At 43.6% G+C, this 143,660-nt stretch overlaps 6 protein-coding genes and 2 non-coding genes across 12 annotated transcripts; 5 read left to right on the plus strand and 3 right to left on the minus strand.

Moving 5' to 3' along the window:
- Positions 1 to 2,793: 2,793 nt before the first annotated feature.
- On the minus strand, positions 2,794 to 48,065 carry LOC113183519 (zinc finger protein 20-like). 5 transcript variants are annotated; one of them, XM_026389850.2, is made up of 5 exons: positions 27,244 to 27,331; positions 8,948 to 9,074; positions 8,679 to 8,739; positions 7,908 to 8,034; positions 2,794 to 2,865 (listed from the first exon to the last, which is right to left on the minus strand). In XM_026389850.2, exons 1-5 carry the CDS (start codon positions 27,268 to 27,270, stop codon positions 2,809 to 2,811), a joined length of 399 nt encoding a protein of 132 aa, XP_026245635.2. In that variant the 5' UTR covers positions 27,271 to 27,331; the 3' UTR covers positions 2,794 to 2,808. The 5 variants fall into 5 exon arrangements, with proteins under 5 accessions (XP_026245635.2, XP_077652474.1, XP_077652476.1 ...); XM_077796348.1 differs by lacking the exon at positions 2,794 to 2,865 and having other exon boundaries at positions 5,407 to 8,031; XM_077796350.1 differs by lacking the exons at positions 2,794 to 2,865; positions 27,244 to 27,331 and adding an exon at positions 47,961 to 48,065 and having other exon boundaries at positions 5,408 to 8,034.
- Positions 23,199 to 23,305, plus strand: LOC113183728 (U6 spliceosomal RNA). Its single transcript, XR_003300902.1, has one exon. It is a non-coding gene; the product is annotated as a U6 spliceosomal RNA (small nuclear RNA).
- On the minus strand, positions 27,334 to 40,333 carry LOC144253607 (uncharacterized). The gene is made up of 4 exons (XM_077795876.1): positions 40,244 to 40,333; positions 39,776 to 40,031; positions 38,808 to 39,196; positions 27,334 to 27,345 (listed from the first exon to the last, which is right to left on the minus strand). The coding sequence occupies exons 1-4, from the start codon at positions 40,331 to 40,333 to the stop codon at positions 27,334 to 27,336; spliced, it is 747 nt and encodes a 248-aa protein (XP_077652002.1).
- On the plus strand, positions 28,361 to 28,433 carry Trnav-cac (transfer RNA valine (anticodon CAC)). The gene has a single exon. It is a non-coding gene; the product is annotated as a tRNA-Val (tRNA).
- A 5,844-nt stretch (positions 48,066 to 53,909) lies between the features above and the next one.
- LOC113183659 (uncharacterized) lies at positions 53,910 to 66,336 on the plus strand. The gene is made up of 4 exons (XM_026390033.2): positions 53,910 to 54,008; positions 63,572 to 63,698; positions 64,241 to 64,301; positions 64,994 to 66,336. The coding sequence occupies exons 1-4, from the start codon at positions 54,006 to 54,008 to the stop codon at positions 66,084 to 66,086; spliced, it is 1,284 nt and encodes a 427-aa protein (XP_026245818.1). The 5' UTR covers positions 53,910 to 54,005; the 3' UTR covers positions 66,087 to 66,336.
- An 8,623-nt stretch (positions 66,337 to 74,959) lies between these two features.
- LOC113183492 (uncharacterized) lies at positions 74,960 to 112,188 on the plus strand. The gene is made up of 4 exons (XM_077796351.1): positions 74,960 to 75,112; positions 107,818 to 107,944; positions 108,154 to 108,214; positions 109,913 to 112,188. Exons 1-4 carry the CDS (start codon positions 75,110 to 75,112, stop codon positions 111,465 to 111,467), a joined length of 1,746 nt encoding a protein of 581 aa, XP_077652477.1. The 5' UTR covers positions 74,960 to 75,109; the 3' UTR covers positions 111,468 to 112,188.
- A 14,047-nt stretch (positions 112,189 to 126,235) lies between these two features.
- LOC113183495 (olfactory receptor 10H1) lies at positions 126,236 to 127,183 on the plus strand. The gene has a single exon (XM_026389808.2). It carries the CDS (start codon positions 126,236 to 126,238, stop codon positions 127,181 to 127,183), a length of 948 nt encoding a protein of 315 aa, XP_026245593.2.
- A 7,659-nt stretch (positions 127,184 to 134,842) lies between these two features.
- Positions 134,843 to 135,793, minus strand: LOC113183497 (olfactory receptor 10H5). The gene has a single exon (XM_026389810.2). The coding sequence runs from the start codon at positions 135,788 to 135,790 to the stop codon at positions 134,843 to 134,845; it is 948 nt and encodes a 315-aa protein (XP_026245595.2). The 5' UTR covers positions 135,791 to 135,793.
- Between the last annotated feature and the right edge of the window lie 7,867 nt (positions 135,794 to 143,660).

Genomic DNA, 143,660 nt, shown 5'->3' on the forward strand with positions numbered 1-143,660 from the left:
CCGGAATCCCCAAGGCTGGGGCAGACAGCAGCAAGTCCCCGAGCTTTTGAAAAGACTTGTTTCCCTGTTCAATCAAGAGGTTCACAGGCAGGACCCCGAAGAACCTCACAGAGTGGCGTGACTGTGAGTCCAAAACCAGGAATCCCAGTTTCACAAGATCCAGCCATTCCTAGGAAGGCCCTGAACTGTCTCTTGGTCTGGGATGGTTGGTTATTTTTCTTTTAGGTGGTTCTATTTTTTAAAGGACTCTTTCTTTTCAGGGGTGAGAGTTTCTTTGGGGGTCAGGATATGAACTATTTGACCTTTTTGTTGGAAGATCTGGGCTTTTGTGGTGATACCATTATCCTGAGGGCCCAAGAAAGTGAGAACCTAACAGTATTTGTCAGAATCCTGTGTCGTAGGGCTGCCTTACCTAGAATAAGGACCTAGAATAATTCCATATCAAAGGATTGTGAGGGGCTGGGTTGTGGCTCAGTGTAGAACACTTGCCTAGCACACGTGAGGTCCTGGGTTTGATCCTCAGCACCACATAAAGATAAATAAATAAGATAAAGGTATTGTGTCCAACTACAACTAAAAAATATTTTAAAAAAATGATCATGAAACCCATTGTTTCAATATGTGAGGGAAGAAAACATGGTAAGACGCTGTCAGAACGTAGAAGTATGGAGCATATGTTCATGAAGGAGGCATTGAAGCTTTAGGTTTGAAGGACAAAGAATAATCTCCTTGTGACCATGTGCTCTCTGCCTGGGAACTGACATGTCTTGTGATTACTGAAACTCTCAAAAGCAATGGAACCACCACTGACCCATCCAGTCTGAGACAAATCCTAAGTATCTCAGAAACTCAGTGTTAGGTCGGTGGCGGTGACTTAGTGAGAAAAGAACATCAATCAGATGCCAGCAGAAATGCCTGTCAATCAGCCAGATCTCCTGACTAACATCTGTCAATCAGCAGGACCCCTGGCCAATCCTGGAGTTCAGCCAACTCCTCTGACCAACTCCAAGGGGGCAAGGGATCCTACCTTTTCCTGTCCTGAGCCCTTCCCTTCCTGCTGTAAGCCCCATAAAAGTCCAGTCCAATCGAGCTTCCACACGGTTTCTCCTCAGACCCTTCCTCTGTGGGTCTGATCGAGTTCTGCAGGGGAGTGATATCTCAATAAAGCTTGTTCAGCAGCCCTTTTAAATCTGCCTCCTTTGGTCGCTGCCTGCCTTGTCTGATCTGACACTCAGGATCTCTTTCAAAAACTCAGAGCAGCTCCAAATTAAGCCCCTTGAGTCCCTCTCACATGCCTCGAAGTGTATGACTGTTTGAAACAGCCTCACAGGATAGATGGTGACACTTTCTTTGCTGTTCTCCGCCACTGTCACCCACCTGCTCACTGAAGGTGCACACAGACTGTTACACTACTGGGTCTTAGTGCAGGGGTTCTGAGGTTTTCTAAGACCCTGGGATCTCTTGTGTTTTGTGTGCTAATGAGATGACGGTTGGCTGGGGACTCCTGGGTAGCCTCAGGGTTGGGAACTTGTGGTAGTAGAAAGAACAAGGCAGCCTAGAAGGAAGTTTTAAAAATAATCACTTTTACTTGTGATTGACAAGAGGGTTGGAATGTGGAATGCCACCCACTGGAGCTCTAGGCAGGGAGGAAGGTTACAATCTAGTTAAATATGAAGGTCCAAAGAGCTAATCAGCATGGGAACACTGGAAACTCCCCAGTGATGAGGAAGAAGAACATCTGGGCGGTTGGAATAGAGGGGTTGAGATGCTTGAGGCTGGACCCAGCAGACAGATGAACGCCTGCCCCCCAGTCACCTGCCCCCACACCTCGCCCTACGCACCTCTTGCAATTGGTTGTTCCTGGGTTGTACCTCTAATCCTAAATTGGTGGGTCACAGAAGTTGAGGTGGAAAACTATGTCACCATTATCCCCATGACCAAGTCACTATCCCAAGAGGAGACCAGAGGATAGGCAAAACCAAGCAGGATCATGAGCTCAGTACAAGACAAGTGGTGGCAAATGACCTTATAGTGGTCACAGCCAATAGGCATAATCAAATTCGTAAGGGATTTTAACAGGATCTTGCAACCATTTGGTAAAATTAAAACTTTTCTTGTATTTTTGACATTTATAAGGTTTTAGTTCAGTGTGCATTTTTACATGTGAGCCAACTGAAAACACATTTTGCATCTCTTTTTTCTTTAACTGGGGAATGAAGATAGGGGCACTTTACCACTAAGCTACATCCCTAGTCCTTTTTATTTTGAGACAGAATCTTGCGCCCAGTTTCTGAGGCAGGACTCAAACTTGTACTCTTCTTGCCTCAGCCTCCTGGGTAGCAGGTATTTTAGACATGCACCACTGTGCCCAGCTAAAAAACTGTAATTTGAAAACTTGTTTGATCGATCCTAAGTGTCCATATTTAAGAGGTAAAATGTGATGTTTTCATGCATACAGACTTCAGATCTGTTAAATCTGCGGTAACTATATCTCCTCAAACCTTTTGTTCTTTGTAGTAAGAACATTCAAAACCCCTTTTCTAGATTTTTTTAAAAATATACATATCATAATCTACAGTCGCCCAACTGTACTAGAGAACACTTTCAGGTGGTGGACATTAGGGTGTCATTGTACAGAAAATGAGGGCCCCTGTGCTTGAGGCAGATGAAAGAGACAGAGTCGTACACAAGATCACCACCGTGAGGTGGGAAACCCAGCAGAAGGGATCCTCAAGATGGTGGTACAATGAAGACGTAGGAGAGATCATGAGGAATCAGTGGCCTATCAGGAGGAGTCACACACTGGTGTCACAGCCACAGTGACTGGCTATCTCCTCCCCATAGGTGAATACCAACCTGGAAAACCTGTGGGAGAGAAAATGGTGCATCACATTAGAGTAAAAGGTGAGGTGAGAAACTACAAATGTAATCATCATCTCCTAGAACCAGGCCACAAGATGGGCACATTTTGTGACAAGAGGTAGCAGACAGCCAGCCCCACAGTGATCACACTCGCATCCCGTGATCATGAGCAAGGAGGAGTGGAGCTCATGTGAAGAATATTATTATCTGGTTAACCAGGTTTAAAAGCTGTTGGAGCAATGATGGAAAACAGGTCGGCCACCAGGCAAGGGGTGATGACAACACATAACAGACGGTCTCCAGCAGAGCACACAGTAGGTACAGCAGGAAGAGAGCTGAAGTAGTTGCTTTAAGAAGGATGGGAAACCTGAGGACAAATTCAGACATGGTGCTATAGTTCTGACCCTAATAAGGAAGAAAATGAAGGGACAGAAGTGAAAATTCAAAGGCAATTTGAGAGCTCTGTAATATTGAACCATTTGCTGAACTTTCCTAGGTCACTGTCTTTGTCTGTAAAGCATACAAAATAGTTCTTTCGTTGTCATGAAGGGGGGAAAAGGGCAATAAATAAGGAAAGAACTGTGTATCATCCAATGAGGTTCAAAAGCTCCAAGTTGGAAACCCTGTGGAATCAAACCTGACTCTGAAGTCTATCAGAGAACAAGACACAAACATTTAAATGACTAACTTGAGCTACATAACTGAGCAGAGTTACTGAACCCCTTGGCCCTGGAACAAGGCCTCCCATACTCATAACCCCTGTAGTCTCAGAAGGGTACTGTCCCAAGTATAACCCACAGGAAGGGTCACCTGGTGCACAGAATCACCTGCAAAATGAAGAAGACTGTTGCTGGACACGAGGAAGAAATACCTGCCTTCGGAAGAGCACATTTATGAGCTGCACAGAAAGCCTTCTGACCAAGTCCCCTACTCAGTCTCTCTGAAGATGACTCATGCACAAGTGCTGAGCAAATATTACACAGTACATGAATGCACCTAGCTCTAATCTGCCTCTCCAAGTTATAAGGGAAACAAATATGGCAATTACGGAAGTGAGAAACACCTGGACCAGGGTCTCTGAAGGTTAGCACCAGTGATATATGGAGCTGAATAATCCTTTCAGGTGGGCAAGCACACCATTTAGCAGCATCCTTGGCATTAACTCACTAGATAAATTCCCTTAATTTCCCAACGTAATGAGAACAAGAAATGTTTAGAGAATTACTGTGGAGTGAGAATCACCAAGTTAGAAGCTAAAATGGGCACCTAAGCTGGGTAAAGACAAGGGGTGGGGATGGGGGGAAGAAGAAACCAAAGACTTCCTCAGAGAGCCTCCCACACTGGAAGATTCTGGCTTTTTCTCCCTTCTCTGCAATGCTGCACCCCAACACCAGACACTGAATAGCTCTAAGTGCAAATGTTCCATGCTGTCTGGTGCTATCACCTTCCTGTTCCCCCTCTACCTGGACTGCATTTCCAAGAAGGAGCCAGTTAGAGAAGGCCTAGGCGGCTCCCTGCTCAATGCTTTCATGGTGCATGCCCACGCTGTGCAGGAACCAGACCAAGGAGTACTTTAAACTAAAGCTCTGTCCTGTCTGCTGTGTCCTTCCCCACAGGACATTTTGATGGGCCTCTGCAGGAGGCCAAATTGGATGGGCTGTCTCAGGGTCTGCAGAATCAAGCAGAGACTTGGGTGCCTTCAATCTCCACTCCCTTTCCCAGCCCATAACAAAGGCTTCCTGCAGCATCTCTCTGCACAGAAAGGCCTTGGCTTGAGGAGCTCCCTGCAGTCTCATGTGGTCAAGGTGGGGTCGGAGGGAGGACAGGAGCTGGGGGAGCCAAGAGTGTGAAGTCAGGCCTTTGCCTTGCAGTAAAGGCAGTTGGCGGGCTTTCAGAAGGGGGCAATTTAGATCTGGTTATGAAAGAGTGGTTACTCTTAAATGTAGGTGCTCAGTGTCTTCTGGTCAAGTTGGAGGAAGTTCCAGTTCTCACATGAGTGACCCGGGCACCTCCTATTTCATTGTTTTGTGCTCCAGGCCAAGCTCTTTGGGTCTGTCATGGCAGAGGCAGCACTAAAGGTGTCCAAAAGAGCTTGAGAGTCTTTCACCCATTTTCTCAATGATAGCAGCACATGGTTTCCTTCTATCCACATTTATTTTCTCATTAAATGGTCACTTGGTTTGATAGTTTTCCATCTCTATGACAAAAAACTAAAATAAACAACTGGAAGGAGGGAAAGTTTAGTTTAGCTCAGTTTCAGGGATGTCAGTCCTGACATTTGGCTCTGTCATTTCAGTCACTGATAACAGAACACAGCATGGCAGGGAGTTTCTCACCTCATGGTGGCTCAGAAGCAAAAAGTGAGGAAGAGGCTGGTGTTCCAACATCTCCCACATCTCAGATGTCCAGTTTCTCCAAGGAGGCCCCACCTCTTAAGAGAACTGCCACCTCCAAATAGAACCACTAGCTTGTGTTGGGTGTGGTGGTACACACCTGTAATTCCAATGGTTCAGAGGCTGAGGCACTAAGCAACTTAGTGAGATCCTGTCTCCAGATTTAAAAAAAAGGGGGAGTGGGGGCTGGAAATGTTACTCAGTGTTAAGCACCTCTGGGTTCAATCTGTGGTACCAAAAAAAAAAAGAACTAAAAACATTAATTTTGGTAGTCAATAATTACAAATTTATTCTTTCTCTTTTCTGCTAAATAATTCTAATCCATCTCTGAGCAAACAGATGACTTTGTCAACAAGGAGGTCAAATGCAATGAAATGTGAAATAAAGCAGCATACAGATATTAGAAAAAAAGGTAAGAAACAATATCTATTTTTGGTGGTCTTTGATTTCTTCCGATTTTTGTTTCTTCCTTGGTACTGGTAAAAATATCTTATACACCAATTATGATTTGTAGTCCAAATCTAACAAACTGAATTTGCAAAGCCTTTCAGCTAAGAATTATTTTTACAGAACATATCTGTAATTAGTGTGACAGAAATTCTTAACTTTTAATTCCCAGTTAACTGATTATTCCATCTATAAAGAATTTTCTTATTCTTATTAGATCTGTATCCCAAAATATATATTATCACTACATTTTGAATTTTGCCAATAAGTTTTTGTGAAAATACAAAATCAAAAGAAAATGTTAATCTACAAGAAAGTCTTTCTAAAAAATGTAGAACCCCAGTACCAAAAAAACAAAAACAAAAAAACTCTAAAACCACCTTACTTTTCAGTAGCCTTTTAACCACAATTATTTAAAAACTGCATAAAAGTTAGGCCTATGGCACATTTGAAACACAGTTTAATTCACCTATGGATCCACAACATGGTTCAAGTTCAAAGGACAAAAACTCATTTGACTGAAAGACAACTACATATATAAACTCTCATGCTATTGCCTAAATGAAACTTGCAGAGATATGTTTCTCAACATTTATTTTTAAGAATATAAATTAGAAATCTAGACTGTAGAGATCTACTTTCAGAATGAGCCACTTATGAACATAATATATTTATAAGTTTTAGTATGTTTCCTACAGTGAATTCTCTAGAGAATGCTAAACAAATTATATCAAGCTCTTCATATTAATTACACTTATAGGGTTCCACTACCTGAGAAATTTTCACAGGACATTGAAATTATTAAAACTGAAAACGATCTTGTATTTTTCAGAGTTTGATCCTGTGCATATGTAGGCCAACTTAATCTTTTTGCATTTCTCTTCTACTCTAGGCTTCTCTCCATACTGTATCTATGTACATATATATATATATATATTGAACCAAGATAACTAGAGGCATTCCCACATGATTTACATTAATACAAGTTCTCTGCAATGTGCATTCTAAAGTCTGCTAGAAAGCTTATGTAATAACAAAGTCTTCCCACGTACTTTATTCAGGGTTATTCTCCAGCGTGAGTTCCTTCATGTCTGTGAAAGGAAATGGAACGACACACAAGGTTTCTCTCAAACATGGAGTTCATTCATGGATTCCAATATAATGGAAAGAATGCAAGCCTTTTCCACATTGCTTACATGTATAGTGTTTGTCTCCCGTGTGAATTCTTTCATGTATTCCAAGATAATGGAAGAACTAATAGTGTTTCCACACTCATTTTATATACACATAGAGTTTGTCTCTATTTTGTGTTTTTCATGTCTAAGAACATGACTGCAGTGACTGTATTTTCCCCTACGTTGTTTATACACATAGGGTTTCTCATCAGGGTGTCTGTTTGTTTGTGAAAGGAAATGAAATATCTACGATTTCCCACTCTCCTTACATATAGGGTTTTGCTCCAACGTGAATTCTTTCATGCTTTTTAAGGGAACTGTAATAACCAAAGGCAGTTCCACATTTTTTACACATATACCGTTTCTCTCCAGTGTGAGCTTTTTCATGTATTCGAATGTAACTGGAAGAATTAAAGGTTTTCCCACATTCCTTACACACATAGGGTTTCTCACCAGTGTGAGTTCTTTCATGTATTTTAAGGGTACTTGAATCACTCAAGGCCTTCCCACACTGCCTACATATATAGGGTTTCTCTCCACTGTGAGTTCTTTCATGCCTGTAAAAGGACCTAGTATGGGTGAAAGCCTTCCCACAATCCTTACATACATAGGGTTTCTCTCCAGTGTGAGTTCTTTCATGTATTGTAAGGGAACTTGAATCACTTAAGGCCTTCCCACATTGCTTACATATGTAAGGTTTCTCTCCAGTGTGAGTTCTTTCATGTCTGTGAACAGACCTGGAACGAGTAAAGGCTTTCCCACAATCCTTGCATACATAGGGTTTCTCTCCAGTGTGAATTCTTTCATGTATTTGAAGGGAACTGGGAAGACTGAAGACTCTTCCACATTGTCTACATTCATGATATCTGCCCTCAATGTGAGTTCCTTCAAATTCCTCAAAGAACTGGGGAGAACTGAAGGCTCTTCCACATTCATTATATTTATATGGGTTCTCCCCATACTCTGGATAATCATACGGTTTCTGTTCAATGTGAGCTCTGAGGGGCACATTGAGGACTTCTCCACACACCGGGCTTTCACTTGATTTTACTCCAGGAGGAATTATCTTGTTTTCAAGACAATCAGGTTTACAGCTGCCGCTTTCTCCACACTGATTACTTTCTTTATGTTCACAGCATCTCCCTTCCTCTTGACTTCTGGAAGAAATGAGAAGCACATTACTAAGATTTTCCTTCTTCATGACTTACCAGAAGCACTCTTTTATGCCCTGTAAGAATTTTTTAATATGAATGGACTGAATGCTCTACTGGATGGTTTGAACACCAATATTATCAAAGTAGTTGTATTATTATGGAGTATCTTAATACTGTTTTCAAGAAAACTGTTTTGGCAAACACTGAATGTCTATATCACCTTTAAATGCAATCAAGTATTCTTTATGGAAAATCCTGTGGATCAAAAATGTTTGGATCTTCAAATATTTTCATGTACATAGTAAGATATCTTGAGGATGGGTCATAATGGAACACAAAGTTCACTTTTGTATCACAGCACCTAAACAGCCTTAAGGTAATTTCACATGATATGTTTAAATGATTTTAGGTATGTTATAAAGCTTGTGCACAATGAACCCCCAAGAACATGTCATATCAGGCATCATGTTGGAACATTTTGGATTTTAAATTTCCAGATTACAGACCTCAATGCATGTTGGGAGAAAATTTTGTGAGACAAAATCAATTTGAAGCTGGGCTTATTAGTATCATTTGCTTGTTTTTAAAACTTCTTGTCACTCCCAGATTCTTGAGGGACATTGATTTCTCCTTTCAGTGCTCATTACCTTATTTCTCTTCTGGGATTCTGGTGCACATCTTCAGTGGTCTGACCTCCTCTTTCTTTTTCTAAAATACAGACCCAGAAAAATCAGTATCCATTTTTTAAACACTGATGAACAATTATTTGATTCTAGCTAGGTTGATAGCATAATTTGACCAAACCTATATATTCACCCAAATGTTCTTTTTCATATTCCATATAATGGAGCAGAACTAATGAGCAAGAAAACACTTGTTCTGTGAATGACTAAGGAGGGAACAGTGTCACACTTACTTATAGAGGCCAGGTTCTTGAAGGTATCCCACATCACATCTCTGTAGAGCTGCTTCTGGGAAGGATCCAACAAAGTCCACTCTCCCAGGGTGAAGGTCACAACAACATCCTCAAAGGTCACTGAATCCTAAAAAAACATCCCATATTATTTCCAAGAGGAAGGGTACGACTTCATACTGGAGATTGCAGTTCACTTCATAGAGTTGACATGAGGCTGAGTTCATTCCATGTTTGGTCACCACACTCTTCTCCATCCACAGTCACATCCTCACTCAACAATTCTGAGGCTAACCCACAACTATGTGTTAACACAACAGCAGAACAGGAACACACATTAGCCTCCCGGCTCACCCCAACTTCTTTGGTAAACCTGATCTGTACCTCTTATAACAAAGTTCTACCACTTGGTGTGCACAAGAGAGTTAACACAAGCTTTCCCAAGACTGCAAGTTCTTAGAAATGCTTAAGAACAAAGTCCAACCTTTATCAGTATCTAGGAATTGCTTCTACTATCAATCTCAACAATGCAACTGTAAAGAGGGTTTAAGTGTACCCAAACAGTATATGCCAATGATCTTAGAATGGGGTATGTATCACCAACACACATCAGTAAAATTGAATAATTCCCCAAACACACCTTTGACAAGATGTCAAAAACTACTTTCCCCACTAGTAGGTGTAATAAATGCTTAAAATGTATAATGAGGGGCTGGGGATGTGGCTCAAGCGGTAGCGCGCTCGCCTGGCATGCGTGCGACCCGGGTTCGATCCTCAGCACCACATAACAACAAAGATGTTGTGTCCGCCGAGAACTAAAAAATAAATATTAAAAAAAAAATTCTCTCTCTCTCTCTCTCTCCTCTCTCACTCTCTCTTTAAAAAAAAATGTATAATGATTAAAATCATTGGAACTAGAAAGTGATAGTTTTCCCTAATATTGATTAAAAAAAAACCTTTTAAACTATGCTATTCAGCACCCTTTACAACTTTTTAACGTTTAGGGGGGTAGTACTATGTACTGAACACACAGGAACTCTACCACTAACCAACATCACCATCCCTTTCTTCAAATTTTTAGGGACAAGATCTTGCTAAGGTACCCAGGATGTCTTCCAATTTATAATCCCCTTGCCTCAGCCTCCCAAGCAACTGGGATTAGAGATGTGCACAACCACTCCCAGCAGGACACTATGCTTATTATGTAGTGAGCCAGTTTTTTGTTTATGTGTCCATTAAATACTGTTTTCCTTATTTAAAATGTAATTGCATAATGTTTTTCAGGGTACAATACAATGATCTTAACTATAGTCAACAGAATGTAATTACAATTAAGTGTTCTAAAACAAAAACACTAGATATATAAAGTAATATATCTGTCAAAGATCTCAATTTAGCCACTTGACAAGGTATACATGTTTGAAAGCATTGTTTCAAATTATAATTGTACGCAATCTTTTTTCAATAAAAAAGTGTGTAAATATTTGAAAAATAAGATCAATATAAAGACGAAGACTAAATAAATTTATCTAGAATGATACACCATTCTAGCATTGATATAAGAAACCATCTAGAAGATATAGAGACTAATTAAGCTGTATCTGATAACAAAATAATAAAGAACAAGGGGATTAAATGTAAAGCAGTCCATTTTCCAAGAAACCACAATCTTTAATATGTATTCCCCTAAAAAATGCATCAAGGGGCTGGGGATGTGGCTCAAGCGGTAGCGCACTTGCCTGGCTTGCGTGTGGCCTGGGTTTTATCCTCAGCACCACATACACACAAAGATGTTGTGTCCGCCAAAAACTAAAATATTAAAAAAAATGCATCAAACATGAGGCAAAAGCATGGAACTGAAAGGAAAATCATAGATCAACCATATCTTGAGATTTAACACAAACATGTCTGGAGAGTTCAACAGTAATTGACAAATTAAGAAGACAGAAAATTACTAATGGTATATTTGAAATCAACAGCATGATTTCTGTAGTTATTGGATATGGCAGAATGCTTTATCTAATAATGGCCAAGCACACATTCTTTTCATTATTTTTTCCAGTGCTAGGTAGGGATCAAACCCAAGTGCCGCGACCAGTGCGGCCAAACTATCAGGTTCCGGAGAGGAGCAATGGGAGATTGGAAGAAATAAGAGTCAACACTGGCAGATCTTGAAGATAAAACAGCTGGGGTCGGACTGAGCACTGTTCTCTGATGGAAAAGCAAGTCTAAAGAATCACACCAGCAATCTTTATTATATGTCTCTAAATTAGATTAAAGACTATGCAAGCATTATTCTTTGTATTCATGAAAGCTACAGAGTTAGCCACAGAATGCAGCTATTTCCTCAGTTACATTCTTCAGTTGCAAATGTGCAATGTTAGGAGCATTGTGCAGCTCTCAAGAAAGTCCATTGTTTAAAGTTACTAATTCAACAGCAGATTCAGGAATTTTATAAACAATTACCATACTCATCAATTTTATCACTTGTATGAAATCTATCAATTCCTAGAAAGAAGCAATCTACAAAAACTCTCACAGAAAGCCAGGCATGGTGGCGCAAGCCTGTAATCCCAGTGGCTTGGGAGGCTGACACAGGAGGATTGGGAGTTCAAAGCCAATCTCAGCAATAGCGAGGCACTAAGCAACTCAGTGAGACCCTGTCTCTTAATAAAATACAAAATAGGGCTGGGGATGTGCCCCTGAATTCAATCCCCAGTACAAAACAAAAACAAAAAACATCAATGTAAATAAGACTATATGTAGTCAAGAAATTAAAACAATAATAGGAAGGACCAGGCTCACATGGTCTCACTGCTTTGTTTTGACTAATATTTAATGAAAATCATCTACAATCTTTTCCCAGTAATAGAAGCAGAGGTTAATAATCTATGCCATGATGTTCATATTGCCATATCAAAACTAGAGATGTTAGAAAAAAACAAAACCCACAAACATCTCTTATTTGATGAAAAAATCCTCACTGAATATCAATTACATCCTTCAATTCATAAGCAGAATTATATGCCAAAACTAAGTGGGATCTATTATAAACATAAAAGAACTTAAAAATCCATTAATGTAATCAGCCACCTCAAAAACCTAAATGACAAAATTCCAAAAATCAATAGATGAAGAGAAACAAAGGGCAAGAAATAATAATAAAAGGCCTAGAGTTGGGATTGGACATGCTAGCCTGTAATCACAGTTACTCAAGAAGCTGAGGCAAGTTCAAGGCCATACTGAATAACTAAACCTGTCTCAAAATGAAATTTAAAAACAAAGGCTGGAGTCAGGTGTGGCGGTGCAAGCCTGAAATCCCAGCTATTTGGGAGGCTGATGCAGGAGGATCAAGAAGCCAGCCTGAGCAACTCTGTGAGACCTTGTTGCAAAATAAAAAAGGTTTGGGGATGCAGCTCAGTGCTAAAGCAACTGTCTAGAATACACAAGGCCCAGGGTTCAATTTTGTTATGTCATTAAAGAATTCAGACATTGCCTAATATGGACTCCTGATAAATAAGGAAAGACACTCCTACTGCCCAGGAACTTTCAAGGATTTTAGTTGTCTGTATCAGAATGTGGGACAAAAACAAAATTATTTTTTATTCTACACACCCAAATAAACTCTCAAATTCATAAACATTTTCTCCAAGGTTTCTTTCCATCAGATTGCCCCACCTAGACTTTCTCAATCAGCACAAATTACATTCTGATTAGACCAACTCTCTGGATGCAAAAGCAAACACCCGATTATAAATTTTACCCAAACACTGTAATCATGGTAAATGGTGGCGATTAAAGAATCCCTATCTTATATTTCCTTGTTGTGTTGGAAAAACAGTGCAAAGAAACACTGTTCTCATTACACCAAAATGATGTCCTTTACCCTTTTTGAATCTACAAGGGCAGAACACACTTTCCAAAAACCCCACTTTTTGCCTCAAAAAATTATTAGTTGAAATGATCAGTAGAAACAAAACAGTTAACTGAAACTTCCTTATATTTCTCTTCTTCTTCAAGACCTCTGAACTTTGAGTCAGCCTGAACCAGAACACAATCTCTACATTACTGTCATCCTAAGAAGGGGCTGACCTCAGGGGCAAACGCTCTCATATCTAGGATCTGATGTTGCCACCCTCCACACCCCGACCTCTCCTCCATTGCCTAGTCCTTCAGATGCTTCCAGACCTCAACAGTTGAGGCTTTCCTCCTATTGCAACACTCTTTTCAAATGATGGCATGTCCTACCTCAACCAGCATTTTATTTTTTAAAAAGAATGTCTAGAGACAATCCAGGGAAAATAACGATTACATCACAGAGGGCAACACCCTTCACTCCCACCAACCAATGTGCATGTGGATCCTCCTTACCAATGAGTTTGGCAATCTTTGTCAGCCCCAAGAAGCACGGGGCTGAGGGGACAGGTCGCGTATTTGAGACCCTGCTTCCCAAGCATTTAGAAGATGTGAGGAAAGCAGGACTACCCGGAGGAGAAAGGAGGTTCTGGGGACCCCACAACAAATCCTTCCAAGCTCGAACCCCACATACGAGTGGGAGTCTCCCCGTGACCTTCCCACGGTCACCGCAGCGTATGGGGAGACGCGGGGCTGCGGACATCGAGCTGCTCGGACAAGACTCCAGGCCCCAGCGGCGGTGAGTGGACGGGACGAGACGCCGCCGTCCCTAGGCGGCCCAGCCCCACCGCGCTGGCTGGAGGGGAAGGAGCGGAGCAGGCCGCTGCAGACTCGGGCGGCGGCCGGGAGGCCTGGGAGGCCTGGGTCACCCCAGCTGCCTCCGGTCGTTTCCAAGGAGACCCTGCTCCCCTCCGGCAGACACCCGCCCTACAACACTCACCATTTTGTGATGGCCGGCTCCCGCGTCCTCCCTAAGCAGCCCACCCGGCCGGAATCTGCGGACGTAACGGAGCCGCAGCCGTTCCTGGACCCGGGGCCTCCTCCGACTGCTAACCCAAGATACCGACTATGGCGGCTCCAGAAAGTAAGATCGCGAGAAGTATGGGTCACCGCCTCTCCCCAACCGTGCTTCTGATTGGACAGTTCACAAAACCCCGCCCACACGACTCTGATCGACTAGTGGATCCGCCCCTGAGGACCCGCCCCTGAGCCCTGAGTGACAAGAGAAGGATCCACTACCTGGCTGAATCCCAAATGATGGACTCAAGCCACAGCCCTTCCCAGCCCTATGATAGGTAAGGACCAGGCCCTGGGAGAACCGCGGGCTGGGAAGGGCTGTGGCTATTCAGATATTTGATCCTGGCTATTCAGAAGTGGCACTGACTTTACTCTGGGCTCTTCCTCTACCCTCTGGAAATGGGGTAACAAGTGCGTGCGCTCAGGCAGCTTCAGAGTGTCCCATGGGGACCCCATCATCTCAGAGAAGGAAGTCAACTCAGACTAATGCAGGACGCACACTGTCCGGGCTCAGAAGTTTGGGGTGAGGCAGTTATCATCGTGGCCAAGGTGGTGTGTCATGCCTTTTCTGACAATCCATCCATTTTCATCCAAGAAAATAAAAACATGTTAACAAGGGACTTATTCACTTATTCTTTATTCATTTCATGAAGTAGCTGGAGTTCTATGGTAGTATTTTACAAAGGAATCAAGCTGGAAGAAAAGCAAATATTTGAATTGGTTCAAAAGGGCAGCCCGCCTATTCAGGCTCACAAGGGAAACTGCACATTCAGAAGGTGAAACATATGCCCAAGCTTGAGGTCCAGAATGAAGGCAGAAATGGAGCCCAAGAATGGATCAGTCCCTGGTACTGAGGCACACCTAAGAATTTTACTCTGGGAGTTCACTATACCCTTCTATCCCTTCATCGAGGTGGGGAAACTCTTCTTCCTTCAAAGCCTTAATATTCACCAGAGGGACACCCTTACCTGGAGTCACTTTAACATTCAGATCTCAAGAAATCAGATCTCTTTAAAGTTCACAAATAATTTCTCCAGGAGGATACTAAAGTGTCTTTCTCTAAACCTGACCTTCCCACATTTCCTTCATGTACACAAGTTATACAGAGATTCCAGTAAATGTATGCATACCCAAACCTAAATAACAGCCCCAAGGAAACCAGAGGAACAACCTCAGAAAGAACAAAAGCCCCAAATTCCATCTGCATGAGGGTCTTCTGCTTTTCAGGCTCCGCCACCTCTCACTGTCATCTTTCCCATTGCAGTTGTTCTCACCAGCTGGAGATCACCTACAGGAAGGGGCTGCTTCCCATTAAGCACCCTGGGGAAGTTCACTGCCCTCTGGGGAAGTTCACTGCCCTCTTTTTTCAGGCTCAAGACCAGCCTCAGCTTAGAAGCACTGGCCTCTTCTCCCCACTGCAGGTTATTCACCAGCTTCACTTCAACATCAAAGAGTTAAATGAGAAAGAGATGCCAAATGCAATTTTGTGAATAAGAAACATTGTGTCTTGACTATTTATAGACTAGAAAAATCCTGAGACATCCTGGCTTTAAAAAGCAGGAATTATGATTCCTTTGAGAACGAAAAGACGCCATCAAGTGATTGTTTTCATGTGAACAATCTGATATGGAAAATGCTAATGGATGTAAACTCTCCCCTTTATAGTCTGCTTCAGAGGACCCCTAATGATCACAGTTATGGTTGTCCCCAGGTACTATGTGACTAGGTATTAACATGTTCTGTTTACTTTTTCAAAACTGTCTCTTTATTTCATCTTTACCACTATGGATCCATCCAGTCATTTTTAGAATAAATCCTAGGCATTTTAGAATACTTCTCCCATTCAAAAACTCAAACAGACCCAAAGATGAATCCCCTGGGTCTCTCTCACATGCTTCCTCATAAATGACTCTTTTGAAACGCTCTTACAGAATAGATGGTGGTATTCTGAGTGAGTAGTAGGGACATTTTCTTTGCTGCTATTCTCCATAACCTTTCACCACATGATCACTGAAGACACACACTATTGGGTCTTAGCCTGGAGATTCTGACCCACAGACTTCTAAGTCTCTTGGAATCTCTGGAATGAAAAGACTGTTTTTTGTGTGTGTGCTGATAAGATCACTGCTACTCGGGACTTCTATGTAGTTTCAGGATTGGGAATGGTCTGGTACCCAGAAAAACCAAGTTATGCTTAAAGGGTAGACTCAAAAAATTATTTTCAGGGCTGGGTTGAGGTTCAGCAGTAGAACGCTCGCCTCGCACATGCGAGAGCCTGGGTTTGATCCTCAGCACCACATAAAAAATAAATAAGTGAAATAAAGGTATTGTGTTCAACTACAACTAAAAAATATTTTTTAAAAATTACTTTCGGGGCTGGGGATGTGGCTCAAGTGGTAGCGCGCTCGCCTGGCATGCGTGCGGCCTGGGTTCGATCCTCAGCACCACATACAAACAAAGATGTTGTGTCTGCCAAAAACTAAAAAATAAATATTAAAAAAAAAAAAAATTACTTTCATTTGTAATTGACAAAAGTATGGTAAAGCTGAACTTAGCCCCTGGAGCTCTGGGAAAAGGTGTAGGATTAGAGATGGAGAAAATTATGAAGGTCCAATGAGCTAATCAATCATGTAAATCAATTAGAAACATACATAAAAATCCCTGAAATGGGGCATGGGATAAACCTGGGTTGTTTTAATACACAGAGGTGCTGACAGGCTGGAACCTCCAGACTGGAAATGAAAAATCTACACAGCGTCTGCCAACAGGAATCTTCTCATGTTGCTCATGCTTAAAGCCAACTGACTGGTAGAAACACTGTGTTAAACTGGCAGTGTGTATTCTAGCTGATGGAGGCCTCCCCTGCAACCCAGCAATTACCTCCTTGATGCAGAACTAAAATAACTAATAAAGATGATCTGCTAAGGATATGCATTAGATGTTAATGAGAACGCCATATGGGAATCAACTCAAATATCCATGAATGTTCCCCCAATGGAATATCAGACCACGTATGCAGAAATGAGATTTTCAACTGTGCTGAGAAAAAAAAAAAAAAACTTTTCAAATGGCTCTCATAGTCTCATGATACTGTGCTCCCACCTGTCTGCCTTGATATCTCAGAACCCCCTCAGCTCCTTCCAACTGGGCTCAGTAAACACATCATCATCTCCACATGTGCCATGCTTCTGTCTCCCTGAACTTTTGTAATTGCTATTCCTTATACCTGGAAAAGCCTCACACCTGCCTGCCTCACCTGAATCGCAATTAAACATGCTACAGGTCTCACTTTACACATCGCCACCTCCAGACGCCTCTAAGATCCCCTGACTGGGTCTCTGAACGACATGTTACTCCTATAGTCACCTGGGCCTCCCTTATCACATAACTGGCCATTCTGTCATCCAGGTACAGGAGAGCTTCCCAAATGAACATGAAAATCTGGGGGCAGAATACTTTTTTTCCTATTTTGGGGATACCAGGGGATTGAACCCAGAGGTGCTTTACACTGAGCCACACACCCAGGCCTTTTTATATTTTATTTTGAGACAGGGTCTCACTAAGTTGCTTAGGGCCTTGCTAACTTGCTGAGGCTGGTCTCCAACTTGCGATTCTCCTTTCTCAGCCTCTCAAGTCACTGGGATTACAGCTGTGCCACTGTGCCCAGCATCTTGGTTCTTAATTACTACTGACTCTTAGCACCTAGAATGTTTCCATTTCAAATGAGCATGAAACAAGCATTTGTTGACTCCAGAGGAAATAAGAGGCCAAAATGTTGTATCAACTTAGAAGTTATGGGTACTAACTTGAATGCATGTTTGGAGAAAGTTTTCTGAGATCAAATCCACTTGAAGTTGGGGTTATTTGTCTCATTTTTTTCTCCCAATTTCCTGTTACTCCAAGATTCTTCATTTTATTTTATTTTTTGTTACTGGGAATTGAACCCAAAAATGCTTTACTACTGTGCTACATCCCCCGTCCTTTTTATTTTTTCTTTTGAGGCAGAGTCTTGCTAAATCACTGAAGCTGGTTTCAAGCTTGTGATCTTCCTGCTTAAGCCTTCCAAATTGCTGGGATTATAGGCATGTGCCACCACACCCCTCTCTTCTCCAAGATTCTTGAGGGACATTGCTTTCTCCTTTAAGTTACCTTAGATTTCTCCTTGAACTTTTTTTATTTTTTTGGGGGGGTGGTATGGGGGATGGAACTCAGGGACACTCGACCACTGAGCCACACCCCCAGCCCTATTTTGTATTTTACTTAGAGACAGGGTCTCACTGAGTTGCTTAGCACCTCACTTTTGCTGAGGCTAGCTTTGAACTCGTGATCCTCCTGCCTCAGCCTCCCAAGCCGCTGGGATGACAGGCGTGTGCCACCGTGTCCAGTTCTCCTTGGAATTTTTGTACACATCTTCAGGGCTTTGATATTCCCTTTTTCTTCCCCAAATGTAGACCCAGAAAATAAATATGAATCATTACAACATTATAGAAAAGTTACTATATTGTAGCTAAATTCATGGCATAAACGTAATCATGCCTGACATCTTTACCCAAATGTTACCTTTCCATATTCCATATATTGGAGTAGCCCTGATGAGAAAGAACACGTGTCTGATTGACAAAAGGAATCATACCATCCTTGCCTATAGAACCCACATTCCGAAGACAAATCTTATTGTCTCATTGAATGTTTGCAATATTCTGACCCACTAACCAAAGGAAGCTTGTAAAACATTATAACAACTCTTGTCATAACTTGTTCCTTATGGAATCCAGTGCATGCTCTGTGATTGCACTGAGACAGTATTTTGAAGCTTGTACATGATGTTTTATAGATCACCATTAATTCAATACTAAATAATATTCATTAAGAGCAATTCATATGGGGGATGCATAGGGAAGAGTGAAGGTACTCTGGATTGTGCAGAGGAGAGTTGGGGGAAGGGTAGGGCTGTGGGAATGGGAAGGATGGTGGAATGAGATGGACATTATTACTATATATATGTATATATATTATAAATATATATACATTTTATCTATTTATTTATTTATTTACACTACTGGTGTGACTCTGCACCAGGTACAACCAGAGGAATGAGAAATTGTGCTCCATTTGTGTACAATATGTCAAAATGCATTATACTGTCATGCATAACCAATTAGGACAAATTAAAAACAAAACAGAAGGGAGACCAGTAGAATAGAATAAGGGGATCAGGAGGGAGGGAGGGGAGGGAAAGGGGAGGTACTGGGGATTGAAATTGTTCAAACTATGCTGTCTTATTGTATGCACCTATGAATATATTATAACAAATCCCACTGTTATGTATGTCTATAAAGCACCAATAACGGGCTGGGCTTATTGCTCAGTGGTAGAGTGCTCGCCTAGCACGTGCAAGGCCCTGGGTTCAATTCTCAGTACCACATAAAAATAAGTAAACAAAGGTATTGTGTCCAACTACAACTAAAAAATAAATATTTAAAAAAATAATAATGCACCAAAAAGAAGGAAAAAAATTCTAAAAAGAGCAATTCACTATAGCAAAGGAAAAACATTATGGATGTTATTGGCAATGAAATAGGGGAACAAAGGCACATAATCTTAGAAAAGGCTCAATATCACCAAGATATGTCCTTTCACATATATCAGTGAAACTCTACAATTCCCAAAACACCTGTGACTAATCAACAGAAACTACTTTCCCCAAACTGGTAAGTATAATAACTACCCACTAATGCTTAAAATCCTAGCAACTATAAAGTAACAGCTTGCCTAATATCCAAATACATATGCCTACTGAATGACTTTTTAAAAATATTTTTATATACTTGTAGATGTGCAGCATGCCTTTATTTATTTATTTATTTTTCACGTGGTGCTGAGGATCGAACCCAGTGCCTCACTTATACTAGGCAAGTGCTCTGCCACTGAGCTACAGCCCTAACCCCTGAAAGACTTTTTAAAAATATTTTATTGGTGCATTACAATTATACATAATAACAGAATTTATTGTGATATGTGTACATAAATATACCTTAATTTGATCAATTTCATTTCCCCAAAACCTCTCATTTCACACCCCTTCTCCCTTCCTGATGCCCTTCCTCGACTCTATTGTCCATTCTATTTTCATGAGGTTCAATAAGACTTTTAAATTACAATACTGATCACCCCCACGTATACATACATTTTTATTTATTTATTTTTAACTGCACTGGGTATTAATCTAAGGTGTACTTTGCCACTGAAGTACAGTCCTAGCCCTTAAAAAAATTATTTTTAAAAATTTGGGGGGGCTGGGGATGATGCTCAGTGGTAGAGTGCGTTCCCAGCACGTGCGAGACCCTGGGTTCGATCCTCTGTGACCACATAAAAGTAAATGAAATAAAGGTATTGTGTCCAACTACAACTAAAAAACAAAATATTAAAAAAAAATGGGGACAAAGTTTGGCTAAATTGCCCAGCGTGGCTTTGAACTTGAGGTTCTCCTGCCTCAACCTCCAGAGGAGCTGAGTTTACAGGCGTGCACAATGCCCAGCAGGACACTCTCCTACTAGAACAGAGATTAACAACAGATGGTGGGTAAGGAAGAGTCTCCAGTGGACCACCTGTGGATGAAACAGTGGCTAAAAGGCGGCAGGAACCACAACTCCTCAATTCATCAGGAAGGGACCAACTGTATACTTGGAAACAAGCATCTTATTCCCAGGTGGTCTGTGGAAAACAGCCAAATTATAAATTGGGATGGGGAACATAATACTTTCTTCATAAGAAAAATAAGCCAAAAAGTGGACTGACATTTTAATATATGAAAATTAAGAAAGGCAAAAGAAAAACAAAAAGCAGAAGCAAACACCTTCAATCACGTAATATAAACGGAAGGGCGGGTGTTGTGTGCGCGAGGGGGGCCGCTCCCTGGGCTGTGGGAAACAGCAGTGACCATGACAGCGAGGTGGAGGTGGACAGCGACGCTGACAAAGGGGTTCATCATAATGCACCGGAACGAAAACGCAGGGACCGCGTCAGACAGCTTTGCCATCCGCGGGGCTCGGTCCTCACTTCAAGGAGAGGGAGGCATCGCGGGTCCCCATCCTAGACGAAGGGCCCCCATCCTAGAGGAGGCGGCGGGGGGACACATATACACCTACGAAGGGAAACCACACGCACCAGCGGGACGTCGTGACCTCGGGCGGATCCAGGCTCCTGGGCAGCAGCAGGTCCGAGCACTGGAGAGGAGGAGAGGAAGGGCCCCTCTGCAGACCGCCCCTCCCCAGGCAGCAGCTCTACACCGAGGCCAAGGGCAGCTCCCGCGCGGCCTTGGCTGGATGGGGGCTTGGACTCTGCAGCTGCGAGGGGAGCCCCAAAGCATCAAGAAGCTCCCCAGGGCCACGCAAGGCAGGCCAGCAATGGAAACTGCCCCATCCTCCCCGGTCCAGCTTTAGACCCCTAGAACCACTTAAAACAGAGTCTCTGTCTAATTCTTGATTTTATGGAGAATCTCTTGGAAAACCACTCCCCTTCCCCTTCCCCATTTCCACTATACGTTAAACACACGTATTCCCTCGGGGACTCCCGGTCTCCCCCAGGCATTTTTAAAACCCCAACACCCCAACTTGGCAGCCTTTTCCCTGGAGGTCAGATGGACCTGCCCACCCCAGCAGCTCTCCAGCCTGGGGGGCCACATGCCTGGACGCCTGCCTCGACCAGCCTCTCCTCTCTGTCCCCCGCCTCTGCTGGACAGACTTTGAGAATCTGAACTGCTCCGCTTTGAGGAGTACTCAAAATTGCCCCTTCGATTTTCTTTTTTAAAAATTATTATTTTTTTTAGTTTTTTTTTAATTATTTAAAACAATTTTTTTTTTTAGTTGAGGTTGGACACAATACCTTTATTTTTTTATTTTTATGTGGTGCTGAGGCTCGAATCCAGCACTTTGCACATGCTAGGCCAGTGCTCTACTGCTGAGCCACAACCCCAGCCCCAGCCCCAGCCCCTTCTCTTTTCTAAGTTTTTTTTTCCCCCCTAAAAATCTATTTATCACACTTTAGGAAAGACCAGACCCTTGAAGAAGCTTGTGATACAAAAGGAAAATGGGGACAGACTTACAGAGTCCTTGGCCTGGTCCCACTCCTCCTCCTCTCAGCCAGCTGGGGAAGCCTGCAGTGCCAGCATTTTGGAGGGCCACATGACACTTGTGGTATATGTGGGAGATGGCACAGTGAAGTGGCAGCCACCAGGGAGTGGTAGGGGATACTTAATTGGGGGTGGGTAATGAAGGGTGTATACTCTGAAGTCTTAGTCTGTGTTTGATTCCATTCTGGAATCAAATAAGAAAGCATATTGGGGCTGGGGTTGTGGTTTAGTGGTAGAGCGCTTGCCTCACATGTGTGGAATACTGGGTTCGATCCTCAGCACCATTAAATAAATAAAGGTATTGTGTCCTTCTACAACTAAAAAGTTTTTTTAAAACAGCATATTGTAGGGCTTGGGGTTGTGGCTCAGTGGTACAGTGCTCACCTAGGGTGGGTGAGGCCCTGGTTTGATCCTCAGCACCACATAAAAATAAATAAAAATAAAAATAAAGGCACTGTGTTGACTTAAAAAAAAAAAACAACATATTGTACGTAATGCCAAAGAATTGTCTTGCAAGTTAAAGCTTCCCATTTACTATAATACTATAAATTAAAACTTTATTGTATGCCTGTAATCTCGGCTATCTGGGAGGCTGAGGCAGGAGGATTGTAAATTCAAGCCCAGTCTACACATCTTAGTGCAACCCTGTCGCAAGATAGAAAATAAGAAGGGCTGGGCATATAGTTCTGTGGTACAGTACCCCTGGGTTCAATTGCTAGTAACACACACACACACACACACACACACACACACACACACACAAAATTAATGCACAGACTAAACATGATTGAATACATGTTTTAAAAAAATGACCCAAACGTACAGATCTCAAGGTAAAATACTACAAAAATCCACAGACATAGTAGAGGAAATTGCCAAATAAAATGTAAGAGTTGAAGACCATAACAAGCAAAGAGTTACACATGAAAAAGCTTAATGGATACATTCCACTGCCACTTCCTGTAATTTGAACTTCACCTTAATGTACAGAGCCCCTGATTTTTCCCTAATGTCTAGAGGATGTATTGTGCATTTCCACCTCAACAAGATTGTTCTTATTTTTTGAACCCTCCTGGTTTCCAGTCTAAAATCCATCCCCAATCCACTAGCACCTCTTATCTAACACTGAAAAAAAAAGTAATTACTTTAAAACTGATCACACCCTGATGTTGAGCTTAAATGTGAACCACAGTGCTCACTTTGGCAGCACGTATACTAAAATTGGAAAGATACAGAGAAGATTGGAATGGCCCCCACACAAGGATGACATGCAAATTCGTGAAGTGTTCCATATTTTAAAAAAAATGTGAACCACAGCTCCTTGATTTTTTCATAGCACCACCTCCTCTACATTCTCAAAGAATATTACATATGTCTCCACGACTTTCTACCCGAACGCTGATTACACTTCATCTTCTCCACTGAAGTAGAAGACAAGTTTGGCATGAGCCCTGGAGCCAGGAACCTGGGGGTCTGAGGCCCTGTTCCACTATTCAGGCAAATTACTTTTCTATGCTCCACTTTTTTCAACTGTTAAGTGGAGATGAGGATGACCATAACTAGTCCATCGGATTCTGGTGACGGATAAATGAGTTAATATGCAGGAAGCATTTAGAAGAATGCTGGCTAGGGATCATTCAGTAAGCAGCATCTGCTGTTAAATAATTATTGGATCTATGTCTTCATGGAATACCTCTTCTGTGGCTGATAAAGAAGAAATACTTAATTCTCAGATATTTGACCTGCACAACCCTGGGAACTGGCAGAGCGAGGCATCTTACTCATGTTCAGAAATAAAAAAAAAGAAGAGCTCAGAAGTTGGCTCTATTATGCACACTCAGGTGGAAGCCAGGGGTCCGGGCCTCGTCCTGCCCTGCTCAATGGAGTTTGCCTGAGCCATGGCCAGTGGGAGAGGCCCAGGTCGGCCACCACAGCCCAAACCACTCACCAAACCACTTACCAAGCGCCAGCAGCGGCCCTGCCCACGCCTGGCCATGCTTGAGTTCCTTTGTGCTATTTATGACATCACTGAAGAGGAACCTTGAAAAAGCTGACACAGTGACCACAGGACCTGAGGAGGCAACGGTCTGCCCCCACCTCAGGAATGAGTGTGTGCGAGACAAGGGACAAGGGAAGGGAGGGCAAGGAGAGCATCCCGAATGCTTCCGTTTGGAATTCCTTTAATACTCACTGAAGGTTCCAAGGGAGAGAAACTGAAGGGAAAGTGCTTAGTGAAAAATCACAGAGTAAAGATAGGAAAAGTAGCCAAAGGTTCACGGACAGTAGTCACCTGTGGGACAAGACAGGGACGACTACCTGAGATTCTAATGACCACCACAGTTACGAATATTTTTGGGGGGGCAGTACTGGGGATTAAACCCAGGGGCACTCTTCCACTGAGCAACATCCCCAGTCACCCCCCTCCTTTTTTTGAGACCAGGTCTTGCTAAATTGCTGTGACTGGTGTCAAACTTGAGACCCTCCTGTCTAGCCACCCGAGTCACTGGGATTACAGGCATGTACCATCATACCCAGTTCCCAAGTTATGAATCTTGACAGAGGTTCCCGAGATACTTAAATTATTGTTATTATTCTTACCAAACTTTCAATTTATTCTTTTGAGAATGTACTTCATGATGAAAAACTTTAAAAAAGAAATTTTGGAAAGAACATACTAATATTTGTTTTGTTTTTCTTCCTTGTGACATAGCAATTTGAGTCACAATTCACTGGCTGGGTGACAATAAACAGATTCCTGGGGCTGGGGATGTGGCTCAAGCGGTAGCGCGCTCGCCTGGCATGCGTCCGCCGAGAACTAAAAAATAAATATTAAAAATTCTCTCCCTCTCTCTCTCTCTCTCTCTCTCTCTCTCTCCCTCCCTCCCTCTCACTCTCTCTTTGAAAAACAAAACAAAACAAAACAAAACAAAAAACCAGATTCCTATAGATTGCAAAAAGAGATCTCCTTACATCCAGTAAACAGGTCTCCATGCATGCTGGTCATCAGCAGGAAAACAGGTTAGCAAGTCATGGCAAATAAAAACAGACCCAGAAAATGGTCAACATGTAAAATCCTGCATATAGTGCAAACTGCTTTGGTCACCTTCAAAGGATTGTTTCTGATGTTGAATACTGGTAAGGGTACAGCATACAAAAACTCAGAAGACATGCAAAAATCATCACTCACATAATCATAACTCACATAAAGAATCATAACTCACAAAGATCAGGGAGGGAAGAGCAGGTCTCTCAAGCTGTGAGCAGGGATCTTGAGAAAGCAAAGGACCCAAGCCCGAGGGTTTACAAAGGCAATCTATGGTGAAAATTCACTCCCACTTCCCTAGGCAGAGGATTGGGTGGTTTCAGTCTGGCTAGCTCCAAAGGAGGGAGCCTCAGGTTTTTGGTCACATTACCCTGATGTGTGGCACAAAAGGAAGGAGCATTGAGGGTTAAAGAGTGTCAATGAATATCAAGAATGGGAAGAGGGGTAGGGCTGTGGGGCTGTGGGGATGGGAAGGATAGCAGAATGAGACAGACATTATTACCCTATATACATGTATGATTACACTACTGATGTGACTCTACAGCCAGAGGAATGAGAAGTTGTGCTCCATTTGTGTACATTGTGTCAAAATGCATTCTACTGTCATTCAAACTAATTAAATTTTTAAAAATCATATTTAAAAAGTCAAGCTATGACACACATATTCCACAACACAAAAATTAGACATTATGAATAGCAAAAATCACACAAACATTGCTTATGGATGAAGATGAATAAACATTCAACAAAAGAAATTTCAATGAACAGAATAATCCATCAAAACCAAGCGCTAATTATCCTAAGTATGAAACAATGATAAAACATTTAAAAGTGCTAAGCAACAAACTCTTAAGATCAAAACAAGAGATGCAGAGATGCAAGACAAGAAAGAATAAGAACAAGAAAGAACAAGAAAGAATAAGATACTGAGCCAGACATGGTATCACAGAACTGTAATATCAGTTACTGAGGAGGCTGAGGCACAGGATGGCAAATTGAAGGCCAGCCTGGGTAACTTAGACCCTATCTCAGCATACAAATTTTAAAAATGACTGGATTGTACATACACAAGGGCCATGGTTCAATTCCCAATATTGCAAACAAGACATTGAAATTAAAAAGAAACAAAAAAGGTCTTTGTTCACAAACAAGATTACTGTTTTCTTAAAAAAAAAAAATTCCAAAGACCCCTGTGTGGTGACCCACATCTGTAAACCTTGGGAGGGTGAGGCAGGAGGATCACAAATCCAAGGACAGTCTTGGCAGCTTAGCAAGACCCTGTCTCAAAAACGGCTCAGAGTGTAGCTCCGTGGTAAAGCATCTCTGGGTTCAATCCCTAGTCCCTCAAAAAAACAAACAAACAAAAACAAAAAACAAAGAACCAAAGAAAAACTTCATGGATTTAATAGGGGATCATAGCAAGGTAGTACAGTAGGTAAATATGTAAAAAATCCATCATTTTTCTATATAGCAACTATAAAAAAATTCAATTTCAATTTTAAAAATATACAGCACAAGGAGAAAGATAAACTATTTCACATACATGAAAAACTGCATAAGAAAAATGCTCCCTTCCAGAGGCAATCAATACAGAACCATACAGAGTAGATGTTTATTGCTAGATGGGCAAGAAGAATAAATAAATTAGATCTTTCTAAGTGTTGGCAAGTCACACAATAAAATACGCATCCAAGAAGTCACAAGATAAATTCATAAACCTATTAAGATTTCCGACCATATTTGAATTTGTCCACCATCTACACACTAGTAAAATCCTTCCCATTCTGTTGGAAAATTTATCATGTATTAGCCCTTGGAGGTAAAACCAGGCTCACGGTCAGCACCCCCGTTCCCCAACAGTTAGAAAATTCAGGGTAAGCAGGACCACCCCGAGGGGAAAGGAAGGACTGGGGACCCCGCGCTCCCAGCTCTTCCAAGCTCGAACCCAGACGCACACAGTCACCCCACAGCTCGGGGAGGAGCCGGGCTGCGGGCTGAGCTGCCCGGAGAAGCTGGCCTTGCGGGACAGAACAGGACGCCCCGGGCCCGATGCAGGCCCAGCACCACCCTGCGGACCCAAGGGCCTTCAGACTGGCCCCCACCCTGCAGAGCCAAGGCTCCGCCCTCAGCCGCTCCCCGCGGGCTCCGAGCAGACCCTCTCCCAGCTGGGGGTGCCCCACCTCCAACACTCACCACGTCACGGCTCCCGGGGTCTCCCATTGTCCCCGCAGTTAGTGGACGTCACAGAGCAGCCGAGACTCGCAAGGCAGCACAGCAGGGGACCTAGTCCCGAGGCTACAGAAACAGGATCGCGAAAGGGACAGGCGAGCAGCCGCATCCCCGCCCAGCTGCGCTCCTGATTGGACAGTGCATACATCACCCCTATGCCTCTGATTGGCTAGTGATCCAGGACCCGCCCCCTGAGGCCTGAGCGACAGCAAAAAAAAAAAAAAAAAAAAAAAAAATCCAGGCCTGGACCTGACCTGTCCTTAGGGGAAACTGCATTTCAGCAGAATCTGATACTATTTTTTCAAAACTGACACTTTCTTCTCACTGTACCCAGTGGGCTCTTCCTGTTCCTTCCCCATGAAAATGGCAAATTGAAGGGTGACAAGTGTGACGTTTCAGAGCACAGCCTCATGAAGACAACCCCGACGTGAGAGAAGGCTATCTGCCCACACCTGGGCACATGGAATAGAAGGAAGGGCCTTGTGTTACCAGAAGCCAGAAATTTGTGACTATGAAGTTGGCTGAATTGTCAAGTTTTTCTTGCACCTTTTTTTTCTCAATCTATTAATTTTCACCCAAGAAAAGAATAACATGCCAACAAGGAAATATAATTCTTTACTCGTGGAGAAACTGGAGTTATATGGCAGCAATATTCTACAAAGAAATCAAGTTGGAAGAAAGCAAACGGTTGAACTCCTTCGGACAGGCTGCCCGCCTCAACCAAGCTCACACGGAAAAACACACGTTCAGAAGGTTAAACATATTCCCAAGGTGGAGGCCCAAAGTGACTGCGGAGATAGAGCCCCAGAGCGGATCACTCGCTGGCACTGAGGAAGGGAAACCGACAGATTTAAATCTGAGAACTCATCATGTCCTGCTGTCTGTCTTCACAGTGTGAAAACTCTCCCGCCTTCAGACAGACTCGCTCACCAGGAGTCACTTTAACATTCTGAACTACAGAAACTGTCAACTTCACACACTCTTTCTCTAAGCCCGATACCCACACATTTCCTTCATGTATGCGTTATTGGTTGAATCCAGCAAATTTATGGAGGCCATAAGGAAAACGTATCTAGGGGCTGGGGATATAGCTCAGTTGGTAGAGTGCTTGCCTCACATGCACAAGGCCCTGGGTTCAAGCCCCAGCACCACCAAAAAGAAAAAAAAAGAAACCCTGTCTAGAAAACAGCTCCAAGAAAACCAGAGTGACAACCCCAGAAGGGACAAAAATCCCTGAAGACCATCTGCATGTGGATGTACTTTCCAGCTTCCATCATCTCCCCTCCTCAAGTTGTTCTCACAGCTGGAGGATCCTACAGGGGAGGGCGAGTGCCCAGGAAGTCCCAGAGGAACTTCAGGACCCTTCTTTTGCAGGCCAAGACTGTCCTCAGCTTGGACTCAGGGGTCTCACGCCTGTTTCCCACTGCAGATTATCACCTGCTTCGAACCAAGCTTCCCCAAGCCCCTGACATGCATAGCTCCTGTAGACACCTGCACCTTCCTCTTCACACCTCTGACCACTCTGTCATCCCTGGATACAGGACAGCTTCCCAAACTGCACCATGAGAAGCTTAGTCACTGCTGATTCTCGGCACATGGAATATTTCTGTACCAAATAACCATGAAACACCCATTTGTTCGTCCCATGAGGACGTAAAAGAGGACAAGACGCTGTGAGAACTTAGAGTAAGGGAGTGTGAAACTGACAAGGTTCATGGAAGAGGAGGTATTCAAGCTTTGGGATTTTGAAGGACAAAGAGGAATGTCCCAGGCGCACCTGTCATCACGGACTGTGTGTCAGGGGATTGACGTGATCTGTCTCATGACTTGAAACTGTCTCTCAAATGCAACCCAACCACCATGGACCTGTCCAGTCATTTTTAGAACAATGCCTACACATCCCACACAAAAGGACAAACCAGCCCCTACTGAGTCTCCCTGAGGTTCTAGCTTTCCAATTTAACAACCCGTTTGAAATGGTCTTATAGGATACATGGTGATATCTTGGGCCATTTGCTTTGCTGCTCTTCTCCACAACTTGACACACCACTTGCTCACTGATAGTGTACATCAAATATTGCACTACTGGGTCTTAGTCTAGGGATTCCGATCCAAGGGATTCTGATCTAAAACCCTTTGAATCTTTGGGGTGAGAAGACTTGTGTTTTCTATGCCAATGAGATGACTGTTGGCTGGGGACTCCTGTGTGGCTTCAGGATTGGGAATGTTCTGGTAGCAGAAAGAATAAGGCAAGCTTAAAGGGTTGAGATTTTAAACAACAACTCTTTTCATTTGTAACTGACAACAGGGTTGGAATGCCGAGCTCCATCGTCCAGGGAGCAGGGTTGGAAGCCAGTTAACTACGAAGCCCAGTAAGCTAATCAATCCCGAGAACATACGGGAAACCTTCATGAAAACCCCTGAGCCATGGGTTATGCAGAGCATCTGGGCTGTGGACGCTGACCACACAGAGGGTGGGATATCAGAGGCAGGACCAGCAGATGGAAATGAAATGAAGGCTCCACACATGTCCCCTTCCCCCAAACCTTGCCCTATACACTTTTTGCATTTGGCTGTTCCTGAGTTGTCTTTTTATCATAAACAAGTAGTAGTAAGTAAAGTGTCCCCCTGAGTTCAGTGAGTCATTCTAGCAATTATCTAACATGTAGGGAGGGGGAGATGTGGGAACTTGATATTTTAGTCCAGTTGGGTAGATATACGAGTACACTGCACACCCAACTGGTTGACTGGATGTGTGTTAGAATTCCGTGGGAATCCCAAACGGGAGTCAACTCACTCAAATATCCACAAATATGTTTACACAACACAATACCACACTGCTGCTTTCTGCAGGTATGAAAACTACCTAGGATTTCCCCTGTTGTAGGAACAACTCGGAAGACACGTATTTCTCACCCTTCTGGAGCCTGAGAAGGCCAAGATCTAGGTGATCTTCTCTAGTTTCTAGTGAAGGCCATTTTCATGGCTTGCACATGTAAAACTTTGTGCCGTACACTCCCGTGGCAGAGAGAATGATCTCCCTCTATACATCTTAGGTTGCTCACCATAATCTGAGGGCCCATCTTAGAACTTCATGTAACCCTTATTATGTCTGGAAGCCCTCAACTCCACGGTGACGTTGCCATGTAGGACTTCAAAGAACAAACTAAAAAGGGAATAAATTTGAAACAGAGAATGCATGAATAGAAGCAAGTTCATAGAGGCATTACATATGCTAGAAGTTTGGACTAATAATTAATTAGGAGATGGTGAGCAAAGTCCAACAAAGGAGAGAGGTGCCATTTTAGAATGTTCAGAGAGAAGGGGTACTGTGTTTGCATAAAGGAAAAAAAAAGACCTATTGCTATGAACACGACATGGCAATCCATTCTAACTATGTAAATCCAAACCAGGAAGGTCGTAGCAACGGACAGGAAACAGGCCGACCTGGTTAACAATGCAGTCTTCTCACTGGAAGGTACAAGGCATTCACTGTGTCACGACGGAACTCCCCTCCCGTTCCCATCCTTACAATCATGTTCACAGAAGGAGAAAAATGCTCATCCTGGAACTGCAGAGACTGACTGGTGCATTAGGCATCTTATGCATTAGGCATCTCTCCACAGTCGTGTGCCGTCTTCTAGGTGAGGACTCTGGTGATCACACAGACAGAACGGTGTTCCCCCCCTCAGTGCATCCCTCAGAGGACAACGTCTGACTACACAATGCAATCAGCACCCCCTCCAGGAACACCCAGTCCTGTTGGAAATTCTAGAAGGAGAATGGTGATACCGATGAGCCACAGATCCAGTTATGGTGTAAGGACAGATGTATCATGTGACAAAAGCCGTAGTCCTGGTGGTCTCTGGCAAAGAGCATCTCACATCAGCAGGATGAAGTTTTTGGAATGAGGAGTGAAGGACAGATATGATCAAAATAAGCCCTCTACCTGAGAAAAGCAAAGCTGACATGAAGATAAAAACACCTTCCGTTGTAAACATATTGCTATGGTTTGGACCTGCAACTTTCCCCAAAGTCTCAGGTGCTGAGGGGACTTGGTTGGAAGAAGTGGGTCGGGGGGCAAGCCCTGGAAAATGTACCTTCTCTCTGTCCCCTTCCCTCACCCCTGCTCTGCATCCCAGCTGCCTGAGCTGAGCATCTTCCCTCTGCTGGCCCTTCCACCCTGTTCCTGCTGGGAGACAGCCATGCAGACCAATTCCTCTGGAATCATGAACCAAGAGCTTCCTTCGCTAAGTCGTTCCTGTCAGGTATTTTGGTCACAGTCATGAAAAGCTGACTAATCTACACATGGATTCCATAATTATGATGGGCTGTTTGCTTGTATCTTCTCAGTAAATGCAAAAGACACTGCAGAGCTTTCTGAGTGCATTTCGCCCTGTTCTTTGGTTAATTCCAGTTCCCATCCTTACGATCATGTTAAGTTGCTCTCATTTAAAAATTTATTGTTCAGTAATTTTACATGAGAATATAACTAATTGAAAGGAAACAATGCATGCTTAAAACATTGATTTTGTTCCAATTTTATATTTCTGTGTACCCATCTTAAAATGCTGTAGTATTTCCTTCACTTACTATTTTAATTTCAGTCTGCCATTGCATTTCTACCAATATTAAATGCATAATTCAGTTGAAAAAAAATGATGTTTTCTGTAAGCTCCATGGTAACCATGAAACAAAAAACTGGAATAGACAAACCAAAAAACAATAAGCCAAATGAAAACAGTAACCCAGGCACAGTAGCCCACGTCTGTAATCCCAGCAGCTCGGAGGCTAAGGCAGGAGGAGCGCGAGTTCAAAGCCATCCTCAGCAAAAGTGAGGCACTAAGCAACTCAGTGGGACCCCGTCTCTCAATAAAATACAAAATAGGAAATAGGGCTGGGGGTGTGGTTCAGTGGTCCAGTGCCCCTCAGTTCAATGCCCAGTACCCTCCCGCACCAAAAATGGAAATAGTACTATGCCAATTCATTTAGACATTAAGTAAGATCACAAGAGGGGGAAAGGAGCTACTGCAAAATTACAAAACAAGCTACATAATCACCTTAAATAAATGGATTGAATTCTACAATTTACACGTAGAATGACTGAATAGGTTAAAAAAAGGAGACCCAACTACATGTTACCTGCAAGAAACCTGCTTCACCTGTGAGGACATACACAAACTGAATCGAAGTAAGGGGATGGAATATGACACCTAAGAAAGCAGAAGTAGCCATACTGATAAATAAAAAGAGACCAGGAAGGTCACTGCATGTGACAAAGGGGTCAATCCCCCAAGAAGAAACAGCAATTCTAAACACATATGCATCCAGTATCAGAACATCCAACATAAAACAAGCACCAATAAGACAGAATTTCGTCCATCTCCAAAGGCAGAGAGAGACTCCCATATGGTAATAGCTACGACGATCCCATCCCACTCTCAGCAGCAGACAGGAGGGTCCAGAAGGAAAATGAACAAAGAAAAGCAGAGTCACCGGCTCCAGAGATTAACAGAACTAACGACAGTGGACCCTTCCTTCCAACGGCTCTGAGTAGCCATTTGTTTCATCACCACCTGGAACATTCTCCAGAAAGATCGTGACAGGTGACAAAATAAGTCCCAATGGAATATCAAAAGCTGAAATTATACTGAGCATCTCTTCAGAGCACATCAGGCTAGAAATCAATAACAAGGAAAGCTTTGGACACTATACAAATACACGGAAAATAACTTATTTTTGAATAACCAGTGGATCAAGAAAAAAAAATCAAGAAGGAATTTAAGTCAGATGTGGTGACATCTACCTGTAATCTCAGCAAGCAGGAGGCTAAGGCAAGAGGATAGCAAGGTTGAGGCTGGCACAGGCAATTTAACGGGACCCAGTCTCAAAATAAAAATTTAAAGACTGGGAGGCAGCTCAGCAGCAGTCATAAAGTCTGTCATGTGACGGCTGTGGGTTCCATACTCAGTACTGCCCCCAAAATAAACACGTAAATAAATAAATAGAATTAAAAGTTGCTTTGAGACAAGTGGAAATGGAGACATGACATAGCAATATCTATAGCAAAAGTGTAGAATTGTGACATGCCATAGTGAATGGTCTGAAACCGAAGAAAGCAATCCCATATACAAGGAAAAAATATGTAGGAATGAATTTAATAAAAAAATGAATGATCTCTAAGATAAGAATTACAAAACATAGATGAAAGAAACTAAGGAAGACACAAAAAAGTGGGAAGACATCTTGTGTTCATAGACTGGAAGAATAAATATTGTTAACAATACCCACACTGCCCAAAGCAACTTACAGATTCAATGCAATCCCTAGCAAAATGACAATGGCGTTCTTCACAGAGCTATAAAGCAATCTTAAAATGGACAGAGAACCACACACACACACACACAAAAAAAAAAACAAAAACAAAAACAAAAACAAAAAACAGCTATGGCACTAGTACAAAAACAGACATAAATATCCATGGAAAAAACCAGAAAGCCAAGAAGTGAGCCCTCTTACCTACAGCCACCTGACTGTGACAAAGAGGCTAAGAACACGAGTGAATAAAGGATACTCTTTTCAATAACTGGTCCTGGGAAAATTGGACAGCCATATGCAGAAGAATGAAATCAGACCCCGTCTCACTCCAGTCACAAAGATCATCCAAATTAGTTTAAAAGACTTAAATGTAAGACCTGAAACTATGAAGTTACTAGAAGAAGCATATAGGAAATGCTTCAGAAGACTGGAATGGACCAGGATATTTTTGGAAAGACCACAAACGCACAGGAAACGAAAGCAAATACAGACAAATGGGATAACATAAAACTAAGAAGCTTTGTCCAGCAAGACACACAACAGAGTTCTAAGACAACCTACAGAATGGTGGGAAATATTTGCGACATACAAATCTGTCGAGGGGTTGGTAGATGGGATATATAAAGGACTCTAAGAATTATTAGTTAAAAAACAAATAACCCAATCCAAAAAATGGACAATAGATCTAAATTCACTTTCTCAAAAGATGAGATACAATGGCCAACAGATATATTATTATTTACCAGGGAAATGCTAATCCAAACCACAGTGATATATCAGTAAGAATGACTGTTATAAAAAAGAATAAAGATAACAATAGTGAGAATGGGAAGGAAAGGGTCACTTTTGGTGGAAAAGTTAATTAGTACAGCTATTATGGAAAACAATATGGAGATTACACCTAAACTAAAATATATAACTTCTTAAACTAAAATATATAACTTTGATCCTCTGCACCACATGAACCAGTAATTGCATTACTGGGTATATGTCCAAAGGAAATGAAATTAGAATATTGATGAAACATCTGTACCTCCATGTTCATCACAGCACCATTCACAATAACTGAGAAACAGAAACAATTTGTGTCTCTCAACTAATGAATGGAAAAAGAAAACGTGGTAAATATATGTGGTAGAATACTATGCAACCATTAAAAAGAACGAAATCAGGGCTGAGAATGTAGCTCAGTGGTAGAGCATTTACCAAATCCTGAATTTGAACTCCAGTACCATAAAGAGGAGGAAGGGGAATACATATCCTGTCATTTGCAACAACATGGATGGGAATGGAGATTATGTTAAGTGAAAAAACTCAGGTGCAGATGGACAAATGTGACTTGATCTCACTCTCACATGGAATCTAAACAAGTTCACCTAGCAGGGGTTGACCCTAGAATGATGATTACCCAAGGGTGGAGAGTGGGGTGTGGAGAAGTTGTTCAAGTAAGAACAAGAAGCGCTGAAGTACTTACTATTGCAGAGAAATAGATCACAATTATTCACTGCACTGTTCAAAGTTAGAAGGAAGGATTTTGAAAGGTTTCACCACAAAGAAAGGGAACAAACATGTTTAACCTCCTTGAGCATCACACAATCTATACATGTAAGGAATATTATTTTTCCCATTAATATGTACACTTGTGTTTCTGTGCATCCATTAAAAATAAAAGCAGAGGGGCTGGGGTTGGGGCTCAGTGGTAGAGTGCACGCCTTGCACACGGGAGGCACTGGGTTCGATCTTCAGCACCACATTAAAAATATATATTGTGTCCATCTACAACTAAAAAAAAAAAAATAATAAAAAAAAAGCAGAAAGCAAAACGTAACTTTTGAAAGCAAGGGAAAAAATATGCCAAACTCTTACCAACTGAGCTATATCCCCAGCCCAAAAACTTGGTTCTTGATAGGAAATTAAGGAATTATAAAAAGGTTTGACTCTCTTACTTGTGATTGACATCAATATTCTGGTCTAACTAAAAATGAAAAAAATTTCATTTTGGAAGTCAAAGACTCAGCAGATTCTCTTCCTTTTCATTTTTGCTGAGTAATTCTAATCCATCTCCAAGAAAATGTATTTGGCAAGGTCAAATAAAATGAAATGTGAAATAAAGAAGCACATGCATGTATTTCAGAAAAAAATGTTAAGTTATAATATTTCTTATTCCTGTTCTTTGCTTTCTTTTGATCTGTTACTCTCCATGGCTCCAGTGAAAATTTCTTAGTTATCAAACTAAGGTCTGAGGCCAGCTCTGACCATCTGATTTTGCATGACTGGTGAAGGCGATCCCCCACTCACTGTCTTGACAGGGTCACAGTGAGAAAAAGTGTTGGCAAAGCCGCTCTCCCACTGTCTTGACAGGGTCACAGTGAGGATGAATGCTGGCAAAGCCGTGCTGGTTGGTGGGAAACCGAAACCATGAGACCCTTTTTTATGTAATTGGGACTTTTCATTTTCATGCTTATGTTCCTGACAGGAGGCATGAGTATGTTAAATGCCAAACAAATTAAATTTCAGATGGCTAGAACACAACAGGTAGTTCATGCCTTGGCGGCTGTTCTACTACCCCTCAGCATATCAAGGACAAAGTAGAAGGCTGTTCTTCTATCTCAGTACATTGTGGACAAACCTGATAACGGACAACAATCATCCTTTGAAAGGTCATGAGAATTTTAGGCACCACATTATATCAACTAGAACCCAAGCCCATATTTCCGGCCTCTTAGAAAACCTAATCAGTATCCTTATTTTACAAAGTTCACCACATGTAGTCTCATTTTTGATTAAGGAAAGTTATATTATACACTTAGGAAAGTTAAAACATATAAAGATATATTCTTCTCTTTTTATAAACCCTTTCTTACTTTACATAGGGATATATGATGAGCATAGTTAATATTGGTGGAAAGTGGATTGATTTTTAGAACTTACTTTCTATTGAGAAAGATTATAAAGATATGAGAACTAGTGCACCTTGACTGAGAAACAAAGAAACTCTTTGAGAAAGCAGCTCAACCAGTTTTATGAGAATAAATTTAGGAATTAATTAAAATAGCTTTATAAGACACAGTTTTAGAATAATGTTAGAAATATTATTTTATTTAGATTCTTAAGTTTAGAAATTCTTAAGTTTTTAGTTGTAGAGGTTTCTGATATGTTTTAAGAATGATTTATAAACTTTAGGATGTTTTAAATATAAGATTTAAAGGGACTTTTTTAGATGGGAATTTTAGATTAGAAATAAAGTACAAGTGTACTTTAGGTTAATGATTGGTTAGGAGACTTAGAGTCTTGGATACGTAGTTTGGCATTAGTAAATAAGAAAATAGCATATCTTGGGAAAAATAGTAAATCTTGGGAAAATCTGAAAAATGTAAATTAGTGACGTATTTTATTAACGATTCTGTACTTTACTTACATAACTGAAGGTCATATCCTGGAAAAATGTAAATTAATGTTACATTTTTTGTACCCCCAATCATGGTTAAGGAAATGTCATGTCTTGGCAAAGTTTTAAATTATATAATTAATGACGTATTCTGAATCCATAATGATGAGAAAAATTGTAATAAAAGAGGACCCAGAGAAAGCTGCTTTAGCTCTCTCTCTGGAGATTGCTCCAACGGAACGACTCCTGTCTCATCATTTCGCCGACGCCACTCATCCTTCAGGACTCCCTGGACCCTGTTAGGGCAGGACCCCAGCACATGACCCTTGAGCTAAGGATGATTTATATAGATGATATTTGTAATTAATTTGATGGTGGGGAATGATAAGTTTGAGCTCACAGTTAAGCAAATTGTGATTCCTATGAAATAGAATTACCTTTTTTCTAATGAGCAAATATATTCCATAAATTAGCTCTCAATTATTATTATAATTGTATTTAAAACTTTTAGACTTTGTGAAAAAAGAAGAAATAAATAAAAAAAAACCACTTAGCAAACTCTTTCAAAAAACACATATAGAATGTTGTTGGAACATGGGGACTGGGGCTGTGGCTCAGTGGCAGAGTGCTCGCCTCGCACATGTGAGGCTCTGGGTTCAATCCTCAGCACCACATAGTAATAAATAAACAAAACAGATTTTTTTTAAAAAGGACCTACTGAGGTTATGTAAAAAAAAAATTAAAAAAAAGAATATTGTTTGAACAAACTATACATCAAGGTGAAAAATATAAAATCCATGTAAAAACTGTAAATTTTCCCCAAGAATGATGTGTGTGTGTGTGTGTTGTGTGTGTGTGTGTGTGTGAGAGAGAGAGAGAGAGAGAGAGAGAGAGAGAGAGAAACAAACATGAGTAAAAGGGTAAACCTGTCAAAAGAAACCGGTAGGAAAATGCCGACTCACAAAACCCCATTTTTTAGTGTACCATTAACCACAAGTATTTTTAAAACTACATAGAAATCAAGCTTCCTGGCATATCCGAACTGTGCTTCATTTTGCCTGTGGATCCAACATGGCCAAAATGAAAGGAAAAATACTCATCACTTGATTTAACTGAAAAGGGCACTACCTGGGAAACTCAACACACTGTTGCCTAGACAAAACTTGCAGAGGTATGTGGCCATGAGCTTTATTTTCAAGAGTAAAAATCAGAAATACACAGTGCGGAAATCTCCTTTCAGAATGAGTCACTGATGAACCCGGTACATTTAGACTTTTAGCACATTTCCTTCAGGTAGTATATTTGACAGAGCATTTTAAACAATTTTAACTGGCATGCAGTTTTTCATATTAATGACATTTCCAGGATCCCACTACATGAGGAAGATGTTCAAACTCTTTCTTACAACTGACCAATTCCTTCTATTTTCCATTCACAGCTTTTTGACCCAGTGTTGGACAAAAGGTTTCTGCACTCGTCTTCTATTCCAGGTTTCTCTCCATGCAGTGTTGTTTCTCTCCGTGCTGTGTTCACTCCTAGGTGTACAATGAACCAAGATGACCTCAGGCATTCCCACAGGCTTTCCATCCATTCATCAAGGTCTTGTCTCTGCATTCTCACGTTTGCTAGAGTCTTCAGGAGACAATGAGGTCTTCCCACATTCTTTATTCAGGGTCACTCTCCAGTTTGACTTCTTTCCTGTACCAGGATGTGACTGCACTGAGGGAAGGTTTTCACACATCCGTTGCCTACACGCCTGGGTTCTCTGATGTCTGAGAACATGACTGGATCGACCGAAGGCTTTTCCACAATCCTTACTTACATAGGACTTCTTTCCACTGCGAGAGGGCTTCTCTCTACTGTGACTTCTTTCACGTATTTTACGGGAACTGAAATAACTAAAGGCTTTCCCACACTGCTTACATACATAGGGTTTCTGTCCAGTGTGAGCTCTTTGGTGTACGACAACATAACTGGATTGACTGAAGGCTTTCCCACACTGCTTACATGCATAGGGCTTCTCCCGGGTGTGAGTTCTTTTATGTCTGTGAAAGGTACTGGATTCCCTGAAGGCTCTCCCACATTGCTCACATACATAAGGCTTCTCTCCGGTGTGAGTTCTTTCGTGTATTTGAAGGGAAATGAAATGACTAAAAGTTCTCCCACATTGCTTACATACATAGGGGTTCTCTCCAGTGTGCGTTTTTTTTTGTTCTTGTTGTTGTTTTTTTTAAAATTGGTCTGTCCTTAGAGATCTGTTCTCTTGGTAACTCTTTTTTTTTTTTAAGAGAGAGAGAGAATTTTTTAATATTTATTTATTTAGTTTAGTTTTCAGCGGACACAACATCTTTGTTGGTATGTGATGCTGAGGATCGAACCCGGGCCGCACGTATCCCAGGCGAGCGTGCTACCGCTTGAGCCACATCCCCAGCCCTCCAGTGTGCGTTTTTTCATGTTTATGAATGTAACTGGAAGAACTAAAGGCCTTTCCACACTGCGTAGACACAGAAGCTTTCCTTTCAATGTGAGTTTTTTCATGTCTTCTGAAGGAGCAGGGATCATAAAAGACTTTCTCACATTGCTTACATACATAGTGTTTGACCCTGCTGTGTGCTCTTTCATGTCTTTTAAAGTAATATGAAGAATGAAAGCCTTTCCCACACTGCTTACATGTACAGGGTTTGTCTGTGTTGTGTATTCTTTCATGCCTTTGGAGGGACCTGGGAAAAGTGAAGGCTCTCCCACATTGCTTACAGACATAGGCCTTCTCTCCAGAGTGAATTTTTTCATGTTTTTCAATGTGGCTGGAAGAACTAAAGGCTTTTCCACATTGCTTACATACATAGGGTTTCTCTCCAGTGTGAGTCGCTTTATGTTTTCTGAAGGACCTGGGATCACAGTAGGCTTTCCCACATTGTTTACATATATAAGGTTTCTCTCCACTGTGGGTTCTTTCGTGTATTTTGATGTAACAGGAAGAACTGAATCCCCTTCCACAATACTTACATATATAGGGTTTGTCCCTAGTGTGAGTTTTTTCATGTCTCTGAAGGGAATTGAGAAACGTAAAGGCTCTCCCACAGTGCTTACATACATAGGGTTTCTCTCCAGTGTGGGTTCTCTCCTGCATTTGAATGTAACCAGAATTACTGAAGGCTTTTCCACATTGCTTGCATACACAGGCTTTCCTTTCAGTGTGAGTTCTTTCATGTTTTCTGAAGGCACTGGAATTATGGTAGGCTTTCCCACATTGCTCACATTCGCAGGGTTTCTCTCCAGGGTGAGTTCTTTCATGTAGTGGAAGGGAACTGGGATGACTGAAGACTTGCCCAAGTTGCTTACATTCATGGTGCTTCTTCCCAGTGTGAATCCTTTCCCTCTTCTGAAAGCACTGGGGATACCTGGAGGCTTCTGCATATTCCTTATCTTTATATGAATTCTCTCTGTGTTCCTGACATGCATGTGCTTTGTATCCAGTGTGAGCTGGCAGGGGCACATTTAGGGGAGAATCACCCATGACCACTTCTCCACACACAGAGCTTTCACTTGGTTTGACTCTCGGAGGTGTTTTCTTGTTCACAACAGAGTGGAGAATAGGGCTGAAGTGGTCACCACACCAACTGTCATCTTTATAGAGTCTCTGTACTACTTGCCCACTACAAAAAAATGAGAAGCACATCACTAAGAGTTTATTAATAATACCCCGGAAGTTTTATGTTCTGTAACAATTGTTGACCATGAACGGACTGAAAACACTAGAGGATGGCTTGAGTACAGCGGTTATCAAAACGGTGATATGGACATTTGGTTCCTTACTAATGCTTCAAAGTATTTTGCTAACACTGAATATCTATAGCACATTTAAATACAGTTGAGTATTCCTTATGCAAAACGCTTGGGACCGAATGTGTTTTGGATTTTGTAGTATTTGCATAGGCTTAATAAGATATCAAGATGGGTCCCAATCTAAATCTAAAATTCATTTTTATTTCATGAACATTTTATACCCAAAACCTGAAGGTAATTTCATAAAAACATTTTTAATAATTTGTGTATGGAACACAGTCTGTGTATTAAAAACTGGGAGAGTACCACTGTGGTCTCATGTCAGTGATACAGATGTGGCCTCTATTGGGACATTTTGGATCTCAGAATTTCCAATAATGGATGCTCAATCTGTATGCAATTTTGGAGAAAAATGAGATTAAATCAATTTGAAGCTGAGCGTATTTGTACCATCTGCTTGTTTTTAAAATTTTATGTTACTCTAAGATTCATGATGTACCTTGCTTTCTCTTGTGAGTGCAAATTACCTTATATTTCTCCCGGAATTTTTGTGACAATTATCAGTGGCTTGAGTTTCCCATTATTTTTCTAAAATATAGACCAAAACAAGCCATTATGACTAATTACAATATTGTAGAAAAAAAAGAATAGATTCTTGCTAGATTCATGGTATAATGTGACCATGGAACAGTATTGACAAGCCGGTAACAATTGTTATCTGACTGGCTACGAGTGGGAATGTCACGCTTACCTGTCGAGGTCAGGTTCCTGTAGTTTTCCTTCCTCATATCTCTGTAGAGTTTTTTCCTGGGAGGGATCCAGTAAAGCCCATTCCTCCAGGGTGAAAGTGATATCCACATCCTCAAATGTCACTGACTCCTAAAACATCCCACATATATTTCCAGGAGAAAGGGTAAGACTCATGGCACTAGAGATCTAGACTCATTTCATAAGAATTTCACATGATATTATGTTCTCTCAATATGCCACCACTCGATTGTCACACTCGGGCACTTCCATCACCCCCAGATCCTCTCACACAGCAATTACGATGTCGCACTGGAACTAGCAGGTAAAGCAGCAGCAGAACAGAACACCTGTTGTGCTACTGGGTCACTCCAATTGCTCTTTGTAGAGGTCAGCCCCTCTCACAACACAGTACTGCTATTTAGTGTGCATGAGACTTAACAGCAACCGTCCTGAGACTGCCTATTCCTGGAGATACTTAAGAACAAACTTTGACCCTTGCTGTTTTTTGGGAAATACTATTGGGATGGACCTCACCATCCTAATTGCAAAGAAGGTCTTGGTGTTCCAAACCAGTTGATGCCAAAAATATATAACCTGTTTAACTCCAGTTGTCCCTCTGAATGTTTGAAATGTAATAATATGTTCATCAAAAGCAGCCTACCTCATCTTCCCCTTAGCACACTGTGGATGATCAATCTAGAGATGGTCTGTAGTTCATACTTATCGTCTGTTGTTACAAATTCAATGCATTTTTTTGTGACTGCACTAAAAGAACATTTGGTAATTTGTATATATGGTTTATTATAGATCAACTGGAATTAAATTCTGAACAGGACTCATGAAGGACGATTCAGGATACCAACAGAAAAACATTATAGTGTTTATTGGAGAATATCAAAGGATAGTAAAACAAATGAAAGGATGGTGTTTAGTCAACTTTTTCGCCTCCATGACCAAAAGACCTGACAAAAATGATTTCAAGAGGAGGAAAAGTTTATTTGGGGTTCATGGCTTCCGAGGTCTGTCTGAGATGGCCAGCTCCACTGCTCTGTGCCTGAGTGAGCAGACATCATGCTACAAGGTGTGGCAGAGGTAAGCAGCTCAGGACATGGCAAAAAGGAAGCAGAGCGAGCTCTGCTCGCCAGGGACACTGTGTGCACTAAAGGCATGCCCCCTTTGTCACCTCCTCCTCCAGCACACCCTGTCTGCCTAGATCACCACCAGCTCATCCACCCAGGGGGGCAGCGCACTGATCAGGTTAAGGCTCTCATAAACCGATCATTTCACCTCTAAACTTTCTTGAATTGTCTCACATGTGAGGTTTGTTTGGGGGGCCCTTCATATCTAAACCATGGGGGGTGGGGGGGTTTACAGATAATAAAACTCTGACGAGCATAACACAAATGGTAGTTTACATTTTTGCTGGCCTCAACATCAGAATTTATGAAGGCATGGGGCTGGGGATGTGGCTCAAGCGGTAGCGCACTCGCCTGGCATGCGTGAGGCCAGGGTTCGATCCTCAGCACCACATACAAACAGAGATGTTGTGTCCCCCGAGAACTAAAATAAATAAATAAATAAATGATTTTTAAAAAAGAATTTATGAAGGTCATTAGAGCCTCAGAGAGGGTCGTTGTCTGGCCAGGGAAGGCCAGGATTGATGAGGCGTCACTAAAGTTTCAGAGAGGGCTGCTATCTGGTCAGAAAGCCAGGCATGGGTGAGTTCAAGGCACGGGCAGGCATTGCAAGCAGGTTCAGAATTTGCAGTAATTTATAGCATTTAAATTTAAAGCCGAAATTATCTTTTCATGGCTTTGTGGAGAGATGGTTCCCAATTTTAAGAGAAAATCAGGCTGGGTCTATCAAATTTATTGTATCATTGCACTCCAGGAAGTCACTAAGGAATTCGATTTTATGTGATCTCATGACAAAAAGATGATAAGTATGAGATAGTGTATATATTCACCATGCAATTTATATGTATTTCCAAAAAGCATTTTTGTATGACAAATATATTTACTTTTATATGTCAATAAAATGTGAATTAAAATAAGACAAAAACACAAGTAGATTTAGCTGAACCTCAAGGGAAATAATAAGGGATTAATTAAATAAAGCAGTTGGTTCTTCAAGAACACATAAATTCCTTACAAGGTATTCTCCTAAACACAGCAACAAACCACATGGGCAAAAAGAGAGAACTGAAAGGAAGATCACAGATCCAAAATTACATCTGTAGACTTCAAAACACCTCCAACAATAGTTGACAGATCAAGAAAGCAAAAATGTAGCCAGGCATGAAGGTACACGTCTGTAATCCCAGCAACTTGGGAGACTGAGGCAGGAGGATTACAGCAATTTAGAGAGACCTTGTCTCAAAAAATTTAAAAGGGCTGGGGATGTAGCTCAGTGGTAAAGCAGTTCTGTATTCAATCCCTGGTACCAAAAATAAATAAATAAAATAAAAATAAAAAGTTTAGTAATGACACAGTTGAAATCAACAGCATCATCCATCAAGTGGAGACATTTGAGATTGCAGCATACTTCATTCAACAACTACAGAGTTCACATCTTCTCAAGATCCTGAGGAATATTCACCAATAAAGACCATGTTTTGTACTACAAAACACACCTTAACCAATCATATAGGTTATGTCCTTGCATCACAATAGATTTCAAGTAGAACTTGATGACAGAGATATAGATGGAGAACTTGGGGGCCAGGTGAAGTGGCACACGCCTGTAATGTCAGAGGCTTGGAAGACTGAGACAGGAAAAATCACAAGATCAAGGCCAGCCTCAGCAACTTACTGAGGCCCTAAGCAACTCAGTGAGACCCTGTGTCTAAATAAAATTTTTAAAAGGCTTGGGATGTGACACAGTGGTTAAGCACCCCAGGATTCAACCATCCCTGGTACCAAAACAAAACAAAATAAAATCTGAGAGGAATTAGAGATGAAATTTCTCTCTCTCTCTCTCTCTCTCACACACACACACACACACACACACACACACACTCGAGCGCAAAATGACTGGGATCTGACCCGGACCAAGCTCATGTTGGGCTAGTGTTCTGCCGCTGAGCCATGTCCCATCCTCAAATCACTAATGTGTCCTTTTAACTAACATGTGTCCATGGGAAGTCTCAACAAAATTTAAGTATTTCATCTAAAATGAAAATTAACAAACTTTGTAAATATAGAAAACCCCAAAGAATTAGAGGGGAAAAAAAAAGGAAAGAAAAGAAGAGTATTTCCTGGAATTAAAAAGGGCTTACAGCAAGTTTGTATGATAGTAGATTAATATAGAAAACTCACCAATTGGCTATAGATCAACTATAAACAACTGGATTGGAAAATAAAATCGCAATGCCATTATACTGGGGGAGGAGGCAGAGAAGGCCATTTACAAGTAATTCAATGCCAAAGTTAATGAGCAGGAAGCAAAATACAATCATACGTGATGTATCCACATAAGCATTCCAAGCATTGGCAGAGCACACAAATCCATGAAAGGTCAAATGATAAATTCATGTACTAACACAATCTCCAACTAAATTCGAACTTATCCAGTCTACAAATCAACAGTTTTTATCCCATTCTGCAAAAAATAACTGATGATGCATTAGTATTTGGGGGCAAAATAAAAATAACATTATTATCAAAGTCAAAAATAAATAAATAGATAAATCTGAAACAACCCAAGGCCCACAGAAGAGCAGAGGAATAACTGAGTGAACTGGTTGAATGGCCACCTTACCAACCCTGTGTGCAAACCATGAAGGCAAAGCTACCCCCCCCACACCACATGCATAAAGTAGTAGTATGCTAGTGGCAAGATTAACTCATTCATAAACAAAAGAGGCAAACCAAGCAAAACTCCGCCTAATGATAAGAGATGGTAAAGCTATAAGGAACGATCCAAAAATCCATCCTTGGAGTTGGGGATGTGGCTCAAGTGGTAGCACGCTCGCCTAGCATGCGAGAGGCACTGGGTTCAATTCTCAACACCACATTAAAAAATAAATAAATAAATAAAATAAAGACATTGTGTCCAACTAAAAAAAAAAAAAAAAAATCCATCCTACAGTTGTCTCTAGTGCACGGCTTGCTGAGATCAGGGAGACATATCCGGAGCGATCATGGCCTATTTATTCCCTTGCATGCTGATTCAATGGGCCTTTATGATCTTATTTGAACTTCATATAAACACATAATTTATTCCAAGACTTCTTGCTTCTTCAGACCCATTCAGGTTCCAACCCGGAAAATCACCACCTTCCATTCGAATCATGAAGTGAAATTCTGAAATGCTTAAGTCATTTTACATGATGACTTCAATACTGAAGTCATTCTGGTATTTTACAGAAACAACACTCCATGCAGGAAACAAAAGGGAAGCCCCTCCAGGAAGCCCCCGGCCGGCTCTTGCTGTGCTCAGGCAGCCCCGCGTGGCTCCCTCCCGCTGAGAGTTCAGACCTGCGTGTCTTTTGCTGACAGTTCTTCTGACACCAGGTGTGGTGTTTACGGATCACCAAACAATTCTGCAACACCAACTGGGTGTCCCACAAATTAATTCTGACACCATTATCTCCACCGCAGATAACAGGACAAAGTACGCGTTTGCGGTCCGGTCCGCTGTGTTTGTGGTGCGCATGCGTGTGAATAAACTGGTACCCGGAATCACCTCATTTGCATAAACTGAGACACTGTCTGGAAGTTTCTTATGATAAACAACCAAAGACACAAATTGCTCAGAAAATTTCCAGGGTTTTACAATCTCTCTGCCTGACACTTTGGACAAAGACTAAATTTTATTATACTACACATCCCCATACGGTGTCACATACCCAGTGTCTTTTTCTCAGACTTCTTCTCACAGACCTTCTCAAATGACATATTAAATTCTGACCAGACCAAGTCTGTGTGTGCAGAAGCAAAAGGCTGAAGAGGTTGCTTCTACACAAGCAATATAATTCTGGTAAACAAAGGTTTTTGACTTGGACCCCAACAACTTCTATTTTGGACCAGCAGCCTAGTTCACACTAACACTCTTCCCATTACACTTAGAGGGTGCCCCCCACCCTTAACCACAGACAAGGGCAGACAGACACTTTCCAAATTCCCACTTTTTGTCTTAAAAATGATTGATCTGATCCGCAGAAACAAAACACTTATTAAGTAAACTTCCATTGTCTTTCTCTCTTTCCTCCAGGTGTGTGATCCTTGACCCACCCTCAGGAAGCCTCATCCAGTACACCAACCTTCCTCTATTGTCACCTTTCAAAAAGACCCAGGCGCGGTGATGCACGCCTGTCATCCCAGCAGCCCAAGAGGCTGAGACAGAAGGATCCTGAGTTCAAAGCCAGCCTCAGCAAAAGCGAGGTGCTAAGCAACTCAGTGAGACCCTGTCTCTAAATAAAATACAAAACAGGGTTGGGGATGTGGCTCAGTCGTCGAGTGCCCCTGAGTTCAATTCTGGGTACCCCCAAACAAGACAAAACAAAAACAAAAACAGGCAGACCTAAGGGGTGATGCTCTCTGGCCTAGGAGCTGAAGTTGCCACCCTCCGTCCTCCCCTCCTGCCCACCTAATTTCTATTCTTTTTGCTCCTCCCTAGAAAGAAAATCCTCTTTCTGCCTAACCCTTGATGTGCTTCCAGACCTTAGAGTGGGATTTCACCAATGCAATACTCCTTTCAAATAAAGTCACACCCTTCCTTAAAAAGCATTTCGGTTTTTAAAACAATGTCAAGGAACAGTCTGAGAGCCCGTGGTGGTGTGCACGCCTGTCATCCCAGCAGCTCGGGAGGCTGAGGCAGGAGGATCCAGAGTTCAAAGCCAGCCTCAGCAATTCAGCAACACTCTGTCTCTAAATAAAACATTAGAAAAGGCTGGGGATGTGGTCCAGTGGTTACGCGCCCCTGGGTTCAATCCGAGGGGAGAGGAAGGAGGAAGGGAGTCTGAGTGCAGTAATAGCCACATGTCCCCTTCCCCTTCCACTCCAAGGCCGACCCGTGCACCCGACCCCGCTTCCGCGGCCCTGCAATGTGGGGGATACCGAGAGGCCGGGTTTACTGCCCCCTGAGAAGTGTTCGCTTCAGGGGCCAGTTCGCGGAATTGAGACCATGCTGCCCTGGAACCTGGAAGATGCCCAGGAAGACCCGGCCCCACTTGGGGAGTGGGGAGCGACCCCCCACACCCCGCTCCTCTCGCTCAGACCCCCGTGGCCCTCCGGCCGTCGCCGCACAGCGCGGGGCACTCGGGGCCGTGGGGACACGCCGCCTCGCGGGGCCGGGTCAGGACGTCCCCCCGCTGGCCCACAGCCCGAGGGACCAGGCCGGGCGGCGCCTGCCGCAGACTCTGCGGCAGATCAGAGGGCGAGCCGCTGGGGGCGGGTCCCGCCGCCCTGACCGTGCACGCCCGGCAGGACACACTCACCATCTCTCCGCCTCCGGTGTGTCCCGGTGTCCTCCGTGGGCTACTGCAGTCGGTGGAGACCACTGAGCGATCAGGGCCGAGCCGTGCGGAGCCTGTCCCGGCGGCTGCGCGGACCAAATATGGCAGCTCCAGAGAGCGAGATCCAGGGGGTCTGGAGCGTCCACCTCCCAAGACCAGCGCTCTTCATTGGACAGTCTGCGCAGCCTGGAGCTGCAGCCCGACTGACTAGGGAGGGAGGCAGGGGCTGCACCCTGAGGCCTGAGGGACCCGGGAGGCGATCCCCTACTTGGCTGGGTGGAGCCTAAATGACAGATTCCAGCTCAGCTCTTCCTAACCTGGGCGGCCCCCACCCCGAGCTTGGAAATGGCCTGGACAGGAAATAATTATAAATTATTCATATATTTATATACTCTGCTTAAATAAGCAGAACTTGCTCCTGGCTCTCAAGAGTGGACATCTGTCCTCAACGGGCTCTTCTTGAATCTTCCTCTGAAAATGGGGTCACAGATCTGCTCAAGAAATTCTGGACTCAGTGTCCCAGGGAAACAACCTATGATCGCAGAGAAGCAGGGGTGCCCAGGGCAGTCCTGACCCCCTGGAAGTGGATGGAGAGCCTGATGTCATTTCTTGGAATGAGGCAAATGGCCAAGGCCTTCTTCCACCTTTTCTCAGCCTAGCCATTTTCAGCTGAGAAAATAAAAACACATCAAAAGGAGAATACAGGTAATCAATGCATGGAGAAAATGGAGCTCTAAGCTATATGGCAGCAATATTCTACAAAGAATCAAGAAGAAAGAAAAGCAACTCTGTGTACAAACAGCCTGCTTAAACGTGGTCACCAGGAAAACCCCCATTCACAAGATTGAACTTATTCCCCCTCTGGAGGACCAGGCTGAGTGCTGAAGGTAGCCCTGAAAGGAAAGTGACCACAACACTCAGAGCAACCAGGAGATCTTTATTGCAGCAGTGGAAAAGAGGAGAAAAGGGAGGGGGGGGGCGAAGGAGGGAGTTTTTATAGCCCAAATCTAATGGGGTCTCTGGATCTGGCCCTGGTTGGCACAGGGGAGTTAAGTGTTCCACCTTGAGCGGGAGTTGAGTGTTCAGCCTTGACGCAAACAGGTGATAAAGGACCAGACAGAAGGGGGTTTGAGTGCGAGGGCTATCCTACAGCTAACATTTGTTCAGCCTGCCCTGCAGATAACATAGTTCAGGCTGCCCTGCACCCAACAAGCCCTATGTTGGGTCACTCTCTGGTACTGAGGAAAAGACACCTAAGGAGTAAACTCTAGGAGCCCACCATGCATTGCTGTCCCCAAGGCTCAGTGTGGAAACTCTTTGTCCTTCAACACCTTAACATTCACCAGAGGGACACTCTGACCTGTAGTTAGTTACTTTGTGCTTTTACTTAAATAAGCCATCAAATGCATAAACCCTTTCCCGGGGAGACTAACTAAATGAGTCTTTTTTTTTTTTTTTCTAAAGTTTCTGTATTCGATTTTTATTGCTACTGAACACATTACCACAAACAGTGGGTTTAAAACAACACATCTATTATGTAACAGTTCTGCAGTTTAGAAGTCTAAAATTGCTTTGGGTTAGCTAGACCCCTGGTGCCAGCTAGCTGTGTTTCTTTTTGGAGGATCTAGGAGAGAATCTGTTTCCTTGTCTTCCTCCTCTTCTACAGGTGGCCTGCTCCATTCCAACTTAAGAGTCCATAGTGGGGCTGGGGATGTGGCTCAAGCGGTAGCGCGCTCGCCTGGCATGTGTGCGGCCCAGGTTCAATCCTCAGCACCACGTACCAACAAAGATGTTGTGTCCACCGAGAACTAAAAAATAAATATTAAAAATTCTCTCTCTCTCTCTCCTCTCTCACTCTCTCTTTAAAAAAAAAAAAAAAAGAGTCCATAGTGGCTTGATTCTTTCTCATGTTACCTCACTCTCCTGCTGACCCTTATTTACCGCCTTCTACTTCAAGGGTCCTTATAATAGTAGGCCTGCCTGGATAATCCAAGATAATCTTCCCAACTCAAGGTCAGATAGATAGCTAGCAAATTCAATTACATCTGCTGCCTTACTTCTTCTTTATCATGTAGCATAAGATACTTAAAGATTCTGGAGATTGGAATGTAGACATCTTGGGAGGGTGGGGGTCATTATTCCCAGTGACTCTGGAGGCTGGGGCCGGAGGATTGCAAGTTCGAGGTCAGCCTCAGCAACTCAGTGAGGACTTAAGCAACTTACTGAGAACCCGTCTCAAAATAGAAAAAAATTAGTCTTTCTCTAAGTGTGACCATCAGAGATATTCCTCATGTATATTTTCCTCATTCCTCACACACATCACCTCTGGGTGTGCCAAAACAAACACAACTCCCACAAAACATCCATATGACAAACAGTTACAACCCTAGAAAGGACAGAAGCATCCAAGCCCATCTTGACATGGGTCTCCTCCTTCCCAGTGCTCTGCAGCTTCTCACTGTCAGCATTCCTACAGGGGTTTTCTCATGGATAGCTTCAAAGCCCGGAACTTTGATTTACATAATATTCAAGAGTTAAAAATCTTTTCTGACATACAATGATTACCTAAGATATTGAGTACCTTGTTCAAAATATTTTTCTGTAACCTTAGTCAATCATGATTAAGCTTTTAGGTTTTTACCTCAATCACTAGGTGCTAAGGGACGCAACTAGACTACATCACTCCTGACCTGTTATTCACCTCTAACTTAAAAGCATACCTATAATTATTTTATTAACCTTTAACTTTAAAGCATACTTATTATTGGTAAGCTTTCTTACTTCTAGATTAAAATCCCAGTAAAACACACTTGAAGTAGTGAAAGTCTATTATTTAAAAGCCTACTACTCTGAAGTGCCTCTAAACTCTATGTTAATTTTACATTATTCTATTTTATTTTCCAAGGTAATTTCCTGTTTTCATATGACTTATTCAACTGCTTTCTTAAAGAACTTCCTTGATCCTTGGTCAAAGCACACCAATTCTTATGTTTTTGTAATCTTTAACTAAAGGGCAGGCTTTACACTTCAACCCACTTGTCATTTATATTAACTATGTGTTTTCCATTTTCATCATAAGTTTCTGCATAAGGCAAAGGAGAGTCTATTGGTTGGGGAATGTATTTTTATCAGCCTCTTGTCCTCGAGGGGTACCATAAGCTACACGGTGGTCCTGGTACTGTGGGCACAGCAATTGTTTTTCTGTAGCTGGGCTGTTGTAAGGTTGTGGCTTTCGGATGGGGTTGGGGGGGGGATAGTGTAAATTGTTAACCGTGGGATAAATATTTCTGTTGTTTAAGCTTGAGGAATAACACCATTGTGTGTATCCTGAGAGATACCGAAATGCACCTCATGGCATGTCTCAATTGCATCCTTCATCTCATTCTGGGACTTTTCCTGCAATCTCAGGCAATACATACTTCTATTATTGGTTGATGTATGCCCTGTTATCCATATCATGAGGATCATAAACAAAACACTTAACATTCCTAATAGTTCCTGTTTATAGATGGTGTGGTGCTGAGGGCCATTGCCAAGTAGGAATGACGCATCGAAATTTCCTTGCCAGTGTACCCCATGTTGCTTAGAGGAAGGACTCGTGGAAATGGACTTGCCTTGGACATTCGCTGTGACATTGCATGTGTGTTTGAGAAAGGTGACCCTGCTCAAGGACCAGGGTGGATCCAGGTTTAGGGTGTATCCTGCAGGTTTTAGGAAGTATCCCACTCCTTGGGTTTAGGGTGTTCCAGGTTTAAGACAATCTGGGTTAAGGCAGGTCCAGGTTTAAGGTTATTCCTGCTGGGAATAGGGCATATCCTGCTGCCTGAGTTCCCCGTTGAGTTCTCGTGGAATTCAAAAAGTATTTGGGACGTGAATTGGGCGGCAGAACTTGGATTTCCCCAGAACGTGTTTGTACAGGGCCGGTGTGAGTTCGGGAATAAAGAATTGCTGTTTGAATCTACAAAGCTGTGAATGGCTCGTGATCTTGTGCCCAGCCAGACTGCGGCAGTGTGGCCCTGCTGCAGCATCCCCCACGCTGTGACTGTTAGGTGCAGGGCAGGCTGAACTATGTTATCTGCAGGGCAGGCTGAACAACTGTTAGCTGCAGGATAGCCCACACACTCAAACCCACTTCTGTCTGGTCCTTTATCACCTGTTTGCCTCAAGTCTGAACATTCAACTCCGCTCAAGGCTGAACACTTAACCACCCCCCTTGGGCCAACAAGGCAGCTTGCAGACCTAGAGGCCCCACTAGATTTAGGCTATAAAAACTCCCTCCTGCAGAGCCCCTCTCTCTCTTGCTCTCTCTCTCTTGCTCTTGCTCTCTCTTTCTCCTCTCTCTCTCTCTCTCTCTCTCTCTCTCTCTCTCTCTCTCTTTTCTCCTTTGTTGCACTGCTGCAATAAAGATCTCTTGTTTGCTCCAAGTGTTGTGGTCACTTTCCTTTCAGTGACCTGTCAGACAGCAGGTGCAGGAACGCGCCTTCACCATTTTAGCACCACATAAAGGTTTATTGACAACTAAAAAAATATATTTTTTAAAGATAGAGTGAGCGAGAGAGAGGGAGAGAGAGAGAGAGAGAGAGAGAGAGAGAGAGAACTTTTTTTAATATTTATTTTTCAGTTCTCGGCGGACACAACATCTTTGTTGGTATGTGGTGCTGAGAATCGAACCCGGGCCGCACGCATGCCAGGAGAGCACGCTACCGCTTGAGCCACATCCCCAGCCCCTAAAAAAATATTTTTAAATGTGCAGCTCCCCTATCTCAGAATGAAAAATAAAAAAGGGCTGGGGATGTAGCTTAGTGGTAAAACACCCCTGGGTTCAATTCCCAGTACAAAACAAACAAATGTGTGGCTCTTTATGTATCAATTATGCCTCAATGAACAGTAAAAAACAAAACCAAACCCTCCAGTCCTTCTTTTGCTTAGTTACCTGGTGTCCAGGTTCTTCTTGATGCTCCAGCACAGACTACTGGTTTTCATATCTAAGTTCCTTTTTGGGGGGATACTGGAGATTGAACTCAGGGGCACTTGGCCACTGAGCCACATCCCAGCCCTATTTTGTATTTTATTTAGAGACAGGTGTCACTGAGTTGAGAAACACCTTGAAAAACCAGCCTCTACCTCAGAGCACAGCTTGTCCAAGGAAGGGACATCACCTTTGTCCTTGGAAAGACCCACAGAGCACTCCTAGGCACATTCCCACCCTGCTAAATTGTTTATCTACAAATAACAGGAGAGATCTTCTGCACCAGGTGTCCCAGACTCAGTCAGGCTAGGTGGGGATCCATAGCAACCCCCTAGCAGCCATCAATCAGCATGAGACAGGGAAATACCTGGATGCCAGATGACCCTCCCAGTAGTTTATGGTGTTGGGAAACCATGTAGTTCAGCACAAACACCCCTCATAGGTTAAACCAATCACTTCAAACAAATCCCCCTCTTGTATTAACCAATCACCCCTACCCAACTTGTTCCCGCCAGTGAATGTGCTAATCACGTTTTAGAGTTGTTTTATGATTTTCCCGCGGTCTGTGATGATTTGCTAAGCGATGCTATGATGTATGCGAAGTCCCTGACTTCCCCAAAGAGTGTATAAAACTGCTGCAAACCCTGGGCTGGGCCTCTCAGGGTCACCAGCTGCTGTGTGTGCCCGCGGAGGGCCGAGCTAGCTTGCAATAAAACACCTCTTTGCTGCTTACATCGATCTTGGTCTCTGATGGTCTTTTGGGGGTCCTCAATTTGAGCATAACACTTACTCCCCTTTTTCTTGGGGGTTGTTATTTTTCATATCCTCAGGCTGAGGAGGTGGGCCGTGGGCCTCCAGCCAATCAGGGAGTGGAGGCTGGCCTCTGGGAGGCATCCCACCAGAAGTGGGGCGTGGGGAGCACGCTTGGCGCCGCCCAGTGCTCCTTTCCGGGTCTATGGCGCTCTAAGCTCCCTCTTCCAGGGAGGTCTGGAGGGGTTCCGTCCCCTGTGGCTGGGTCTGTCTCAGCGAGCTCACCTGGAGCTCCCAGAAGCCTGAAAATGGTGAGTGCGGAGCCCACGGGAAGGGGACCCAGCCTCCCACGGCAGCTCCGCAGTCCCGCGCCTACTGCCGCGGGTCAGGCAGCCGGGATGGCGTCCTGTCCTGTGGGTCCTCTGACCCGGGGACCCGCTCTGGGCAGTTGGGCGCGCGCATCCCCGCGCCTCCCGGGACTGCGCGGAGAGGGCGGCGCCAGGCAGGCTCCCAGCTCGCGCGCGCGGTTCATGCCCCGCAGAACCGAGTCCTGTCCCTCCTTCCTCCGCGGAGGGACCTGATGGCCTTGATTCTTCTCGGTGTTTGGGAAGCGGGTTTCGAATCCGTGAAGAATTCTCCCCCCAAACTAGGAAAACCGACCTCAGTGAGGCGGTTGCTGTGCGTGGCGAGGGTGGGAGTAGAGGCCCACGAGAAGGAACGACCCGGTTTTAAGACCGAGTTGTACAGGCGGGTGGGTTCTTTGCCTTTGCAAATTCAAAGAATGAGCTCCTGGGGGTGGGGGGTGGGGTAGTAAGATGTACGTAAAGCCGGGAAAGGCGCCCTGGGGTAAAGGGGCCCGCGGAGGGTACCGTGTCTGTTCGCCTCGGTTTTCTAGGTTTCTGTACTGGCTCGCAGTGGTGATTGATGGGGAGGGGGTGTGCTAATCTGGGCGTGAGCCAGTCAAGGTCTCTGAGCTTTGAATTTAATAAGCCAATCAGAAGTGCATAATTTCAGTCCCTTATTCACATAAGGACGGGTCTCACCCGGTGGTCTGTTGGAGGGAGGAAGCACGTCGGGTACCGGTCTGCTTATGGGCAGCAGTTGCCAGGGGTAAGGGCAGGGTGAAAGGAAAATGACCACAACACTTGGAGCAAACAAGAGATGTTTATTGCAGCAGTGCAACAAAGGAAAAGAGAGAGAGAGAGAGAGAAGTAAGAGAGAGCAAGAGCAAGAGAGACAGAGCAAGAGAGAGAGGGGCCTGCCAGTGTCTTGGCTGGGCACAAGATCACAAGCCACTCACAACTTTGTAGATTCAAACAGCAATTCTTTATTCCCGAACTCACACCGGCCTCCACACACGTTCAGGGGAAATCTCCGTTCTCCCTCTGCCCCATTGACCTACTCCACGAGGCTTTTTTCCAAATACTTTTTGAATCTCACGGGAACTCAAGCAGCAGGAACGCCCTATTCCCAGCAGCAATAATCTTCCACCTCCAACTTCCCTAAAACCCATATTGTCTTAAACCGGGAACGCCCTAAACTCAAGGAGCGGGATTTCCTCAAACCTGATCAGCTCTAAACCTGGATCCGCCCTGGTCCTTGAGCAAGGTCACCTTACATGCAATGTCAACAGCAAAATTCCAAGGCAAGTCCATTTAACATGGGGTACGCTGGCAAGGAAATTTCTATGCCTCATTCCTATTTGGCAATGGCCCTCAGCAGGGGCCCTGCAGGAGGGAGTTTTTATAGCCCAAATCTAATGGGGCCTCTGGGTCTGCAAGCTGCCTTGTTGGCACAAGGGGGGTTAAATGTTCAGCCTTGAGTGGGGGTTGAGTGTTCAAACTTGAGCAAATGCTGAGGGCCATTGCCAAGTAGGAATGACTCATCGAAATTTCCTTGCCAGCATACCTGGACTTGCCTTGGAAATTCGCTGTGACATTGCATGTGTGTTTGAGAAAGGTGACCCTGCACAAGGACCAGGGTGGATCCAGGTTTAGGGTGTATCCTGCAGGTTTTAGGAAGTATCCCCCGCTCCTTGGGTTTAGGGCGTTCCCGGTTTAGAACAATCCGGGTTTAAGGCAGGTCCCGGTTTAAGGTTATTCCTGCTGGGAATAGGGCATATCCTGCTGCCTGAGTTCCCCTTGAGTTCTCTTGGAATTGAGAAAGTATTTGGGACGTGAATTGGGCAGCAGAACTTGGATTTCCCCAGAACGTGTTTGTACAGGGCCGGTGTGAGTTCGGGAATAAAGAATTGCTGTTTGAATCTACAAGGTGTGAGTGGCTCGTGATTTTGTGCCCAGCCAAGACTGCGGCAAGCAAACAGGTGATAAAAGGACCAGACAGAGGGGGGTTTGAGTGTGTGGGCTATCCTGCAGCTAACATTTGTTCAGCCTGCCCTGCAGGTAACATAGTTTGGCCTGTGACAGGGGGGCAGCATAAAATCCTCTGGCTATTTCCTGCTTAATGGTGGGACCTAGGAAGGAAATTGGAGGAATGTTTGGGGGACAGGTCTGGGAATACCAAGGCAGTTAGAAATAACATCCAGTGGCTATAGACAGTTATTTTGGCAGAGACAAAGTCCCTAAAGGTTCCTTGAAGCCACAAGTCCTCAATGGCATCAAACCAGTCCTGGATGGAGGAGATTCTTGGTATCAGCCACTGGTCCTGTAGCAGGGACTCTAGGAAGTATTGGAGGTGGCTTGGTTGAACCCAGTAATGTTAAGGGTGACAGCCCAATTGCAGCCAGTGGAAGGGCAATCGCCTTGATCCATAAATTGAGAGTGGGTGGTGTCATCCTGGTGTCAAGTCACTTGGATGTTAAAGCACCATCTGTGGTTGGGATAGAAACTTGAGAGAGATTAATGATTAGTAAAAGAAGAAGAGAGTTGGCAAAAAATTTTGAGTTTGGTAGGTATGGTGGAAGTCCAGGACTGGACATTTGGAACAGGTGCCTTTTTAAGGTGGAAGACATGGTAACAGGGGGAGTGGCCCAAAATCTTGGTCACCATTGGAGTAGTAATTCTGAGTCTATGGGGTCCTGTCCATCATTCTTGAAGTAAGACTGAGTCATCCAGTTGAAGAGGGTCCAATTCAGTTGGTGGTTGTGCTGGGATGGAGGCAATGAATGGAACAGGAAGGCACTGGTCTGCATGTTCCCTTAGGAGTTTGCATAGAAGTGTGAGATTAGGAGGTAGGACACAAGGGGAGGAGGAGAGATTGGAAAGCTTTGGTTGATTAAGAAAGGGCACCCAGAGAGTAGCTCAAAGGGGCTAAGGCCTGAGGGAGCTCTTGGGGCTGCCTGAATTCAGGTGAGGGCCAGTGGCAAGAGATTGGGCCAGAAGAGCCTGAGTTCAATAGCATGTTTAGTGAGATGATCCTTGAGAATGCCGTTAGGCCTCTCAACCTTACCCAAGGATTGGGGTTGGTAGGAGATGTGGAGCCTCCAAGTGATGTTGAGGCCTTTGGAGACTGGTTGAACAACCTGAGAAGTGAAGGCCGCACTGTTGTCTGACTGGACGGAGGCGGGAAGTTCGAACCTGGGAATGATCTGCTGGATGAGGATGGAGGTGACAGTGTCAGCAATTTCCCTGGATGTAGGGAAGGCTTCTATCCAACCTGAAAAACTATCAACCAAAGTAAGTAGGTAGCGAAGCTTTTGTGCCTAGGCACATGAGTGAAGTTGATCTACCAGTCTTTGCCTGGGTGGTGGCTCCTCATCTGAGGTGTGGGGAGTTTAGGTTTGATGCTTCCTTGTGGGGATACTGTAGAGCAGACAGAATAAGCAGAGTGGACCTGCTGGAGAGTAGTTCTCATTCCTAGGAAGTGAAAGAGGGGTTGTGAAAACTGGACAAAGGGGTTAGAGAGGGTTTTAGATGGGCACAGAGGATCTGGAGCCAGAGGAGTTGGTCATGAGTCGCAGGTCTCCATCTTGGGCATCAGGGCTGGTAGTGATTGACTGACTGGTGAGTTTGTGTATCTGATCTTGAAGGAACTTCTGTAGGCAATTTAATAGACATGGTCTTATTAGGAGAAAGATAAAGAGGACTGACTAATAGGGGTCCTGTGAGGGGGAAGAGCCAAGGCCTTACTTGACTGAACATTCCCCATGGATCCTGTTGGCCTAGTTGCTGTCTCCTCTTTTCTAGCTGTTCTTGTCTTTCATTATTCCTAGGAATGACTTTTTGGCTTAACTGTTTTTGGTAGGTGTCTAAGATCAAGTTGGTCAAAATTGACTTTATTTCTCTCTATTGTTAAGAGTCAGCCGAGTTCCCATAGGGTTCGCTCGTGGGGGAACTTGAGAGCAGCTTCCTAGTTCTGCCAGTGCCGTTTGCGCTAGGATGGGTCCAGGTCTTGCTTGACCATGTGGCTTCCCTTGGAAGCATCAGGGATGTCTCCTGTCTCCAATGACCCTCCTATTCACAGCATGTGCACTGATTGGCTTTTAATTCTCCAGTGGTCTCAGTAATCTCCCTGATCAGGAGGTTATGTGGCCCAGAGTTGCAAAGCTCTTTAGAGAAGTTCCCTGTTCCCTGGATTCAGACTGACTCAGAGGGCCAGAGCCAAATATTGGTTTTCTTGGCTATTTTAACTTAACTTTAATCTTGATCTTAAACATCCAGCAAAGTCAGTTTCACCTTAAATTAAGGGTACTGGGCTTTAGCTGAAGTCTGGCCTACTTTGGAGTCATTCTGACATGTAGTAAGATGGGAGGCAGACCCTTATCTCTGGTAGGGCGGGGCTCTTTATAAATCTTAGGTAAAGTGTTCTAGTATTGGGCTGGGGATGTGGCTCAAGCGGTAGCGCGCTCGCCTGGCATGCGTGCGGCCCGGGTTCGATCCTCAGCACCACATACCAACAAAGATGTTGTGTCCGCCGAGAACTAAAAAATAAATATTAAAAATTCTCTCTCTCTCTCTCTCTCTCTCTCTCCTCTCTCACTCTCTCTTTAAAAAAAAAGTGTTCTAATATTGAAGCTGATCTTTTTTTTTTTTTATTGGTTGTTCAAAACATTACAAAGCTCTTGACATATCATGTTTCATACATTAGATTCAAGTTGGTTATGAACTCCCATTTTTACCCCAAATACAGATTGCAGAATCACATCTGTTACACATCCACATTTTTACATAATGCCCTATTAGTAACTGTTGTATTCTGCTACCTTTCCTATCCTCTACTATCCCCCTCCCCTCCCCTCCCATCTTCTCTCTCTACCCCATCTACTGTATTGAAGCTGATCTTTGTTTTTTAAATATCATTTTATAAAGTTTACATATATTGTTGCTTGATGTCACATGAATACTTGCTAACACAATATGATATTACATTTAAATTGTACCCCAGTTTATAGAACTTTATATTAATCTTATTGATAACAGGTCCAGTTATAGAACATTAAATGATATAAATAAATTTCCAATATGTTATTTTTATAAGCCTAAAATTACCATGTAACCTTTTGGAGAACATCAGCTTGATATAATTTTTTTTAAAAGCTTCTATCTTAATGACTTATATACCTGGAAAATATGAACACATTTAATATACAAAGAATAGTAATAGTACCACAATTCCTATTGATGTTTTTATATTAATCAAGTTTAGCTCTTAAAGAAATAACATATTACAATATTGTAAAATAACAGTTGTTGTTTAACCATAGTTGTTATAATGCTTAATTCCTTCAAGATTACTTGCTCAAAAAACTTACATATATAATCAACTTACACAGACCTTCTTTATCATTTGCTTAAACCCTCTTATTTACTTAATAGACTCTCTTATCCAGAAACACATTTTCCTTCTTTTAAATCCATACCTAAAACTTTCTAATTTCTCTTTCCCATCTGTTAACCCCTTCTTTATTCACATTTTGAAACAATCCTTGTAAATTTCTGAATTTAGGCAAATTATTTCATTTTAATAAGAGATATTTTGTTATTTGCAGTACACAATTAATCACATCTGTTGAACATTTCATGAAAACATAAACAATGTTTAACTACATAGAATTATACTGTTGTAGTGACGGACAAAGCAAGGCACCTAAGATAGCACCAAAGATAGGGAAATAGTCTTATTTGGTTGCAGCCAGATTCAGAGGGCACAGCTTCTGCTGTAATCAATTAATCCCCTGAACCCCGAGTTTAGGTAGTTTCAGAATTTTGCACCCAGCATGTGAGGGGAGGGGCTCAGAAGTTTACAGTCTGAGGAAGTTCACAAAAAAAAAAAGTTTTTTTTTTCCTCTGTTCTGGGCAAGTTAACCCTTCAAGGACACCTGTGAGGGGGAGAGCGTTTTCTTCCCTTTCTCCCCCCCCCCCCAGCTGTTATCATGGAGCCCAGTTGGCAACCTCCTTATCTTAGAAATGTAGCCTTGTCTGTGAAGCCCCAGCTCAAGGCCAGAGGCCTTGTTTACATATTTTGTGAAAAACTAGTAAGGGGTGTCCAGTGCCTGAAGTGCTGATTTTTCCAGCCAGTGACCAAGTAAAACAGGGCAACAGGAAAATAGGAAGTTTATCTACATTAAACTTTTTTGTAGGGACTCTTTTGCTGAAAGTCCTAAAATCAGCCATGGTGAAGATTCTGGAGAAGGTCAGTTAAGACTTTTCTGTGGGCCTGGGTAAGGAGGGGAAGATGGGAAGGCGGGGCTGAGAGCAGCTGTGGATCTGAGAATGAGGAAGGAGTTGTGAAAGAATAATGGGAAAGGGGTTTGGGATTTTCCCTAGCAAGGAAAACTTGAGCAGTAGAACAGGTAGAGCAGAGGGGAGGATGGGAGTGAGTATCCCAAAAAGCCTGTAAGGGACGATTGTTAGTAACCTGTTTTCAGTGATGACAGAGCAACTTTAAAGGCCATTTTCACCAGATCTTGGATAGGGGTCTGAGGGCTCTCCTCAGCTCGTTTGAGCTTTGGGTTAGCTGGTAAGAGGACCTGGTGGGACCTGGTGTGGGCACTGACAGGAGAAGAGAGGAGTGAGTGGGTGGAGGGATTCCTTCAGTACCTGCTACCTCAGCAAGGGGGCAAGGATCTGAGGAAGGGCGGTGGTGTCGGTTTTTGATCTAGTAATTGGAGGGGAGAGAGCAGGTTGTTCAGGTGGCGGTGACAGCAAAGGGGCTGGGGCAGAAGGCTGAGGGTGAGGACCTCTTTGAGCCGGGTGATAGAGTGGAGGTTCCTCAGCAGGGTCAAAAGAAGTGGAGGAGTCCGGAGGAGAGAGTTGGGGATCAGTGGTTGTGGGTGTTGGTTTGCAAGCTAGAAGAATTTGCAGAGGTCTGCAAGAGGTGCAGAGAGCACAAGCAAGAAGAAAGCTTTGATATAGCAGCTTTTTACCCATTTTTTCGAATGCCCACAGTAATTGTAGAGCTCCCTTAGAATGGAGGGATCCCGGGACCCAAAAGGACGGCCATCTGCTTTGGTTGTCTAAGGGATAAGTGGGCCAGGCCTGGGTGCTGTATTTGATCAATTTTTTGGGTTTGATGTCTGGTGTCAAGGAGAGGGTTTTGAGGTTATCCAAGAGGCATTGTAGGGGAGAGTCGACCAGCAGAGAGGACACATTAACCATGTCGCAAAGGTAGTATAAGGAGGAGAGAAGAGGACACAAAGTAGTACAGGGGAGAGGAAAGGAGACACAAAGATAGTATAAGAGAGAAAGAGGAAACTGATTTATTGGCAAAAGGGGCGTCCCCGATAGAGCCAAAAATCAGGAGTGCCTTAGTGGCAGGTTCAAGCTGCAGAGATTGGTCGTCAAATATACCTACAATTTAGAAGGTGATGTTTTATATATGTATACATCATGGAATGGGTAAAGAGAACTAATTACTAGATGCATTACTTCACATACCTGTGTGTGTGTGTGGTGTGTGTGTGAGAGTGTATGTGATAATAACACTTAAAATTGAACCCCATGGGCCGGGGTTGTGGCTCAGCTGTAGAGCGCTTGTCTAGCATGTGCGAGGCCCTGGGTTTGATCCACAGCACCACATAAAAATAAATAAATAAAGATATTGTGTCCAACTTAAAAAAAAAATGAACCCCAGAGTAACTTTGCAGAGCAGAATGCATTGTTATTAACAGTGGTCACCATGTTGGACAAGGATCTCTTGAGTTCATGCCTCCTATACATCTGAAATTTGGAATCCTTTTATTGACATCTCCCCTCCCTTCTCTCCTTTATTTGCAGCATAGTTTTTCTTATAGATAAAAGAACTTTGGGTCTTTTTAAAAAATCAATCTCCCTCCCTCCCTCCCTCCCTCCCTCCCTTCCTTCTTTCCTTCCTTCCTTCCTTCCTTCCTTCCTTCCTTCCTTTTTTTCTTTCCACCAGGGATTGAAATCAGGGAAATCCACCACTGAGCCGCACCCCCAGCCCTTATTTTGTATTTTATTTAGAAACAGGGTCTCACTGAGTTGTTTAGTGCCTCGCTTTTGTGGAGGCTGGCTTTGAACTCATGATCTTCCTATCTTAGCCTCCCAGCCACTGGGATTACAGGTGTGTGCCACCACCTGTACTTTACTCTGTCTTTGAATAGGTGTATTTACATAATTCCCATTTAAATTGAATCATTGACATAATCAAATTGTCATACTGACAACTTTAATATTTTTGTTGTCCTTTTTTAAAAAGCTTTTCTTTCTCTGTCTTCTCATGTTTTTGATGGGGGGTACTAGAGATTGAACTCAGAGGCACTCAACCACTGAGCCACATCCCCAGCCCTGTTTGTATTTTATATAGAGACAGGGTCTCACTGAGTTGCTTAGTGCCTTGCCATTGCTGAGGCTGGCTTTGAACCTATGATCCTCCTGTCTCAGCCTCCGAACCGCTGGGATTGTAGGTGTGTGCCACCATGCCCAGCTCTGCCCTCTCATTTTAATTGAGCTTTTTATATGACTCCATTTTTTAAAGAAATATTTTTAGTTGTAGATGGACATAATACCTTCATTTTATTTATTTTAATGTAGTGCTGAGGTTCAAAACCAGTGCCTCGCATGTGCTAGGTAAGCGCTCTACCACTATCTATAACCCCAGCCCCTATATGATCCATTTTCTTTGTTCTATTAGCAATTTATTATATGTCATCTAAAACTTTTAAGGAGTTTCCCTAGAATTTGAAGTATGCCTTTACAATTAATCTAAATCCACTTTCAAATAACACTCCACTGTTTCATGACACATGAGTATGGTCCCAATTCCTCCTTCCTGTCCCATATAATCAATTACTGCCATTCACCTGATATCCCAGTACCTACAACCACTCAATATTATCATTCTGCACAAGTATCCATCTATTAGATCAGATAAGAATAAGGAAAGTAGATATTTTGTGGTACCCCATTTTTCTTTTTTCTCACATTCTTTTCTTTAGGTGATCCCTGTTCATAACTTGAACCATTTTCCTTTTCAGTGAAGAATTTTAAACAATTCCTGCAAGACACAATTAATTTCATTCTTATTTTTCTCTTTCTCAGCTGCATAATTTCCACTGACTTGTCTTCATCTTAGCCGATTCATTGTTCTGCTTACATAAATCTGCTTTTGGACACCGCTGCAGTCTGTGTATGATTTTGAGTGTGTCCCAAGGGTTCGTTTGTTGGGAACCTGGGCCCCAGTGAGGAGACACTAGGGGTGATTCCAGCTGCATGTTATGCATATACTCACTGACCAGAGGCCTATTCTTCCTATTTGGGTGAGACTGTACTACATAGTTCTGTCTTAGTCGCGTTGGGGGAGAATGCATGCACAGACACAGAGGAAGAGTCTGGTTAAGAAGTCAGAGAATGGGTGAGTGGAGTCTGATGCAGCCTGTCACCGTCTTATGAACTGAGCACAGATCACCGCTCTGTGAGTCTCATCCTTCCTTTTGGAAACATGTGGGATGTTTCAGGACCTACTGACCTTTGAGGATGTGGCTGTGAACTTCACCCAGGAGGAGTGGGCTTTGCTGGATCCTTCCCAGAAGAAACTCTACAGAGATGTGATGCAGGAAACCCTCAAGAACTGGTCCTTTGTAGGTAAAAAATTTTTTAATTTGAAGACGAGTTTCTTGATCATGGATGCTGTCCAGTGATTAAAAATATGGTAAGAGTAGATGCACTCTAGATAGGGCAAAGGGAAGGGAGGGAGCCGGCGGGGTAGGAAAGGTGGTGGAATGAGATGGACATCATTACCCTAAGTACATGTATGAAGACATGAATGCTGTGACTCTACTTTGTGTACAACCAGAGATATGAAAAACTGTGGCCTATATGTGTAATATGAATTGTAGTGCATTCTGCTGTCACATATAACAAATTAAAAAAAGATGAGGCTGGGGTTGTGGCTCAGTGGTAGAGCACTTGTCTAGCACGGGTGATGCAATGGGTTTGATCCTCAGCACCACATATAAATAAATAATTAAAGATATTGTATCTACCTACAACTGAAAAAAAATTGAAAATAAAATAAAATATGGTAAGATTACATTGTGGTGAATCAGTCAAGCATGGCTGGGGTGTACAATGAGCACAATATAACAGTCAATGTATAATCTTGCTTGTCTGGATCTATGTTTTAGGGAAAAAATGGGAACATCAGAACATGGAAGATCAGTACAAAAATCCAAAGAGAAATCTAAGGTAATATATATTTGATAGTAGGTTCTCTGAAGAGGATCTTAGATTGTCAGAAAATCTTAAAAACAAGTGAAGGAAGGGCTCGGGATGTGACTCAAGTGCTCGCCTGGCATGCGTGAGGCACTGAGTTCCATCCTCAGCACCATATAAAAATAAAGACATTGTGTCCATCTAAAACTAAAAAATAAATATAAAAAAAAACAAGTGAAGGAAAAAATTAAGAGCCTAATTTCAAGTTTACTTAGAAATTTTCCTCTAAAAATATATATTCACATGTAATATATTCTTACAGTTTGCAAAATAAGTCACTTTGGAACAGTATTAGAATGCTTCATACAAATATTGCTGTTTTGATAATAGTTCTGATCTAGCTGTGTTACAGAGCATTGAGTTCAAGTTTGAAAAATTCGAGCTGGATGGGCTGGGGATGTGGCTCAAGTGGTAGTGCGCTCGCCTGGCATGCGTGCGGCCCGGGTTCGATCCTCAGCACCACATACCAACAAAGATGTGCCTGCCAAAAATTAAAAAATAAATATCAAAATTCTCTCTCTCTCTCTCTCTCTCTCTCTAAAAAAAAAATTCGAGCTGGATATAAAGCCTACACTTTTAAATTTTACAGTATACATTGAATATGTCAATAGATGTAAAACTGTGTATAAGCAAACCCTTAATGATGTGATTCTCATATTTTATAGAAGTCAAGCGGCAGAGAGACTCCGTGAGCATAAAGAAGGAAAAACCTTCAGCCAGATTCCAGATCATATTGTGGCCAAGAAAATTCCTAGACCCAAACCAAGTGGAAGCCATGTGGCTGGAGGAGTGGCCATTGGTCATTCATCATTGAAGAGGTCCAGACGCAGACCGTTTGAGTATGAGACATACAGAGACAAACCCTATGAATGCCAAGTGTGTGATAAGGCCTTTAGGCTGCCCAGTTACCTTCGAAAACATGAAAGGATACACACTAGAGAGAAACCCTACCAACATGAGCAGTGTGGGAGAAAGTTCACTAGTCCCCATCAGGCTGAAAGACACACAGGTGGCCAAGGGTTTCCTTATCCCAGTTTCCTTCGAAATCATAAAGCAAGTCACATGAGAGAGGAAATGTATGAACCCAAGCAATGTGGGAAAAACTTACTGAATTCCAGTTCCCTTCAAAAGCATAAAAGGATTCGCAGTGGAGAGAAGCCCTATAAATGTAAGCGATGTGATAAGACCTTCCGGCATCCCAGTCACCTTCGAATACATGAACGAACTCACACTGGAGAGAAACCCTACGAGTGTAAGAAGTGTGGCAGAATGTTCACTTATTCCCACTCAGTTCGAAGGCACATGGCAACTCACAGTGGAGAGTGGAATTACAAATGCAAGGTGTGCGATCAAGGTTTTTTTTATCCTAGTTCTCTTCGAATCCATGAACTCACTCACAATGGAGAGCAACCTTATGAATGTAAAGAGTGTGGAAAAACCTTTAAATACGCTTCTTCCTTTCGAAACCATGAAACCACTCACACAGGGAAGAAGCCTTATAAATGTGAGCAGTGTGGGAAAGGCTTCAGTTGTCTTACTTACTTTCGAAGTCACATGAGAACCCATGGTGAGCAGAAGAAGCCTTATGACTGTCAGGAATGTGGGAAAACATTTGTCTGTTTCGACAGCCTTCGAAAACACATGCTCTTACACAGAACAGTGGAGATGGACGGACTTAACAAATGTAAGCAATGTGGGCTAGCCTTCAGGCGCTCCAGCGCCTTGTATAAACATGAAAGGACTCACAGTGGAGAATAGCCTTAGGAGTGGGACATGCTTATGTATTCAGTCATTTCGGTTAGAAGTACATGAAAAAATAAATATGGTACTACCCAAGCATTAAAGACTTTTACTGGAACAAATTCTGTATATAGAACGTGGGACATTTTTTTCACACAACTGGCCCATGTGAGAAGACCAGAGAAAGAAAGCCTACAATATTATCAACATGGGGGGCTGGGGATGTGGCTCAAGCGGTAGCGCGCTCGCCTGGCATGCGTGCGGCCCAGGTTCGATCCTCAGCACCACATACCAACAAAGATGTTGTGTCCGCCGATAACTAAAAAAAATAAATAAATATTAAAAAATTCTCTCTTTCTTTCTCTCTCTCACTCTCTCTTTAAAAAAAAAATATTATCAACATGGGAAAGCTTCTCATTCTCCAAGTTGAACTTGAAGTGATGCAAGAACACATTTAAACAATTTTTTTTTTTAAATTTTAATATTTTATTTTTTAGTTATCGGCGGACACAACATCTTTGTTGGTATGTGGTGCTGAGAATCGAACCCGGGCTGCACGCATGCCAGGCGAGCACGCTTCCGCTTGAGCCACATCCCCAGTACCACATTTAAACAATTTAAACAAATGTGGGTAAATCTTCCATTGGCCCGCAACTTACAACATGTAAAAAATGCACAGCTTATCCAAACCCTGTAAATGTGAGAAATATGTGAAAATTTTTTCAGTGTTAACAAACACTGTCTTGTGAAAACTCCCCATGTGAAATAATTCTATAAGTCTAAGAAATATGAAATGCCTGATGCAAATTATTATACATGTAATGCTCCCCAGAAACCACAGTTGGAAAGAAACTTAACAGGGGTTTGGGTTGTGGCTCAGTGGTAGGGTGATCACATAGCACGTGCGAGGCCCTGGGTTCGATCCTCAGCACCATATTAAAATAAAGGTATTGTATCCAACTACAACAAAAATAAATAAATATTAAAAAAAAAAAAAGAAATTCAGGCTGGGGATGTGGCTCAAGCAGTATCGCACTCGCCTGGCATGCGTGCGGCCTGGGTTCGATCCTCAGCACCATGTACAAACAAAGATGTTGTGTCCACCGAAAACTAAAAAATAAATATTAAAATTCTCTCTCTCTCTTAAAATAATGATTAAAAAAAAAGAAATTCTTTTTTTTTTTAAAGAAACTTAACAAAAATTACTTTGTCTTTCTCTTGGCTAATTTTTTTTTTTTTTTTTTTAATAAAAGGCTACTGTTGTAGGGACAAACGAGGCAAGGCACCGAAGATAGCAGGAAACAGTTTTATTTGGCTGCAGCCAGGCTCAGAGGGCACAGCTTTTGCTGTCATCAATCAATCCCCTGAACCCCGAGTTCAGGGAGTTTCAGAGTTTTATGCCCAGCATGTAAGGGGAGGGGCCCAGAAGTTCACAGTCGGCAGAAGTTCACAGAAAAGCAGCTTTTTCTTTCTCTGTTCTGGGCAAGTTAACTCTTCAAGGACAACACCTGAGAAGGGGAGAGCTTCTTCTCCCCAAATGGAGCCCATTTGTAACTTATCTTAAAAATGTAGACATCTCTGTGAAACCCAGCTCAAGGCCAGAGGCCTTGTTTGCACATTTCTACAAACTACTATACTGGATACGAGTTTGTGAAAAACTAGTAAGGGGGTGTCAAGCACCTAGAGTGCTGGTATCTTCCTGACCAGTGGCCAAGTAAAACAGGGCAACAGAAAAATAGGAAGTTTATCTCCATTGGACTCTTTCGCAGAGACTCTTAAAATAAAAAATTAAAATTAGGGCTGGGGTTGTGGCTCAGCAGTAAAGTGCTCGCCTAGCATGTTCGAGGCCCCGGGTTTGATCCTCAGCACCACATAAAAATAAATAAATAGGGCTGGAGATGCGGCTCAGCGGTAGCGCGCTCGCCTGGCATGCGTGCGGCCCGGGTTGGATCCTCAGCACCACATACCAACAAAGATGTTGTGTCTGCCGAGAACTAAAAAATAAATATTTTAAAAAAATGAATAAATAAATAAAATAAAGGCATTGTGTCCAACTACAACTTAAAAAAAATTAAAATTAAACGTACGCATTTTTCAGACTCATGATAGTAAACATATTCCTGGTTCTTCTTAGCCATTTTTAAGATTCCACTGGATTCTGACACTACCTGACTCCACAGGTTTAAGGGCTGAGTCCCCCAAGCCAACCCTTATGTCAGATGCAAGTGAAAAATTCGGGATTCAAAAGTACCCGCATTTCTGCCAAGATTGGCTATGGCGTCAAGTTCCCACACTCTCCCTGTTCCTTCATGATTGCTAATTTGCTAAAAGGACTCACAGGGTTCAGGAAAGTTCTTAGTATTACTAGTTTATGATAAAGGATACAACCCAGGAAGAGCCAAATAGAAGAGATGTAGGGCAAGCTATGGAGTTAGGGGATTAGGAATCTTCCAGGTCCCACCCAGAGGTCCCAAGCTTCCAGCACCTCTGTGTGTCCACCTACCCAGAAGTTCACACACCACATTTAGGGGCTCTTGGTAGGTTTCTGGTATTTTTACATGATGGATTAGTTCATCAGCCCTTGAGGATTCACTCATGACTCATCCCTTTTTCCTTCCTGAGGTCCCGAGGGTGTGGCTCAACATTTCAACGTTCCCATCAATTATAAATCAAAATAATTAAAAATTTGTCTACCCTTTAAGCATGCCTTGGTCTTTCTGGTGACCTGACCATTCGCCATCCTGAAGCTACTTAGGGGTCGCCAAATATCTCACTAGAATTTAGAAGACAATTTATCATTCCAGAGATTAAAGCTCTTGGGTTACAATCTCTGGACTAATCCATGACCTGTAACATCTGATGTGTGACTTCAATGAGGAGGTGATATGACAGGTTACAGAGAAGAGCAGTGAAGAAGATGTCCTTGGTACTCATCCAAAATACCACCACTTGGGGCTGGGGATGTGGCTCAAGTGGTAGCGCGCCCGTCTGGCATGCTCGTGGCCCGGGTTGGATCCTCAGCACCACATACCAACAAAGATGTTGTGTCCGCCAATAACTAAAAAATAAATATTAAAAAATTCTCTCTCTCTCTCTCTCTCTCCCTCCCCTCACTCTCTCTTAAAAAAAAAAAATATCACCACTTATCCCCTTAGACATTTCAAAAAGATAATTCAAATCAGAGGATGTGTCTGAGGGGTAGTCAACTTGGGGCCATTTTGTCACAGAGTCCCCGGTGACAACCATCAGCTTGGAATGTTAGGGACTGCAGAAGCAGTGGAAAAAAGAGTTCACATTTGATCATTTATGTGAACTGGTATAGAAAGTGACTAATTTGCTGAAATCTTTGTATTCTCTTTTTTAATTTTTTTTTTTAAAGAGAGAGTGAGAGAGGAGAGAGAGAATTTTTAATATTTATTTTTCAGTTCTCGGCGGACACAACATCTTTGTTGGTATGTGGTGCTGAGGATCGAACCCGGGTCGCACGCATGCCAGGCGAGCGCACTACCGCTTGAGCCACATCCCCAGCCCCAATCTTTGCATTCTCGATGCAATGATTATTTGCAAATTTTTAAAACCACATGAAATATCCTCAGGTTTCTCTATTCACTTTACAAGTAAACTGAGAGGTACAGCAGGTAATTTTTTGTTGTTTTCAATTGAAATATTTGGATTCAGCATCTTTGTCTCAATGCAGCATCTCTAACTCATGGATGTTAGTGTGAAGCAGGTGAATAAATAGTGGGGCAGGGAAACAAAGGGAGGAGGCCCCTCCCCCCCAGGGTCCCCTCCCCCCAGTCCAAGCTGAGGACCCTCTTGAGCCTGCTAAGGGAGGGGAATGAAGTTCCCCTTGGTGCTTCCTGGGCAGCTGCCCTCCACAGGTGGCTGATAAGCTGCTCAGAACACCTGCAGAAGGAGTGTTGCCAGTGAGAAGCTGCAGAGCCTCATGCAGATGTAATTGGGGCTTCTAGTCTTTTTGGAGTGGTTACTGGTTGTCCCGACTTTCCTGAACAGTGATTTTGTTTTGGCATGCCTAGAGATGCTGATTATATGATGAAAGTCTCCTGGAGAAAGGGTTCACACATTTGGTTGGGTGCAGAGCAGGCAGAACTGTGTTGTCTGCAGGGCAGGCTGAACAGATGTTGGCTGCAAGATAGCCCACACACTCAAACCCCCCTCTATCTGGTCCTTTATCACCTGTTTGTCTCAAGTCTGAACATTCAACCCCGCTCAAGGCTGAACACTTAACCCCCCCTTGGGCCAACAAGGCAGCTTGCAGACCCAGAGGCCCCATTAGCTTTGGGCTATAAAACCTCCCTCCTGCCAGGCACCCCCCTCTCTTGCTCTCTCTGTCTTGCTCTTTATCTTTCTTGGCACACACTCTCTGTCTCTTGCTCTTGCTCTCTCCCTCTTCTTCTCTTCTCTTTTCTCTCTCTCTCCTTCTTTCCTTTCTCTTTGTTGCACTGCTACAATAAAGATCTTTTGGTTGCTCCGAGTGTTGTGGTCACTTTTCTTTCACATTTCACAATTTATTTGGCAAGAACCTTAAAGTAAATCCATGTGGGAGTGTAAGGGTCCGGCGAAGCGTCGGAGAAAGAGACCACCAAGAGACCACTCGTGCAATTGGCAGAAGGGGATTTATTGAACAGCATGCTGGGGCTCCGTGCCCACTCAAGAAAGGAGAGCAGCCCAGAGCCCAGAGCAGGGGTTGAACAATGCTTAAGTACACTTTTTGGGGAGGGCGGGGGCTTTGCATACACATCATAGTCTCCTTTAACAAATCACCATACACTGCGGGGAAATCAAACAATAATTCTTAGACTTGATTAGTACATTCATTGGCGGGAACAGGCTGGGCAGGGGTGATTGGTCATTTCTAAGCGGGGTACACATTCAAACTTATTGGTTTTGGGGCCTGGGTGCCTACAGCCGGGCTACTCAGAGCCCTTAGTTATTAAACAGCCAGAGGATCAGGAGGAATATTTACTGGGCAGTTCAGGTATTGTCCTAACAGAGGAATTTAACAATACCTGGTCCTTCACTTTTTAACTCAGGCCCTGCAGCTTGGAAACTTTACAATGCCCGGTCTTTTACACTTTAACTTTTACACTTTAACTTCAATTTCTTTTACTCTTAGTGTCCCTCTGGTGAATAGTAAGGTGTTGAGAGAGTTTCCACACTGAGGAGGGACTCCAGGAAATGACGAACTTCCAGAGTTAAATCCTTAGGTGTCCCTTCTGATAGGGAGAACTTGGTTTGGGCAATGCCGTTTTTGAAACATATCCTCCATCTTGGAACAATAGTCATCTCACAGGTATTCTGACCCACAACCACGGTCAGCCTGACCTAAATAAACCCCAGACAGTGGAATTGTTATTTGGTACTAAAATGATGAGAAACACCTCGTTTGATATGAACAGTGACATCACAAATAATGATGTGACAATCACAAGAACCCTTTCCTGACAACTCCCTAGCAACGGCTATGAGTCAGAAGGCAGGCTTCAGTCTCATTGGGACCCCCCCCACACACAGTTTTTGATACTGGTGGTTGCTGGTGAGTGCTCTCCCTCACGTGTTGAAGTGTAACATTAGAGAAGGAAATATATAAAGCAGGGTTTATTTAGAAAGGGGTAAGCAGCATGGACTTTTCCCCGGAGGGAGAAGGGGGCCATAGCTGGTATCTGGTATTCCAACAAGTGAGGGGTGTTTTGCCTTTTTATAATCCTAGGCTTCCTCTGTTCTCTCTTCCCCTTATTTTTCTCCTTCCTGTATACCCCAGGAGATGCTCAGTGGGATGGCTGAAAGGTGAGAAGCAGGAGGACAGGGGAAGGGCGAGGGCAGGATGGAGCAGCCAGGACACATTCTTTAGCAACTTTATAACCCCCAGTAGGGAGAGGCGATTCCTGGAACAGGTTACCTTAGCAACAGGTTGGAGTGGGGGCAGGTTATCTTGATAGGGTGGAGGAAGAACTCTGAAGGCATTTCAATCCCTTAAGGGCAAGTCTCCAACTTCCCAGGCTCAAATTGTCCTCCTTGATCTGACCTGACTCCATTTACCTATCTATACCTGCTGCCTGTCTAATTCTGGCTTCAGTTTTGTCCCAAATAAACCTGTGACTATTGAGCCCCCCTCTCATGTCAGAATCCACTGTAGTTCCTGTTACAGCAGAGATGCCGAAAGACACACACAGACACACACACACACACACACCCAGTACAAATGAGCACCTCTTTATTTTTTCCCTTCTTCTTTTATACAGCAAAAAAGAAACACATCCTCTCGGCAGCTTAATCTTTTCAAGCATGGAGAAACATTCTCAGAATAACTTTGTTCATGGTCACAGTGCTCGTACTTCTTATTATCTGACTTGTAGTTAGTTATTTCCTGGCAAGCGCGCACACACACACACGCACACACACATATATATCATTATAGATTTTAAACTTGGCAGAACATTCTTTTACCTTCTTAAGACAGCAACAAGGACACAGTTCAAAGAGTTCATAGTTCTCACAGAACCCCATTGTTTAACTAAGCACAGCAAAACTTAACACTTTGTGTGCATGAGCACACATCCTCCCTCCCTCTTTGCTTCCTCGGGTTCTTCCCCTACACTTTCCTCTTCACCAGGGAGCCATCCAGCAGGAAGCCGGGCCTGCCCCAGGCACCTCTCCTTTCCTGCGTTCGTGCTGTGTCTCCAGGGGTCACTTGAGTCTGGAATTCCTGATTGTGATTGTAAGATCAGGCCAGGCGGGCAGCGACCAAAGGAGGCAGATTTGAAAAGGCCACTCCCAGGCGACCGAGTGGACAGGAGAAGGGTCTGAGGAGACACTGGGTGGAAGCTCCACGGGACTGGACTTTTATGGGGCTTACAGCAGGAAGGGAAGGGCTTGGGACAGGAAAAGGTGTTTTTGGAGTCCCTTGTCCTGCTGGAGTTGGTGTGTGTGTGTGTGGGGGGGGCTTGGCTGAACTCCAGGATTGGCCAGGGGGTCCTGATGATTGACAGGCCTTAGTCAGGAGATCCCGCTGATTGATAGGCCTTTCTGTTGGCGCCTGATTGATGTTTCTTTTCCACTCGGGCTGCCACCGACCTAACAGTGATCTGAAAGGCAACTGGACTCAGGACTGATCCCTTGGACACACCAAGGCCAAGCAGAAGCACGTCTATTGTCAGGAATCTGACGGGCTGCCTCTGCGAAGAGAGAAAGCAGCAGATTTCTTTCGAGTCAACTTTAAGTCAGAATCTAGGTTATGCATGGGGGAGGGGGGCGTTTAGCCTTTGCGATTGCAGGTGGAGAGTAAGCTTCAAAACCTCAAGAACTGTTGTGGTGTAAAGTAATCAATAAAATCAGTAAGAGTCTGAGTTAGAGGTTATAGATTAGTAAAAAAAATATGGATCACAGATATAAGATTTTGGTGAGATAAGACAATTATAAAGCAACAACTGTCACAGAGGTGCCTAAGACTCCATTTTGCTGCCTTCTCTAGAAACTGTTACAAGAGCTGTTTCTGAGAAACTGAAATGAAAGCTGTTTTGCTGTACTTTGTACCCCACAGAATGCAATCAACTCAGGATACAGTGGTGGTCCTGGTGAGCTACACCGTGGGTTTGAGTACATTTATGGGTCTACATGACTTTAAAATAGATTATTGGGCTGGGGATGTGGCTCAAGCGGTAGCGCGCTCGCCTGGCATTCGTGCGGCCCGGGTTCGATCCTCAGCACCACATACCAACAAAGATGTTGTGTCTGCCGATAAATAATAAATATTAAAACTCTCTCTCTCTCCCTCTCTCACTCTCTCTTTAAAAAAAAAAATAGATTATCACCCGCGCTCAGCTAAAACTCAGGATACAGTTGTCTAACACTTGTTGGGACTGGAGATGCGATTAAGCTAAATGCCTTTTTTTTTTTTTTTTTAAAGCTCTGTAACTTCCTCACTTGCGTGATGCTGAGAAAAGCCCCTGGATTGTGTTTTTTTTTTTTTCATCCTTAAATTCCCAAGACACGAGCCAGGAAATTTACTGTTCTCCCACAGAGCATCAGTCTCCAAGGGTGGGAGACAGTCCCTGGCCAGGTAAATAAAGCTCTCTCTTGTTTGAATTAGGTTCAGAGGCGACTCTCCCTAACAGGACCACCAAGGGGAGGGGGCAGGAGGAGCAAACATATTGCCACCAAGTTGTCAGAACTGGCAGCCCCCGTACATACTCAGAAAGTAGGTGAAGGTCTGTGAGCATTATGATTAGGGTGCAGGTGGGTGGGGGTGCCAGCTTCTGTGTAAGTGGGCTCTTGCAGGAAGGGGGGGGGGAGCAGGGTGAGGCTCTGGGCAGAATGGGATCCTTTGACTTGGCTTCTAAATTAACCCATAGTTATTTTGGGGAGTCACCTGCTCCAAAGACTAACTTCCCCACCCCCAGAAGAGACGTCCAATGGTGAGCCCTGCTGACTCACATGATCCTAACTCACCAGTCGCAAAGCACCCTGTGCCAACTGTCAAGCCGGTTAACCGTTAAACTGTCATAACTGTCAAACCACCCCTGGCTCTGTAAATATGCAGAGCTGTTCCTCCATAAAGGGGCATTTTTCTCCGACAGGAGCCTCGTTGGTTCTTTCAGTTATGCTCACAGGCTTAGCGGTCCCCTTTAACAGGAGGAAGAAACAGGTGACCACTAGGAGGAAGTCCTCAAAGGCAAACGTCCCCCAGGGGAGGGAATCTGGGCTGTAAAGTGCTCGGGCTGGAATCCTGCCATTACCGAGACAGATAGGCGATCCCTTCTGTCACTCAGGCTCCAGGGGGGCGGGCCCTGCGCCATAGCCAATCAGACGCTGCCTCAGGCTGCTGGGAGAGTTCCAGCAGCAGCGCCAGTCTGCGGCTGCCCCAGCTCGGAAGCGGTGCAAAGGTGGTGCTGTCTGGCGCTGCCACCTGCGGGATCCCTGCTCATTGCTGAGCCCCTGGTGGTTCACCTCCGATTGCTCCTTGACCTCCACTTCCGTCGGAAGCCACAGGGAAGACACCTGGACACTGCAGGAGTCAGGAGATGGTGAGAGTGCTGACCAGATTGAGATGGTCAGTCACCTGGAGTGGGGTGTGGGACAAAGGGCTCAGGCCAGTGAGCCCAAGCTCAGGACCACCTTGAGGCTGCTAAGGGAGGAAAATGCAGTTCCACGTGAAACCGACTGTGGCGAGACCCAGCCTCCTGGTGGCAGCCCTGGGGCTGCAGCCAGAGTCCTCCGCCGGAGCCGCTTGGCTCCCGCTCGCCGGGTGCTGCGGGGCGGGCAGGCGGGTCGCGGCGCCGGGTCGCGTTGCAGGCGGGTCCTGCAGCCTCCTCTGGGCTGCTCTGCCCCGTGTCTCCCCAGGCTGGGCGCCGGCGGAAGGGTCCGTGGGACCGCGACTCTGCGGAGCTTGGACCTGTGGGGGTCCCCAGCCCGCCTTTCTCTTGAGGGGTGGTTGGTTTTCCTTTGATCTTGCAGGTTCAAGGTAAGCTTCGTCCAAACTCTACGACCTGCCCCCAGCCCCCAGCCCAGGGCGCCTGCATTTCCTACTTTGCCAAACTGTTTGCAAAGGAGATGGGCGTGTGGACCTTCCACATCCCGTGAGCCTTCCTAACATGACTGTTACCGTCCTCTGATTTTTTTTTTCTAGTCATCGTTTTAAATAAACGAAATGCTGTTTGAGGTGGGACTTGACTTTATTTGGAAGGCGTATGGCAGTAGGGTGTTGTGGGGCAGGTCGCTCAGAAAACACACCAAGTCCCAGTTTTGTCCAAATTGAAGAGTCTTATAGCCGTTAGGCTGGTGACTGCTCCAGGCAGGACCCCTAACTGTCTCTGCAAGGAACAGTCACCGGCCTGAGCATTTTAGGATATTTAAAGGCAAAAACTGCAAAACCCACATCAGGGTTGACATAGCTGTGAGCAAGCAGGTACAGAAGCTGAACTGGGCAGTTAGCGAGACAATGCAGTGGGTACACTGATATTTCCCATGGGACTTTCCAGGTTGGCATAGCAGAAAGCAAGATGAAGGGAAGTGGGTCAAAATGACCCTAGTTGGGTACAAGTTAGAGAATGGTTGCTAACGTCTAGACAGTCATTGCCCAAGAAACATGGGACCCAAAGAGAGAACAATTTTGCATTGTATAAGAATTGTCATTTTTCATTGCCATGTATGCTGTGCTAGGTAACTGTTAATGGGTACCGAGGTGGGGCTTTCCCATGGCAGAAGCATTTCTTACATGATATGGAGTCTCAGGGTAAAATGGAGTCTGTTTGGTCATTGCCCATATAGCCTGGTCCATAACAAGGGGAAGCCCCAACCCCTGGACCTGCAGGGATCTCCATGATCAGACAAAGAACTTTAAACCAAAATAAAGAGGCTGATCAGCTGCCTCACCCAAAAGCCAGTCTGGCATAAGAGCAGGGTTTTTATTATAGCACAATTAGTTACAAAGGCGGGTGTCTTGGGAACTTAGAGCTAACAGGGTTCTGGCAAGCGCAATGCAAGGGCAGATAGCAGATTAATGATCTACACTCCTTAACATTTCAAGGTAGGGAGTAAATTCAGATTCCAACATCAGAATTAATGAGGAGCCACTGAGTTTTCAGGGAGGGTTGTTATTTGGTTGGGGAGAGCCTGGCATGGGTGAGTTCAAAGCACGGGCAGGAATTCCAAACTAGTTTAAACATCAAAATATGGTCAGGCCAAATAGAAATCTTATATTTTACAGTAAAACAGAAATGAACTTTTTCATGACCTTGTGAGATGGCTCCTTGTGAGCTGCAAGACAGGCTGAATAAATGTTAGCTGCAGAGTGGGCTGAACACTGCACCCCCACCCATCTGGTTCCTTATCGCTTGTTTGCCTCAAGGCTGAACACTCAACCCCCAACCATAATGGCCCCTGCCTGGTCTGTCTGAAGGCAGAAGATGACATCCTTGGCAAGTACTCTGTGACCCAATCCCCGTATGCCAACAGAGCAGCTTGCTGAACTAGAGACATTGTTAGATTTAAACACACAGCAAAAGGGATGTAAGACCACCTCTCTCTCGCTTTGCTGTCTCCCTCTCTCTCTTCTTTCCTTCCCCGCTCTCTCTCTTTCTCCTTTTCTCATTGATCAGACACCACCACAATAAAGATCTCTTGCTCCGAGAGTCATGGTCACTTTCCTTTCACTCCCAATCTTAAAATGGAATTAGGCTGGGTTCTTCAAGAATTTCTGCTTTTGTAGGGAGGAGCAAACAGGAGTAGAAACAGGGTGGGACAGGAATGGAGCAGGGGGTGGTGACCTTAGACCCTAGACACTCTATCCAGTTTCCCTCTGAAGTCAGCCTTGCTCAGGCTGAGGGTGGGTCAAAGATCACAGACCAAGAGGAAAGACAGTTCAGAAAAGCTTGCTTAATAAGTGTTAGATTTAGTTAAATGGCGCCCCATTTGTGGGGTGTGAAAGATTTTACAGAGTCTAAGTGCAAAGCAAAGTTTTATTCAATTTCCCAGGGAGAAAAGGGTCAGACACCATAGGCAGCATAATCGCAAAATGAGCAATGCAGACTCCATAGGTTCTGCGAAGCTGTGTGTTTATTCCCGGACTCAATCACTCAGGCACCCAAGGGGCTCATTTCTGGTTAGAATTGAATTTTATCGGGTACAATGAGGATGGTTTAATCGTTGGAAACTGCTGACATGCGGATGGGACATTCAGGGAACTAGTTGTGCAGGTTCAACTCAGCAAGGCAGGTATAAAAAGTTTGAAACTCATTTCTACAGGGAGGAGATAGGAGCTCTGATCCCTAGTGATGAAAACTCAAATCCCAAATCTCACCCATTGCTTTTCTTCTTCCTCTGGGATTCATTGTTCCCCAGATGTTTGTTCTTTACTGTGGGGGAATTCTGGGCTAATTGACAATAGGAGAAGACCAAAATTTAGGGCCCATCATTCAGAGTCTGTCTCATTCCCTCAGGGTGCATTGTTCCTGGAAAAGGATTTACTGGGAGAGGCTTAGTGTTGGGCTAATTTCCCTCCTTCCTCTGGAGTCCCACCAGTCTTTTTTTTTTTTTTTTTTGGTGGGGGCGCTGTCCTAAGAATATTAGTTTCCATAATGCTTCAGGCTGTGTTTATAGCCAGGATCAAAGAGCAAAGCCTGCAGTATTGATTGCTTGCTTGGGCCCAGAAGTTGGCGCCTCAGGTCTACCTGGGGACTTTTTAAGTTTTGTCTAGCAGGATATGGGTGGGTTTGTGGCTTTTCTCTGGATGGCTTGTGTAGATGGTAGATAACTCTTTGACTTAGAAGGGAACATTAAGAGTGGGGTAGGGAACACTAAGGGTGGGGTATCTCCTAGGGTAAGATCAGAAAATGAAATCACTTATGTCAAGAGCATAAGTTTGAGATTACAATAAATTTTCCCCCTGCCCCCTTCTCCTGAGATTACAATAAATATTTTGTTTTAGCTAGAAGTGTGTGTCTGGTTTTTATAGTTTAAAAGGAAGGAGAATCATCTAACTAATGGGAAGAGTTTTCTTTGTGCTAGATCAAAAGTCTTTGAGAGGTGAGAGTTCCTTAATCATCACTATTTATCAGGATTAAGCTCTTGGGTCAACTCAGCAGCTATAGCTTGTTGTAGGGACAAACGAGGCAAGGCACCGAAGACAGCAGGAAACAGTTTTATTTGGCTGCAGCCAGGTTCAGAGGGTACAGCCTTTGCTGTAATCTGAAAGAAAAGTGACCACAACACTTGGAGCAACCAAAAGATCTTTATTGCAGCAGTGCAACAAAGAGAAAATAAAGAAGGAAAGAGAGAGGGGGGGGGGGAGAAGAGGAGAGATGAAGAGGGAGAGAGCAAGAGAGAGGGGGGCCTGGCAGGAGGGAGGTTTTATAGCCCAAATCTAATGGGGCCTCTGGGTCTGCAAACTGCCTTGTTGGCCCAAGGGGGGGTTAAGTGTTCAGCCTTGAGCGGGGTTGAATGTTCAGACTTGAGGCAAACAGGTGATAAAGGACCAGATAGAGGGGGGTTTGAGTGTGTGGGCTATCTTGCAGCCAACATCTGTTCAGCCTGCCCTGCAGACAACACAGTTCAGCCTGCTCTGCACCCAACATTCCTCCCTTTTTGTTTTTCTAAGTGACACTGGGACAGCATAAAGTCCTCTGGCTACTTCCTGCTTAATGGTGGGCGGCCTTGGACCTAGAAGGGGGAGTGGAGGAATGTTCGGGGACAGGTCTGAGAACACCAGGGCAGCCAGAAATAGCACTCAGTGGCCACAGACAACTACTGTGGTAGGGGTAAAGTCCATAAAGGTTCCTTGAAGCCACAAGTCCTCGATGGCATCAAACCAGTCCTGGATGGAGGAGATTCTTGGTATCAGCCACTGGTCCTGTAGCAGGGACTCTAGGAAGTATTGGAGGTGGCTTGGTTGAACCCAGTAATGTTAAGGGTGACAGCCCAATTGCAGCCAGTGGAAGGGCAATCGCCTTGACCCATAAATTGAGAGTGGGTGGTGTCATCCTGGTGTCAAGTCACTTGGATGTTAAAGCACCATCTGTGGTTGGGATAGAAACTTGAGAGAATAATGATTAGTAAAAGAAGAAGAGGGTTGGCGAGAAATTTTGAGTTTGGTGGGCGTGGTCGAAGTCCAGGACTGGACATTTGAAACAAGTGCCTTTTAAGGTGGGAGACATGGTACCAGGGGGAGTGGCCCAAAAGCTTGGCCACCATTGGGGTAGTAACTCTGACTGTATGGGGTCCCGTCCATTGAGGTTCCAACGATTGAGAATGCAGTTCCTAGTTCCCGCAGAGAGCCTGGTGAGAAACGGGAGTGCGGCCTGCTCCCCTGGGGCCCTCTGGGGCCCCGCCTGGCTGGCGGGTGCGCTGGGGGGACCCCCCCCGAGACAGGACGCAGCCTCTCCCGCAGATCCCCGGAGCTCCTGCTGCGAGTGCCCACCGGCTGGCCCTGGCTGTGAAGGACGGTGAGCCTGCCACCCAGATGGATGACCTGATGGTGGCTGCAGCGACCTGTCAGACCTGTCAGGTCCGAGGGCTGCCGGGTCTCCTGGCTCAATCGTGCCCATCCCAGCTGAAGCCGCCACCCGGGACGTGGCGCCTTTGGGTGGCAGCCGGCGTGGCATGGCGAGAAGAATGGTGGCCACCCGAACGCCGCGGAGGCCGGCAGGGGCTTAAAGATCCCAAGAAGGAGGATGGACGCCTGAAAGCTCGACCACGCGGTGGACAGCGGAGCCGCACAGACCAGGGCTCCCCGCGAGCGCTCAGTGCCGGCTCCTTGAGACCGCACCTTGTCTCAGCCAATAAAGACCCGAACCCTCCTGGAAGGTGAGCGAAGAGGACGTGGAGAGGACGTGGGGTGGAACGGTTAGCGGCCCGGGCGGTTGGTGTTCCTTCTACCAAAGAGAGAAACGGTAGAGTCACAAGCCGCATCTACCCAGTCGGAAACGCCTGCCACCCTTTGGGAAGATTTCCTGGCCCTTTGTAAAAGGCCTGTGTATATAATATGAAAAAGCTGCTCTCAACTTGCCCCCCAACCTTTTAAAACTTGTGTTGCATCTGGACATTCTAAATTTGTAAAGAGGATGCCTGACGTATGATAGAGTTAGAAAATAACGCCTTGTAAATGTCCATTTGTTTGAAAAAATCAGAAATGTCTTCTGGAAGTGACTTTGAAATGAATTTGTTAGACCACCTCTAGGAGGGACACTTGTCCACGTTTGTTCAGTGGGTTGTTGGACATGGAGGAGACTGACCATGAGAAGGAGGTCCTGTGCCAGACTGGTTTTACGTAAAAGACATTTTTCATATAATAACCATTGTTTTGCGTGTGCATTTTATTCCTCATTAGTGTGTACATAGTTGAAAATGCTAAATACTTTTTTTTTTAAATATCTAGGTTTTCTAGATGTTCTAAAGTGCCTGATATATGTTAAAAGTAGAAGTGGTAAAATATATGACACATTTTGTAAATTTCTTTTGTTAAAATTCTTATTAAATGGTTTCGTTTTTTTTGGGGGGGGGTGCAATAGCCAAACCCCTGTTGAATAGTACAGTTGTGTGCTGGTCCTGGGGAGCACAGTGCCAGTGTGCTTACCGAGAGCCAAGAGTTGTCTATAGGTTTTGTTTTACTTTGCTGTGTACATAGTATATATAAAGGACAAATGAGTCCTCCTAATCTACATCTAGCCTTTCTATATGTTAAAGAGGTTGCCAGTGTATGACAAAAGTAGAATTAGTAAACCAGTTTTGAATATTTTGTGTTAAAATTCCTAGGAAAGATTGTCTTCTGAAAATTTGAGCATTATAGCCCACTGGGTCAGTGAAGGGCCAGAATGCTCATATTTTGAAGACATTTTCAAATTAGAACTATTGTTACATGTGTGCAGTGTATTCAAGACTGTCATGTACATTGTGGACAAATTGAGTCCTTACTTGAAACATCTAGTCTTGTCTAGATGTTTAGAAGTGCCCGATGTATGTTAAACGTAGAGGTAGTAAAATATCACTTTGTAAATATCTTTTTGCTAAAATTCATATGAAATAGTCTTTTGGGAATGGAACTATTAAACCACCTTTGTGAGCGGTATAGTACTGTCTGTATTTGCTCAGTGATGTGGAGGAGGTGGGAGGGAAGCAATTGCAAAAGGTTAGTGTGTTCATATTTGGACATTTTCAGACATCAGTTTTCTATGTTTTGTGCATTTTGTTTTTGCTGTGTATATAGTGTATATAATGGACAAATAAGTCCCAATTTTGCAACATCTAGTCTCTAGATGTTAAAGAGGTTGCCAGTGTATGACCAAGTAGTTAGTAAAATTAGAACATTTTGTACATTTTTTGTTGAAATTCATAGGAAAGCTTGTCCTCTATAAAAAGACTTTTGGATATGGATTTGTTTGACCATCTCTAAGTGTTACATATGCCTGTACTTGTCCACTGGACTGAAAATAGAAGGTAATGAGGAGGGAAGGTTCAAGGACAAAATGGTCATATTAGAAGATACCTCATATTTAACCATTGCCACACGTGCAATTTTATTTACCAGTGCTGTGTGAATAGTGGACAGGGTCTTATGTGGAATATCTAGTCCTTCTATATATTTAGAAGTGCTTGATATATTTAAAAGTAAAAGTAGTAGAATTGAAACTTTTTGTAAATAGCTTTTAAAAACTGATGAGAAATATTGTGTTTGGAATTGTTAAACCACTTCTTAACAAAATACTGTCTGTTGTACTTGTTGATTGGGTTGAGGGAGGTGGGAGGGAAGAAGTTGCAAAAGGTGTTTAACATTGTTAGTGTGTGCTAGAAAACTTCAGCTTACCCATTGCCTTGTACCGTGCATTTCATTTAACTTTGCTGTACTGTATATATTGTATATATACTGGACAAAGGAGTCCTAATTTTATAATATCTAGTCTCTAGATATTAAAGAGGTTGCCAATGTATGACAAAAGTAGAGTTAGTAAACTCACATATTTTGTACACTTTGTGTTAAAATTCATAGAAAGGCAGTCTTCTAAAAAGGACTTTTGGAAGTGAAATTGTAACATCATATCATGTGACACTCAGATGTGACACATGTGACAACAGGAGAAAGAAGTAGAAGAAATGAAGGATTCTAGGCCAGAATGATCCTACTTAGAAGACACTTTCAGATATAACCATTGTTACATGTGTGTAGTTTATTTAACACTACTATGTACATAGTGGACAAACTTAAGTCCTTATTTGAAACATCTAGTCTTTCTAGATGTTTAGAAGTGCACAAAGTATGTTAAAAGTAGAGGTAGTAAATAAAAAATTTTGTTATATATCTTTTTTTTTTTTAAATTCATGAGGAAATAACTGTCTTTTGGAAATGGAATGATCAAAACACTTCTCTGAAGAGTACATATTATATCTGTGCTGGTTCAGGGAGGAAGAAGGAAAAGAAAATATAAAGGGCTTTATACCAGTGTATTTTCTGTGAAGCAGAATTGACCATTGTCCCTTATATTTGTGGGTTTTGTTTTACTATTCTGTGTAAATAGTGTATATAAAGGACAAATGAGTCCTAATTTACATCTAGTCTATCTAGATGCTAAAGAGGTTGCCAGTGTATGACAAAAGTAGAGTTAGTAAACTAACACACCGAGTACATGTTGTTAAATTCATAGGAAAGACTGTAATTAAAATCACTTAGAAAGTGAAATTTGTTAAAAGTCATCTCTAAGCATTACAGATGCATATACTGACCCATTGTTTGATAAGACTAGAAGGGGAAGGGTTCTAAGCCAGAATGTTACTGTTTGGAAGACACTTTCAAATTCTAGCCTTTAAAAAAAGGGGTGTGTGTGGGGGAGTTTTGCTTCAAAGTATAGCCTTTGTTAAGTAAGTGTTGCAGTTTATTCAGTGCTACTGTATGTATAGTTGGAAACTTAAGTCCTTGTTGGGAACATCTAGTGTTTCTAGATGTTGAAAAGTGCACAACACATGGGAAAAGCAGAGAGCTAAAGTAATGCCCTTTAAGTATGTTTTGTTACTACTTAGGAATGGTTGCCATTTAGGGGAAGGGAATTGTTGAACTTGATGTCTTGGAGGGTAGGTTGAAGGTTCACTGGGTTGGGGGTAGGGGAAGGAGAAAGTATGCATAGAGAAGCAATGGGTGCTCTTTAGATTAGTTCAGATTGTCTAGCCATTGTTATATGTGCATTTTAGTCAATCTTGCTGGGTATTAAAGGATAAGTCCTAATGCCCAAAGTTTGTTAACAATAGCAAAATAATCCCTATATAAATGTCCTTTTGTTAGCTTTTAGAAAGAACTGTCTTCTGAGAGTGACCCTTGTTAATCCAGCTCTTGGAGCTAGGGATAGTCCTGAATTTAGTCACTGGAGTGGTGAAGAGGGAGAAGAGGAAGGGGGAGGGGAAGTGCTCTTTGCTAAAGTCTCCATATTTGGAAGACAGGTTTAGATTATAACCATATATCTATATGTACACTTTTGGTAAATTGTGTTTTTGTGCACAAAGTTCATACTTCATTTCACAATATGTAAGCTTTCTAGATGCTTGAGGTGACAGTGAATCATAAAAAGTAGTGCTAGTGAATTAGCCAACTTGTAGATATCTTTTTGTTATAATTGATAGAAAAGATGCATCTTGGACATGGAATTGTTTTATCTCTGGGCATTGTGTATCAGGACTTGTTCATTAGGCTGGCAGCAGAGGGGCACAGGGAGACACATGGAAAGATGGAAGCAAGTGCTCAAAAGATTTACATTTTGATGTGAGCCACTGGTGTGTGTGCATCTTCTGGCTGTACTATAGGAATATTTTAATTCACTGGGAACATGCATTCTTGCTAATATTTTAGTAGTAGAAATTTGTTAATGATTAACAAGCTTGGTGTATTCTGTTGCTGTTTCATTTTACATTGAGCATTAAGGGAATGAATTGTTTTAGTTGTAACTCTGCCAATATGTCTATCTAGAGGCCTGTTGCCATTTCTGTCTTCAGTGAAATTTTTGTCCCCAAGAAAGGATAACAGATTGAGTTGGTGTATTCTTGGTTATCAAAAAATACTCATGTAGCTTCAGGATTTTGAATTGGTGAATATTCATGATGTGTGGAAAAGCATAATACACACCACAATCTCAATCACACAAAATGGGATATTGTGTATATATGCACACAACCTAGAGGGACATGTCCAACTAAGCTTCTTGTGACTGGATGACTTTGTTCTTTGCTTGTGTTTTTTTTTTTTTTTCCCCCCTGTAATGTACAATTTACTTTTAAAAAATAAAAATTATTTAAAAAAAAAAAAGAGAGAATACAGTTCCTGAAGTAAGACTGAGTCACCCCGTTGAAGAGGGTCCAATTCAGTTGGTGGTTGTGCGGGGATGGAGGCAATGAATGGAACAGGAAGGCACTGGTCTGCATGTTCCCTTAGGAGTTTGCATAGAAGTGTGAGATTAGGCAGGTAGGACACAAGGGGAGGAGGAGTGATTGGAAAGCTTTGGTTGATTAAGAAAGGGCGCCCAGAGAGTAGCTCAAAGGGGCTCAGGCCTGAGGGAGCTCTTGGGACTACCTGAATTCAGGTGAGGGCCAGTGGCAGGAGATTGGGCCAGAAGAGCCTGAGTTCAATAGCATGTTTAGTGAGATGATCCTTGAGAATGCCGTTAGGCCTCTCAACCTTACCCAAGGATTGGGGTTGGTAGGAGATGTGGAGCCTCCAAGTGATGTTGAGGCCTTTGGAGACTGGTTGAACAACCTGAGAAGTGAAGGCCGCACTGTTGTCTGACTGGACGGAGGCGGGAAGTTCGAACCTGGGAATGATCTGCTGGATGAGGATGGAGGTGACAGTGTCAGCAATTTCCCTGGATGTAGGGAAGGCTTCTATCCAACCTGAAAAACTATCAACCAAAGTAAGTAGGTAGCGAAGCTTTTGTGCCTAGGCACATGAGTGAAGTTGATCTACCAGTCTTTGCCTGGGTGGTGGCTCCTCATCTGAGGTGTGGGGAGTTTAGGTTTGATGCTTCCTTGTGGGGATACTGTAGAGCAGACAGAATAAGCAGAGTGGACCTGCTGGAGAGTAGTTCTCATTCCTAGGAAGTGAAAGAGGGGGTTGTGAAAACTGGAAAAAGGGGTTAGAGAGGGTTTTAGATGGGCACAGAGTCTCTGGAGCCAGAGGAGTTGGTCATGAGTAGCAGGTCTCTGTCTTGGGCATCAGGGCTGGTAGTCTTAAAGAAGAAGTTGATTGACCACCTTGTTGGTGAATTTGTGTATCTGATCTTGCAGGAACGTCTGTAGGCAATTTAATAGACATGGTCCTATTAGGAGAAACATAGAGAGGACTAATAGGGGTCCTGTGAGGGGGAGGAGCCAAGGCCATACTTGACTGAACATTCCCCATGGAGCCTGTTGGCCTAGTTGCTGTCTCCTCTTTTCTAGCTGTTCTTCCTTTATTACTCCCAGAAATGACTGTGTTTTGGCTTAACTGGTTTTGGTAGGTGTCTAAGATCAAGTTGGTCAAAATTGACTTTGTTTCTATCTATCGTTAAGAGTCAGCCGAGTTCCCATAGGGTTCGCTCTTGGGGGAACTTGAGAGCAGCTTCCTAGTTCTGCTAGTGCCGTTTGCGCTAGGATGGGTCCAGGTCTTGCTTGACCATGTGGCTTCCCTTGGAAGCATCAGGGATGTCTCCTGTCTCCAATGACCCTCCTATTCACAGCATGTGCACTGATTGGCTTTCCATTCTCCAGTGGTCTCAGTAATCTCCCTGATCAGGAGGTTATGTGGCCCAGAGTTGCAAAGCTCTTTAGAGAAGTTCCCTGTTCCCTGGATTCAGACTGACTCAGAGGGCCAGAGCCAAATATTGGTTTTCTTGGCCATTTTAATTTAACTTTAAGTCTTGATCATAAACATCCAGCAAAGTCAGTTTTACCCTAAATTAAGAGTACTGGGCTTTAGCTGAAGTCTGGCCTACTTTGGAGTCATTCTGACATGTAGTAAGATGGGAAGCAGACCCTTATCTCGGGTAAGGCTAAGATTTATAAATCTTAGGTAAAGTGTTCTAGTATTGAAACTGATCTTTGTTTTTAAATATCATTTTATAAAGTTTATATATGTTGTTGCTTGATGTCACATGAATACTAGGTAATACAGTATATTATATTTAAATTTTACCCAGTGTATAGAACTTTATATTAATCTTATTGATGACAGGTCCAGTTATAGAACATTAAATGATATAAATAAATCTCCAATATGTTATTTTTATAAGCCTAAAATAACCATGCAACCTTTTGGAGAACACCAGATTGATATAATTTTTTTTTAAAGCTTCTATCTTGGGCTGGGGATGTGGCTCAAGCAGTAGCACACTCGCCTGGCATGCATGTGGCCCGGGTTCAATCCTCAGCACCACATACCAACAAAGATGTTGTGTCTGCCGAGAACTAAAAAATAAATATTAAAAAAATTCTCTCTCTCTCTCTCTCTCTCTCTCTCTCTCTCTCTCTCTGAAAAAAAAAAAAAAAGCTTCTATCTTAATGACTTATATACCTGGAAAATATGAACACATTTAATATACAAAGAAGAGTAATAGTACCACAATTATTATTGATGTTTTTATATTAATCATGTTTAGCTTTTAAAGAAATAACATATTACAATATTTCAAAATAACAGTTGTTGTTTAACCATAGTTGTATACACAGACCTTTTTTAGCACTTATTTAAACACTCTTATTTACTTAATAGACTCTCATCCAGAAACACATTTTCCTTCTATTAAATCCATATCTAGAACTTTCTAATTTCTCTTTCCTATCTGTTAACTCCTTCTTTATTTATATTTTGAAACAATCCTTGTAAATTTCTGAATTTAGGCAAATTATTCCATTTTAATAAGAGATATTTTGTTATTTGCAGCACACAATTAATCACATCTGTTGACCATTTCATGAAAACATGAACAATGTTTAAGTGTATAGAATTATACTGTTGTAGGGATGGACAAGGCAAGGCACCTAAGATAGCTCCAAAGATAGGGAAATAGTCTTATTTGGTTGCAGCCAGATTCAGAAGGCACAGCTTCTCTTGTAATCAATTAATCACCTGAACCCCAAGTTTAAGTTGTTTCAGAATTTTGCACCCAACATGTAAGGGAAGAAGCTCAGAAGTTCAGTCTGCAGAAGTTCATAAAAAGCAGTTTTTTGTTTTTTTTTTTTTTTTTCCTGTTCTGGGCAAGTTAACCCTTCAAGGACACTTGGGGGGAGGGGGAGAGCTTTTTCTTCTCTTTCTCTCCTCTTCCCCCCACCCTCCCCACCCCCTCCAGCTATTATCATGGAGCCCAGTTGGTAACCTCCTTATCTTAGAAATGTAGCCTTGTCTGTGAAGCCCCAGCTCAAGGCCAGAGGCCTTGTTTACATATTTTGTGAAAAACTAGTAAGGGGTGTCCAGTGCCTGAAGTGCTGATTTTTCCAGCCAGTGACCAAGTAAAACAGGGCAACAGGAAAATAGGAAGTTTATCTACATTAAACTTTTTTGTAGAGATTCTTTTGCTGAAAGTCCTAAAATCAGCCATGGTGAAGATTGCTGAAGAAGGTCAGTTAAGACTTTTCTGTGGGCCTGGGTAAGGAGGGGAAGATGGGAAGGCGGGGCTGAGAGCAGCTGTGGATCTGAGAATGAGGAAGGAGATGTAAAAGAATAGGATTTTCCCTAGCAAGGAAAACTTGAGCAGCAGAACAGGTAGAGCAGAGGGGAGGATGGAGTGAATATCCCAAAAAGCCTGTAAGGGACAATTGTTAGTAACCTGTTTTCAGTGATGACAGAGCAACTTTAAAGACCATCTTCACCAGATCTCTGATAGGGGTCCCAGGGCTCTCCTCAGCTGGTTTGAGCTTTGGGTTAGCTGGTAAGAGGACCTGCTGGGACCTGGTGTGGGCACTGATAGGAGAAGAGAGGAGTGAGTGGGTGGAGGGATTCATTCAGTACCTGCTACCTCAGGAAAGAGGCAATGGTTTGAGGAAAGGCGGTTGTTTAGTTTTTGATCTAGTGAGTGGAGAGGAGAAGTCAGGTTGTTCAGGTGGGGGAGACAGTGGGGGGGCTGGGGCAGAAGGTTGAGGGTGAGGACCTGTTTGAGCCAGGTGATAGGGTGGAAATTCATCAGTAGGGTCAAAAGTAGTGGATGAGTCCAGAGGAGGAGGAGATTGGGGATCAGTGGTTGTGGGTGTTGGTTTGCAAGCTAGAAGAATTTGCAGAGGTCTGCAAGAGGTGCAGAGAGCACAAGCAAGAAGAAAGCTTTGATTTAGCAGCTTTTTACCCATTTTTTCAAATGCCCACAGTAATTGTAGAGATCCCTTAGAATGGAGGGATCCCGGGACCCAAAAGGGCGGCCATCTGCTTTGGTTGTCTAAGGGATAAGTGGGCCAGACCTGGGTGCTGTATTTGATCAATTTTTTGGGTTTGATGTCTGGTGTCAAGGAGAGGGTTTTGAGGTTATCTAAGAGGCATTGTAGGGGAAACTGATTTATTGGCAAAAGGGGCGTCCCCACTAGAGCCAAAAATCAGGAGTGCCTTAGTGGCAGGTTCGAGCTGCAGAGATTGGTCGTCACAGAATCCTGACAGTCGAAGCTCTCATCTTGGACGGAGCTGGAGCCATGGGAGACCTTGGCCAAGGCTTTTCGGGACCCCTCCTGGAAAGGCTGGATACTCCCAGGGCCGGAAAGAGGGGAAAGAGAAAGACAGGGGAAGAGAGAGGAAGGGGGGGAGGGTAAACATCTCTCTGGTGGCAGAGTCTTGAAGATGTGAGGACTAGGATTTTAGGAGAGCCACCGAGTCGGTGAAGGTCTGGGTGGGGTGTGAATGTCAGTTCTCTGTTCTGTGTCCCTGGGGGTTACAGAGTCCTTTGAGGAAGACCTACAAAGCTTATGCTGGTAAACTACCAGCTGGGAAGGGAAGGGAATAATTTTGAACCCAGGAGTCTATTCTGCCCTAGGAAGGAGTCCCTGAGGGCCACTGTAGCCTTAAAGGCTGTGGTGGGGTGTTTTCCTCCCCGCAGGTGGGCAAAGAGGTTTGCGGGACAATCAACGGTCAAATCCTCCTAACAGCACCATTGGGTTTAGGACTCCAAGAAGGGGAAACTCACCAATTGAAGGTCAGTGGTGGATGGAGTTCTGGGGTTGAGAAAATGGGTTCAGACTGTCCAGTGAGCGGCACATCCGATGGAAGAGGGACCCAAAAGTGGGTTTTAACCCTCTCACGGGTTTCGACACCAATAAAGGGAAAGTGATCACAAGACTCGGGGCAACCAAAAGGTCTTTATTGCAGCAGTGCAACAAAGAGAAAAGAAAGAAGGAGAAAGAGAGAGAGAGACAGAGAGAGAGAGAGAGAGAGAGAGAGAGAGAGAGAGAGAGAAAAGAGGAGAGATGAAGAGGGAGAGAGCAAGAGCAAGAGAGAGACAGGGAGCACAGGCAAGAAAGACAAAGAGAGCAAGAGAGAGGGGGGCCTGGCAGGAGGGAGGTTTTATAGCCCAAAGCTAATGGGGCCTCTGGGTCTGCAAGCTGCCTTGTTGGCCCAAGGGGGGTGGTTAAGTGTTCAGCCTTGAGCGGGGTTGAATGTTCAGACTTGAGGCAAACAGGTGATAAAGGACCAGATAGAGGGGGGTTTGAGTGTATGGGCTATCTTGCAGCCAACATCTGTTCAGCCTGCCCTGCAGACAACACAGTTCTGCCTGCTCTGCACCCAACATAATCAATCAATCCCCTCAACCCCGAGTTCAGGGAGTTTCAGTGTTTTATACCCAGCATATAAGGGGAGGGGCTCAGAAGTCACAGTCTGCTGAAGTTAACATAAAAGCAGCTTTTTCTTTCACTGTTCTAGGCAAGTTAACTCTTCAAGGACAACACCTGAGAAGGGGAGAGCCTCTTTCCCCCTTTCTTCCCTCCCCCTGCCAGCTGTTCCCATGGAGCCCATTTGTAACTTATCTTAAAAATGTAGACATCTCTGTGAAGCCCAGCTCAAGGCCAGAGGCCTTGTTTGCACATTTCTACAAAGTACTATACTGGATACGTCTGTGAGAAGCTAGTAAGGGGGTGTCCAGCACCTGGAGTGCTGGTATCTTCCCGGCCAGTGGCCAAGTAAACAGGGTGACATGAAAATAGGAAGTTTATCTACATTGGATTTTTTTGCTGCCAGTCCTAAAATCAGCCATGGTGAAGAGGGCTTTTCTGTGGAGAAAGGGGGTGGCCACTTCATTCTCCCCTTTAATGATGCTCCCCATAATTTAATCCTTTATATTTAAGAGCATCATTACCATTATCTTGGCTTAAAGTCTTATACAATGTCAAAACCTTAGTTGTTGTCATCCTTTCAACAGCAGCTTCTACAGTGGACCCAATAGTTTTAATGCACAGTGGAGCCAAACATGGGAGCAATGAACAGGTTAACAGAATCCCATTACACCAGTTAAGCTTTTAAATCTACCAAGAGTTGAAAACCATCTCCCAAAAGCATGTTTGGGACCCAAACTTTAATGCCTTTCTAGGTATGAACTAGGACATGTGCTAGTTCTCTTGTGTTGTTGGCTATATCCTTAACTGTTTGTCTATTGTCATCCATTTGGATGCAACAATCTGAGCTGTTGAACTCTACACATATTTTTTTTTCCTCAACCAGTAGGTAATCTAATGCCAAGCGGTTTTGATAGTTAGCCCCTTGCATCTGGTCTGTTGTGTGGCTAGGAGGTCAAAGGCTGTGGCAGTCTGATTAATAATAATTTCTAAGGCAATATGTCAATCAATGGAAGGGTAACTGATGTGATACAGCAATCTGTATACGGGGTAAAATTGGGAGTTCATAACCCACCTGAATCAAACTGTGAAATATGATGTATCAAGAACTATGTAATGTTTTGAAGGACCAACAATAAATAAAAAATCTCAAAAAAAAAAAAAACAAAAACAAAAACAAAAAAACAAAAAAAATAATAATTTCTAGTACAGCTTATAAGTGAATAATTCTGTTTAACGTGTCAATAGGAGTTTTATAATTTCAACTGCCATTTTGTGCCCAGGTAGCGGGACCATAAGTGGCAATAATCCTCTGGGGTGGCCAGTTACCTTCACCCCAAGATTGGTGACCTCCTAAATCAAGTTTCTTTCCAATGGACCTCTTTTTCCTTTCCAAACAGTCATCCATCTCTAGCATTCTTCTGGTGGGACAGGTCCTAAATATATGTTTTACCACCTCTTGGTTATAGTGGATTGTCTTTGACACATGGTTCACATGATCTCCATGGTTGGAATAGGAGAAGGGCAGAATCCCTTATGGTTATCAAAGGAAACCCTAAGTAATAGAAACATTTTGGTTAGCAAAAGTTAAACAGCATGAATTAACAAAGCCAAACTAATAACACCAAACAAATCCTAGAAAGCTTATATAAGCAAGATAAAAAATATAAGTGAAATTTTGTTACCCAGAGTCCAGTCAGTAGGAGTTACTGTTATCAACCAGTAGTAAAAACCAGAGAACTGTGTATATATCTAGAAGCAAGGGGTGGCAATGCATTACAGTATAAGAACTATCTCAGAGGTTGAAGGAGTTCATTAGTCCTGGTGGGAAGTTTATCTTTCACCGTGCATTGATCAGCCAGTCCCTCCAGTGTGGCTGAAACACGGTTGTAGTCTCCTCAAGCTTCGGCCGTGCTTAGACCAGTCACCTTCTGGAGTGACTGGAGCAGGGCTGTTGTCCTTCTGATCCTCAAGCTTCTTCGGTGCTCCTTTTTCTTCAGGATGGTCAGCTTCAAGGGTGTAGCAGCATCTGGAGAGCACTCCCAGTCTGCAGCTGCAGGCATGAGTCTGGTGTAGTGAATCCAGGGACCTATCTCTGCAAACTTTACTGCAGTTGAGGTGGATAAAATAACATTGAAAGGGCCCCTCCAAAGAAGTTTAGGGGCTGAATATTTTATTCTTTGACCCAGACTCAATCTCCAGGCTTGAAGGAGTGTGCGCCTGGGTCAAATTCACTGACAATCTTTCTCTAACCCATTGGTTGAGAACCTGTAAAGTTTTCCCTAAGACCTGAAGCTGTCAACTCAGGGTTAATTTTCCTATCTCTCTTAAGTCTCCCTGTAGTCCCCTAATAAGGCGATATATTATCTCAAAAGAAAAGAATCCAGTCCTCCTAGTGGGAGTGGGTCTAATCCTCAGCAGTGTAATAGGGAGGAGTTCATCACAATGTAAGTGAGTCTCCTGACACAGCTCACCCAATTGAGCCTTAAAGTCCTGTTCGTCCTTTGAACTTTACCAGAACTCTGCAGCCTATAGGCAGTACATAACTTTCATCTGATATTTAAACTCTTGGTCGGTAATCCTATCACTTCTGCCCAAAAGCTGGCCCATTGTCTGAGCCAATAACTATTGGGACACCAAATCTGGGAATAATTTCACAGAGAAGCATCCTAGTCTCTCTCTAGCCTTTTCAGTGCGGGTGGGAAAGGCGTCTACCCAGTCAGAGTGGGAACACCCAAAAACCAAAAGTTATTTATAGCCTTGTGAGCATGGTAGTTCAGTGAAGTTTACTTCCAAGTCTTCAAAAGGTGCTTGCCCTATAGTTTGGATTCCTGGTGAAAGGTTTGGCCCCTGACAAGAATTGTTGTGAGCACAAACCTCACATTGTTTGCAGATCATCCAGGTGTTGCTTGTGAGCTGGGGGTCATAGAAATGTTGACTCAGAACTGTCTCAAGTGCTGTATGTCCAACATGATTTCCTGCAAAGCTGACTGATAAAGGCTGGGGCTAGAATCTCCGGGATGGCTATTCCAGTCTTCAGAAAATCTCCACCATCCACCTGGGAGAAAATTTTCTTTTTCAGTCTTAAATCACTTACTTTCATGATGGGAGTATGTTGGCTCTCATTCTGTTAGCTAGTCGGCCAGGCAGAAGGGCAGCATTTAAACCTGGGACTGGATTTTCTTTCCATTTCTTGCAGACAGCTAACCTGGCCTCTCTGTCAGCTCTCCGGTTGCCCTGAGAAACCAGTGTTTCCCTTTCGATGACCTTGGCAATATATAATCACAACCTTCCTGGGAGCCCACAGTGCATCCAAAAGTTCCAAGAATTTCTTGCCCATACATCATGTCCCCTCCCCCTTTTTTTTTCCTGAGTTAATTAGCCTACATAAGGCCCTATGAACATGAAGGGTAGTGAACGCATATTCTGAGTCTATGTAAATATCCACACAGACTCCTGCTGTCAACTGAGGTGCTTGAGTTAAAGCAATAAATCTTCCTTTTTGTGCTGAAGTTTCCTGAGGCAGAGGCTCTGCCTTGACTGTAGATCCAGAGTGACCACTGCATATCCAGCAAAACATACCTCATCTTTTATAAAACTGCTTCCATCTGTGAAGTACTCTGCATCAGCGTCCCTGAGGGCTGATCTGTTAGGTCTGGTCTGCTGGAGAACACTTCATCCATGACCTCAACATATTTGTGATCAGGTTTTCCAGGTCCAATAGGCAGCAAAGTTGTTGGGTTTACAGTTCTGAGGACCTCAACACGGATACATGTGTTTTCACATAACATGCTCTGATATTTGACCATTTTTTAATTAGTCAACCAATAGTGTCCTTTGTATTTTAACAATGTCAAAATTGAATGAGGAACTCCGACAACCAGTTCTTGTCCCATGGCCAGTTTATCAGCTTCCAACACCAGAAGAGCTGTGGCTGCAAGGGCCTGTAAACAAGGTGGCCAGCCCTGGGCTACAGAGTCCAGCTGTTTGGACAAATAGGCCACTGGACAGTGCCATGTCCCCAGCATCTGAGTCAAAACTTCCATAGCCACTCCAGACCGATCTTGGACATACAGAAAGAAAGGCTTTGTGAGGTCAGGGAGCCCTAATCCAGGTGCACTGGTGAGTGCTTGTTTAATGTCCTCAAAGGCCTTTCGCTTAGATGACCCCCATATTAGAGGATCCCATTCCCCCCCCTTTGTGGCTTCATAGAGGGGTTTTGCCATAACTGAAAGTTGGGGATCCATATATGGCTGAACCCAGTAGCCCCCAAGAATTCTCTAGTCTGATGGCAGGCCGAAGGGACTGGAATTGAGCAGATCTCCTGTTTCTTTTGAGGCTCAGTGGTTGTTCTGTTCTGTTGCTGAGTCAGATGGTAACCAAAATATTTGACTTTTTCTTGATAGATATGGGCTTTTCAGTCAAGAGTCCAGTGCTGTCCCAAGGATGGTGTACTCAAGCCCTTGGGAGGAACTGTCATTTAGGGAAGGGAGGTCTACATAGAGCCTCTGGCACTTTCAGATGCAGAATTTTTTTTTTTTTTTTTTTTTTTGTTATCCCCCAGTGCAGGATCTTGGCTGCTAGGATTCTCCAGCTCTTAAATCTCACATAAATCTTAGCAGAGACTGATGACCTGGGACATAATTTGTATAAAAGGCACCTATGTCAATCTCGCCGTGGGCTGTCTGCCAAGGTTGGAGGGCAGCAGTGTGGTTCCGTGAAGGTCCCAGTGTGGCAGCCACATTGTGCCCACCTAGGTGTTGCTCTTTGACTGTGTGGCTTTCTCCTCTTGCCAGGTGGGAGCCTGCTCTAATTGTATATAGCGGCTGCCCCGCTTGTGTTTTGTTCAGTAAGCCTGGGTGCATGGGGCCTGTGGCCCTTCCTGCTGGTGGCTCAGTGTGTGGTTTGGAGCAGGATGGCATATCCTTTTGGAGTGAGCACCCTATGGCCCTCTATCAGCTGTTAACATGAACATATTCCTGGTTCATTTGGAGGCTTGCAGCAGCTGAGCCCTCCTGAGGCTCTGGGTCCTGTGCATCAGATGCAGTTGTGTGTGTCTATGGGACCCCTGCCATATTCGTCAATCACAGACTTCCGAGCAAGTGGGAAGAAATTGAAAGGAGGGGCTGGGGCCAAAACATTCATTCCTTCTCTGTTCAAGGCTTACCTTTTGAGCATTGCAGTGGGTGCTTGTCTGCCAGGGCCATTGGTGGCTTCCCCTTTTGTCTGGCCACGCTTTTTATTTCTTGTTTATAAACATTTGGACCATTGTCTTTGTACTAGTGAGCCCCCCTTTGAGTGAACCCTGGGTTTGTAAGGAGATCATCCTCCTCTTTATCTTTCTGGTCTGCCTGTCTTTGAGTCTCTGGCATACTTCTCAGTAAAGCCCTCTAGGATTGTAGTTTTTGGCAAACGGCTCTCTGACCCTGCCCCACAAAGGCTGCATTGATCACCTGTTGTTTGAGCCTGTATATTTCTTCACTTACAAACTTGCACTGTGGCTGCAGTTTGTATGGTGCCCCTCCTCCCCCGGGCACCTCTGGGCAGGGAGAGAGGCGGCATCGGCGGTGGCCTGGACATTTAGCTCTGAGTCAGTTGGGCACATCTCTTTTGATTATTGCTGCCAGTTTCATAGGGCAGAGGGGCCTTAGGCAGATGTGGGGCCGAGAGAAATATTCAGGCTATGGAGGGAGCGAGAGGGAGATGCTGGAGCAGCAGGAGGCTCATCTAGGCTCTGTTTGTCTGCAGATGTGCTGGGCTTAGGCTGGGGCTCAGGGCTGGCTCCGATTCCTTCTAACTCTTGGGCACAGACAGTGTGTTTTGTTCTCTTTTTTCTATTCTTTAGACTTTCTCTGAGGGCTTCTTGACATCTCTTTATCTTTAGACCTTCTTCTTCATTGGGCCCCATCCTAGGTCTGGATAATGGGCTGCATCAGATCAGTCATGGTCCCGGGTTCCTCCGTGTAGGAGGGAGGAGGATTTTCCAGCTTATGAGCTCAGAGGTGGAGAAAGGCTGCCACACAAAACGGCCTTGTCTCCCTCAGACATTTCCCTCTGGTCAACATGGGTATGTCCTTTAGTCCCTTGCAGGGGCATCTGGAGAGTTCTCATCTGAGTTGTGGCTCTGGTCTCGGGACAAATCTCCCACCTTCATCTTGGGAGGTGAAAGAGTCTTTGGTCCTAGGAAGCCTTTGGCTCTGAGGCCATCACAGAGGAAGGAATGGCCAGTATTGGGGGCCATCATTTGTTGCCTCTGAGGACAAGGGGGCTAGGGGACAGTCTGCTGGCCAGTGTCTTGGCAAAGTTGGTCCTGGGTCCTCTTCTGGCTCATGGGGAAAACTGTTTCCCTTCCTGTCTTTCCTGGTCAGGTTTTCTGTTTAGCTGCTTTCCGCTGGGTCTTAGAGACCACTGTGCTCCTGGCTGACATCAGCTTGGACTGTCCATCTAGACAGGCTCTCAACCAAGGGGGCTGTTTCTGCACTATCTCTGGACAGCAGCAATCCATGTAAGAGAACTGGTTCAGGGTTCCAACAACAATCCAAGGACCTCAGCAGTGACTCTGTCATGTAAAGATCCTTCTGGTGGCCAGCCCACATCTTGGGTGAGCCACTCTAATTCACAGAGTATGCCACCTTTGTGGAGTGAGTCTCACCCCCAGTTACCAGGAAAACCTTCCTAAAGGTTTCTAACACACGTTTCAGAAGGCTTGGTTTCCTTAGTGTGCCTCCCATGTTCCACCCTGCATGGGTGTCGCACACTTAGAACAAAACACACTTAGGACAAGGCTCGCTTCATCCATCTCCGGCCGCTCCCCTCACGGGGACTTAGGGCCCTCTTAGCCTTGCGGTCGGTATCAACCCCCGACCTGGAGCTTTCACCTGGACGCTGGTTGGTGAAATTCGGCCATAGACTGTATGAGGGGCCACGGAACTGCAAATCAGGACTCTGCACTCGTTTCAGCCCTCAGTTGGGTCGGAACCCTTCCCTTTGTCCATCTCATTCACACACTTTCCCACAGACATGGCCAGGACAGAATTTCTATACTGCCCAAATTCCAACAATTCCAAACCAAACAGAAAGGGAGTCATGGTGTCCCCTCTGCTCGCTGACCCCAAACAGATACTACTCGGGCGACTCCCCAGGTCCGTTTCAGCTGCAGCCACTTTGGAGGGTACTCGGGACCCAGCAGTGGGTGATCAAGCCTCTCTTCCACCCACTTAGGCCTCAAAGGGGAAGTCAGGTGGGCTTCAAAACCAAATGGACCCGGGTCCTACCTGTTCAGCTGGGCGGTGCTCCAAAACCCTAATTCTGGTTCCTGCTGCCTGTGGGTTCCTTTGTGCTCAGGGTGGCTGCCCCAGAGCGCTGGGTGAGTCGATCCTCCTTCAGGCCAAGAGTGGCCTGGGCGTGCCAAGGGGACCACTGTCCCCCACCGCCCCAGGGAAGCAGGTCCTGGAGACAAGAGAGGCAGAATAGCTTCCTTACCTCCTCTGTCCCATCTGGGTCACCAAAAATGTTGTAGGGACAAACAAGGCAAGGCACCAAGACAGCAGGAAACAGTTGTATTTGGCTGCAGCCAGGCTCAGAGGGCACAGCTTTTGCTGTAATCAATCAATCCCCTAAACCCTAAGTTCAGGGAGTTTCAGAATTTTATACCAGCATGTAAGGGGAGGGACTCAGAAGTTCACAATCTGCAGAAGTTCACAGAAAGGCAGCTTTTTCTTTCTCTGTTCTGGGCAAGTTAACTCTTCAAGGACAACACCTGAGAAGGGGAGAGCCTCTTTTCCCCTTTCTTCCCTCCCCCTGCCAGCTGTTCCCATGGAGCCCATTTGTAACTTATCTTAAAAATGTAGACATCTCTGTGAAGCCCCAGCTCAAGGCCAGAGGCCTTGTTTGCACATTTCTACAAAGTTCTATACTGGATACGTTTGTGAAAAACTAGTAAGGGGTGTCCAGCACCTGGAGTGCTGGTATCTTCTTAGCCAGTGGCCAAGTAAATAGGGCGACATGAAAATAGGAAGTTTATCTACACTGGACTCTTTTGCTGACAGTCCTAAAATCAGCCATGGTGAAGAGGGCTTTTCTGTGGAGAAAGTGGGTGCCACTTCAAGCTGTTAAATTCTGGAAATACAGTGTTGGTCTACTTGAAGTGTAATTTGTGCCCCTTTTTTTGTGGGGAGTACTAGGAATTGAACTCAGGGCTGCTCAACCATGGAGCCACATCTCCAGCCCCCCAAAATAAAATTTTGTATTTTATTTATAGAGACAAAAGTCTGAGTTGCTTAGCACCTTGCTTTTGCTAGGGCTGGCTTCCTGCCTCAGCCTCCCTAGCTCCTGGGATTTCATGGTGAGCCACCACACCATCTATTTGTGCCCTCTGCAGTAGTGGGTGTGTCTTGTTTTTTTATAGCTCCCTTAAAAAGAGCTGTCCAGTCCCATACTTCATTAATCAGTTCAGCTCTATTGTTCAGGAACAAAGTTTCATACAGGAACAGGGGATGCAGGGATGGGGTGATGCTATTGGGCCCGATTCCTGGTGGAGAAATGAGCCACTGAACAAAGGAGGGGCCTGGGCTTATGTAGGTTATAGTAAGAGGTGATTTAGTAAGTGAGTCAGTTTGTGCACTCAGGAATTTGAATTTGGGGGCTGGGGGCCTGTGGTCAGCATCTGGGGAGGATTTATTTTGGGAGAGATGAAAGCTATCCATGTATGATTTTGTTTTTCAGTCCCTTTTCCCAGGCCTATTTGGGGGTTTGTCATTTTCCATACCTGATACCCCTCACCTCTCACCTCTCTTCACATACCTGCCTAAGGTCTGGAAGGAGCAGGAGCTCAGGGGAAATTGGTAGCAACCCTTTGAGCTGAGGAGTGTGACTCCCCATCCCCAACTCACAGCTATTTAGTAAACCATTGTCTTCTCTTTCTGAACCAGTCATCATCCTCTCTCAAACACCATCAGTCATTATTACAGCGATTGCCAGACCTTTGCCCTTTGCCTCAGTTTGTTGAGGAATGTGACATATCTTGTCTCCTCAGACCAGGCACGGCTGCTGGCAGATTGCTTTTTGGCAAAGAAAGCACATGGGGAGTCCGTACAGTGGGCCTATTTTATAGAATTATCCCCTTAACCTCAGGTTCCCACCAGCCTCATCTATTTGTCCCCTATGCTCCTTGCCCTAGCCTCCCTAGTAGAGGGGACTGTAGTGTGTGCCACTACACCCAGCTAAATGGTGATTTTCTTAGTTGTAACCTGAGTGGACAGAATAATGAGGTCTGAAGAAACAAAGAGAATTCTTGAAATAGATTATTTCATACCAAGGAAGAATATAAACATCTGGGGCTCGGGGTAGAGCTTACCAAGCATTTGCAAGACCCTGGGTTCTATCCCAGCACCACAAAAAAAAAAAAAAAAGAAAGAAAAAATAATAATAAGTAAATAAATTTAACTCCTAGCAATTAAGAAAGTATAAGATCTCTGTGGAATCATGTGCAGGTAAATAGACTATGGTTACTGCTGGTGAGTCTCCCTGATTTCATCTAGTTCTGCCCTCAGATACCAATATTGATGGAGTTTTTTGACATTGATAAAAAATTTTTAAATATATTTTTAAATGGTAGACACAATACCTTTATTTTTACGTGGTGCTGAGGATCAAACTCAGTGCCTCACACTTGGTAGGCAAGTGCTCCACCACTGAGCCACAATCCCAGCCCTGATAAAATGTTTTGTAGCTCAAAACATAGTCTAGGTTCCTGAATATTCCATGTGATCCTGGAAGAAGTGTGTACTCTGCTGTTGTTGGAGTGTCCTGTGACATCAAACACCTGAAGTTGCCAGCTGATGTTCATGAGTTCAGCTATTTCAGTCCTGATTTTCTGCCTTCTTAATCTGTCATCAATAGAAGTGTGTTGAAGTCTCCAGATATATTTGAATATTAATTTTCCTTTCAGTTACATGTTTTTGCCTCATAACTTGATGCTTTGTTTAAGGGAATACCTATTAAGATTTGTTACATCTTCCTGGAGAATTGACGGCTGTATCATTATTTTATCCCTTTATTTATTTATTTATTTTTTAAGGTACAGCTTGATTCATCTCAAATTAACATAGCATCTACTTTTTTATTATTGCCCTAATGGTATATCTGTGCATACTTTTATATTAAATATGTCAGTATCTGTATGTTATCTTATTTTAAAAATATTTATTTTCATTTTTAAAAATCATACATGAAAATTGAGTATCATATAAAATATGTATTTCAAAGTGTATATGCATTGTGGAAAGGCTAAAGTGAAGTAACATATACATAACTTCATACCCATCATTATTTGTAATGAAAGCCCCTAAAATCTAATTCCTTCGTGATTTTCCAGAGTACAACTTTGTGATTTTTATTTATTCATTTTAATTTTTTAGTACTCAAAATCTTTCACATGCTAGGCAAGCCCTCTACCAATGAGTTACACCCTAGCTGCTTTTAAAATTTTATTTGAGTCATGTCTTACTAAATTACCTGACTGGCCAGAAATTTATGATCTTCCTGCCTCAGCCTCCTGAGTAGCTGAGATCACCGGCTTGTACCCCATGTCCAGCGGAGTCCAGTTTTTTAACTATGCTTGTTGTAAGCACGTGGCCCACCAATGATGGAGGCAGGAGACAGGAAGCAAACCTCCGAACAGCAATCTTTCCTCCACTCTGCAGCAAAGTCAACCCATCAGGCATGGGAGGGCTCATTTTCTGGGTGTGGGAAATGGCCCCCTGGTTACAGAAGGCATTTGGGTTTTATAGTTTACAAGGAGAGTGAGTTAATCAATGGAGACTGCGGAGGTGCAGTTTGGACAGTCAGGGAGCTAGTTGTGCAGGTTAAAATTTTAACCCAGGAAGGCAGTTGTAAAAAGTTTGAAATTGGGGCGTGGCTGTGGCTCAGTGGTAGAGTGCTTATGTGTGAGGCCCTGGGTTCGATCCTCAGCACCTCATAAATAAAATAAAGGTACTGTGTCCACTACAACTAAAAAAAATAAATTAATAAAAGTTTGAAACTCCTTGTCACTGGGAAGAGCTCACAGCTTGGTGTCCGCTGCTTGCCTTCCTTCCTCTGGGACCCAATGATACCCAGAGCTTCACTATTCGCTTTTCTTCTTCCAGGACTCATCTGCAATGGGAAAGGGCCCAGCATTTCAAGATTAGCCTCCCTGCTTCAGGACCCATTGTGGTTAGGAAGGGGTAAACGTTTGCTTTTGGTGGAGATGCTGGGGATGAACCTGGGAAGGCCCATTGCGAATGTTTGGCTAATTCACTCCCTCTTCCTGAGCGCTATCTTATAGGAATATTATTTTCCATAACCTTTTAGTCATCATGTTTTAATATAATCGATCTCTTGAATTTATTTTTCCTATGCAACTATAATTTTGATCCTTTAAGATGTCTCCCTTGCCCTCTCCCTCCTTGGGTCTTCATATATAAAATGTTTTTTTCTTGTGCAGAATAGGAAGTTGGGTCTTGTTTTCTGAACTGTCACTCTCTTTTAACGGGTGCATACAGATGATTCACGTTTACAGTGATTATTGATATATTAATGAGTGTTGTCTTTGTAACTGTTTTTGATTTGTTCTAGTCGTTCCAGGTTTTTATTTAAATTTCCCATGAGGTTCTGCCTTCTCATTTTAACTGTGCGTTTTGCTTCTATGTTGTCTTCTCCATCAGCACATCAAGTATACTTGTTTTCTAAATATTTTTAGTGATTTCCCAGGACTATCAAAATCTGTTTACAGGAAATCTAAATGCACTTTGGATACCGCTGGACTGTGTTCGTGGGCAGCACTGGTCCTCGGTATGCTCTGTTTTTCATACCCCATGTTCAACGGCTGTCATTAGCTGTGACCACCAAGTCTGATATTGATATTCCTGTTGGTTTGAACAAACATCTATCTGTTCCTATGGATAGGAGTAAAGAAAGGAAAGATTTTGTTGTATTTCCATTTAATTCTTTCCTAATGTTAGGGGACAGACGGATATGAACGGTGGGAACATGAAGTTAAGAGACTAATTCTATAAAATGGGCCCACTGTGCTGACCTCCATTGCTTTCTTTTCCAAGAAGCAATTTACCTGCAGCCCTGTCTGGCTTAAGTGGACAGGAGATGTCACATTCCTCAGCAAAGTACCTGTTAACTGCAGGAGAAATGCAGGTCCAAGATAATGTCAATGAGAGGAACCCAGGAGACTTTTGGTGACCAGATCCTGAAACTCTAGGAGATGATAGTTCCCCCTCACTATAAAATCTCTAAGAACATATGGTTAAGAGTCCAATTAGAGGTGGGCATGGTGGCACATATCTCTAATCCCAGCAGTTCGGAGCGCTGAGGCAGGAGGATCTCGAGTTCAAAGCCAGCCTCAGCAACTTAGTGAAGCCCTGAGTAATTCAGTGAGGCCCTGTGTCTAAATTAAAAAATATATTTAAAATATGGGCTGGGATTAAGTGCCCCTGGGTTCAATCCCTGGTACAAAAAAAAAAAAAAAAAAAATCCAATTAGAACTGGTCAGCATGGACCAAGGTGACTTAGAGTTGCTATGGCAATGAGACTTGACATCTGGTGTCATCCTTCTGTCAGTCAAAAGTCGAGTGGTGGACCTGGGCGGGACTCTCTGGAAACTTCCCTGGGACCCCTAATAAAATTGGAGTGCAGGAGAGGCATGTTGTCCCTCTCCTTTCTGAGAGGACCCACTCTCTCCCTTGAGTGCCCCCTTTCCCTTTCCCCCTATCCCTTCAGTAAACTCATTCCTGTTACCCTGAGTGACAGGTTTGAAATCTTTCTGACTTGGTCGCAAGAATGAGGGTTTGAAGGCGGAGGCTTCATTGCCCAGTTTCTCAGAAGGCCCCAGCTCCAGAGCACTAACAAACTTTTCTTTGCGTCATCAGAGTTACTACCATTTTGCTTCTTTCCAGAGAACTTCTTTCAACAATTCATATGACAGAGGTCTCCTGGTGACACAGTCTCTCAACTTGGTCCTGTTTTCTTTCCTTTTCTCAGGTTGTGTAGTTTCCACCATCTTATCTTCATGACACTCTGCTCAGTTTGCTCAGATCCATAACTGAACATCTAGGGATGATTCATTTACGCTGTGCTTTGATTGCTGTGTGGTCCTTGATGATTTGTAACTCTGTTGGTGCAGTATTTGCACGTCCTCCTTCTGGTGTCCTTTAGTCCCTCGCTGCAGTCCCCTCTGCTCCTTTGAGCAAACCTCAGTCTGAAAGTCTGTCTGGTAGTTCAGTGCCTGAAGATCCCCAGAAATGGTTTCTCTCCATTCATTTTCCCCCCATTTTTGAGCTATCTGTTCCTACTTGTCCACATTCTTTGTGATTTTTTTCATCATTGTATTGGGAGGTGGCTGTGTGAATATCACTGTGACAAATTGGATTCTCCTGCTTTTCTGGTGTTGAGGCAGGAAGATTAGAGGGGGTTGAAATGGGGTTCTTCACTTCCTTTGAACTTTTGGTTCAAGAAATTTCTCAGTTGATTAGGGTTTGGGGAATTTTTTTTTCTTCCTAAGAAAGAACTTATGAAAAAAATTAAAATTTTCAATGCCTTTTTCCCTTCTGGTATCAGAATCAGCTGGTGTTTTTTTTTTTTCTTTGATTGTTACACTGAGAACCTGACAGGATTCTGTAGGTGAAACTCAGCTATTTTTAGGATCTGCTAAGGTTGGACCCCCAGAAAATTTCACCTCTCCAACTGGTTTTCTTTCTGTCTTTGGCAAAATTCATCAGGGATGGTTTCCTACCTTGGTTAAGTGTTTCTGATGTAGTAAGTTAATTCTGCTCAGGGTCTGCCTCTTTGTTTCCCCAGTTGGGAGATGAAGGGTAACCATTTTTTATTTTTGTCATGTTCTGTTTATTGCTCTATCTTCAGTGTTTAGAAAAGTCCTTGTTAGCCAAAAGGCACTTAATAAATATAGTGCTGAGTGACAGGGTGTGGTGGTACTTGCCTATAATCCCAGCTACTGAGGAGGCTGAGGCAGGAGGATGTCAAGTTTGAGGCCAGCCTCAGCAATGTAGCAAGGCTTGTCTCAAAATAAAAAATAAAAAAAAGCTGGAGTTGCAGCTCAGTGGTAAAGTGCCCCTGAAATCAATCCCCAGCACCAAATTAAAAAAACCCCAATAACAACAAAGTAATTACTCACTGAATAAATAAGTCAAATAAATCTTCAAAGGAAATAGACAAGTCTTCGGTACCTCGGCAATAACTTTCACAGTATAGTCCATTTTGGTGCAAATTTCTGTGTAGTGGCTTTAGGCTGCCCTATAAGTGAAGGCCTTCCCTTATGTTTAAAGTGCAGGGGTTCCTATCTGTGGTGAATTCTTTTCTGGTGTCTCACAAGATAAGACTTATCAGTGAAGACTTTCCCACATTCATTCATAAGGTTTTTGTCCAGTATCAAATTTTTAAATGTAAACAGAGGCCCAGCTTCTAGCTGAGGGATTTTCTACATGGACAAGCTTTCTCTCCACTGTGAATTTTCTGATGGATATGAAGTCTTGACTTCTGAAAGAAAGCTTCCTCCCATCTATCACTAGTATCATTTAGAAGTTTTTCCCATATAGATTTTTAAAACTTTGTTATTTTTAGTTACACATGACAGTAGAATGTATCTTGACATACACAAAGTATAACTTCCCATTCTTGTGGTTGTACGGGCTGTGGATTAGAGGTAGGTACGATGGCACATATCTCTAATCCCAGCAGTTCGGAACGCTGAGGCAGGAGGATCTCGAGTTCAAAGCCAGCCTCAGCAACTTAGTGAAGCCCCTTACATGAACACAGGAAAGTTATATCTGGTTCATTCTACTGTCTTTCTTATCCCCATTCCCCTACCCTTCCCTTCATTCCTTGGGTAATCCAGCGAACTTCTATTCATCCCTACTCTCTCCCCTTGTTGTGTGTTAGCATCTGCATATCAAAGAGAATATTTGGTCTTTGGTTTTTTGGGATTGGCTTATTTCACCTACCATGGTAGTCTCTAGTTGCATCCTTTTACCAGCAAATACTATAATTTCATTCTTCTTTATGGCTGAGTAATATTCCATTATGTATATATACCACATTTTCTTTATCTATTCATCTGTTGAAGGGTGCCTAAGTTGGTTCCATAGCTTAGCTGTTATGAATTGAGCTGCTGTGAACATTGATGTGGCCACGTCACTATAGTTCCCATATGGATTTTGTTGTCATTGATGAAATGGGATTTTTCTTCTGGATGAATTTATTGCCGTACAGCTGAAACTCATAAGCCCTCCCTGGCATGAATTTTCTTTCTTTTTTTTTTTTTTTTACTGGGAATTGAACTCAGGGACACAACCACTGGGCCACATCCCCAGCCTTTTTTGTATTTTATCTAGAGACAGGGTCTCATTGAGTTTGTCTAGTGCCCTGCCATTGCCAAGGCTGGCTTTGAACTCTCAATCCTCCTGCCTCAGCCCCCGAGTCCCTGGGATTACAGGTGTGTACCACTGCACCCAGCTATGAATTTTCTTTTGATCAGTGATGTTTGATCTCTGGGCAAAGGCCTTCTCACATATCCTACATTTATAGGGTTCTCTCTTGTGTGTTCTCTGGTGTTTCACAAGCTCTGGCTTATAGATAAAAGCTTTGGCACAGTCCTCACATCTATAGGGGTTCTGTCCTGTGTGAATTTTTTAATGTGGGAAGAGTGACCCGGAACTAGCTCAGCATGTTTATCATGTAGGGTCTCATAACCAGAAAGTGAAACTGCAGAAGCTTTGTGAATTGTTCAGGCTTGTGAGTTATCAAGAGGCTTCTTTGTGCACTAAAATGTTATACAGTTAGAACCATCTTGCGGCTATCCTGCTGTACCCAGAAAACCCATTCTACTGGAACTTTTGATAACTGTTGGCCTCAGAGCCGAGGGTCAAGGTCGTTCACATCCTCGCCTTTCCCAGGCCTGGCTTTTGCCAACACTCCAGGATCAGCCGATGACTAGGGCTCGATGACCAGGGCTCGTTCGCTCTCCACAATTTAACCCTCTCCATTTCTTCTTCTCTGTGTGCACCACACTAAGGTGAAGTGATCAGAAGCCTGAGGCTCCCTTCTTTGGAGCTGGCAGGAGACTCAGACCACCCAACCTCTGCCCAGAGCTTCCCTGTAGCCTCCATGAATCTCTGAGGCCAGGCTTCTTGCCTTGCTCTCTCAAAGACAATTGCTGCCTGCTTGAGAGACCTGCCCTTCTCTCTTTGAGCCCTCAGTTCAGTGAGTAAAGCCTTTGCCTTTCTTCTTGTTTTGTTTTTTGTTTTATGCCACATTGTCCTCAGTGTCAGCATCAGAACCATCCTTCTGGAGATGACCAGACCATAAGCGGGATGTGCAGACACTGACTATCTCCCCGTCTGTGTTTTCTTGTTCCATCTGCTGACCTGCTCTTTGCCTGACGGCCAGCATGCACTCTGACCTCTGCTTGCTCCGGGTCCGGGGATCTCCCGGTGTGACCTGTGCTACCCTGCTTATTGCTACCCAGTCTGCGAATCTTAGCTCACAGTGCTTCTTTTAAGGCAGACATAAATAGGGATATGTTCTGTTCTTTCCCAAACTTAATTCTTTGTGTAAATGATTCATCATAAAGTATATTGACAAAAGAACAAATAAAAGGTCTGTGGTAAGATTAAGATGTAGTAGTGCTAACCCTATAAATATCCTGAGACTTCTGAAGATTCATAACAGAGCCTTGGCCATTCGTTAGAGTCTCCATAGGTGACCAATGTCCTAATTCCTCAGTCACTTTCCAGTCTTTTCTGTGTGATTTTTCACTAACCAGTGTTCTTTAAGAAACAGAAAGTACCTTATTTATGGTACAAATAAGGGCAGCTTCACGTTGATTTAATCTCTAATTTTTAGTAAGTATTAAGGCAATTTCAAGGGAAAGTGTTACAGGTTCCTTCCTTGGCCTCATTAGGTCCCACACATTCTCATGACTGAGGCTGAAGCAAACTGTTTGCCATCCATCCAGTGGTGAGGGCCTTGGGCTTTTCAAAGTCCCTTCTTAGTGCTTTGAAAAATATTGCATCTGTTTCCAGGTACATTTGGAAAATGCGTTCTCTGAACATTGCTGGGAAATGACTGGTCTGTAGATTTGATTGAAGTTCAAATGACAGGAATTGACAGTGGAGTGTATCGGTGTCCTCTAAGCAAAACTCCCTGCCTGTTTGCTCCGTCTTCAACACTTAGATTTCAATTGACTGTTTCCCTCCCCAAGGCCTTAGGTCTTATTTTCAATATGTTGTTTTATCTTACAGTAGATGTGTCTCATTTGTGGATGTGGGTGGCACTAGGTACCACACCCAGGGGCTTTGTGTATGCCATGCATGGAATACATGCATGTCCCTAAGCAGATACTATTTTGTCCTCGTGAGTCTAGAAATGACTTTTTGATGTCTCTCTCCCTTCCTCTTGGAAATATATGTGGATGTTTTAGGAGCCCGTGACCTTTGAGGATGTGGCCATGAATTTCACCCAGGAGGAGTGGGCTCTGCTGGATCCTTCCCAAAAGCAGCTCTACAGAGATGTGATGCAGGAAACCTCTGGGAACCTGGTCTTTATAGGTAAAGATGGCATGATTCCCTGGCTTGGTCATTGGAAGGCAAATGTCCCTTGTTCATCAGTGTTGCTGCATAATTCTGAATGTGAATTTGGGAACACTGGGGTGAAGACACAAGGCATGATCCTATTATACTTTGAATATAGCTAGAACCTAATAATTTTTCTATAATGTTGAATGATTCATAGTGGTTTTTCTGGGTCTACATTTTAGGAGAAAAATGGAAAGAACTAAATGTTGAAGATGAGTTCAAAAGCCCCAGGAAAAACCCAAGGTAATTTGCACTCATAAGGGAAAGCAGTGTTCCTGCAGAGTCTTGGAATGATAGGTATTTTTTGAAACATGAGCACATGGTACAAATAAGGGCAGCTTCAAGTTGATTTAATCTCAGAAGTGTTCCCCCCAACTGTATACAGGTTGAGCATCTGATGTGACTTGGATCTGGAATGTCCTCCATAGGCTGATGTGTTGCAGGTTTGTGCACAATGCAGCAATGTTCAAAGTTGAGGCATTGGGAAGTGATCAGATAAAGAAGGACCTAACCTTATCAGTGCATCAATCAATTAATAGTTGCATAACTTTTTTAAAAGGAGGAATCTATTTTTAATTTATTTTGAAAATATTCTTTGAGACAGGGTCTCGCTGAGTTGCTTAGGGCCTCACTAAGTTGCTGAAGCTGGTCTTAAAATTGTAATCCTCCTGTCTCAGCCTCCCAAGTCTCTGGAATGACAGGCATGCACTACTGCTCCTGGCGTATATTCATAAGTGGATGGCATTCCTGGGAGGTGGCAGGGACTGTAGGAGATATGGACTAGTTGGAGGAAGTAGGGCCCTACAAGACTTCAAGCATGCCCTGGAAGGCTTTATCTTTGTCTGACCCCCTTCCTCACGTTTGAGTTTTAGCCACCATTAGGGGAGCAACTTTGCTCTACCTCGCTCCCCACCATGATGTTCTGCCTCAAGCCCAAAGGGATGGAACCTATCAACTAGCAACTGAAACCTCTGAAACTATGGACCAAAAATAAATCTTTCATATTTTAAGTTGTTTTCTTATACATTTTATCACAGGGATGGAAAGCTAATAGCCTCCATAATCAGAAAATCCAAAACCCCAAATATTAACTATATTGGAAACATTGGGAGCAACATAATGCTAGGAGTGACACTTTCTCATATGTGTATATGTGTGTGTGTGTGTGTGTGTGTGTATATACACACACACATTGTTTTATGCACAAAATTATTAAAATTTTTATATTTCCTTCAGATTTTTGGTATAATGTATATGTGAAACAAAAAAAGGAATTTTGTAAAGTAGAAGACATATTAAAGATACCTCATTATGTCTGTGAAAATATATCAAAATCCAGTGTACTTTTGGCCACTATATAAGGAATACTCAAGTACCTACCATATAGAACCACATATAAATAACAACTCTTTGTAATAGCTGTCTTGGAAACTTTCTACTGAGTGTTCAATCCATTGATGTTCAAAAATTCTTACAGGGCACAAAACCAGCACTTCTGTAGCAAAAAAAAAATTTGGGGGGGGGTACTGAGGATTGAACCCAGGAACACTTGACCACTGAGCCACGTTCCCAGCCCTATTTTGTATTTTATTTAGAGACAGGGTCTCACTGAGTTGCTTCATGTCTTGCATTTGCTGAGGCTGGCTTTGAACTCACGATCCTCCTGTCTCAGCCTCTTGAGTTGCTGGGATTACAGGTGTGCACCACTGCGCTGGCAGAAATTATGGAGGCACCACTGGGATAGTAAATTATTAATAATTAAAACCTAGGGGCTGGGGTTGTGGCTCAGTGGTAGAGCACTTGCCTAGCATGCATGAGGCAACTGGGTTCAATCTCCAACACCACATAAAAAAACTAAACAAAGGTATTGTGTTCTTGTACAACTAAAAATATTAAAAAACAAACAAAAAACCTTAGTAATGTGCTTCTCATTTTTTACAGAAGTCAAGTGGTTGAGAGACTCTGTGAATGCAAAGGAGATAGTCAGTGTGCGGAAAACCTTAACTGGACTCCAGAGCATATTTTGAAGGAAAAAACTCCTCCAGGAGTAAAACCATGTGAAAGTCCTGTGTGTGGAGAAGTGACCATTGGTCATTCATCCCTAAAGGTGCCCCTGAGAGGTCCCACTGAACACGAACCATGTGAGCATCAGGAATATGGAGAGAGGCCATATAATCAGAAGGAGTGTGGGAAATCCTTCAGCTATTCTCAGTGTTTGCAGACTCATGAAAGGACTCACAGTGGAGAGAGACCCTGTGACAAAAAATGTGATGAAGCCTTTAGGTGTTCCAGTCCTGTTGGAAATCATAAAAGGACTCACACTGGTGAGAAGCCCTATAAATGTAAGCAATGTGGGAAAAGCTTCGCTCGTTCTAGTATCCTTGTAGAGCATGAAAGAATTCACACCGGAGAGAAACCATTTGTGTGTAAGAGTTGCGGCAAAAGATTTACTCGTTCTAGTTCCCTTTACACACATGAAAGAATTCACACTGGAGAGAAACCCTTTGTTTGTAAGCAATGCAGTAAAGCCTTCTGTGATCAGAGTTCCCTTCGGTACCATGAAAGAATTCACAGGGGAGAGAAGCCATATGTATGTAAGCAATGTGGGAAAGCCTTTGCTTGTTCTGGTACCTTTCGAAAACATGAAAGAATTCACGAAGAAGAGAAACCCTACAAATGTCTGCACTGTGTGAAAGCCTTCCGTTCTGACAGTGCCTTTCGAAAACATAAGAGAGTGCATACTGGAGAGAAACTCTATGTATGTCCGCATTGTGGTAAAGGCTTTGTTTATTCCATTTCTTTTAAGTACCATGTAAAGACACACAATCGAGAGACAGAAAAGAAACCCTATGAATGCAAGCAGTGTGGTAAAACGTTCTATAGTGCCAGTTACCTGAAAGAACATGAGAACATTCACAGTGGAGAGAAACCCTATGAATGCAAGCAGTGTGGTGAAGCCTTCCATAATTCCGCTTCCTTCCGAAGACATAACAAAGTGCACACTGGAGAAAAGCCACATGTATGTGAGCAATGTGGGAAAACCTTTGCTTCTTCTAGTTCCTTTCGGAGACATAACAAAGTTCACACTGGAGAAAAACCACATGTATGTGAGCAGTGTGGGAGAGCCTTTGCTTGTTCTGGTTCCCTTCGGAGACATAACAAAGTTCACACTGGAGAAAAACCACATGTATGTGAGCAGTGTGGGAGAGCCTTTGCTTGTTCTGGTTCCCTTCGGAGACATAAAAGAACTCACACAGGAGAGAAACCCTATAGATGTATGCACTGTGGAAAAGCCTTCAGTTCTGACAGTGCCTTTCGGAGACATAAAAGAGCTCACACAGGAGAGAAACCCTATAGATGTATGCACTGTGGAAAAGCCTTCCGTTCTGACAGTGCCTGTAGAAGACATAAAAGAGTGCATACTGAAGAGAAACCATATTTTGACAGCATTGCAGCAGAGCCTTCATTTATCCCTCTTCATTTAAATACCACGTAAGAGAAACCTTATGGATATGAGCAATGTGGGAAAACTTTCCTTATTTTGAATCATTTTAGAGCACATGAACAAGCTCACAGGGGCAAATCCTATGTGTATAAGCAGTGTGAGAAAATCTTGTTTCTCAGTTCCCTTCAAATACATGAAAAGATTATACACTGGAGAGAGACCCTACGTTTGTGAGCAGTGTGGGAAAGCATTCCGTTGTTCCATTGCCCTGAGAACCCATAAAAAAACGCACAGTGCAGCAAACCTGTACGAACTCAAGCAGTGTGGTAAAGCATTTGGTGATCCCAGTTCCCTGAAAACATGAAAAAATTTACAGTGGAGAGAAACCCTATGTATAAAAGTCTCCATTTGGCTCACACATGTGGATGCACACTGAATCAAACCTTGTCATTGTGAAGAAAAAAAATAAAACCCAAGAAAGTTATTAGTTGAAACACATTTTCAATTAATGAAAAATTGTCATGTAGTGCAATCTTATGAGTAATATGAAGAACTCGATGCAAAGTAATTTGTGTAAAATACTCCAGAAAATACGCAATCTGAAGGAAATACTACAAGTTATAATAAAGATTGTGTTTATCAGGGGCTCATTCTTGTTGTGGGGGAGTAATGGAAGTTGCATCCAAGGGCACTATACTACTGAGCTACATCCCCAGCCCTTTTTTCAGGCAATATAGAGGGTGGAGCATCATACTCCTTACAACCCCACCTACAACTGCTGAGAATATTTTGAACTCCAATGGAAAGAGTTCTTTAAATTTTCATCAAGATTTAAAAATTTTTTTAAAAATTCTTTTTCTCTGTTTAATTATTACCTTGATGGTACATGGACATTTATACAGTTAAACATTTTTCTTCTAGTATTTTTGAAGCCAGTTTTTTTTTTTCATGGATTAGGTTTTTTGTTAAATAGGATGCTTGATTAGTATATTTTAGTATTGTTTTGTATTTATTTTTAATTTTTAAAGTTTTTACTTTACATATTTTTTTCTTCTACCTGTTTCCCTTGATTCTCTTCTGCTAGCAGCCAATCTCTATTCTCTTTCACGCTTCCTTTAATTTTTCACTTCTCTCCTCCCTCATAATCTCACATCCTATCACTTCTGTTTTCTCTGTCCACCATTTGAAAGTATAAACCCTTTTGCAAGCTGGTTGTTATTATTGTAGGCAATAACTGATCATATAATTTCTGTTTATTATGATAATTTGTAGACATTATAGTAGAAATATTTGGTTTAATGCTATATATTGTTTGTATTGGTTATTGTTAATTATTTGTCTACCCCTTGAGGTACGTTAAACCTTCAGAGACACTATAAGTCCACAGATAGAAACTCTGCTGCCTCAGATCCATATTGTTAGATGGGTAGACATACAAACAACATGAAAAATCATCACCTCAAGCAAACTAAGATACTTCAATAACAGAATCCATTGACACCACAGTGGAAGAAATGTTAGAGAAGGAGTGAATATCAGAGAAAATACAGAAAGTAAAAGGTCACTTCAATAGAGAGAGGCAGAGATTGGGGGGGGAAGAACTCTTTGAAATGAAAGAATCAATAAACCAAATTAAAAATTCAGTGGAAAGCATCACCAATAGACAAGATCACTTGGAAGACAAAACCTCAGGCAATGAAGACAAAATATATAACCTTAAAAATAAAGTCAACCATAGTGAGAAGATGTTAAAATATAAACAGAACTTTCAAGAACTATGGGTTAACATGAGAAGACTGAACTTAAAAATTTTTCTTATCAGGATAGATGAAGACGTGGAGATACAAATCAAAGGAATGCACAATCTTTTCAATGAAATAATAGAAAGTTTCCCAAACCTAAAGAATGAAATGGAAAATCAAATACAAGAGGCATACAGGATCCCAAATGCACAAAATTTCAACAGAAAATAGAAATAGGTGCTAGAGTTGTGGCTCAGTGGTAGAATGCTTGCCCCACATGCGTGGGGCACTGGGTTTGATCCTCAGCACCACATAAAGGTATTGAGTTCATCTACTACTTAAATTTTTTTTTAGAGAATTTTTTTTTTTAATATTTTTTAGTTCTCGGCGGACACAACATCTTTGTTTGTATGTGGTGCTGAGGATCGAACCTGGGCTGCACGCATGCCAGGCGAGCTCGCTACCGCTTGAGCCACATCCCCAGCCCCCTACTAAAAAATTTTTAAAAGTTAATCAGAAGGGACAAGGATATTCCATACTGCTTAAGGGAATTACCCATCAATAAGATAACAATCATAAATATTTATGCCCCAAACAATGGAGCATCTACACACATCAGTCAAACCCTTCTCAATTTCAAGAATCAAATAGACCACAATTCAATAATACTGGGTAACTTTAACATGCTTCTGTGACCACTGGATAGATGCTCCAAACAAAAACTAAAGCCAAAGAACTAAAAAATACAATTGACAATGTGGACTTGGACTGAATACACTTTCTTAGCCAATGGAGCCTTGTGTAATGTAGACCATGTTATGTAATCTACCACATATGTTCACATACAGTTGTAATATTAATATATTTTTAGCATCTGAAGGATTAATTATATAGCTCTCTTTCCATTTATATTTTTGTGTTCTTGCTTTTTTCTTGATTAGATTTGTTTATTAAATTTAAGCTGTTATTTTTCTTATTTCATGATTGATTTCTAATGCATTAAATCACACAGGAAACCCAGTCCTCATGATTTCAATTTTTTTTTTTTTTAGAGAATTTTTTTTAATATTTATTTTTTAGTTCTCAGCGGACACAACATCTTTGTTGGTATGTGGTGCTGAGGATCGAACCCGGGCCGCACGCATGCCAGGTGAGCGTGCTACCGCTGAGCCACATCTCCAGCCCCATGATTTCAATTTTTTAAAAAAAGTAATGGAAATGCTTTTGTATTGATTATATTGGTTACATACATGGTGAAACTGATCAAATTGCATACTTCAAATATGTGCATTTTATTGTATTTCAACTTTAATAGTTATGGGAAAAAAATTGAGACAGGCTCTCTCAAAGTTGCCCAGGCTGGCCTTGAGTTTGTGATTGTCCTGCCTTAGCTTCCCAAATTGAGATTATAGGCATGCACTGCTGCACCCAGCTAATCAGCTAAAGTAGACGCCACTGTGATGTCCCCCTGAAAACACCAAACGAAGCAGGGAAGCTTCAAGGTCATTTATCAAAATAATTAAATGAGCAACAGACAGCTTTCATTTTGAGTAGCGTCCTAATTTTAGTGCAGAAGGGGGGTGTGACTGACATACTCAACATGGGATGGGCCCAAGGACACCAGCTGTCCTTAACGGTGTCAACAGAAGCACAGGACACGGGCAAGGTTAAAAAAAAAATGAGAATCCCTACTCAGTATAAATTAACTCGAGTTGAGAAATATGATCTGTCCAGGAGAAAACATGCCACTCAGTCCTTTGCCATCAAATGTTCATACCTAGCTCATATACAGCAGTACAACACTTAAAAGTACTTAGGGCTGTGCATAGTGGCACACACCTGTAATCCCAGTGTCTCAGGAGGCTAAGGTAGGAGGATTGCAAGTTCAAAGCCAACCTCAGCAACATGAGGCCCTGCCTCAAAATATAAATAAATAGATAAATAGATAGATAAATAAATAGGGCTGTGGGTGTGGCCCAATGGGTAAGTGCCCATTGGGCCCATTATTGGGTTTAACCCCCAATACTAGAAAAATAATTCATTAATTAAAATATCTTTAGGGCACAGCTGAGTGGTATGTGGCTGCCTGGTATACACAATGTCCTGAGTTCAACCCCTAGTAATACAAAAAGAAGAAAAGAAAAAGTAATTGCACAACTTTTAATAAGGTATAGTATATATTTTCTCTTAATTCCCTATGTCTCCCTGAGTAAAGGGCCCCTGGGTTCGAAAGAGAGGGAAGGAGGGAGGAGGAAAGGAAGGAAGGAAAGGCCGTCGTCCCCATTTCTCTCCCAGGCCCCGCCTGCCACCTCCAAGCCTCCTTGCCCGGGCAGTCCCTGTTTTACTTTGTACCCTATCTGCCCATTTAAAAAGCATTTGTTGAAATCTATTGGATCTTTTGAAATGACGGAGCCTTTGATCCCTCCCTGCCTCAACCACCCGCCCACAGTCTGGGCGCCGCTGTTCCACTGTCCACTTTGATGCGACCAACTCCACATGTTCGGGAGATGGAGGGATCGGGCAGTGTCTTTCTGTGTCTGGCCTGCTCCACTTCATAGAGGCCCTTCAGGTTCATCCACGTTGCCATAAAATAGCAAGGTTTTCTTTTATGGCTGAATAGTATTCCGTCATGTCCATGGGCCACATTCTCCTTACCCATCTGCTCACTGCTGCACACTTAGATAGACCTGTAACATGGCCATCCTGAAAGGTGTGGTGCACACAGAGCGTGTGGCTCTTCAACAGACTGACTTCATGGCCTTTGGATGTACGTGCAGCCGTGGGATTGCTGGATCATGCAGGGGTCCTGTTTTTAATATTCGAAGAATATCCATAATGTTCTCCATAATGTCTATATAATACTGGACATTTTCACCAATAGTGTGTAAGGGTCCCCCTTCTCCACAGCACTAGTGACTGATTGATTCTTTGATAATAGCCATTCTAACGGTGTGAGGTGATATCGTGGTTTTGATTTGCATTTCATTTGAATTTTTTTTTCTTTTGGGAAATGTTTATTCAGGTTATTTGTACGTGTGAGTGTGTGTGTATGTGTGTATGTGTGTGTGTGTGTGTGTTGCTGGGGATTGAATCCAGGGCCGCACACATGCTAGGCAAGCATACCACCACTGAGTTACGTAGCCAACTCTTTTGCATATTTTTTATTGGATTATTTGTTTCCTTGCTATTTAATTGTTTGAGTTCCTTATATATTTTGGAAATTAATATCAGATGTATAGTATAAAAATATCTCCTCCCATTCTGGAGGTTATCTGTTGCTTCTGTTGATTGTTTCCTTTGCGCTCTACAGAGCATTTTAGTTTGATGTTACCCCCTTGGCTTATTTTTCCTTTTGTTGACTTTTGGAGTCATGGCCCCCCAAAACCATTGCCCAAAACAGTGTGATGCCGCTTTTCCCCTATGTCTTCCTCTAATAGTTTCAAGTCATATTTTAAGTCTTTTTTAAAAAATCATTTTAAAGTACACAATTCAGTGACACTTAGTACATTCACAATATTGTACAAATGTCACCACCATTGTCAAAGTTTAGACCATTCAATTTTAGAATATTGTCTGGTTTTAGAACATTGTCATATTTTAAGTCTTTTTAATGGATTATGAGTTGATTTTTGTGTGTGGTGAGAGGAAGGGGTCTAATTTCATTCTGCAGATGGATATCCAGTTTCCCCAGTGCCATTTTCTAAGAGATATTGCTTTCTACATCATGCAGCCTTATCCCCTTTGTTGAAAATCAGTTAGCGAGGAACGTGTGAATTTTTCTGGGCGGTTTATTCTGTTCAACTGGGCTGTGTGTCTGCGTTTTGCTGGGGCCAGGTTTGAAGTCAGGCAGTGGGATGCCTCCAGCTTTGTTCTCATCCCTCAAGATCACTTTGTCTATTCAAGGTCTTTTGTGGTTCCATATAAATCTTAGAATTGTTTCTTCCATTTCTGTTAAGAAAGTCTTTGGTAGGGATGACACTGACCCTGTAATATGGATATTTTAATGATGTTAATTCTTCCATTGTGTGAGCATGAGATACATTTTCATATATTTGAGTCTTATTAAATTTCTTTCATCATTGTCAAAAAACACCCCATTTACTCATAAAAGCAACAGTATATCTCCCATGTTATAGTTTTGGCCCCTAAACTTGTAGCATAAAAGTATCGGAAGAAACCCATAGAAATATATCTGATAAGAAAAGTATAAAGACAGAGAGGCAGAAGGACAACACAATGGTACACAAAATTAGTATTTAGAGTCTCAAAAAGAAAATGCTTACAAATCAATAAGAACCAGACAACCTAACAGAAAAATGAAGAAATGTTTTGAACAGGGTTTTTGCAAAAGAGAATATCCATATGAGTTAAAGGAGACTTTCAGATATGAAAATATGTTCAACATCTCTAGCAATTAGAGAAATACAAATTAAAATTACACTGAGATTTCATCTCACTCCTGTCAAAATGGCAATTATCAAGAATACAAGTAATAGTAAATGTTGATGAGAATGTGGGGCAAAACATACCCTCATACATTGCTGGTGGGACTGCAGTTGGTACAACCACTCTGGAAAGCCTCGGAAAACTTGGTATGGAGCCACCATTTGACCCAGTTATCCCATTCTTCAGCATATACCCAAAAGACCAAAATCAGTACACAATAGTGACACAGCCACATCAATATTTATAGCAGCTCAATTCATAATAGCTAACCTATGGAACCGACCAAAATGCCATCCAACAGGTGAATGGATAAAGAAAATGTGGTACATATACACAATGGAATATTGCTCAGCCCTAAAGAAGAATGACATTATGGCATTTGCAGGTAAATGGATGCACCTGGAGACTATCATGCTAAGGGAAATAAGCCAATCCCAAAAAACCAAAGACCAAATGTTCTGATATATGGCTGCTAACACACAGTAAGTAGGTGTGTATGTGTGACAGGGAGAGAATGGAAATTCATTGGATTAGACAGAGGGGAATGAAGGGAAGGGATGGGGGATGGAAATAGGAAAGAGAGTAGTAGGATGAATGGGACATAACTTTTGTATGTTCATGTATGAATACATGACCAGTGTAACTCCACATCATGTACAACCACAAAAATGGGAAGTTATACTCATGTATATATAACATGTCCAAGTACATTCTACTGTCATGTATAACTAAGAAGAGCAAATGATTTTTTTTTTAAAAGAAGACTTTTCAACCCCACTGGTAATTAAGGAAATATGAATTAAAGCAACAACTGGAGACCATTTGGCAACTATATTGTCAAAATTAATTTTGTCAAACACTGGGGATGGTGTAGGACAATAGATCCCGTGACACACAGGTGCTAGGGGTGTAGATGAGCAGGGTTGATGGGAGTTAATTTTACAATCCTTTTTAAATTGAAGAATCACATTTCCTAGGACCTGTTTTTTATTTAGGACATTTATATACATATAATTTAGTTATTTATTTTAGTTGTTGATGGACCTTTATTTTATTCATTTGTTGATATATGGTATTGACGATCGAGCCCAGTGCATACGCTAGGCAAGCTCTCTACCACTGAGCCCCAGCCCCAGCCCCTTAGGATCTGATCTTGTTATCACCTTAATCTGTATTTGAATCAGCTAGTGCCCATGAGCAATAAAAGACAGATGAGGAGATTGTCGCATTATTCCTAGTAACAGTGGAAAACTGGAAGCAACTGAGGTGTCTATGAGTAGGGAACGGCTAAACCCAGGTCACAGATGATCATCAACTTGAATATTAAACTGCTTTTATGAAAATTGGGTGGTTCTAAAGAAACATTCTCACTCAGGGTAATTTTACTTCTCAGTGGACATTTGGCCATATCTGGAAATACTTCTTTCATGTCCGGGGTGGGGGCATGCTGCTGGTATCCAGTGGGCAGACAAGGGCATGCTGCTGGGCATCCTGCCATGCACAGTGGGGGTGGGGCGCACTGCAAAGAATGGCGCAGCCCAGCACATGGGCACTGCCAGGGCTGAGACCTGGTTTGAATTCAACTCCAAGTTGCTCAGTGGAAAAGCCAAAAGTCTCAGAAAGGACAATCAGATTCATGTCAAAACACACAGCAGAGGAAAATAGCCCAACAGTCTCTCGGGAAGTTTAGCATAGAATTACCAGAAATGTCACTCGTGGGCATGTACCCAGAATGATTCAAGAGTTCAAACAAATCTTTCTACACCAATGGTCGAAGCAGCACTGTTCATCATAACCAAAAGGTAGAAAGGACCCCGGTGTCTATCAGCAGAGGATGGGTAAACAAAATGTAGATCCAGGCACCAGGTTTCCCTGAGCCATGCAAAAGACAGATGTTGCTGATACATGCAACGCCACTGGAGAACCTGGGAGCACTGTGATGAGAGACAGCCATCAGGCACAAAACGCCATCTCTTCTAGGATGCCATTGGTATGGGGTATTCAAAATGGGCAATTCTACTGAGGCAGGAAACAAACCGGCGATTGCCAGGGTCTGAGAGCACAGTGAGTGCTCCGACTGTGTGGTTTCCTTTAGAGATGATGAAAATGTTTTGAACCAGCTAGAAGTGGTACTTGTGTGATACTGTGAATGCCTTAAGTCCCATTGAACTGTACTCTGTAAAGTGGTTAATTATATGAAATGTGTCTCAAAAATAAAACTGATGTGCAGCACTTCAAAGGTCTGCATTGGTTGATGTGCCACATGCCTATGAAGGTCTGAAAGGATGTCGTGTAACTGACCGTCGTGGTGGCATGGCAGCCCTTAGCCTTATTTGTAGCATTTCAGTTACTTAAGAAGAAGAAACAAATACACACATGATCTGTGATTTTGAAAAATCATTAAAAATCATCTAATTGGGCAGGAGACCTAGATTCAGGAGGAGGAAGGTGGAGGGGCCTGTCAGGTAGCCGCCTTAGTCCCAGCGGGCAATGATGGGGTTGCTCTCCTGTCGACATCAACAGCCAGGTCCCCAAATCCCAAATCTGTAGAGCATTAGTCTCTTCTCAAGCCCTTGAGAAGTTCTGTAATTGACTCAGCCTGGGAGGAAAAGTGAGGACACAGATTCCCTGATGTTGCCTCATCCCCGAGCGGGTCCCAGGGGTCTCGGCATTCCCTGTCGCAGAGGCAGAGGTGGAAGGACACCAGCAAGAGAAAAAAGTGGGCAGGAAGCAGGGGGATAAATGAAGGTGGTCAAGCTCTGTCAAGCTCCCTGCCCAGCGGCCGAGGCTCACAGGTCACCCTCCACACGTTCTCAACAGGGAAACTCCAGGGTCAGCTGCTGGGGTGAGGCAGAAACAAGTAAAGGTTTTGGAGTTCCAGGTGAGTCACCTCCCCTGCCATCTACCTGACCAGGACACCTGCCGGAGAAGCCACCCATTTGTACAACTCAGGCAATTCAAGTCAGGGGAGCAGGGGACATCAGGACCTGTGGCGACTGCCTAGCAGACCTGATTCTTTTTGGATGAGGTAGGCTCTTTGGATGGGCGAGAAAACTGAGATGCAGAGGCAGGGGACCACGGCTTGGTCACTTAGGATGTCTGTCTGCTTCTAACCTTTCTTCTTGGTTTGTCTGGGAAAAAAAAATTGGCTGGGGAGAGGCAGAGAGGAAAGAGAGACAAGGAGATTCAGAATGGAGCAGCTCCAGGCTCCCAGGGTGCAAACAGTGAGGAAGGCATCGTGGGCCAGATGAGGAGATGCTAAAGAGTTGGAATAAGAAATGAGGGAGGAGGTGGCTGAGATGGGAGAGGGTCACTAAGAAGGGTGGGCAGCAGGGAAGGCAGAGGGGTTTGAGGAAGAGAGACCCAGTCCATGGTTCTCAACTGGGGGGAGTGACTCCATCCCCCAAGGGACATTTGACAGTGTGGGACAATACACCTTATTGTCCTGTTTGGGGATGCCACTGGCATCCAGCAGATCAAGGTCAGGAACGCTGCTCATACCGTGAAATGCCCCAGGCAGCGCCCACCCAGTGATCAGCCGTCAGGCTACTCTGCCTGTGAATTCAACTGTTCAGATCCCCACGTATGAAGGGGATCATGAGCGATCGATCTGTCTCTCTGGGCCTGGCTGGCTGGTTATCAGGCACTGAGGGTGTAGCTGGGAGGGAGGGAATGCAGAATTATTGATGGTGGGTGGTGGAGTTCCCATTAGACTGCAGGAGTAAGTTTTGGGATCCGCTGCCCAGCAGGGTGACTCTCCTCAATGGTAACGCAAATCCATGTCAGGTAACTAAGAGTGGCTGGGGCTCAGTGGTAGAGCGCTTGCCTAGCCTGTGTGAGGCACTGGGTTCGAACCTGGCACACATAAAAGTAAACAAAAGTATTGTGTCCATCTACAACTAATAAAATAAAAGAGACTGTGTTTCAAATAGCTCACATAAAAACAATAAAAGAGGCAATGGATACGGCCATGGTTTGATTTAATCATGACATGTTAAATCAAAACATCACTTATGTACCCCATAAATGCCTACAATTATGATAAGTCTATCAAAAATAATATGAGAAAAGAACAGTCCTGTTTTAAATGTCCCTAATGCTAAAGTTGGGAAACCCCACTGCAAGGACACTTGTGGGCAGGACTTGCCTCCCTGAGCGTGGTCCCCAAGTCTCTGGGCAGAGAGCTGACCTTGCTGTGGGTTCCCCTAGTGTCAGAAAGTCCTCTTCCGTGTTTCTCTTCCTCCTTCATCTTCCTCTCTCTCTCTCTCCCCTCTCTTTCTGTTTTTTGTCTTTTTTGTCCCTCTCACTAAAATCTACATTTCTATGCAGTGTCACTCATAGTGTTGTGAACTCCCTGGGTTTTGACAAACACACAATGTCAAGAATCTGTCTCTACAGTGCCCTACAGCATAGTTCCACCACCTTAAGAATTCTCTGTGCCCTTCCTGTTCCTCCCTCTGACCCCACGATTCCCTGGCAGCCAGAGACCTTCCTTTGTCTCCATGATGGTGCGTTTTTTCAGAATGAGCAGGTGCCCCTTGTAGCTGCATCCCGAGAGCCTCGTCATTCCAGAGGGAAGCGTAGCTGCCCTGCACATTTCTCCAGAGGGAAGCAGCTCTTCTCAGAGTTCTTTCTTTCTATGGGTGTTTGGGGTCTTCAGAGATATGAGGAGTGAGAGTGTGGGTGTAGCCATGGGGAGGGGTGTCTCCTTGACCTCAGCATGGCCCCGACACTCCACAGCCTCCAGTAAGCCATGAGCAACAAGAAGAGGCCAGAAAAAAGCAAGCTTTGGGGTCAGTCAGATCTAAGTTCAGATCCTGGCACCCGTGTTCTAGAGTCATGGCACCCTGGTAAGTGACAGTTCCTCTGTGGGATTCAGCTTCTCCATCTGCAAAATGGGGTGGTGGTGGGGCGGAGTTTCACAGGAAAAGATTTAAGGACCACCTGAGAGATGCTTAGTCCAACGGAAGCATCCAACCAAGGGCAGCTGTTCTGACTGGGGCATTGCTGTTGAGTTCTGTAGAGATAAGAGTCCCTGACATTAAGGACCCCCAGTCCAGTGAAGGGTAGATATGGTTCCAACGTGGTGACAGATGAATGGCAGGACAAAGTCATAAGCAAGGAGTTTTAGAGTCATGTAGGAATTTTTGTTTGGGAAGAAGTGACTAAATGTTTTTTGGGAAGAAACTTTCAGGAGTGTGGGACAAAGGAACTGACACTGAAATATTTTAGAAATATCTTTATTTTTATTTACTTATTTTTATGTGGTGCTGAGGATCGAACCCAGGGCCTCACACGTGCTAGGTGAACACGCTACCACTGATCCACAAGCCCAGCCCTGAAACTGAATCTCAAAGAGAAACAGGCACATGCCAAGTGCAAAGGGGGAAGACGGGGCCTGGGCGGTAGAGTGGCATGCCAACAGGTGAAGCTGCACTCTGGGTTCTCAACCATGCCCCGTGGCACCCCACGAGGACACCCGTGTTGTATGGAGACATTTTTCGTTTGTCACATTGGATCCGAGTCTGCTATCTAGCTGGTCAAGACCAGACACTGCTATACATCCCACAGGCACAGGCCCCTCCCGGAATGATCTCGCCCTAAACACTCATATTTCCAAGTGTGAGTAACCCTGCCCTAGACACTGGGGAGCCACAGAGGGCCTGTGAGCTTGGCACGCATCTCCCAGTGTCATTCATGGTCTCTTGGAGGATTTCATTTCCCAGCCACTCACCCCTCTATGATTTCAGAGTGGCAGGACTGTGTGGCACTGTTGGGCACCGTCCTGGGGAGCAATGGCAGATGATGACCTCAAAGTGGGGGAAAGAAGAAAGCAATTCCAGGAAGAGAGGCCCCAAAATGGGAGGTGGAAGTACTTGGGGATGCAGCTTCCACTCTCCAAAGTAACTGGTTCTTCCTGATGCTCATGATGAACCTGTCAGGGCTTGATCCAGGGCCTAAGCCAACTGAAGAGCCACTCACTACTGCTTGAAAGTCCCCAGAGGGCCATGTTAAGGCTTGGTCCCCAGACTCTGGTGCTGCTGGGAGGTGCTGGAGCCCTTGGCATTTGGGGCCAAGTGGGAGGTTTTAGGTCATTCTGGCATGCCACCAAAGGGACTGTGGGACCCCTGTCTCCTTCACACCATCCATGAGGTGAATGGGCTTCTCCACACACTCCTGCCGTGACGTGCTACCACAGGCCCAGGTTAATGGGATCAGTTGGTCATGGACTGAAACTTTGAAAAACATGAGCCAAAATAAACCTTCCCTCTCCTTCATTTGATTTACTGAGTTATTTGTCAACACTCATGGAAAGGTGACTCATGCAAGTGCCTTTTTAAAATGGATTTTTTTTCCAGTGCTGGGATTGAATCCAGGGCCTCGGGTATGTGTGGCAAGAGCTCTACCACTGAGCTGCATCCCAAGCCACAGCAATGAAATTTTATGGTGGAAAATACATATAAAAATGGACCATTTAACTGTTTTTTGAGGCTGGAGGTGAAGGCGTAGAGAGAGAGGGAATAGGGAGGTTGATCAAAGAGCACAAAGGTTCAAAATGACGGGAGGACTGGGTGTTGAGCTCTATCGCACAGCAGGGTGACTGTAGTCAATAATCATGTATTATACAGCTCAAAATCACCCAGAGAACAAATTTTATTTTTTTTAACTTTTTTTTTTAAGAGGGAGAGAGAGAGAGGGAATTTTAATATTTATTTTTTTTAGTTTTCGGCGGACACAACATCTTTGTTTGTATGTGGTGCTGAGGATCCAACCCGGGCCGCACGCATGCCAGGCGAGCGCGCTACCGCTTAAGCCACATCCCCAGCACCAGAGAACAAATTTTAAATGTCATCACAAAAGAATCATCAAGGGCTGAGGGTGGAGCTCACTGGTAGAGTGCTTGCCTAGCAAGCATGAAACCTGGGTTCAAACCCTGGCAAACACACACACACACACACACACAATTTTTAAATATTAAAAAGAACAGATTACTTAGGTCATGAATGTGGCCATGAGCTTGATTATGTAACAATGAATACATATATCAAAACACATCATGTGTGATAAACACATACAATTATGATTAGCCAATAAAAATTATAACAAAAAATTTTAAAGTAAACCATCACAAAATAAATAATGTATAATCATATCAAAATGGATTCTACTGTCATGTAGAATTGAAAAAAAAACTTAAAATATAAGTAATGTTTAAGATCCAGCGGCATTAAGTACATTTGCCGGCTGACCTGCTCTCTGCAGTGTTTTACAACTCATCTTCTCCATCTAGTGCCGGACATTTTCATCTCCCCCAAGGAAAACACTGTTCGTTAGCAGTTACTACCCATCCCCCTTGCCCCGGTCTCTGGAAACCCCTCGTCTGCCTTAAGTTCCTCCAGCATGTTCTCTGCAGCACTATCACCAAAGCCAGAAGGAAAAAACAATCCAAATGTCCATCAGGTGGTGAAGTACATTCACATAGTGGAATATCGTGTGGCCACAGAAAGGAACAAAGTCACAATGCAGCTACAATGTGGATGAACCTTGAAACCCCACGTTGAACAAAAGAAATCAGACAACGCTGTCACACATTTTTATGAAATGTTTAGAACGGGCCAACCGTGGAAACAGAAAGCAGACGAGTGGTTTACTTTTTAAACTTTTTATTGTCTAATTTGAAAAAAAAAAGATAATTTAAATATGGTTCAGTGATTCATCTAGAAACACTGAAATCTCATTAAATTGGGATTATTTACTAAGCACAAACCATACACATTTGCTCACTTATTGTATTGATCTAGTTATCATATGTCACAGCTCCTGGGTTGGCACTCTCAAATAACTCATTTATTTCACCTAACAACACTTTGAGGTGGGGAAGGGAAACAGTTGCAGAGAAATGAAGAAACTTGCTCAAATTACGCAGTAGGGGAGTAGAGATTTGAACTTGAGTCTGCTAATGCCTGCCTCCTCCTGTCTGATGGTTGTGTGGCATTGTCTCAGAACACAGATGTGCCTCACAGGAGTTGGAAAACAGCACAGTGTTACTTCTGGCTCTTTCCTCACAACCTCAGTCTGTCACCTGTCCTTCTGATTGTCCACATGGATAACCTCAGAAGAAGAATCTGATTGACTTAAATTAAATTGGAGATGCACCCGGTCCCAGGAGCTGACACCATGGGCGGGAAAAATCTTGTGGCACCTGAAGCTGTGGGGAGAACAGGATTGAACACAAAGAAATAGCTGGGCAGGAAAGCAATGGCTGGAGGCTACAGGAAACGGACATTTTCAATGGGGGGGAACAACAGGGAGGAATAGCGAAGGGTATAGTCCAGCCACCCCTCAGTGCAAGTCTTGGGTTGGCCATTTTAACAGCTTGACCTTGAGAACTTGCCCAGCCCTTCTACATCCCAGTCTTCTCAAAAGAGTGTGATGAGGTGAAAAAAGTTGGATCCTCCTAAACTGAGGAGAGCATTGGTTACAGGAGGAAACAGTGGGAAAGAAATTAATGCCACCTGTTATTCTTTATCAAGCTCAGCTGCTGGCAGGTCCAGGAAAGGTGAACACTGCTGACCCTCCTCCATCCTGTAGCTGACTGCTCCCTCCACACCTCACCCAGGCACAGCCTCCATGCAGAGAGCCAATCGCTCAGCTGTGTCCGAGTTCATCCTCATCGGCTTCTCCACCTTCCCCCACCTCCAGCTGATGTTCTTCCTGCTCTTCCTGCTCATGTACCTCTTCACGCTGCTGGGCAACCTGCTCATCATGGCCACCATCTGGGGCGAGCGCAGCCTCCACACCCCCATGTACCTCTTCCTGTGCGCCCTCTCCATCTCCGAGATCCTCTACACCTTGGCCATCATCCCCCGCATGCTGGCTGACCTGCTCTCCGCCCACCACTCCATCGCCTTTGTCGCCTGCGGCAACCAGATGTTCTTCTCTTTCACATTTGGCTTCACCCACTCCTTCCTGCTCACCATCATGGGCTATGACCGCTACGTGGCCATCTGCCATCCACTGCGCTACAACATGCTCATGAGCCCCCGTGCCTGTGCCTGCCTGGTGGCCTGGTCCTGGGCAGGTGGCTCTGTCATGGGGCTGGTGGTGACAATGGCCATTTTCCATCTCACCTTCTGTGGACCCAATGAGGTCCACCACTTTGCTTGCCACGTCCCACCCCTGTTGAAGCTGGCCTGTGGGGAGGATGTCCCAGTGGTGGCCAAAGGTGTGGGCCTGGTGTGCATCACGGCCCTGCTGGGCTGCTTCCTCCTCATCCTCCTCTCCTACACCTTCATCGTGGCCGCCATCTTGAGGATCTCATCAGCAGAGGGGCGGCACAAGGCCTTCTCCACCTGTGCTTCCCACCTCACAGTGGTGATCGTGCACTACGGCTTTGCCTCTGTCATCTACCTCAAGCCCAAGGGACCACAGTCCCTGGAAGGAGACACCTTGATGGGCATCACCTACACGGTCCTCACGCCCTTCCTCAGCCCCATCATCTTCAGCCTCAGGAACAAGGAGCTGAAGGTCACCATGAAGAAGACCTTGCTCAGCAAACTCTACCCAGAAAAAATATGATGCTCTGGGAGGAGTCCCTTGGAGTAACTAAATTGGGTTTCCAAATTCCACTGTTAGAGATGATGCTCCACCAACATGAACTAACCTATATTTTTTAGATGTTTTCAGGTTTCTTTGCAAGAAATATCTGAGTGTGTACACTGGGGGTTAATCAACATCAGGTATCTATTTGGGACAGAAGGATATGTGAGGTAATAACACAGAGACAATGATATTTGACTACTTCTATCTGCAACAGGACACTTGATCAGAACCAAACCTCTAACCTGTTTTCCACATGCCAAAATCCAGAGTCATCTAAGATTTCCAGTGGCACAAACCTTCAATGCCATGAGAAGCGGCAGACATCAGCTCCACTTGTACCTGGCAGCACCAGGGAGGAGTGACTCAGATTTTCAAGTGTATCAAAAACTACCATCAGTAACACAGAGGAGAGCAAAACACCCTACAGTTCAGCATTGCCCAAATCTGTGCAATATGAGTTAGAAACAGCAACAATCAGATTCAGGGGAAAGAGCTGAGGAAACCTTGATGCTTCAGGTGTGGATCTTGAATACTTACAGACAGAAATGCCTTTGTGGTTGGTTCAAGTAAAAGTGCCCTATTGTGAGATACCGTCCACTGTGCTAGATGGCGACATAGTGCATGGGCCAGCAGGAAACTCTGGGGGACAAGGACAATGAGTTCAGAGCGCAGGATGAAAATTTATTTTATCTCATGGTCAGATGGGCTTAATGCACATCTGTTTCTCCATGAAGAGGGATTACAGGTCGATCCCACTGAAGAGTATTTATAATTTGCTAAAATTAGGTGTTTTTGCATTTAAGTTGAATAGCAGACTACATCGTTTGTTCTAAGTATAAATTCAGTCTGTCTCTATCTCTTTAGCAATAAAAAGAAATCCTGGGATGACATCAAGTGGCAGGAAGCAGGGAACAATTTCAATCACAATGGGGAATCCAGAGAAGCCCCCTTTGCAGGATGATGTTGCACCTCATGCTCGGGCACAGGGTGTCCTCACAGCCTCATGCGGCAACAAACAGAACCACACACATGCTCCATTTTAAAGGGGGAAACTAAAGCTCCAAATCTGCATGATTCACTCAAGTTCACATGACACGGATGATCCAGGCGTCACGCAGGGTCTTTGTGGACTCCATGTCCTCTCCATTCAGGGCTTTATGCAGTATCTTCCTACAGGAGGTTCTGTGGATCCCAATTCCAGGGAGACTGTCCATTCTCCAAATCAAATACCCCAACATCCTTATTTAATGGCACAGGAGCTCAATAGTGACCCATTTTGTACTGGAGCTTATGTCCTAGGCACACTGAGGAAAATTTTGATGAATTCAGGAGTCATGATTTTAAAATAAGTAAGATCCATCTGGCCCCTGAGCCCAGTGATATCCTAATGAATAAGGAACCTGGGAAATGGACGGGCACTGGCTGTGAGTTGAGCTCTGGATATCTCGTACCACACAGTGCATCCTTGGGCTGCAAGCTTCATCATTAGATCACCTCATTCGTTCCAGAACCAGCATGGTTGTTGGAACATACAATCAATTCTAAACAAATATTTCTAGGGTGGACTAATTAATTCCCTACCCCACTGAACAAACCAGAATATTTGCTTATGTATTTACTGAGAAATCTCATTGCTCTCCAGAGCCATGGGAAAGCATGTTTCAGGCAGACGGATCCAGGTTCAAATCTTGACTCCTGATTAGAACGGATGCTTGGTTATGTCAGTGCCTCATAGATTTGTTCCACATCTGTGTAAACAAAAAGGTGTTCAGAGCAGTGACATTTATGACTGGAAAACACGAGATAAATCATGAGTAAAGGGCCATTAAAGAAATGGTGGCTCGTTAATACAATGGAACACAAGGCAACCATTAAACCCACTCCAACTGGATACTTCACCAGAGCCCCTTCCTCTTTGGAAGTCCTGTCAGGTATCAAGGTTTTCTGTACTGCATGTCCATCTTGGTGCTCAGTGAAGCAGGGTTGTGGGATAGCACCTGAAAGGCTATGCATCAGCAGGGGTATCACGGGAGAAGTGGATATCTCCCACCATACTGTGCATCCTTGGGCTGCAAGCTTCATCATTAGATCACCTCGTTCATTCCAGAACCACCTGAGGGTCATGACCAACCCCTCTTTTCCCGAAAGCCCTTTCTCCAGGAACTGACTTTGCTGTTTGGCTCCAAGCATCTGTGAAATGTCCCCATGACTCATCTCCAAGGCAACAGCTGACAGGAAGTGAAATAGATGACACCTTACACTCTCAGAGGCTGAGAAATGCTGACCTGCGGGTAGGGATGAGTACTGCTTAAGTGATAAAGCAAATTGCTCCTGGGTAAATCGCCTGTTATCTAGCAGGATCAGTTTTCCATCATTAAATTGGGTTTTAATAATAATATGTACACGTTTTAAGATGGTTCTCAAAACTGAATAGCACCTTCTGTGTAGGGCAGTTGACAGTGTCTGGCATCCATACAGACCCAATAAATGCCAGTTTCTCAATGTTAACGTAGTAAGTATCAGTGGCCTCTATATCTCAAGACCTATGTTCACTTTGGGGCACAGGGAGGCATCTGTCATTGCTCCTGACCTTTAAGTTATTCCCAGGAGGCTTGATGAAATGACTCACAGAAATATTATGTATTAATATTGCTGTATTGGTCATGGTTCTCCAGAGACCCAGAAACAATAAGATATAGACATATAGATGTAGGTAGTTGATAGGCAGATAAATATTTACTATAAGATATGGGTTCATGTAATCATAGAGGTTGAAAAGTCTCACGAAAACAAAACTGCACACTGAAGACAGAAAAACAGTGCTGCAGTTCAAATGCCCAAGAGCAGAGACCCGAGAGTGAGCATTCCAACCTGGGACTCCAGGCCTGAGAACCAGGAGCACCAAAGAGAGAGGAAGATCGATGTCCCTGCTCATGCAGACAGGAGGCAGGAGCATGAATCCAATCTTGGTTTTCATGTTCTACTCAGTCCCTCAACAGATTAGGTGATGCCCTTCTAGATTGGGGCGGGCCATCTACTTTTCAGTGTACCAGTTGCAATCGTAATCTCTTCCAGAAACACCCCACAGACACACTAAGAAATTAAGTCTAATTAGGCATCCCGACATCCCATGATCCAGTCCAATTGACACATGTAATTAACCATCGCTGGACCAAATTCTGAGAGTACTGACAGAGGCAAGCCTGTTGTGGCCTGAGATGTGTCAGCTAGGTGTTCCCTTATCCACGTATCAGTGGTTCTCACCCAGGGGCAATTCTACCCCCCATCAGGGGACATTTGCAAGTTCCTGAGTCCTTTTAGGTTACAACAGAGAGGTGGAGATGTTCCACACCGTCTCACGGGCCAAAGACAGGGGTGCTGCTTAGTGTCCTACAGCACACAGGATAGCCTCCCCACAACCCCTCCTGTCCGCAGGACCAAAGATGACCAACCTCACCACACTCACTCAACAAACATTGACAGAGCACCTACTGTGTGCCAGGACACCACAGGGGATATAACACTGAACCACTTAGACAAGATCCCTAATCTCAGTGCTCACACTTGAGAGGGAAGACAGAGAGGAAGGAAGCAGAACCAGCCCTCGGCATGCCATGCTACACCCCCGAGTCAACCAACTGGGGGATGAAAATCTTAAAAAGTGGCATCTGTACTGAACCCATACAGATTTTTCTTGCCAATATTCCCCCAAATAATACAGTGCAATGACTATTTACATAGTGTTTGCATTTTATTAGGTATTCTAAGTCATCTAGTGGGGATTTAAAGCCTACAGGTGTATGTGCACAGGTCCTGTACACTGCCACACAGTTTTGTGAAGAACTTGAGCATCCTCTGATTTTGCTGTCTGTGGGAGGGCCTGGAGCCAATCCCCCCACGAGGTAGTCAGAGAATCTTGTGGTGAATTAATGCATACGATAAATTGGGACAAAAGTTCTGAGGGAAATTGATGAGTTGCAGGAGCAAGTTGTGATGGAGACAGCGACCCAGTGGCCATCAGGAAGGGCTTCCTGAGGAAGTGACAGTTAGGGCTGACTTAGGGGTGTGCAGGGATAGGCAGGCGTGTCCCAGGTAGAAGGTGGGGTCGTACAAGGGCTCTGAGGTCCACGTGTGGTTGGTTAGCCACAGCTGGCCAGAGGGACGGGAGGGCTGGGGCTGAAGAGTGTACATGGAGACTGAGCAGGGGATGACCCTGTGTCCTGGATGGCCGCATGAGAGTTTATACCACTTCCTAAGAAAAGAGGACCATTTAACAATTCCCTCTTAGGGAGACCCCTCTGACTGCTGGGCACAGACACCTTTGTAGCTTGGGGCTGGAAGAAGAGGGAGAGTATTCCTGAGGAGGGACTGGAATTCCCTCCTCAGGAAGAGGGGGCAGGGGAAGGCGGAGCATTGCCTCTCTGCAGCTGGCCGTGGTCCCCAGAAATTGGCATCTGTGACTCAGGGCTCCCGTTAGCTCAGGGAGAGTGTCCCTGAAAGTCTGCGGCAGCCTGTTTTCATGCTCCTGTGCCCTAATCACCTCTCTGGGCTCTGCCTTGGGGATACCAGTGAATGTGGCACGGAGGAGACCATTAGCAAGGAAGGGCACTCAGTGGGGAATGCAGGCACAGGGGACTTCAGACAGGAGGAGCTGATTAGTGCAAGGAGATGAAGACAGGGCCCCCTGGGCGGGGGACTGGCCAGTGGGACTTCTGTAGCCTCCGTGGGTTGGGGGTCATCATTCCAAGACTCTATTTGTATTTACACAGACTTTGCCATTTATCCCTATTTTCTGTCACCAGGTAAATTAATGGTGACTTCTATTTTTCAGTCTTTGAAAGGAAAAAAAAAAAAGCAGGTGATCTTTACCCTTTTGGAAGGCAATGAGGCAATCACCTCAAGTACTCAACTGAAGGGGTCACCCAAAATTCAGCACATGAGGTAAATATGATTTTTAAGGTCTTTGGGATTGAACCCGGGGCCTCAGAAATGCCAGGCAAGTGCCCCACCACTGAGCTACATCCCCAACCAAAGATAAATAATATTTAATGCAATACTTTTTTCATTCAAAATTGATATTTTAAAATTATACATATTTTGGGGTACAGTGTGATAATTTGATATATGTTAAATCAAAAGGAATTTCAAAAACCCCGCGATAAAGCATTATATCAGCATTTAAATAGAACAGTTGACATACTGCTCTTATAGGACCCTGTCTCCCTCACGACACTCTGACCCAGGGGTCTAGAACTTGCTACTTATAAAAAGCAACATATAGGGGCTGGGGTTGTGGCTCAGTGGTAGAGCACTTGCCTGGCATGTGTGAGGTCCTGGGTTCGATTCTCAGCACCACATATAAATAAATAAGGTTCCATTGACAACTAAAAATATATTTTAAAACTTTTTTTTTAAAAAAAGCAACATATAATCACTGAGTCCAACCTTTTTGATTGTTTCAAATGTATATAACAACTAATACTAAGTAAAGGAGTAAAAATAAGGTTTGTTTTAATTTCAGAAGGCATTAACATTGGTCCAAACTACAGGAAGTTGGCTTTTTCTCTGAAACCATGGGAACCCCAGTGCTGGTTCTGGGGTGAATCAGAAGCCAGCTTTGCCTTCAGCTTTCAGTCGCACAGTGTGGTTCTCACCCATCCCCCAGGACGTTCCAAGCTGTCTGCGGAACCATGACCCACTGCAGAGCACCAGCTGTCCCCGGGACTCACCCGCACCTTCCCTCCTGTGCGGCAACTGTGAGGGGCGAGGGGGGGCATTCACCATGTGGGACTTCACATTTCATAGGGAAGGTGAAAGGTGTCCCCAGGTATTGCTGCTTACCTACCCCAGGACTCCTAATGTAACCCAAGAACCTGGCTTTAGAAGGGATCAGGAATTTTTTTAGGCAAACAGCTCAATACAGGTTGAACTTCTGTCAACATCCAAAATGTGAAAAATGCTCCCAAGTCCAAAACTTTGGAGCATGATGCCATAACTGGAAAATTCCACGTGTGACTTCCATAATGGGTCACAGCCAAAGTGCAGGTGACTAAAAACACTGCAGGTAATTCCTTTCAGGACATGTGTGTGTGGTGTGTACGAAACATACATGATTTCATGTTGAGGCCCGTGTTCTATCCCCAGGATATCTCAATGTGTATATGCACATATTTCAAGATCTGAAAAAAAATTCTGAAATCTGAAATACTTCTAATCCCAGGCACTTTGGATAGTCTATACTCAATTTGTATTTAAACATGATGACCTTTTCCATATCAATTCAGCTACTAAAAAATAACAAAACAGAAACATGGTGTTCAGTTTGACCAAACTCTTAAGGGGTCTCCCTAATTCTCCCCCATTAGGTATTTCTTCCTAACCTCATGATAAGAACGTATTTCTTCATCCTAGGCTCATTTCCTTGGTGTTAGCCAGAGTTCATCCAACTCTCCTTCCTCCCTGGCCTCCCTCCTCCTACCCCTTGAGAAGTGGGTGCTTCTGATCCCTGTTCTTCAACTCAAAGAATAAGTTCCTGGCCTTTCAGCTTCACAGGTGAGACTTTAGCGACTGACTTAATCTCTTTGTACTTCAGTTTCTTCATCTTCAAAATAGAACTACTGATTCTATTTTCCTCTTAAAGTAAAAGAACACATGCTAAACTCTTAAGATCTATCATTACTCATTGGAAAATGCAAATCAAAACCCTAGTAAAGCTGATTGGGTTTCTCAGTGGTAGAGCACTTGCCTAGTATGTAAAAGGTCCTGGGTTCAATCATCTGAAAAATCAAATTAAATTAAATACCAAGAAGATACCACTAGGATGACTATAGTGAAAAAGAAAGGAATTAAAGTTATTGGTGAGAATGTGAAGCAATCAGAACACTGTTGGTGGGGATCTAAAACGAGCAGTCTCTTTGGAAGAGACTGTGGCAGTTCCTCAAATGACTAAACAAGGAGTTACTGTATGGTCCATCAATTACACTCTTAGGTATATAGCAAAAGATATGAAGACATATGCTCATGCAAAAATTTGTACATTATTATTTAGAGCAGCATAATTCATAATAGACAAAAGAGAGAGACAAAGCAAATGACTATTGATTGCTCAGCTGATAACCAGAATGTGGTCTAGCCAATCAGTGGAATAGCATACAACCACAAAAAGGAATGAAGCACTGATCCATCATACAACACGGATGAATCCTGAAAACATGATGCTGAGTGAAAGAACGCAAACACCGGAAGACATGCATCATATGATTCCACCTCTATGAAATGTCCACAAGAGGGAGATCCAAAGAGAGAGTATATTAGTGCTTGTCAGGGCCTGGGGGGAAATAGGAGCAATGATTGGAGGGATCATGGATTCCTTTTGCAGGTGATGAAAATGTCCAAAATTGGCTGTGCTGATGACTGCACAAAACTTCAAACAATAAATTATATGGTATATGAGTCATATCTCATTAAAGGTGCCAAAAAGATGGAACCTACATGATCAATGCTGAAAAGCTCGGGAGCAACGGCCGGCATAACCATTAACAAGAAAGGAAGGAGAGAGGGGGGAGGAGAAGGGAGGAGAGGAGGGAGATGGAAGGGTGAACTGCTCACACACAGTCCCTGCAGAGGGCCAGCTCTTCAAGAGTTCTGGGGAAGGAGTTTGCTGAGCAAGGTCTTCTTCATGGTGACCTTCAGCTCCTTGTTCCTGAGGCTGAAGATGATGGGGCTGAGGAAGGGCGTGAGGACCGTGTAGGTGATGCCCATCAAGGTGTCTCCTTCCAGGGACTGTGGTCCCTTGGGCTTGAGGTAGATGACAGAGGCAAAGCCGTAGTGCACGATCACCACTGTGAGGTGGGAAGCACAGGTGGAGAAGGCCTTGTGCCGCCCCTCTGCTGATGAGATCCTCAAGATGGCGGCCACGATGAAGGTGTAGGAGAGGAGGATGAGGAGGAAGCAGCCCAGCAGGGCCGTGATGCACACCAGGCCCACACCTTTGGCCACCACTGGGACATCCTCCCCACAGGCCAGCTTCAACAGGGGTGGGACGTGGCAGAAGAAATGTTGGACCTCGTTGGGTCCACAGAAGGTGAGATGGAAAATGGCCATTGTCACCACCAGCCCCATGACAGAACCACCTGCCCAGGACCAGGCCACCAGGCAGGCACAGGCACGGGGGCTCATGAGCATGTTGTAGCGCAGTGGATGGCAGATGGCCACGTAGCGGTCATAGCCCATGATGGTGAGCAGGAAGGAGTGGGTGAAGCCAAATGTGAAAGAGAAGAACATCTGGTTGCCGCAGGCGACAAAGGCGATGGAGTGGTGGGCGGAGAGCAGGTCAGCCAGCATGCGGGGGATGATGGCCAAGGTGTAGAGGATCTCGGAGATGGAGAGGGCGCACAGGAAGAGGTACATGGGGGTGTGGAGGCTGCGCTCGCTCCAGATGGTGGCCATGATGAGCAGGTTGCCCAGCAGCGTGAAGAGGTACATGAGCAGGAAGAGCAGAAAGAACATCAGCTGGAGGTGGGGGAAGGCGGAGAAGCCAATGAGGATGAACTCGGACACGAGGGTATGGTTTAGTCCCAGCATGGCAGTCACACTTGACAGAGGAGACAGGAAAGAAGCCTCAGTGTTTGGAGCACTGGGTCACCTGGGAGTTCTTCTTGGAAGGACCCCTGAGGTGCTCCTTCACCTGTCCAGTCATTGTCAGTCCAGATGTGAAAAGACTGTTATACAACTGTCCCATGTGTTAACAAGATTGGTTCTGAAATGCCCCATATGTCAACATCCACAAATAACCAGGTCCTTTATATGAAAGGGCTGCGTGAACCTGTGTATTTCCTCTCGCAGCTTTAAATCATTTTTAGATGACTTAGAATATGCAACACAACACCCATGCTCTTCAATACAACACCCATGCTCTTCAATACAACACCCACGCTCTTCAATACAACACCCATGCTATGGAAATAATTGTTATACTGGATTGCGTAGAGAAAAATGACAAGTGGAAAATCTGTGCATGTTCAATACCGATACAAGAATCAAAGGCCCATCTACATTTTTGATCCCTGGATGTGGAACAGATGGACACAGGGAGCTGGCTGGAATAAGGTGCTGAGTTTAAACAAGATAATGCATCCTAAGTGCACGACAACTAGCAGAAACTCAGGGAATAGTGATACTGGTAATAGTTATTACTGCTATTTTAAATCCTAAAGATAGGATCTCAGAATATCTATCCAGCCACAACCAGCTTGAGTCCTCATTTTAGAGATGAGGGCCCTTTAGATGGATCCTGAATGTTTGTGACTTTAGTCTTCTCTTCCCTAAAACGAAGATAACAATCTCAAATGGATAGGGTTGTTATTAAGATTAAATAAGATTGTGCTCATAATGTACCTACCAAACGGCTTGGTGTAAGTACTTAAGAAACTGAGGACAGGCCTAGATGGCCACACGCAGATTCTTCTAAACCATAGCAACCTACAGGTATATCTTTTCTTTGGTGAGTTTAATCCATTTGCCTTTTTGGTAATTACTCTTGATTTGGAATCAAACTGGTATCTTACTTAATATCCCAGATATTATAAGTAATATATATGTACAATTATATGTGTATGTTTATTCTTTATTAAGTACATATAAACACACAAATAAGCACACACTTGTTTTCACCACACCAAAGAACAAACACTATTTAAGAACATGGAATTTCCCCTATAAAAAGCCTTATGTTAGGACATGAGGAAAGTCTAGATAAATTCTCAAATACCAGTCTCAGGAAGACAGATTCTCTGACCATTCTGCAGTAAAGGAATTAATAATAGGTATATGAATAATTTCTCATGTTTGGAACAGAAATATCAACTTGAATTTTGTGATGTTGCCATAGTAATATATTCTTCAACCATCTCTGGCCTAGAAGGAGAATTAAGAAATACTTTGTACTAGGGTTGGGTTTGTAGCTCAGCGGTGGATAGGCCCTGCATGTGTGAGGGCCTGGGTTTCACCCCAATGACAACAGGAATCAAAAGAAATTCCAAGAACTAAATGATAAAAAAAAATACAAAAAATAAAAAAAGAATTAAATGATAATGAAATGTTGATTAACAACTAAGTGAAATGGATTGTATCCTGAAACATAACAATGACAATATAGAAAAATTGGCAATATTTAAGTAAGATGTGTTTGCATAAAAGTATTGTACCACTGTTGACCTCCAGGTGAGTCTACAAGGGTTACATATGAGGCTGCCAAGAGGAGAAGTTGCGAGGGAAGTACAAGAATTTTCTGTATTCTATTTGCAATTTCTTTGTAAGTTCAAACTTAGCAAATAATTAAAAGTGAAAAAAGTATCATTTCAATAGCAGCAAAATCAAACAAATATCTAGGAATTAATTTAGCCCAGAACACAAAAGGCCTCCATGGAGATCAATTGAACCTCTCATGAGTAGAAAACATGGAAAAAGAGTTTTTTAAAAACTAGATGACATTTGAATACAATAGTAGAAAAATATCAGTTCTTCCAAGGTTAATCTACACATTCAAAGAAGACCTATCAAAAAATTCAGATGTTTTTTTTTTTAGAAAGACGACATGGTTATTACAAAACTTTCATGACAAAATAAAGATCATGAAAAAATTATGTCATTCTTGAGAATGACGAGGGAAGAGGGGAGGAGGAAATTGCATTCCCAGATATCGTGATGGTCTAGAAAGCCATGGAAATAAAGCTCTGGGGGACTAGTGAAGGACAAACAGACCCGTGGGTCAGAATGGAGACTCAGGCACGGAGCACTGTGTAGATGGTTAAGGTAGATGGCACGGAGCACTGTGTAGATGGCACAGACCAAAAGGCAAAGGATGGGTTGTTGACAGGATGCTGTTGATAAAAGCATCTTTCTATGGAGACAAAAGCAGACCTGGACTCTCCGTGATAACACATTCGAATAAAGACCCAATTCAATGGGTGGCTCAGTGGTGGAGCACTCTCCTGGCATGTATGAGACACTGGGTTCTATTCTCAATGCCACATATAAATAAATAAAGGTCCATTGACAACTAAAAAATATTTTTAAAAAAGAACCAATTAATGGCCAAGCCAAGGAAGATGCAAACATAGTTAACAAAAGAAATGCTGGATGATCTTTATGATCAAAGAATAGGAGAAGACTTCTTTGAAAAGCAAAACAAAACAAAACATAAGAGAAATAAAACCATCAATTTTGTTACACTGACATCATGTATCCAATCACAGAGAGCCCTGTGGATAAAGTCAACAGAAGACAGACTGCAAGAAGATATCTGCAGCATTAAAAACAGACAGGAGATTAATATCTAGAGTCTACAAGGCACATCCACAAACCAAAAAGAAAACAGACTGGAACCATGGTAAAAAATAGACAAAGGATAAATAGGCAATTTGCAGAAGAGGAGACCCAATAGGCTAAGGGCAACTAAGACATCTGAAGCTCACCAGCCACTAGAGAAGAACAACTTAAACCAGTAAAGTGAGAAAACAAAAAGACAGAAGGTTCTCAACACACAGTAGTAGTAAGGTTTGAGGAGATGGGAATGCTAACTTTATCATCACACACTATATATATGTCAAATTCTCATGCTCTACCACATAACCATGTATAACTATTGTTTGTCAATTAAAAAAATAAAGAGATAGGATGCAGCTATTCCAGTAGGTACCTGGATGTTCATGTCCAAATTAGGAGAACACTTACCCCAAGTCCCAGAAATTACTCCTGGATCTCCACCTGAAGGACCTTCTTTCTCCCAGGTGAGGGGGTGTGATTGAGGACGTTCACTGTAGCATCATCTGGGATGGCAAGAAAGTCAGGGCAGTCTGAGTGATCCCCACTAACTGGAGAAGTGGGGAGTCAAACCAGGGTGAGTGCACACGGTGAAGATCTAGGCAGCCTTAGGAAGCACAACCCCGACGGGGACACAGCAACACGGATGACTCCAAACAGTTCTGGGAGAACAAGACTGAGATTTCCAGCAAAGAGGAATGGGCCACAGCTGAAGCATGCACGTGAAATGTACACATTTTATGAGATTCACACAAATAGAAGGATACTCTTTTTTTAATTGTAAATGGATCTTTTATTTATTTATTTGTATGTGGTGTTGAGGATTGACCCCAGGGCCTCACACATGCCAGTCAAGTGCCCTACCACTGAGCCACAACTCCAGCCCCAAGGATACTCTTTGATCAAATTGGAATGAGCACCTGAGGGGTACATGAGTGACACATGATGATATATAAATAAGCCTGTCAAGTTGGGCAGATCAACCTGGATAGTATATCATCTGCTAAGGAGTTCAAGGAACTAAAAATCTACAGTTTAAGTTTGAAGAAAATTTGTGAACATACATTTTTCACACACATATATATATATCATTGATGAACTCATGCTACTCTTGAGAACAGATTTTCAGTACTTAACTTGGGACAAAGTTCATTTCAGTATCACAGACTTGCCCTCAACCCTGCCTGCTAGCTGGTTGCTAGGTGTTCTTTTAGCACCAAGGTCAGTGCAGTGCTAGGCAGACTCAGAATCCCACCCCCAAAAATGGACGATTTGGCTTGATTCAGGGGAGGGTCATCTCACACATGAAATAAGCATTAGTGAGCTAGAGAGAACCAGCCAGAGGGACCAATGACTGGAACACATCTGTCATCTCTGTCTTCCTCATTTCTGTCTCCACCCCATTGTGCCTGCCCATCTCACCTCCTCTGTCTGCCAGTGACAATTTCCTCTGGTTGAGGGGTCATGGAGACCCGTGGCTCAAATCACAGATTCTCATTGTGTTGGGATAACCAGAGACCTGCCCTCACGGGTTCCCTGTGTGGGTGACATACCGAGCGTTCCACGCCACCTTCTCAAGTCTTGCTAGCGGCAAGACTATCATTGCCATCACCTATCGTCACTGCTATTTATTGGTTCTCTGTGGAGCAGGTTGTCACTCATCCTCACCCACATCGGCCCCATGGCAGTCCAGGGCTTCTACTCTTTCCAGGCTAATGTCCCCTCTGATACTGAATGTCCTCTGCCCTCGGCAGGCTCCAGGGGTCTTGCTCCTCAATGCACATGTTACTGAAGTCACACAAAGGGCTTTCTCAGCTCCCTCTCCCCTGGCAGGTGCTCCCTTCTCTCCTTTCCCAGAACAATCCCTTTGTGAGACTTTCCAACCCTTCTCAAAGTTCCTGCAGGAACCTGGATCTCTGGGAGGAGAAGGGCCAGAGTTCCCCTCAGCTGCAGTCTCCCAGGCAGAGCCCCAAGCTGGAGCACACGCAGGCTGGCTCCCAGATCCTGTACCAGAGCCCTCTCCTCTCAAGGGGATGCTGTTCAGCCTCTGCAGCTCTCTCTGCTTGTGCACCTGTGCCATAGAGGGTGTATACAGGGACAAAGATGGCAGAGCTCAGCAGTGACACAGAATTACCCTGGTGTGAAATACACACTGTAAGTGACACCCATGAAACTCTCAGTCAGGAACAGAGATGGTGTCACTCATTCCACATAAACCTACTGATCACTTATCAGATGCTCATCTGAGATTGGGTTAATCTAGGAACACAGCACTCCATGCCCAAGGAATTTGTGCTGGTTAAACACTGTCTCTTCAAATTCATATCTACCCCAGAGTGTGACCTTATTTGGACACAGGGTCTTTGCCGATTTAATCAAGGGAAGACCTCAAGATGAGATCATCCTAAAGTAGGGTGGCTTTAACTCGAGTGACTGGTGTCCCCATAAGGAAGAGGGGGGGGGGGAGAGGGGGGAGGGAGGGAGGGAGGAGAAGGCTGTGTGAAGATGGAGGCAGAGACTGGAGAGATGCAGCCACCAGAAGCTGAATGAGGCAAGGAAGGACTTCCCTGAGTCTTCAGAGGGAGCATGGCCCTACTGACACCCTGATCTCAGACTTTTGTCCTCCAGAACTGTGAGAGCTAATTTTTCTTATTTCAAGCCACCAGACTTGGGGAAATTTGTAAAGGCAGCTACAAGAATCTAATATAAGTTTTATAGGCCAGGCTATATGGGCAATGACCAAACAGACGCCATTTTACCTGAGACTCCATATCATGTAAGAAATGCTTCTCCCACGGGAAAGCCCCGCCTCTGTACCCATTAACAGTTACCTAGCACAGCATACATGGCAACGAAAAATGGCAATTCTTATGCAATGTAAAATTGTTCTCTTTGGTTTCCATGTTTCTTGGGCAATGTACATTGACAGAGATGGATTATGTAGATGTTATAACCGTTCTCTAACTTGAACCCAACTAGGGTCATTTTGACCCACTTCCCTTCTGCTTGCTTGCTGCTATGCCAACCTGGAAAGTCCTGTGGGAAATATCAGTGTACCCACTGCATTGTCTCGCTAACTGCCCAGTTCAGCTTCTGTACCTCTTGCTTGCAGCTATGTCAACCCGGATGTGGTCTTTGCCTTTAAATGTCCTAAAATGCTCAGACTTGGGGGTGTTCCTTGTAGAGAAAGTTGTGGGTCCTGCAGGGAGCAGTTGCCAGCCACCTGGCTAAATAAACTCTTCAATTTGGACAAAACTGGGACTTGCTGTGTTTTCTGAGTGACCTGCCCCATAACAATAAGCATACCCACAACTACATGTACAGGCACATACCATGCATGCAGAAGCTACATACATGATGCAGAAACAATATGGGGCTATACATTTTTGCCCTTCTGGCTCAGAAATGTCTCCCTATAATCCAGCACAAGGGACACCCCTGTCCCAGAACAGACCTGAAGACCAGAACAAATTTAGGAAGGGAGCAGCTGTGGGCAACAGAACCCCTACCTCACATTAGTCCACTCTCCTCACCTGTCCTCAAGTCAGGGCCTTCCTCTGCTCCAGTGTTCTCTGATCTTACATCTTCAGCCTTCAGCACCCACAGGACTTGCTAACACATCCCAGAAAGTGGCCCTGGAACAGGGTTCCACTTACCTTCCTTGGAGACCTCTGGGGAGGCCCTGCAGCCCAGCCTGGGGTGGCCATGGTGGGAGGGACCGGAGGTTTATCTCTGTAGATGTCTTCCCCTGTGGCAGGTTCCCAGAGGCCTCCCCATGGAGCCTGTCTGGGGATGAGGATTTCACCACCCTCATGGAGGATGGATGTCCCTGGAGGGTGGATGGAGACCTGTCCTCTCTCTCTCCCTCCCTAGCTGTATAATCTTATTTACTTCCCTGCCTTTATTCTTCCCCTCCCTTTTTTCTCCCCTCCCTCCTTCTGCCTGGGAACCCCCTCCTCCCATCACTCTCACACTGTCTCAGTCCCCTTCTTCCTTTAGGTCTCAGTCTGTAGAACTTTCCTCCCAGAAGGTCTCATCAGCAGTCACCCAGCCCCTACCAGGGAGCAGACTGGGCTGGGCTGCTCAAAGGCTAAGCTTCTGGGAAACGCAGCAGATGCCAGGATGGTGACTTCTCTCAACAGGTTTTGGCAAAGGCGTCTGGAGAGTAAAGGATGTCTGGTTCTCAGATCCCCTATTATTCCCTCTTAGAAAAAAGACACAATTCTTCCATTAACTTTCTTGTGTTCATTATATTGTAACTAGTATCTCTGAGTATATTTATGTATTTTCAATCTTCCACGTTCAAAGCTTTGAAAATCTTTATCAATCTTGCTATGTAGTAACCAGTTTCTACTTGCAATGAGTGAGAATGCCAATTTCAATGCCATTATACCAGACCATTATACCAGGCCATTATACCAAGAATCATTTCACAAATTTTTAAAGTCCTCACCGCTATGTTAATTTATGTCTTTGATCATTATCTAAAATAAGTCTTTTCTTGAAAGGCTTTACCACTTTATTATGTTAATAAGGAAGCTGGAGCTTAATAAGAACAGTGAATAGACCAAAGCAGTGGAAAAAATGGCTAAAATTTATTCCTAGAAATAACTGCTCCTTGCTGATCATGGTGGTGCATGCCTGTAGTCCCAGTGGCTCCGAGGCTGAGGCAGGAGTATAGCAGGTTAAAATCGAGCCTCAGCAACTTAGCGAAGCTGTGTGCAATCTAGTGAGACCCTGTCTCAAAAAATAAAAGGGATGACGATGTGGCTTAGTGGTTAGGCACCCTTGTTCAACAGCTGGTACCCCCCCCCCCAAAAAAAGAAAAGTAATTGCTTCAGTCAAATATAGTGAAGAATAAAAGCAAAATGAAGATATCTGTAGGAAAACAAAGATTTAGGAGGTTACCTACCACTAACCAAAAATCCAAAAGATGTATTTGAAGGAGGAAAAAATCCTGGAAGTATATAGTGAACCATATATAATGTTAACGTTAAGAAAAAAATTTAAATGGTAAAAATGTAGGTAAATTCAGTCAATTATTTCATGTAAAGAAAAAAGTGTCTAATAATATCTATAAAGCACAAAATGGAAATATTAGATAACACTGTATATAATATTATATATGTAT

This window comes from Urocitellus parryii, chromosome 3, assembly GCF_045843805.1.
Source record: "Urocitellus parryii isolate mUroPar1 chromosome 3, mUroPar1.hap1, whole genome shotgun sequence".
NCBI classification, from domain to species: domain Eukaryota; kingdom Metazoa; phylum Chordata; class Mammalia; order Rodentia; family Sciuridae; genus Urocitellus; species Urocitellus parryii.

Coding starts and splice junctions, on each gene's coding strand:
- LOC113183519 (XM_077796347.1), bottom strand. CDS start 27,270: ATGGGAGACCCCGGGAGCCGTGACGTG. Junction 8,740..8,947: donor CAAGAACCTGGCCTCTATAA/GTAAGTGTGACA, acceptor TCTGTATTTTAG/AAAAAGAAAGAGGAGGTCAG. Junction 8,035..8,678: donor AATCCCAGAAGAGAAATAAG/GTAATGAGCACT, acceptor CATTTCTTCCAG/AAGTCAAGAGGAAGGGAGAT.
- LOC144253607 (XM_077795876.1), bottom strand. CDS start 40,333: ATGAATGTAAGCAACTTGGGCAAGTCTTCAGTCATCCCAGTTCCCTTC. Junction 40,032..40,243: donor TGGAGAGAAACCCTGCGAAT/GTGAGCAATGTG, acceptor AATTCCCTTCAG/AGACATGAAAAAACTCACAC. Junction 39,197..39,775: donor TTCCAGCCACATTGAAAAAC/ATGAAAAAATTC, acceptor AACAACAAGAAC/AAAAAAAAACGCACACTGGA.
- LOC113183659 (XM_026390033.2), top strand. Junction 63,699..64,240: donor CAAGAACTGGTCCTTTGTAG/GTAAAAAATTTT, acceptor TCTATGTTTTAG/GGAAAAAATGGGAACATCAG. Junction 64,302..64,993: donor AATCCAAAGAGAAATCTAAG/GTAATATATATT, acceptor CATATTTTATAG/AAGTCAAGCGGCAGAGAGAC.
- LOC113183492 (XM_077796351.1), top strand. Junction 107,945..108,153: donor TGGGAACCTGGTCTTTATAG/GTAAAGATGGCA, acceptor TCTACATTTTAG/GAGAAAAATGGAAAGAACTA. Junction 108,215..109,912: donor AGCCCCAGGAAAAACCCAAG/GTAATTTGCACT, acceptor CATTTTTTACAG/AAGTCAAGTGGTTGAGAGAC.
- LOC113183495 (XM_026389808.2), top strand. CDS start 126,236: ATGCAGAGAGCCAATCGCTCAGCTGTGTCCGAGTTCATCCTCATCGGC.
- LOC113183497 (XM_026389810.2), bottom strand. CDS start 135,790: ATGCTGGGACTAAACCATACCCTCGTGTCCGAGTTCATCCTCATTGGC.